Raw genomic sequence first — 144,179 nt, 5'->3', positions numbered from 1 at the left:
CGAGTGGTCATGTCCTCCCTAGATTCTCCCATGCTATGTTCCATCCATACATGGCGAGTATACATGTCTCGCATGCCACTATTCATAGTGCGTAGGTATAGGACTTCTCATAGTAGCCTCATTAAAGAAAGGTGGAGGGGATGGGGGAAGTGGAGCCACGTTATTGTGTTCAGCTGCCATGCGTGCTGTGGGTTCCCATAGGGACAATATGCACTTCTTGAAAATAGCCATATTCTCATATTCTCATATGGAACTAGTGGGGTGGCAGACAGGAAACCCAAATTAATCATAACTTGCGTGACAAGAACGGCAAGAGGGGCTGACCTGAGTGTGGCATGCATAATGATGTCGAATAGAAAGGTCACTATGCATAAGTTACCCTTTCACTCCTGGAGGACCCAGAGTAGGTGGAGGAATGTCTTGTTAATGTCTGATGGCTTCGAGGTGCCAATGACATTCTGTCCCAGCCATTGAGTCATGGCCAGCTGGTTGTCACACCGAGTGTTGATATGCGCATTTCCTCACCATATTATAATAACCCTTGATTAGCATGTCGAGCATGAGGTTGTAAGTCCGTGGATATACAGACTACTGCTGAGTTAGCACATGGTCGACCACAGGTATGCCCGTGATATTTGAGATCAAAATGGGTGTGACTTGGCGGCGCACGCCGTCGATGGTGACCCAAAAATGGTCGCCATTAAAGCCACCATTGTCGTAGAACTTCAACACCAAATCCGTTGAATACAGCCCGCCATTAGCATACAAGAGATACTCCCATCCTCTAGAGTGTATTTTCGTGTCAAAAAATGGAGCAAACATCCCACTTTCAAATAGGGATCCAAAATTTCTTTCCACCGAAATTCGCCTGTTTCGGGCCATTTGTGATCGCAGGAGGAGGATGGTTATTGTTTTGAGATGAGGGGAAGAGTTTGAAGTTGGTGGCGGAAGGTAATTTGAAACCAAGCTATGGTGGTCGCGTGCGAGACTCAAATTTAACTAGACGCTATCTCGTGCAAGACTGGATTTCGAGTGGGCGAGATCCGGTTTTTGTGGGAGAAGAAAGAGGAAATGATGACGTGTGGGAGAGATGTCTCGGGTTATAAATGGGCCGAGAATCACGAGATTTGGTCGGGCCCAATTTTTTTTCCAAGCCCAAATCAAACCTAAAGCCCAATCCAAACCTAAAAAATGCAAACGCGCATACATGACTCATTCGGACTCCGAATTGGATAAATGAACTACCGAAATGATCGGCACGAAAAATGCCATCCAATTATATGTGTCATGCTCAAAGGTCAAAAGAGTTTTTGAAAAAAAGGAGGGATGCTTTATTTATAAACAATGGGTTTTTCTTTTATGGCTTTATTTCTATACAAGGGAGATTAATGTGAACAACACTGGATGTCCAGAAGACTCACCATCTAAACTCTTAGGCTACTATCGTGCCGGCTCTGGGGCGAACCCAAATCCAACTAGACTGTGGCTTCACCTTTATGTATTATGAGACTAGGGGCAGGACGGTACCATCCTGGACCATGCGTGCTACGGTCTAATAATATTACCCTTATTACATACAGCTAGCCTCAAACCGCCCCAAAGGGAACTCAAAGTAACCAATTCTAGGGGTTGGCCTAGTGGAATCCATTGCCCATAGGTGTTCCAAGTAGGCAACATCCGAGGTTGAACACGAATCTCTATTTGCACAGCTTAATGCAAGAGGAATTTTAAAAGACAACGATATATACATATATACAAGGTGAGTCTTTTAACGTCAGATCCTCAAGACGAATCCTAACCCATGGGAGAAACGGTGCGGCGACGAAGTTTATCCTGCTCAGCTGGTGTCAGACAAAAGTATACCTTGTACCGGCTAGTATTGGATAGGAAGTCAAGACCTGGACCGAAAGGTGTTTGACAATGCATACACCCCATCCTTCTTGCACGTCATTTTTGAGCAAAAGTACTATGACCATTACCTATTCATGATGAGTGAGACTTACACCAAATGATTAGCTGAAGTTCGCAAGGCAGAGAGTAGAAAAGGGAAGAGAAGGAAGGAGGGGAAATTTTTGGTATCCATCATTTACAAGCAGGAATGTTTGCTCGCATTTCAGAAGACATTTATACTCAATTCTGAAGTAGAATTTTTGTAGACTACGGCTCTGGCGCTTACAAACACACACTTCAAAGTACTTTTGAGATCATAAAATAGAAGATGGTCTGGCCACCAAAATGATGTACCCTTAACAGAAAAACAAGATTGAGTACATCAAACGAAACATTTAGTTTATGTAGATCGGATCCTGAAGAAGAGTTTGTTCAACAGTTGGAGAGCGTAACTCGTGGTAATGTTTGAGGTGTTGACCATTTACTTGAAATTCACTATTATCTTGTGGATTAAGCAAAGAGATTGCCCCATAATGGGTCACAACTGACACAATGAAAGGACCAGACCATCGTGTTTTCAATTTGCCAGGAAAAATGTGTAATCTGGAGTTGTAAAGTAAAACTTTTTGGCCAATTTTGAAATCTTTACGCAAAATGTGTTTGTCATGCACTCTTTTCATATTAGTTTTGTAGGATTTCGAGAGATCATAAGCATCACTCCGAATCTCCTCAAGCTCATTTAATTGCAGTTTTCGCTTCTCACCTGCCGCGTTGATACTGTAATTGAGGCTTTTGATGGCCCATAGGGCACGACACTCAAGTTCAACCGACAGATGACAAGGTTTTCCAAAAATGATGTAGTAAGGAGCCATCCCTATAGGTGTCTTAAAGGCCGTTCGGTATGCCCATAAGGCATCCGATAAGCGGAGAGACCAGTCTTTCCTTGAGGGATTGACAATTTTCTTCAGAACGGACTTTATCTCTCTGTTGGAGACTTCCACATGGCCATTCTTCTGTGGGTGATACGGAGTAGCAACTTTGTGAGTAATTCTATATTTCTTCATTAAAAACCCAAAAATTTTATTACAAAAATGTGTACCCCTATCACTGATGATAGCTTTGGGGACACCAAAATGAGAAAAAATGTTTTCTTTTACAAATTTCACGATAGTCTTATGGTCATTGGAGCGACATGCGAGTGCCTCAATCCATTTGGGCACATAGTCCACAGCGACTAGAATGTAGAGAAAACCTTGAGAAATAGGGAAGGGTCCCATAAAATCAATGCCCCAAACATAAAAAATTTCCACAATTAAAATGGGATTTAGGGATATCATATTGCGTTGGGTAATGCGACCTAGGTGCTGACAATGAATGCAAGCTTTGCAATGTTCGTGTGCATCGCGAAAAAGGGTAAGCCAGTAAAAACCACATTGCAAAACCTTGGTCGCAGTTTTCTTCCCACTGAAATGACCATCGCAAGATTGTTCATGGTAAAAAGATAACACATCGGTGTGTTCCCAGTCGGGAATGCAGCGACGAATAAATTGGTCTAAACAATACTTAAAGAGGTAGGAGTCATCCAAGAAATAATATTTTACAGTGGATAAGAACTTTTTACGATCAGGGCGTGACCAAGAGGAAGGAACTTCCTCAGTAACTAGGTAGTTAACGATATCCGCGTACCATGGAGAGGAGAAAATGGAGTACAAATACTCGTCTGGGAAAGAATCACAGATGGCGTCAGAATCACTATCAATGTCACCAACTAGCCTTGATAAATGGTCGGCCACGACATTTTCGGTTCCTTTCTTGTCTTTGATTTCCAGGGTGAATTCTTGCAAGAGAAGGATCCAGCGGAACAATCTCTATTTTGCATCCTTTTTCGCGAGTAGGTACCGAAGTGTGGCATGATCAATATATACGATGGTCGAAGATCCGACCAGGTAAGGGTGAAACTTATCCAAAGCATAGACAACGGCTAGGAACTCTTTCACAGTTGTTGTGTAATTATGTTGAGCGTCATTAAGAGTTTTACTAAAGTAGTAAATGACAATGGGTTTGTCATCACGTCGTTGGCCTAGTACGGTGCCAATAGCAAAGTCACTAGCGTCACACATCAGTTTGAATGGTTGAGACCAATTAGGGGGTTGAATGATAAGAGCGGTAGTCAGAGCGGTTTTTAGAGTTTTGAAAGCTTGTTTGCAATTGAAATTGAAGTAAAAGACCGCATCCTTAAGCAGGAGATTGGTTAAGGGTCGAGCCACTTTAGAAAAATCCTGAATGAATCGTCTGTAAAACCCAACTAGGCCTAAAAAAGCACGAATATCGCAAACTGTTTGGGGGATAGGTAGAAAAGCAATTTTAACAATTTTAGCTTTATCAGCCTCTATCCCGTCTTCCGAAACAACATTACCTAGAACAATTCCTTTGGTAACCATGAAATGACACTTCTCCCAATTAAGTACCAGATTTTTCTCTTCACAACACGTTAACACTTTAGAAAGGTTGGATAGGCAGTAGTCAAAGGAGTTTCCATAAATGGAAAAGTCGTCCATAAAGACTTCCATATAAATTTCTGCCATATCACTGAAAATGTGAAGCATGGGGCGTTGGAAGGTACCAAGGGCATTCGTTTGTATGCAAAGGTTCCAAAAGGACATGTGAAAGTTGTTTTCTCCTGCTCGATGACAATTTGGAAATAGCCGGAATAGCCGTCAAGAAAATAGTAGTAAGCATGACTAGCTAAACGTTCCAGCATTTGGTCAACGAATGGAAAAGGGAAGTGATCTTTACGTGTTTTGGCATTAAGTTTGCGATAGTCAATGCAAATTCTCCATTTCACTAGAATGCGAGTGGAGATGCATTCATCATTTTCATTTCGCACAACTGTAATGTCGGACTTCTTTGGAACAACATGGACAAGACTAACCCAATCACTATCAGAGATATGGTATATGATACCTACATCAAGTAAATGTAAAACTTCCTCCCTTACTACTTCTTTCATGGCAAGGTTAAGGCGACATTGTGGTTCCCGCAATATCTTTGTGCCGTCATCTAGATGTATGCGATGCGTGCATACACTATGGTCTATTCCTTTGATATCATCTAAGGACCAACCAATAACGGAACGGTGTTCATGAATGACATGAATCAAACGCGCTTCTTCATTGGTAGTCATATTGGAAGAAATTATTATAGGTTGACTACCATCGGGATTGAGATGGATGTACTTCAAATCAGAGGGTAGAGGTTTTAAATCCGGAGTTGGAGGATTGGGGATCAAGGATTCGTGAGGGGCAACCTCTTCAATGGAAAAGAGCAAGTCAAGTTCTTCTGATTTGGTTGGTAATGCAGCAATAGGGTCAAATAGTGGTACTAATTCTAATAATGCATGTACATCCTTAACATATGAGTCATCGTCAAACTCAGGATTATCAAAAGAAAGAAATTGGTGTACTTTGTTTGGGAGAAAAGAGTTTGTAAAGTATTCCTGTGCCAGATTATCAACCATGCTAATCTTACCCTCAATGTCAGGATTAGGAAGTTGTTTCATTAAGTTGAACACATTAACTTCTACAGAAAGGTTCCAGAAAGACATTGTCATTGAACAATCCTGACAATTGATGAGAGTGTTAGTAGTTGCAAGAAATGGACGTCCTAAAATGATAGGAATGGAGTCACAGGCAACTTTGGTATCTAGAATGACAAAATCAACTGAGTAGTAAAAATCTTGGACCTTGACGAGGACGTTTTCTACTATGCCCTTTGGGTACTTGATGGAGCGATCTGTAAGTTGCAAGGTCATGCTGGTAGGTTTTAACTCATGAATACCTAATTTCTTGAATAAGTAGTAGGGAAGTAAGTTAACACTGGCGCCTAAGTCTAAAAGTGCGGTAGCGGTATACTTGTCGCCCAATGTGCATGGTAAAGTTGGTCGACCTGGGTATTTGTATTTGACCACACCATTGGTAGCAGTAATGGAGGGAAACTGCTCAGTGAGGAACGCTTGTTAAGGAACATTCGTTCGTCGTTTATTGGTGCACATGTCCTTCAAAAACTTGGCATGCTTGGGCAAATGCTTAAGTGTATCGAGAAAAGGTAGGTTTATGCTCAAATTTTTGAAGGTTTCTTGGATCTCATCGAAATGCTCGTCAGGTTTGTTCTTTGCCAACCGGGCAGGGAACAGAGCTTTTAGGTGGAATCACGCATATGGATAAGTGGCGTCTTTCCCCAGGGGCGTGGTTGTACATTTGGAAGGAACAACTTCGTCCGCTATAGGTTGCGAGGTAGGAGTTGGAAGGACGTTGGCCGCGGCTTTCGTAGGTTGAATATTTGACATACGTATGTGATTGTCGACGGTTCAGCCAGAACGAAGAGTGGTAATGGAATTCACCTCACCCTGGCTAGGATTACTAGATCCTGGTGCATTGGTGAGTTCAGAAGCCGTGTTTGTGGGCTTAGGGTTGGGAACTGCTTGGCCAGGAAACACGCCCTTTTGACTTTTATCCTATGCTAACAGCTGAAGAGACTGTTGGATAGATGCTAAGATTTGAAACTGTTGATTCATGTAATTCAATAAAGTTTCAGCTATTTTATCGGCAGTGGATTGTACCAGTGGAGCAGCATGAACAAGTTTTCGATTATTGTTTACGGGTTGATTTTGGTAACCATAACCTAGATTAGCGGGAACAAGGCTGCGGTTGTTTTGGTACCCTACATTGGCGGTGTTGGAAAACTGACTTTGCTCTTATGGGAATTGCGGAGGATTCCCTTGACGATAGGAATTGTAGTTCGTGGATGGCCGTACAAGAGGGTTATTGAAACCCAGAGGAACTGGCTGTAGGGTAGGGGTACTGTCACACCCCAAATTACAGAACAATATTTAAAACATTTATATTCAATTATCTGGAAACCCGGGGGTGAAACAAAACCCAAAACCCTGTTATCAAACACGATGTAGAAAAACTAAAATCAAATGAAAACAAAAGGAGCAGCTCTTCATTCACAAATAAATGTTACAATCATTTCAACTTGGAAGACAAGTTAGTTCCGTTTTCTCAAAACGGCATGTAGTTTCTTCCCAAGTAAGTTTTCAATCCCAATATACATTTCCAAGAAACTCATATAATAGTACTCATCATTCCCATTTTTCCAAATTAACTCACAATATAAATACCACGTACATTCCACTTATTAAATACACATATAATAATATAATTAAATATGAGTTTGATACACCTTACCTTTAATCCAACACGTCGTTTTAGGGTAAGATATTTATGTCCCCTACATACAAGATTAATAAATCCTACCCTCCTGCAAAACAAAGTTATACATCACAATAACAGGATTTATCTCAGCCAGTCAAATTTTCGTTCAAAATCAAACCTTATTTAAGACATTGAAGTATAATTGATAAAACATAGTTTTGTCCCTCATATTTGGAAATACCACTTATCATTACACTAACAGATTATTCATGGCACATTCAATGAATACCTTGGGTCATTCCCGCCACATCCAAGGAATACCCATCATAACACCAACAGGTCATTCATGGCACATTCAATGAATACCTTGTTAAACAACCACTATCGCGTACCCAATTTAATACTAGAATTGTACACATATAGTTATCACTAAAACTAATATATAACATATAATATGGTGGCTGCACCTTTACATAAGGCTGGCTACGTATCCAATCTCTCAAGATTAGAATCAAGCCTTACGTAGCTCTTAACCAATCTCTCAATATATTTGTATGTGCCTTTAAAGAAAACAACAACTTATACTATATAGAATCACATATGATAAGTTTCAAATACTCCTACAATCATATACATAAAGTTTCATCCCCAGAGATATATTAGGGCCCTTTAAGTCCAAAAAGCTCAAAAATAGATATTTCTCGATTTTCGATTATCCAAAAACGATCTTATGAACTATGTCGGTTCCAAATAAAACCACAGTCTAAAAATATTCTACAAATACTATATAAAAGCACCTAAAAATTTGAGAGACTCTTAGTTCATTACTAAACATATTTCCCAAAACAGGTTCATGCACATAAAGGATAACACGGTAGGTTTTCTAGCCAATTTGTCAATGCTATAATTTTCCTACATTTATCCAAATGACATGTAACTTAATTATTTAGAAACTAGGGTATGTAGAATTACTTTTTCATGTATAACTCGAAGTCTCAACCTCAGTCCATCCAGAAGAAAAGTTAGGTTGAAAACGGTAAAAGTCCTAATTTTCAACAAACTAGAATTCTGACGCGTTATTTTCCGGAGACCACAACTCTTTCCACAAGTGTCCAAACACTACAAGGCTTTTTGTGTTGAAAAGAAGACTCTTAGAACTTACTCTTTCATATTTTATAAAAATACTAACTCTCACTCTAACTATATGAAAACTGGACTCGAACACAGTGCGTAAAAACTGAATTCTGCCGCACTGTTTTCTGTCAACCAAACTTCCAGACAACATAGCTATCTCCACAGGACTCGAAATGGGACGAGGTCAATAAAGTTAGAAAGAAGACTCATAAAACTCACATTTTCATGTTTTACAAAAACTCTAACTCTCCTCCTAGCTTTATACAATTTGTGATCAAACCCTACGCAGAAAACTATTTTCTGACGAATAGAATTTCTAAACAAAAATACTAACTTTCACTCTAGAATTTCTAGCGCTGACCAGCCACTTAAAACTATTGGCTAGCATCAACCAGCCACCTAGTTACTAACAACGCTATTAACAATTTAATTTGTCGAATATCAATGATTTCAAACTATAAAAGAAAATACCAAATTTTCTTCACCAATACAAAATATCAGGCCATACTAGAGTGCTAAGGAATCTGATTCGAAAATTTACAATATAGAAGTGATTCCAATTAAAATACAAATCAATTATGACCACAACAAAAGAAATTAGAGTTCATGTCACTGAGAGAAACGACGACTAAGTATCTGACGTACTGAATTCGGTGGTTGGGTTCGCATCCTTTTTGTTTTCGATCTCGATTAACAAGAGTACTATATATGATTAAAATTCTCTAAGAATTGGATGATCATCGGACCACCAGATGACATAAAAGATTCTCATGGATGCATGATGTGTTTAGACCGCAAATACAAAACTCTACATATATACAGACTACAAGTCTAGAACTTAATTAATAAAGAAACATTGTTGACAAGAATACAACTCAGGAGTATTTAACAATGAGTCATTTGCATTGAGAAGAATTCACGTTGAAGTGACTATATTAACTGCTATATTAATTAGTTTCTCAAACAAAGTGTGGTATCAACAGTTATTTGTCAGGACTTGTAACCATATACATCCTATTTCAGTTTTTCAGACTAAAACTTCTTTTTTTCCTTGCAGTTTCAATGATCTATCTCGGATTCTCGGGTGGCCATAAGGCCATTTGTTAACAAATGTTTCTACAGTAACTCAGTAAACGATACTAATTAAAGCCTTGTACACAAATGCCATTCAAACTGAAACGCACCTTCGATTTTTTTGTTTATCCATACCTCAATGAGCATTCCAGCACCAACTCCTGCAGTAAAAACCCTTCCCTTTTTCTTTTTCTTTTTTTAAACTCAGAACTATTTCTTTTCTTTTTTTTCTCTCTCGTATATCCTCCCTACAAGGAAAGAGGTTCGGTGGTTATAACCCCCTATCCCTATCTCTATCCGTGTTTTTCTCTTTCACTATTTATCCCCCTTTTTTTTTTTTTTCTAACTAAAGCCCACTTAAGCTCATGTCCAAATAATACTAATAAAACAAAATAAAATACATGCTATAAATATTTATTTATTTAATTAAAAAATAGGGTTGTTATAATATACACATATTTTAAAGGAATCTCGTCCCGAGATTAAGGAAAAAAATGTAAATTAACCTAACAAACAATACGCCGAACAATAAATCTTTATAGAGTATATAGTTAACAGATTATATCCCAACAACTAACATTTAAGTAATAATGTCAGCAGGGAGATTAAATTAAACACATCATTTACAGCTTGCACCCAATGATCATAGTAAACCAATATCAGAAATGAGACATACGTGTATACGTAAGTATACACATCTTAAAAGGAATACACATATACAATATCATATAGATGGGCATACTAATATGCAAATCACATACTTTGAAAGTGTGTCCATATACATATAGAACCCAAGAAATACGTGTATACGCTAGCATACACAACTCAAAAGAATAAATGTAATTAGTTTCTTCAATTGCCAGCACTTAAGTAAACTCCTTATTTCTCAATTTAGCAAAACTTATATTCTTCGAAGTTAAATCATACTAAGAAGGCAAGATAGTTCCTCTCACACCGAGGCAGTTAGTTCCACTCTTAGTATTTCCCAACTAATCCAAGGTGTTTAACAATAAACATACATATAATAATTTCCTTTTCAACGATTTTCCCTGTCAAAACTATTTGTTTAAAAACTCATATGTTTCATCCACAATCTCGGTGTTTACAAATATATCAACATTTCTCTCAGTGTTTCACGAACACCACATGTTCAAAAATAAATATATAAAACGTATAGGTTGATTCATATCAGCAACGACCTACACTATGTCCACCATCATATAGGATCAAACACCTACAATGTGAGGGATGCACACTGGCTCACACACCAATGATATGCAAGTATACACTGAATCACACACCAACGATGCATACAAGCTCTCTACCATCACATAGGATCAAACACCAACGATGTGTGGTATGCACACTGGATCACACTCCAACGGTGTACATGTATACACTGGATCAAACTCCAACGATGCATATAGAGAGATGTTATGTATATTGGATCACACACGAACGATATACATAACTTGGACAATATCATCAATTCCAAATCCAACCTTTACCAAAAGGGTTTCTTTATTCCTTGGATAATTCCAATTTACTTAAATATGAAATTTAAAAAAAAAAACAATTTCTTCTTTAGCCAATACTTACTTAAAATAGAAAACTATGTTAGGAAAACAACACTATAACATGCTGAATAATTTCGATTATAAATTTCATAAGAAACTAACCGTTAAAACAACAAGCATTTTATTTTCATAATCATACGATCAATTCTTACATGCTAAGTACCAATAGAGGAACTAGTAAATAACAAATTCAAACATACCTAACATTAACCAGTGCAGTTCTTAACAAAGTCTCCCAACTTTCCACATCTACCAAAATTCAACTATTTTATTTTCCTAATCATATCCCAACATTCCACTATAAAGGTACACACAAAACAGCAAGCCAAACAAAATATCACAAAGAAACACTCCTACTACCCATTTACCAAAATCTGAGGATCACCTAGACCTTCACTATCTAGGCTAACCTAGACTCCGATACCAAAATGTCACACCCCAAATTTCCAGACAATATTTAAAACAATTATATTCAATTATCTGGAAACCCGGGGGTGAAACAAAACCCAAAACCCTGTTATCAAACACGATGTAGAAAAACTAAAATCAAATGAAAACAAAAGGAGCAGCTCTTCATTCACAAATAAATATTACAATAATTTCAACTTGGAAGACAAATTAGTTGCGTTTTCTCAAAATGGCATGTAGTTTCTTCCCAAGTAAGTCTTCAATCCCAATATACATTTCCAAGAAACTCATATAACAGTACTCATCATTCCCATTTTTCCAAATTAACTCACAATATAAATACCACGTACATTCCACTTATTAAATACACATATAATAATATAATTAAATATGAGTTTGATAGACCTTACCTTTAAGCCAGCACGTCGTTTTAGGGTAGGATATTTACGTCCCCGACATACAAGATTAACAAATCCTACCCTCCTGCAAAACAAAGTTATACATCACAATAACAGGATTTATCTCAGCCAGTCAAATTTTTGTTCATAATCAAACCTTATTTAAGACATTGAAATCTAATTGATAAAACATAGTTTTGTCCCTCATATTTGGAAATACCACTTATCATTACACTAACAGATTATTCATGGCACATTCAATGAATACCTTGGGTCATTCCCGCCACATTCAAGGAATACCCATCATAACACCAACAGGTCATTCATGGCACATTCAATGAATACCTTGTTAAACAACCACTGTCGCATACCCAATTTAATACTAGAATTGTACACATATAGTTATCACTAAAACTAATATATAATTTATAATATGGTGGCTGCACCTTTACATAAGGCTGCCTACGTATCCAATCTCTCAAGATTAGAATTAAGCCTTACGTAGCTCTTTACCAATCTCTCAATATCTTTGTATGTGCCTTTAAAGAAAACAACAACTTATACTATATATAATCACATACGATAAGTTTCAAATACTCCTACAATCATATACATAAAGTTTCATCCCCAGAGATATATTAGGACCCTTTAAGTCCAAAAAGCTCAAAAATAGATATTTCTCGATTTTTTATTATCCAAAAACGATCTTATGAACCATGTCGGTTCCAAATAAAACCATAGTCTAAAAGTATTCTACAAATACTATATAAAATCACCCAAAAATTTGAGAGACTCTTAGTTCATTACTAGACATATTTTCCAAAACAGGTTCATGCACATAAAGGATAACAAGGTAGGTTTTCTAGCCAACTTGTCAATGCTCTAGTTTTTCCTACATTCATCCAAATGACATGTAACTTAATTATTTAGAAACTAGGGTATGTAGACTTACTTTTTCATGTATAACTCGAATTCTCAACCTCAGTCCATTCAGAAGAAAAGTTAGGTCAAAAACGGTAAAAGTCCTAATCAACAAACTAGAATTCTGACGTGTTATTTTCTGGAGACCACAACTCTTTCCACAAGGGTCCAAACGCTACAAGGCTTTTTGCGTTGAAAAGAAGACTCTTATAACTTACTCTTTCATATTTTACAAAAATACTAACTATCACTCTAACTATATGAAAACTGGACTCGAACACAGTGCGCAAAAAACTGAATTCTGCCGCACTATTTTCTGTCAACCAAACTTCCAGACAATATATCTGTCTCCACAGGACTCGGAATGGGACGAGGTCAATTGAGTTAGAAATAAGACTCATAAAACTCACATTTTCATGTTTTACAAAAACTCTAACTCTCTTCCTAACTTTATACAATTTGTGATCAAACCCTATGCAGAAAACTGTTTTTTGACGAATAGAATTTCTAAACAAAAATACTAACTCTCACTCTAGAATTTCTAGCGCCGACTAGCCACTTAAAACTATTGGCTAGCATCAACCAGCCACCTAGTTACTAACAACGCTATTAACAATTTAATTTGTCGAATATCAATGATTTCAAACTATAAAAGAAAATACCAAATTTTCTTCACCAATACAAAATATCAGGCCATACTAGAGTGCTAAGGAATCTGATTCGAAAATTTACAATATAGAAGTGATTCCAATTAAAATACAAATCAATTATGACCACAACAAAAGAAATTAGAGTTCATGTCACCAAGAGAAACGACGACTAAGTATCTGACGTACTGAATTCGGTGGTTGGGTTCGCATCCTTTTTGTTTTCGATCTCGATTAACAAGAGTACTATATATGATTAAAATTCTCTAAGAATCGGATGATTAGAGGACCACCAGATGACATAAAAGATTCTCATGGATGCATGATGTGTTCAGACCGCAGATACAAAACTCTACATATATACAGACTACAAGTCTAGAACTTAATTAATAAAGAAGCATTATTGACAAGAATCCAACTCAGGAGTATTGAACAATGAGTCATTTGCACTGAGAAGAATTCAAGCTGAAGTGACTATATTAACTGCTATATTAATTAGTTTCTCATACAAAGTGTGGTATCAACAGTCATCTGTCAGGACTTGTAACCATATACATCCTATTTCAGTTTTTCAGACTAAAACTTTTTTTTCCGTGCAGTTTCAATGATCTATCTCGGATTCTCGGGTGGCCATAAGGCCATTTGTTAACTAAGGTTTCTACAGTAACTCAGTAAACAATACTAATTAAAGCCTTGTACACAAATGGCATTCAAACTGAAATGCACATTTAATTTTTTTGTTTATCTATACCTCAATGAGCATTCCAGCACCCTTCCCTTTTTCTTTTTTTCTTTTTTAAATGCATAACTCTTTTTTTTTTCTCTCCCGTATATCCTCCCTACAAGGAAAGAGGTTCGGTGGTTATAACCCCCTATCCCTATCTCTATCCACGTTTTTCTCTTTCACTATTTATCCCCCTCTTTTTTTTAACTAAAGCCCACTTAAGCCCATGTCCAAATAATACTAATAAAACAAAATAAAATACATGCTGTGAATATTTATTTATTTAATTAAAAAATACGGTTGTTATAGGTACGCCAAGCCAAATTTGGATGTTGTCGCCAAGGTGCATTAGGGATGTTGAAAGCACAAGCCTCTTCAGATGGTTGGGGTGGGCACTCGTATGCCAAAGGACAATAAAAATTGGAGTGCTCAGGACTTAAGCAAAGAAGACATGGCGCAGCGTTGGCGGCCATGACTTCTTTGGGTTTTTGATCATTCACTTGAATAGAAAGAGCGTCGACCTTCTTGGTTAGGGACTCGACCAGAGTTTTTAATTCCATATCGGGTTTGACCTCGAACATAGACGTAACTTTGGTAAAAGTGTCTTTAGAAGATTTGGAAGAATCAATGTTACCCCAATGGGTGTTTCGTGAAGCCTGTTTCTCGAGAAACGTGTATGCTTCAGTAGTGCCTTGGTCCAAGAAACAACCGCCGTTCATGATATCTAATGTTTCCTTTTGATGGTTAAAGAAACCATTAAAGAATGACCGGACTATGACAGTGGTGTCGAGTTGATGATGGGGACATTCGAGGAGCAGATCAGTAAATCTGCTCCATGCTTCTTTAAAGGATTCCTGGGGATGCTAGTGAAAGAATTGAATCTTTTGAAGACTTTCTATAGTTCTCTTCTGAGTATAGAGCTTTATCATGAATGATTATACGAGCTTGGCCCATGTGTCAAGGGATTGCGGTGTTTCGCCAGTGAGCCAGACTGAAGCTTTATCAGCTAAGGTGAAGGGAAACAACCTAAGCAAGACTTGTTTGTTGGTAACGGTTAGATGGTGGAACGTGTTAGCCACTTGCTGAATTCGACGAAGGTGATTGTATGGTGTTTCATGGTCTAGATCATGGTAAACAGGCAACAAACCGAAATTTTTTGGCAGAATGTGAAAATCACTTGCAATCTCATCTAGTTTAATGCAAGAAGCAGGTCTTTCTTGTAAGGCAGTATAGAAGTCCGAATGGGGTTTCTCTACTGTGGGATTTTCCTGGGCCATAACTATGGGAGGTAAAGGCAACTGAGATACTTGGCGAGGTTGATTAACGGAGGAAGAACTCTGTCTAGGGGATAACTTATGCAATTGTTTATTGTATTTTTGACAACGATATATAAGTTCTAATTCCTTATTAGTACCAGACCGTAGTCTCATACAAACACAAATTTTAATTCAAGGCTCATAAGGAACGAATTATGACAGTAGGATTAAGAATTATGGAAGGAGGGAGGTGAAACACGTCATCCTGAGTTGTTACTAACTTGAGCAGGTAAGCTAGAATAACGTGTGAATATTCCAGTAGCCAGGTCACCTGAGATAATTGAGGGAGGTTTTCTATGCTAGCACGTTCCTTAATTAGGTAACCTCATTCTCTCAAGTTTGCTAGACACTGATGGAATAGGAAGATGATTGATGATGGTAGATTATGTGATTATTATTAATATGATTATGATGAAATTTTTAGGATATATTTTTTTTTTATGTTTACGTAATTAATGTATTATGGAGAAGGTGGGGAAAACACAGGTAATATATTTGCACAACCTTATATGTATCCTATACATGGAATTACGAAACATACAAATAAAGACAAGAAATGCTGAAATAGATTACTAATCATGTAATAAGCACATTCTAATTATACACAGGAAGTCTACAATGCAACCTCATATTACTCATACGTGAATAGAAACACGTCTTATGCATGCAATAATATATAGCTACGTATACAAAAAATAAAACCTACACGTGCAACTATATGCGAGCTAGGGGAATATCGAGAACGAACTCATGAAAGTAATTCCGCGTACGTGAATTGATGTAATATACACATACAAAAATAATCTAAGCAAATGGTCTGAAATCACGTAGACATCCAAATATATTCGAATCATATAACCGTGTTAACGTCAATATATAATGACGAACCACACATACCCAAAAAAATTTCTATATATGCAACGAGTTTTCATGCCAACATACAAATAAGAGATAAAAAAAACAGGTTATAGCAATCAACCAAATAATGTCCTCGACAAAGTTGGAGGAGTTTAAGAATTCAAAACCTGGCGTCCCGCTTTTCTTCGTATAACGATCGAATTAACTCCTAAGCTCGTGAACTTACTGGAAGTGGGATAAACAAGTCTAGAGAGTCCACAATAGTACTGAGAAGGAAAGTGGCTTGGGCCTGAAAACTGGAGTGTTGATACTCCAAGTTAGTCTCCCGCGATACTATGGAAAGTCTCGTTCGAGATTGTTAGATCAATGCAGTAATTCAACTTCCTACGACATTCTTAGACTGAGCTAGTGATGATAATCCTATCTGGTTCACAAATACCTCTTAGTAGAAAAAGAAAAGTTGGTACAAGCAAGTATGAAACACGTTGGTATCACAAAACAAATGAAAATCGAAAAGATGAGGGGGTAGGAGAGCGGGGATTGTCCAATGATGAATTCCAGTTGTTATGTTAAATGTCCAGAGTCCTTAGGCGTGCAGTGATGCCATTTGATAAACGATAATTTATGTTTTGTCCTTTAAGTCCTTAGTCCGAAGTCCAAAGTCCAAAGTTCGTAAACGTCCGATTAGTCAAGTTACCTTACTCACGTGGGTTGGTAAGATAGGTCGAGTAAGGGATCGTCCATACCTTAGGGCTCGACAAGCTTCACAACTAGATTTATAGCTTTTAGTGAGTATGATTTTAGGTTATTTCTTTGGTTTAGGTAAATTAACGGTAATACAAGTAATGTAAAACAATTTATTTCTACGTAAAATAAACAGGGATAGAGATATAGGAAAAGGGTTAACCATACTCATGCAAAATCAGTTTCCAAAGTTAGAGTATCATATCACTACAACTCTAATCGGTCTGGAGTTCATAGACAAACCCGAGACGGCGTCGAGTATCGATCCCTAGTGAGATGCACTCATCTCTGAGCTTATCTCACTAGCATAAGGAGTTGAACTAACATTCCATCTCTGGAATATCATTTCAGCTCCTGGTTTGATTCTACATCAGTTGGACAAACCAGAGAGCTAATTGCCACCATAGGGTCTCGCACGAGACTGGACCTAGTGTAAACTGGGTCTTGCGTGAGACTGTTCTGGAGTATCAGCACTCCAAACTTGGCTAGTCTCAATCATTTTGGGACCGGATGCATAATCTAAACCTAATTTCTAAAAATTGATTTTGGAACATTAAAGTGTCAACCTGATCCTCACATGAGCATCATTAACCCTCCCCCTTGGGAGGATTTTAGCTCATGGTCATTGATGGATTGATTGATCTTTCTGTATACAGTTAATAAGTAAATGAAGAACAGGAATTTAACTTGTAGAAAAATGAATTTTATTAAAGGTTATACTTACAGTACTTGATACCAAGCTTGAATGAAAAGCTACTGAAGGAAATAAAACAACGGAAGGAAATGAAAGCATGTAAAGTCCTAAAGTCCTCCTTTTCTCTAGCCTCCCAGCAAATATATAACCCCATCACGTGAAGCCTTTTTAATGTTTTGTCTTTTTCCAATTACATATAATCCAAACTTTGTATTAACAAAGTTTGTCCTTTCTTGTTTTAATTTGTTTTGTTTTTTTCTTCATTTGCAAACATCAAATCATGAATTAATCATGTTTTGTCTTTTCTTTATTTGCAAGGTGGCGCACAAGTGTCTTGCCACTTGTCGATGCATGATGACTCATCATGTCTTGTGGGCCCACAGAGTGGGTCCACGTGCTGTGTCCAGTGGCGGCTCGGATTTTGGCATTTTTATAACTTTTTGTCTTTGCATAGAGTTTGTCGCCCTAATTTTTCTGGCAGTTCACTTGTCGAAATCGGCATCCAGGTTTGGAAGATGTGAGCTTCGGAAGTTTGATGCTTATTTACACGTGGACCCATTCTGCACTGGTTTTGTCCCTTTGGAAACTTCGCTCTAGTCAGGCTTTGTTGGGCTTCACTGGGGCTGAGTGGGAAGACTTCGAGTATGCACAATATTCTCATACTTTGATGCATGTTTTATCATCATATTCACGTTAACTGCGTAAACCTGCAAAAGTACAAAAATATAATTATTTCATGATTATTGAACACATAATTAACCAAAATGCTATGTCTCTCAGAGTTTAGTATTACAATTTTGGGTGCTTATCATTTCTTCATCCAAGTTTCAATCTGTTTATGTAATTTTTTCCATGTCCCTTGTTTTCTACGCATTTTAGCATTGGTCGTGCTTCTCTTGTGGTATGTATAAGCTGTACTCCGTAGGGTTCATATCTGGATTGTATGTAACTTGAAAGCTAAAGAAAGGAAGTACTCATTATACATTACAAATTTGCTTATAGATGTTATTATAGGTGATAGGCGCTACCATACGTCCATACCCTCCCGTCTGAATTTCCTCTTCAAATCTCCCATTTCAATCATTCCATATTTAATAACAATGGGTTGAGTATGGAGATATACCTAATCCAGTGTGAAACTCAAACATTGCATTCATCTGATGCTAGTTATGGGGTTTATTTTATTCATATACTAGGGGTTGCCCATGCCTACGGCCCAGCGATGAGTAGTCAAGGCACAGACCTTTAAGCTTTTTACCCAAAGGCCCAAACCCAATAGCCTTTGTTGACTTTTTGTTGACTTCTAAGTCTGATCTAGTGTTACCCAACAGCCTTTAGCTAACCATCACACTACTTGAGCTCACTTGAAAGTGTCATGTCATAACTTGTGAAATACAATGTTAGCCATCAGATGGGGCCCTGCGAGACCCACACCAAGCCTTTTTATTAGATAGATTCATATGTTAGGTTGCATTGAAGCCAATTTTGTATATAAACTAGGTTTTGTTGGGTTTCTTGTGTTTATTAAGAGATATTGCTTTCAGTTTGAGCCTGAGCCTCCTGTTAAGAAAGATGTACGATGTTCGAATGCATTGAACGAGCATGTTTACATCATCTGATATCTATATCTTTCTTTTCCAATGCACTGGTAAAGTGCAGTGCTTTTAGGTTTCATTAGGAACTGATCAAGAAATTAATTGTTAAAGAAATCAAAAGACCTATATGTCATTACTAACTTGAAGAATCACAAATCTTCCATAATGAGTTATAGAACTGGAAGAAAGGCAGAACTCTCAATGCAAATAGTACCAACCACATGCAACTTTTACATTTTTCATCTGCCATAATCGGTTTCTAAAACATGTTTTATCAAAAACATGTTTTATTGACCAATAAATATTTTTTGGGTGAAAAACTATTTTCTACAAAAATAGAGGCCAAACATGTTTATTTTTTCAAAAAACGTTTTTTCACTAATAAATATTTATTGACAATAAATAAATAGGATCCAAACACCCCCAAACGTTAAACTACCCTCTATATATATACCCCAAGGGCTGTCAAATGTTATACATATATGATCTATCTAATTCTAGACTACAATAAAAAAATATTCCCAAGTATCAGTCAGGTTAGTCTACTCCAAACATCTATGTTCATACTACCAATTCTTAAAACAAACGACAATTAATTAAGCTTTCAATATTTTGAATATATGGTGGGCTGGTGGTTGTACCTCTAAGGCTTGATGACTGGGTGTTGAAGACCTAAGAGCATCTTTAGGAGAGATACCAAAAAAACACAAAATATTTGAAAAAAAAACCAACACCAAGCAACTTCAGGGGAAACATCAAATATTCGACACCAAACCACGCGCGACTTTGCGTGGCTTTCACAAAACCGTGCAAGAGACCAAACCCAAGCCCATGCGGTTTTTGGTAAACCGCGACACATCAAAATTTGGTGTTCGAAACACTACGAGACAGAGGCCCAAACTAACACCAAAGCCCATGCGGTGTTCGCAAAACTGTGCGGTTTATCCAAAGCCACAAGAGAGATTTGATACAACACCAAAGCAAACACCAAATTTTCGCTGATTTGGTGTTTGCTTTGGTGTGTTTTTGGTGTTTTCATCAATATGTGTCTCTCCTGAAGATGAAAATTTGGTGTTTGATGCTAGGATAGTGTCTCTTCTAAAGATGCTCTAAGTACTTGGGTTGACTAGTTATAACTTCGCGGGCCTACTACAACAATTCAAGCGGATCAAACCGCACCGAGTCATATCCATGGACCGCTACCGAATCCTATTATCGTCACACTGCTCAAATTCACCCTAATGTCTTCAATCCTCCTAATAAGTAATAAGTAGTGCTATACTCTCTTGAACTAGCTTTCGAACCCGTCCGACAAATGGGTGTCGTTATATTAAATTATTCTAAAAAATATTAGCAACTATGCATAGCTGTGAGATATGAAAATTATATTAATCACTCATTCAACTTTCTTGCACCACTCTTTATAAAAAGGAAGCGCCAAACATTGATAAAACCCATCAACTTCTTTTTGTTGTTAGGTTTAATAATAGAAGTTTGATTGAAGTTTTGTGAGAATGCCCAATGTGGCGAAGATAATATTGAAGCTACTTGCATAGCAAAACATTCCCAATCATAATAAAAGAATTATGATAAACACTACTTAAAATGCAAAATTATATTTGTCGAGACATTTATTCCCCTACATATAATACAAACATGTTTTAGGGTTATTAGTTCAATAATGCATTTGCATCAAGTTTCTGATTTTTCATTAATTATTCTTTGAGGTTAGTTCAATGTAGTACGTTGCATCCAATTTTCAATTTCTCATTAATTATTCTTTGAGGTTAGTTCAATGCAGTTGCATTAAGTTTCTGATTTCCCGTTAATTATTATTTGAGGTTAGTTCAGTGCAATTGCATCCACTTTATGATTTCCCATTAGTTATTCATTAAGGTTAATTCAGTATAGTTGCATCCAGTTTTCGATGTTTTGTTAATTAGTCTTTGAGATTAGTTCATTGCATTTGCATCCAGGTTCCAATCTCCCGTTAATTACTCTTTGAGGTTAGTTCAATACATCTGTATCCAGTTTCTAATTTATCGTTAAATATTTTTCTAGGTTAGTTCAATAGTTTACAATTTCTAGTTATTTATGCTTTGAGGTCAGTGTGATGCAGTTACATCCGACTTCCGATTTCCAGTTAACTATTCTTTGAGGTTATTTCAATGCATTTGCATCTAATTTCTAATTTCCCGTTAATTATTTTATGAGGTTAGTTCAATGCAGTTACATCAAATTTATAATTTCCTGTTAATTATTCATTTAGGTTAGTTCAGTGCAGTTTCATCCATTTTTCAATGTTTCGTTAATTAGTCTTTGAGATTAGTTCATTGCATTTGCATCCAGTTTCCAATTTCCCGTTAATAACTCATTAAGGTTAGTTCAATACATCTGCATCTGCATCTAGTTTCTGATTATTTATGCTTTGAGGTTCTTTCGATGCAATTACATCCGGTTTCTGATTTCCTGTTAACTATTCTTTGAGGTTATTTCAATGCATTTGCATTTAGTTTCCAATTTCCCACCAATTATTCTATGAGGTTAGTTCAATGCAGTTGCATTTGGTTTTTTATTTTTTGTTAATTATTTTTTGAGTTTAGTTCAATGCATTTGCATCCAGTTTCCGGTTTCCCATTAATTATTATTTGAGGTTTGTTTAATGTATTTGCATACCGTTTCCGATTTCCCATTAACTATTTTTCAAGGATTTGCATCCAATTTCTAATTTTCCGTTAGTTATTATCTTACGTTAGTTTAATGCAATTGCATCCAGTTTTTGATTTTCTAGTTAATTACTTTTTGAGTTTAGTTTATTGCATTTACATAAAATTTTTGATTTCCCGTTAATTACTCTTTAAGCTCAGTTATGTATTTGAATCCAGTTTACAATTTTCTTTTAATTATCCAATGCGGTGTGTAATACCAACTTCTATTGATCCATCTGTAGTGTCCTTGCAAACATGACATAAAAAATAAATTATGCTTTATTTAATATCTGGGATCATCGAAGATTATCCAGTTCGATTTCCCGTTAATTATTCTTTAAATTATGCATAACTCACTATGTAGAATCTTCAAAGATTATCTAAGAACGGGTGTTGTTATATTAATTATTCTGAAAAATATTTGCGAGTATGTAGAACTATTATATATTAATATTATATTGATCACTCATCCAAATTTCTTATAATGTTAAAACCCCACTCTCCATTAAAAAAAAAAAAAAAAAAAAAAAAAAATACCTTTGATAAAACCCTTCAACTTCATTTTGTTGTTTAATAATAGAAGTTTGATTGAAGTTTTGTGAAATTGCCTATTGCCTAATAAGGCAAAGTTCATATATATTGAAGCTACTTCATTAGCAAGGAATTCCCAATCATACGAAAAGAAATAAGATAAACACCATTTTAAATGCAAACCTATACTTATCGAGACATCCCACAACATATAACCCAACTATGTTTTGAGGTTAGTTCAATACATTTGCGTCCAGTTTCTGATTTTTCGTTATTTATATTTTGAGGTTAGTTAAATGTACGTTCCTTATAATTTTTTATTCCTGTTATTTATTGTTTGAGGTTAGTTCAATGCAATTGTATCTAGTTTCCGATTTCTCGTTAATTATTCTTTGCGGTTAGTTTAATACATTTGCATCCAATTTCCAATTTCCTCCTAATTTTTCTTTGAGGTCAGTTCAATGCATTTGCATCCAGTTTCTAATTTCCTGTTAATTATTTTGTAAGATTAGTTTAATGCATTTGCATCGGGTTTCTAATTTCTCATTTATTATTTGATAATGTTACATTTGCATCTAGTTTCTGATTTCCCGTTAATTATTTTTTTAGGTTAGTTCAATGAATTTGCATCCAGTTTCTGATTTCCCGTTAATTATTTCTTGAGGTTAGTTAAATGCATTTGCATCCAATTTATTTTTTTAGATTAGTTCAGTGTAGTAGCATCCGGTTTCTAATTTTCCGTTAATTATTCTTTAAGATTAGTTTCACGCATTTGCATCATATTTCCCATTTATAATTAATTTTTCTTTGAGGTTAGTTCAATGCAGTTGCATCCAGTTTACGATTTCTCGTTAATTTAATCTTTGAAGGTTAGTTCAATGCATTTCCGTATAGTTTCCGATTTCTCGACAATTATTTTTTAATGTTAGTTTGATGTATTTGCATCAAGTTTTGATTTCTCGTTAATTATTTTTTGAGGTTAGTTTAATGCAGTTGTATCCATATTCCGATTTTCTATTAATTACTTTTGAAGATTAGTTTAATACTTGCATTTGCATCAAGTTTTTTATTTCCCACTAATTATTATTTGAGGTTAGTTCGATGCATTTGCATCCAATTTTTTGTTCCCCATTAATTGTTCTTTGATGTTAGTTTTGATAGGGTTATATACTAAAAACATTACTTTTGTATTAACTCTAATTCTTTATATTTTGAATGAGAATCATATGGGCCAATGTTATGCATATTATATATGTTATTAATTATATGCATGCGTCTCATACTTCATGTTGAAGATGATATGGTGTGTGGTGACACACAGAAGATCATATCATCAGTACCTTATAAAGTATAAGTAAACGTTCACAACCTAGATGGATTTGAACAAACCATTGGTATGGTTGTAGTATAATGTGGTATTAGTCTATCTTGACTACAGGATTACACTAGTACACTTTGTGTGTATTGAACAGGACCAAATGAGGTTGTTTCTCTTTATATTGACTATATAAGATAACAAACACCTCTGTTATTATGGATGTTTGTCCTCTTAATCTGGATATAATAACGGGCACTTACGTGCATTGTACATTGCTTTAAATCATCAATGAGTGAGATTCATTTGTGAATCAACAAACTCGATGGATTGGGTAATGACATATATTGTATGTAAGGTGTTGTTGATTATAGAAGGAATCTGTGACCTGCAAGAAGTCGGGTTAATGATGTCCCCTTGAGGAGCTCATAAGGATTGTCATGTAAACCCTGCAGGTGGATTTAATCCGATATGACAATGAGGTTGAGTGGTACTACTCAAGGATATAAGAATTTGATTAATGTAGTTGTCAGTAACTTGACTTAATCAACATGCATTCGATATCTTAATACGGGGAAATCAACGAGCATATAATATGGAGCCCATAACCGTAATACACGTAGTTTGGGATTAGGGCGGTAGTGCAACAATGACCTTTAGTGGAATAAGTCATTTGTTGATGGACTTGGGCCGTGTGTTTTGGGCGAACATGGGAAGCCCAAGCCCGTCAGGAGACCTAACCCTAATTTCTCCCCATGGTCCCTGTTATAGCCTATATATAAAGAAACCTTTTTTTCTTGGCTGAATTATTCAGTGATTGCTCAAGAGAGGCAAAGAGAGAAAGAAAGAGCTGGTAGATCGTTGCCCACACAACGTCCATTCCAAGATAGGAATACAACAGAAGATCAAGAGGTTGCTGATTCTCAGAGTTATCACAGCTGATCAAAGGTATGATTCCTAAACAAATCGTGAATGCCTTATTCCGCTGCGCATGGGTTTCCACGTATTGTAAACAGTGACATGCAACCATAACGTTTCGTACAATTGGTATCAAAGCATGTAGATCTGTTGGTAGATGTAGAACTGCTCTAACTTGGTTTTGCAGGCATCTAGACCAACTGTTATGGTCAGAATGTATGAAAAATGGATCAACTTTGTTTTTTTTTGAAAGCACAAATGCCCTCTAAGTAAAACAGCATGTTTTCATTTTTTTTTTCAGTATTTGTTTATTGATGGATGTAATTTAAATCACGGTTTGTATCGTGTTGTTTTTATCCAATGATGTAATTTACTGTAAACTCCAAAACGGAGAAGATAGATTGGTCTAGTTGGTGTCTCTCCGATCTGTTGGTATGTAGATCCGATGACTGGTCTACCAATACTGAGTGATTGGTATAGGTCCGATTCTATTTTCATCTTGGTGATGAGGTGAAATCTGTTTGCTGTTCAGGGGTCTATGAAGTGATTTTGTGAGGTTTCCAATGAAGGAAACAAGCCACAATTTCTAAAAATAAAAATAAAAATCGGGGCACTGCCCCAAACCTCGCGACCTGACCGGGAACCCCGCCGGACCATACGAAGGAGACTAAAAGAGTTCGGTGAACAGGAAAGAGCAATAGATATGGCCATAATAGTTGAGAATTTATTTTCCATTTTATTGTTCATATTTGCTTATTCTATATGCATGTTTTTATTTGTGGATGTTTGCGCTAAAAACTAAGCCCATATGAATAATAGATAACATGAACATGGGCCTGACCAGTAAATAGAAAGATCCTCAGTTCTAAATAACTAAGTGGGAGCGGGAATTTTGTTTCGTATAAATCTCACGGTCTCCATTACTGGTTTGTTAGTAATGTAATTATACTTGCGCTTCGGTTTTAGTGTCTTCTTCCATATCGGATGAGTCGAATTACGGATCACTAGAACAAACTTCTAAAGGACAATGATAGGAAATTAAACCGGCCTAAATTAAATAGACTAATCTAACCCTAGTTAAACCGCAAGCGCACAGCTATCGTTGAAAATAGTTGCGGCGAACGATCCCACATGGATTACTACTTCGGACAAACGAGTATTAAAATTGTACTTAACTAATTCAGACAATATTCTTTTTATGGAAAATTGAATTAACTATTCACTAAACTATGAAAACTATAAACTAATAATTGGATTTTATAAAATGGAGAAAATTCTAGGACTGTTGAATCCACCTTAGACTTCTGTTTATATTTCTAGAATCAATTCCAAAGTTCCATATATTATACGAGTAGCATGAAGGAAAGGAAACCCTAGCTTTCTCGATAATCTGAACGTGATAAATCTTAGTTAACATGTATTTTCTATAAGTTCAACACTAATAATCAAACTCAAAATATTACTCATCTTCTTACGACACGAATAATATCCAACTTTGTCATTAACAATTAAAACAAGCTTTATCTAATAGCTACAACTATCAAACTATAATGGATGCATGACATACAATATGAAAGATAGAGTTTTACTATGAGATGTGAATTTAGAAGATTTGTTTGAATATAAGCATATTGGAAATTATTGAAACTAATATAAAAACACGAAACATTAGTCTAAGGTTTCATCTATGTCTTAACAAAACCGTAGGGCTGCTATGATATGATGTCTTCTTCCCCAGCTCTCCTATTCCGATATCCCAACAGTTGTGTTCTAGCTCCAAGACTCGGCCTCTTAGGATATCTCCGGGTTTAGTGCACGTTGCGGCCCTTCTCCAATTCTCTCCTCTCTCTCTCTCTATCGAGCTCTCTCTACTGTTTCTCTCTTTCTTCTTTTCTTTAAACTTTTCTACATTCTGGAGAGGTTGTTGTGTTGTGGAAAGGCCCCTTTTTCTGCTTGCAAAAGATCCTTATATATTGCTTTCCTTCCAGAGCCCCATCGTAGTGTTTGATTGGAATTAGAATTATCTAATTAGGTCGAGAGTTGCGTGAGATTGGGATTGGATCGGTCAGTCTCCTGTTCTATAGAATTCTTAAAGAAAGAGAACAAAGATGGAAACCATGAGAGGTGATCAGGTGGTAGTGGGAGTAGGTAGGCTTAAGGTATGCTAGTGTGTGGGTTGTTTTGTTCGGTTGGTTCAATTATTTCGCCGGAAGAGAGGAACTTTGCTCTTGTTCGTGAGAAGCGAAGGGTGGAGACTGATTAGGTGGCCCAAGTACTATAATGGGATGAGGTTTAAATGTTTAATGTTTGGTTCGATGGGATTTGGTGTATATGGGCTGGTCTATTTAAGTGCTAAGAATTGGCCACCACATGGTCTGGTCTTAAGCTATTGGACCCAGACTAAACTTTAGGCCCAAATTCCATTTTCTTTTATTTCCTTTTGTCTTTACTCACATGCTTAACAATGCCCAACCAAACTAGGGCAACTATGGGAACTCATGCCACTGACATCCCGAATCTCGACAATTTCCACACTTTTAATCATGTTAAGTCCAATTCCTGTAAAACCACCAAAAATACACTAACTAAATCAAATGAATAAATTAAACAAACTAACTAATATAAAATTGAGCGTAAATATATAACATTTATGCGATGATCAAATACCCCCAAACTTACATTTTGCTAGTCCTCGAGCAAAACTAAATCTAAACTAATAACAAAAACAAAAATCCTAACTCATTTTCGTAGGAATCACGATTACACTTAGCATGTGCAACAAGCCTTTTAAACCCCTAGGTTTATCCTAGTGGACGAGTTTAGTCTCGTGAGAGTTTTCAGAAACGGTACCCACAAACATTAACATAGCATGATAGATGGTGATATAATTTTTTCTAAGATAAAACTTTTTTTTTCCAACTGATAAACAAGTTCAAAAATCAGCAAATTACCACAGTTTACATCATCATCACTAACACGCATCGCTACTTCCAAAGATAGAAAACATTGAATACTACTCCAAATCCAAAGCGTGTGTGTGTGTTTAGCCAAATTGATACAATCTCTTATCCAAGTAACGGAATTCCTAACTTACTATCCAAAGAATATATCAACTTCAATCCTCACCATTAATACACTCACAAGAAAGTCTCTCTCTTAGATAAGTTTTCAAGTTTACCTCTGTATGCAGGGAAATAAGTAAAATAATAGAACATCCCACATACTTAGCCAGAAAGACGGACTTATGAAATTTCAAAAACAAATTAGTCTCATGGAAAGAACATCAATTACATGTGAAGTGTCGGGTCCTTCACTTTAACATCCTCTCACCTATTCTACACTTCATATCATACTTTTGTAATAAGTCTGGGTATTACGGGGCTTAGGATAGGTTAACAAGAAAACGGTAAAAGGATTCAAAAATTTCTGAGAATATACTAAAGACTTTTCTTGTACTTGACCTCCTTGGAAAATTTCTTCAATTTGTAGACCATGTTACTTGACTTTCTCACTACTTCTACTCAATGATTTCTCTTTCTTTAGTCTTTTCTTTTATATATATATATATATATATATATATATATATATATATATATATATATATATATATATATATATATATCTGGCCGGATAGGTTTAAAAATCTAATAGCAACCTTACAGCCGAAACTCACCGTTAGATCACCCAATCTAAATTAGAAATCAAAGGCCCAAATATTGCCTTAACTAAATAGAACAGGGGTATTTTGGTAAATTACTTTCTTTCTCTCCCAATTTTCATTTCTATTTTGTGATCAAAACCCTTACCTTCTCGCTCTCTTTCTCTCCAAAAACTAAAAATTTTCATTTTAACTATCAAAAATCAAAATCAAACCAAACCCAAAACAAACGCCTCTCCTCTAACAAACTATTCTATTTTACGTACCCAAATTTGAAATCAAAAGATCTCAAGCCCCCCTATTTTTGATTTTCAGCACCCAAATTTGAAGAACCCATTTTCGATTTGTGGACCTCATCTTCAAATCCTTGTGTGCACACCCATTTTCATGCAAGAACTGGAACCCTTTCATAACTTCTCTCAAAATCGTACAAACCTCAATTTCCGTTAACCCAGAGTTGAACTTTGATGCAAGATTCCTGAAAGACCCACGGTTCATTAGGGGCACAACTACCCAATAGTTATCTTCAGTGATTTTGATATGTAGATGAGGAAGAATGTTGGGGTGTGGTGGTAGGTGTTCAATCAAGTAGAAAGTTGAAGCAGTTTGGCTTAGGTAAAGAATCTTGATAACAAGGTCAGCAACATTTTGGTCTTTTAATTTGGCTTGGTGTACTTCTGATGTCACATTGCCACAGTTGAGTTTCTTTTCAATGATGTACGAAGTTCGTAACTTAGGATCAAAGTTGTTTGCCATGGCTAGCTTTCAAGTTTCAAGAAAGTGTGGTGAGGAAGAAAAATTAAGAAACAGGAGAGAGAAGAGGAAAGGATGAGAAAACCAAACTTCGAATTGTGTTTTCGATGTTGAAGCGGGCTCGGTTCGATTGTTGTTTTAGAGATGAACTTAAACGATACAAACACGTGCGCTTCTTCTAAGTTCAAGCAATGGTCACCTTTCTTGGTTTTGGACGCACAAAATCTTAAAGGCTTCTGGAAGTTGAATGCCCAACAAGAGTATGAACATTCAGTGTTCATAGTCCACTAGGACTATGAACACTGAATGTTCATAGTCCAACAAGAGTATGAACATTCAATGTTCATGTTCATAGTCCATTAGGAGTATGAACACTGAATGTTCATAGTCCAACAAGAGTATGAACATTCAGTGTTCATAGTTGATGCAGTACAGTTTGCCAATGAGTATGTCAATGAAGTTGGCATATGATGTGTATGTCAATGAAGTTGGCATACGTCAATGAACTGGAAAAGCGGGTAACAAAGTCGGAAAGACATGGACGCGGCCATATTTGATTGGAAACATCAAAATAAGAATAACCCACAGCTTTGCTGTGGGCACCACCCTCTCGGGCCCTAAATCCATTGTTTAGGCCTTCAAAATCACGTTTTTGCCGTTTTAGAAAAGTTTTGTTTTTGCTATATCTTTTGATAGGAAATTCTATTTTTGATTTGGTCAGTTGGGTTAGTTCTATTTTGATTAGTAGTTTCTTAATATGTGATTATCCCAAAACTTTCTATTTTTGGAAAATTTCGAGTTTTGGAAAATTTCAAGGATTCATTGAAAAAGGTCAAGAGCATCTTGTTTGTAAGCTTAAACGATCCATTTATGGACTTAAACAAGCTTCTAGATCTTGAAACATTCGTTTTGATGAGGTAATCCAATCTTATGGATTCAATCAAATCGCAGATGAATCTTGTGTGTACAAGAAATTTGATGGAAACGTAGTGGTATTTCTTGTGCTTTATGTAGATGACATCTTACTCATTGGAAATAACGTGAAAGTGTTGACAGACATAAGGGTATGGTTATTAAAGCAATTTGATATGAAAGACTTGGGAGAAGCGGGTCACGTCTTTGGGATCAAAATTTTAAGAGATCGCAAGAAAATGATGTTGTGCTTATCTCAGGCTACCTGTATTGATACTGTGTTGACTCGTTTTAACATGGAAAACTCCAAGAAAGGTTTCTTGCCTTTCAGGCATGGAGTTCCTCTATCAAAGGATATGTGTCCCAAGACACCAAAAGAGATAGAGGACATGAAAGCGGTTCCTTATGCTTCTGCTGTAAGAAGCTTAATGTACGCCATGCTATGCACGAGGCCAGACATCTGCTTTGTCATTGGCATGGTTAGCAGATATTAGAAGAACCCAGGGCAAGGGCACTGGATTGCGGTAAAACATATTCTGAAGTACCTGAAAAGGACTAAGGATTATATGTTAGTATACTATGCAGATAGTTTGGTTCCCTTAGGGTATACAGATTCTGATTTTCAGTCAGATAAGGACAAAAGTAAGTCTACCTCAGGTTGTGTGTTTATCTTGGGAGGTGGAGCCATAGTATGGAGGAGTGTCAAGCAGAAATGTGTGTATGACTCCACCATGAAAGCTGAATATGTGGCAGCCACTAAGGCAGCCAAAGAGGTAATTTGGCTCCGGAACTTCTTGTTGGACTTGACAGTGGTACCTGGTTTACCTATGAGTATCACACTTTATTGTGATAACACTGGTGCGGTATCTAACTCGAAAGAACCACGAGCCCATAAAGCAAGTAAACACATTGAGCGCAAGTACCACCTGATACGATCAATCGTAAAAAGAGGAGATGTTACTATTACCAAGATAGCATCAGAAGACAACCTGGTTGATCCCTTTACAAAGAGCTTACCGGCTAAGTCTTTTGACAGGCATGTTGAGGGGATGGGAATCAAATGCTTATCAGCATAGCTTTAAGTATAAGTGGGAGATTTGTTAGTAGTATACTAAAAAGCAATGCTTTGAGTATTAGTGGGAGATTGATAGGGTTATATACTAAAAGCATTACTTTTGTATTAACTATAATTCTTTATATTTTGAATGAGAATCATATGGGCAAATGTTATGCATATTATATATGTTATTAGTTATATGCATGTGTCTAATACTTTATGTTGTAGATGATATGGTGTGTGGTGACACCACGTAAGATCATATCATCAAGCATCTTTATAAAGTATAAGTAAACGTTCACAACCTAGATGGATTTGGACAACCCATTGGTATGGTTGTAGTATAATCTGGTATTAGTCTATCTTGACTACAGGATTACACTAGTACACTTTGTGTGTATTGAACAGAACCAAGTGAGGTTGTTTCTCTTTATACTGACTATATAAGAGAACAAACACTTCTGTTAGTATGGATGTTTGTCCTCTTAATCCGGATATAATAACGGGCACTTACGTGCATTGTACATTGCTTTAAATCATCAATGAGTAAGATTCATTTGTGAATCAACAAACTCGATGGATTGGGTAATGACATTGTATGTAAGGTGTGTTGTTGATTATAGAAGGAATCTATGACCCGCAAGAAGTCAGGTTGATGATGTCTCCATGAGGAGCTCATAAAGATTGTCATGTAAACCCTGCAGGTGGATTTAATTCGACATGACAATGAGGTTGAGTGGTACTACTCAAGGACATAAGAAGTTGATTAATGTAGTTGTCAGTAACTTGACTTAATCAACAGGCATTCGATATCTTAACACAGGGAGATCAACGAGCATATAATATGGAGCCCATAACTGTAATACACGTAATTTGAGATTAGGGCGGTAGTGCAACAATGACCTTTAGTGGATAAACCATTTGTTGACGGACTTGAGCCGTGTGTTCTGGGTGAACATGGGAAGCCCAAACCCGTCAGGAGACCTCACCCTAATTTCTCCTCATGGTCCCTGTTGTAGCCTATATATAAAGAAAACTTTTTTTATTGGCCGAATTATTCAGTGATTGCTCAAGAGAGGCAAAGAGAGAAAGAAAGGGCTGGTAAATCGTTGCCCACACAGCGTCCATTCCAATATAGGAATACAACAGAAGATCAAGAGGTTGATGATTCTCAGAGTTATCACAGCTGATCAAAGGTATGATTCCTAAACAAATCGTGAATACTCTTATTCTGCTGCGCATGGGTTTTCACGTATTGTAAACAGTGACATGCAACCATAACAGTTCGTACAAGTTTCATTCAGTATTATATATATTTTAAAATATTTGTCATTATTGCTTTGCCATTATTTTTTTTTTCATTTTCTATTATATATTTTGTGATGTTATTTTTTGTATAATTTAATTTTCCACATGTAATTTGTTTTGGTTTGGTATATAATTTATTTAAGCTCAACGTCTACTTTAACTAAATCTCGTTATTCCGCCGAATATATATAGTGTTGAAATTACATTATAGTGTTGAAAAATTATAAATTCATAAATTTAATTAGAATATGTCGTAATTAATTATTGTGGCCAGAATTGTGATTTTTGGAATCCTTAACTATGAATAAATGTCTAAATCCCACAGTGGATGGTGCATCAAATCAAAAGGGTTTTAGGAAAATCATTTTTGGTGAAAACTATTATTTTTAGCAATTTAGTTTTTTGTCCCCTATTTTTTTTTCATAATTAGCTATATTGTTTAGGAAAAGTTGGAGACTCTGTGAAACTCTAGATAGGATTATTTTTTCGTAATTAGCTATAGTGTTTAGGAAAAGTTAGAGACTGTGAAACTCTAGATGGGATTGTTGCCTTATTTATATCATACTTTTTTTTTTTATAATTAGTAATAGAGTTTAAAAAAAATTGGAGTCTCTGCGAATGCTCCAAAAAATAGATTGGTGAGGGTATAACTATAATATATATCTATGAAATTGGAATATGTCGTAATTATTGTGGTCGGAATTGTGATTTTTGGAATTATTAACTATGAATAAATGTCTAAATCCCATAGTGGATAGCGCATCAAATCGAAAAGGTTTTAGGAAAATCGTTTTTGGTGGAAACTATTATGTTTAGCAATTTAGTTTTTTGTCTCCTATTGTTTTTAGTAATTAGTTATATTGTTTAGAAAAAGTTGGAGACTCTGTGAAAATCTAAATGGGTGCTCAAAAAAAATATATATTGGTAAGGATATAGCTATAATATATATCTAAGGATAAAGATAAATATTTGTTTCCTATTTTATCTCATACTTTTTCTTAATTAGCCATCACACGTGGACACTCTAGAAACGCTTCTTCAATTGAAAAGGGTAGAACTATAATATATATATATATATAAAGACTAGTCTTTTTTTATTTCGGTTAATTTGTTGTCATTAATGGTCAAAAATAATTTAGACAACATTGCATCCACTTCAAGTAAAAAAAGGTTTGATGAGAGTGATGAACCTGAATCCTCCTCAGAAGAGGTTGGTATCTTACAACTTAATTGTGATATTTTTGTTATTAATAAATCATTAGTTTCACTGTATTTTTTTCTTAAATAGGAGGATTTTGAGAAAGAACGAGAAATAGAGAACAAACTTACTGATGTGTCACTTGAAGAGCTTCAGAAAGCACGTTATAATGGTTTTCATGTTGTGCATCAAAAGATTAAAGAATAGAAAATGGGCGGCCGGGTTAATAAGAACAGGTACTTGTTTTTTATCCCCTCATTGTGTAGATGAATTTTTTAAACTTATATGATTGTTTTTAATCATGGCGAAGGCCAATGGAGATCAGCAGCAAGAAGCCTGTTGGTCGGTTTAGAGAGGTAATTCAAGTGCCTAAATAGGTGAGCTGCAGTTTCTATTTTTTATTTTTTAATAATGGCCAGTGACTTGAAATTATGAAGAGTTTTTGTTGTTGATTGTAACTTTGTCGTGTCGAGACACAACAAGATTAATCAATGAGCTAGAACTACGACAAAATGACAGAGAAAAGTTTCTAACCATAGTGTTGACTGTAGCCCAACGGTGTATCAAGCAGCAAGTCTGTGATCAAATAAATTACTGACAGGATTGAGGAGCCGTAAAATGGTTTCAGCAGATACGTACCTGTGTTTGCTCCACCCTGCTCTGCTAAGGGCTTTAAGCTATCATTGTATATACTGAGTTTAAAAAATTAAAAGGAATGTTAATAGTGAACTAGTGTGGTGTGTAAGACTTGGAGTTTTATAATTATGTAGTAAAATATAATCTGAGTTTTAATAGCTATTGGACATATTGTGTGAAATGCTTCCAAATAACCACACTACCAGATTCTCTATATTCGGTGAAAAGTCTACTAAAGGAGCTTGATTTAAAGGAGAGGAAAATCCATGCTTGTGTGAATGATTGTGTTCTTTTCAGGGGTGATCTAGAGCTTGAAAGTACATGTCCAAAATGTGGTTCTTCTCGATGGAAAGTAGATGACAAGACTTATAAGGTTTATAAGAAAGTTTCTAAAAAGGTGTTGAGGTACTTTCCTATAATTCCAAGGTTTAAGAGGATGTTTGGGTCAGTTGAGAAGGTAGAACTTTTGAGGTGGCATTTTAATAATAAAAGCAAAGATGGCTACATGCGCCATCTGGTGGATTCCTTTGCATGGGACAAAATCAATAAAAAATGGCCTTCTTTCTCAAATGATCCCCGAAATCTTAGACTTGCTTTGGCTACTGATGGAATGAATCCTTACTGTGGTCTAAGTTCTAAGTATAGTATTTGGCCAGTAATGCTAGTGATATACAACTTACCACCATGGTTATGCATGAAAAAGGAATACATGATGTTGGCATTAATAATACCAGGGGATAAGCAACTGGGGGATGAAATAGACGTGTACTTACAACCACTTATAGATGACTTGCTTGAGTTGTGCAATAAAGGGGTTCAAGTTTATGATGCATTCACCAAAAGCTTTTTTTTAGTTTGAAGGCAGTTTTGATGTGGACTATAACTGATTTTCTAGCTTTTGGAAATTTAGCTGGATGTACAGTTAAGGGGAAAAAAGCATGTCATGTGTGTGCCAATGAAACCTATTCATGCTGGTTGCCTTTTAGTAAAATGTTTGCATACAAGGGCAGTAGGAAATTTCTTCCTAGTAACCATCCTTATCGGCATAAAAAGAGTTGGTTTAATGGGAAGAAATAACTTGGAGAAAAGCCAAGTATATTGGCTGGCACAAGAGTTTTTGATGAAATTAAGAACATTCAAAATGATTTTGGGAAAGTCAGGATAGGAATGAAAAGAAAGAAGAAGTGTGGGCACATGTGGAAGAAGAGATCAATTTTCTTCGACTTGCCGTATTGGGAGGTAATAACTATCTTCGATTTGTATATAGTCCATATGTTTTTTTTTCAAAGTTTGTAATAGATATTCATTTTGCAGTGTGATAAAATAGTTCTTCATTCTGTTTTTTAGCATCTAGTTCTGTTACACAACTTGGATGTGATGCATATAGAAAAAAAATGTGTGTGAAAGCATTATAGGGACATTATTGAATGTGAAAGAAAAATCTAAAGATGGACTTAATTCTTGCCAAGATTTACAAGAAATGGGAATTAGGTGTGAATGGCATCCAAAAGATGGAAAAAGAACCTTTCTTCCTGTTACACCTCATACTTTATCAAAGAAGGACAAAAATATCATGTTAAAGAGATTGACAGACTTAAAGTTGTCGGATGGTTATAGCTCAAACATTGGAAAAAGATGTGTTAAGATGGTGGAAGGCAAGATAGTTGCTCTCAAGTCTCACGATTGCCATATTCTAATGCAACAATTGTTGTCTGTATCTTTGAGAGGGCTTATTCCAAAAGTTCCAAGGGACGCAATATTTCGATTTTGTGCTTTTTTCAACAAGTTATGTCAAAAAGTCATACATAGAGAAGAGATGGAAGCCCTTGAGGATGAACTTACTGAAAGGTTATTTCCTCCGTCTTTCTTTGATATAATGGTGCACTTGACTATTCACTTAGCACGGGAAGCACGAGTGAGTGGGCCAGTTCATCTTCATTGGATGTTTGCATTTGAGAGGTAATTACATGCCTTTACTCAGATCAATTTTGTCAAAATAATAAAAAAAAATAGCATTATAAGTTACAACTTGCATATTTCTTTAGATACATGAAGATGCGTAAAGGTTACGTTAGGAATCCCGCACGTCCTGAAGGTTGCATAGCAGAAAACTATGTTGCAGATGAAACTATGAGGTTTTTACAGTAAGCATATGAAGAAAGTAGCTGAAATGGACGTAAGAGAATCTCGACATGAAGAGTATAATGAAATGATACTTGAAAGATACCCTACTTCTAAGGAGAGACCAGTTTCATTAACAGATGAGATGCTTGAGATTCAACATTGTTATGTGCTATTTAACATGGCTGTAATGGAACCATATGTAAAGTATGTATAACTAAATCTTTTCTATTATTTAATTGTTAACATCAAATATGTGCATGATTGTTTTTTAATTGACCATATTGCACTTAGATGAACTTAAGCGTTTAGAACCATGTCTCTCAAGGAATGAAAGCTTGTTGTGGGCAAGACATGTAGCAAGTTTTTCTAGTTGGTTGAGGCAAAAGATCGCAGATGAAGAGAAGAAAACCAAGATATCCAACTTACTGAAGTGGCTTGCTTATGGTCCTCGCAATCAAGCAATGCCATGCTCGTGTTATATCATCAAGGGACAACACTTCCATACCAAAGGAGAGAGATTTACTCAAGATAGCGTTTGCATCAATTCGAAAACATTGTGCCGATCTAGTTCAAAGGATACAAACCAAGTTTTTGACACGGTTCCTTATTACGGCTATATAAAAGACATTATTTTGCTTGATTATCATACTTTTCGAATTCCTGTGTTTAATTGTTATTAGGCAAATGTTACCAGTGGTGTTAAAGTTGACGATGGGTTCACCTTGGTTAACCTTCACCAAGGACAAAGCCAACAGAAAGAGCCTTTCATACTAGTATCACAAGCTAACAAAGTCTTTTACTCTAGGGAAAGTGATTTATCTACATGGTATGTCCTATTGAAGGTTCCATCGAAAGGTTTCATTGAGTTGGTGATGCATGAGAACATTGTTGACATTTTCCCACAAGCACAAGATGTTTCTAGCCTTAACTTGAATGTCAATGATGATGATGATGACGATGAGACTTATGTGAGAAGGGATTGTGAAGGCGTATGGGTATAATAGTATATGCATGTAATTGGTGATCGATTTAGTTTTGTTCATAAATGTAATAGAATATTATGTCTCGACATTTTGTTGGAATTTCTTATATGCTATTTTGTATTATTGACAAGTATGTTTGATGAATTTATATTTTGTTTGATGAACTTTGTGTCATTTGGTGTATGTATTATATATATTAAAGGTTGTTGATTGAACTTCATTTAATGGCTTTTCTACCCTGGTCACATATTAGACATCATGGGTAAATCTCGACTGTATTGCAATGGGGCTCATGGCAATAAGGATGAGGAAGAGAACAAGAAGAAAATGAAGAAAGGTAAGAGTATTGATGATAGAGACCGTAAACCATAGTTAAGCAGGGGGAAAAAACGTGAGAAGGTAAGTTTATGTGAGGGTACTTGTCAATGTGATATATAGTTTTGTTTATTAAGATTGAATTAATTAATTACATTATATTCTGTGTTTTTTTAAGGAGAGATCTGAATTTAAGAAAATTCTTGCTGATAAAGGGGAAGAGATGTACATGAAGATGAAACAACGAGGTAAGGGTGTTGATAATGGGGAAAATCATGAAACACTTGCAGACATGAAGAGAAAGCTTGAAAAGATAAGGTTATGTTGACATACTTGTTAAATCTAATTTACTCAAATTTCTTTTGAAGATGAGATTAATTCAATGTGTTGTTTGTGTTTTTTTTTTCTATTGCAGAAAGGAGTAACATGTCTTGGTTCTCATAGTATTTTGTCACAACCCAATGAGGCAGAGGCAAGCATTTTTAATGTAAACCTGAATTAGGAAGAACATATTTGGTGATCTAAGTTTGACTTATATTTTATAGAGTTCAAAGAGTGCAGCTAAAAGAGTTAAGAAAGAGATAGATGCAATTCTTGCTGTCACTGTTTGGACATTCAGATGGTGGTGTACACATTTCAAATCCTCGCAATGATGTCTAACTTTTTTTTTTTTTAGCAAGCGAGGTTGTTAGAGAGGTCCCCTACCCCTTTTCATAAATAAAAATGGAGTGAGTTACAATCAGATGTAAGTTTGTCCCATAGCATCATCATATACAATTTTCTTTATATCCTAAGAAAATGAGCTAGGGATAACTTCAATGAACCTAATAGATGGAATATTACATGCTAAAGCATCTGCTAACTTATTACATTCTCTATAAATATGCTTGATAGTAACTATTTCCAGTTGGTCTATAATTTCCAGCGCATCTATTAGAATTTTCCTTGATGGCCATGGTGTTTTACTTCTTTTGTCTATGAACGTGATGACATTGGTCAAGTCAGTCCTAGCTTCCAACCTTCTGATGTGGTGCTGTTGTGCTAACTTTAAGCCTTGGTCTAATTGCTCCAGTTATATAAGTGCAATAGAGTTAAATCTGGATCTCCCTTTTGATGCTGCCTTTCCATGCCCTTCATTATCTTGCAATGTTGCTGCCCATCCTCCTATGATGCCCTGTAGCCTGCCATTAGTGTTTAGAATAATAATGCCTTCATCAGCTCTTTCCCATTTGTAAAGGATAGGTTCCTTCGTTATAACTTACACATCCAAATTCCAGAGTTGTATGAATCTAGTTCTGTCGGGCTCTTCCTCCATCTTCAGCTCCATGCTATGAAACTTTATTTTTACATCTTTAATGGTCAGTTCCACCACCCGTTGAGCAATGCAAAACTTATTTTCAAAAATCCTTGCATTTCGTTCCTACCATACCCAATAGAAAAAAGCATTAGCACATAACTGAATTGCATCCTTCTTGATCCAGTTGAGTTCATCTTCCCATTCTGCATCCATGATTCTTCGATACCCAACTCTCATGAGCATATTGTTCCACACATATTGTGCAAAACCACATTCATAAAAGAGATGGAATTCTATATCTGCCATCTGTCCAAAAAACACACATAAATCCCAATCCACAACCTTCTGTTCCTTTAATTTAGTTAGTGTCTTAATTAGATCTTGAAACATAATCCACGAAATAAAAGAGTGCATCTGGATTTTATTTGCAAACCATACTGAAAAGAGCCTAAAACTATAGTTTTAACCCCTTAATAATATTACATTTAGTCCAATTATGTTTATAATAAATAAGAGTTAGTAATGTTTTTGTGTTTTTGTGTATTTCAGGTCTTGGAATCAATTATGCGAATAAATATGTCATTTTTGCAAGAGAAAGGAGTCAAATTGCTTGCTAGAGAAATTATATGATTAAAGCCCAAGTTTCAAGGAGAAAAAACATTTTTAAAGCCTAGTCAAAACTGAAAAGTCAAAATCAACGCGGGTAGAAAAAGAGCATAAAAGTCAATAGAACTTCTGCAGGCTATATTTTTGGACTCAGACCTCAGAATTGGACCTATTATATGTCAAAACGACCAGCTCGAAAAGATATTTCTAATGGTTTAGATCTCAACCCAATCAGAGCAGTTAAAATGGACGAAAAGGGTTTTCTAGTAAATTCCAACCATAAACCTTTTTGGACATAAGTATTTAGGTTTTGGGCTTGATTTAGTGGCCCAAAACACAGCTTTAAAGCCCATGCACGAAATTGTAAATCTAACCCTCTCCTATATAAAGAGGATTACGGCAAAACTCTATTCTCTCCTCCTTCCCATTAGTTAGAATAATTTAGCTCTCTCTTTCCCCTTTCTTTAGTTTAGTACAGTTTAAGTAATTAGGGTTTATAATTGTAGCCTCCATAAAACCTCCATTAAAATACCTTCAAGTTATTATTATTATTTAATTCAATTGCTTCTCTTTCTATTATGTCTTTTTTTCATTCTTTTGTTCATGATAGTCTCATTAATCAAAGCTAAACTCCCATTAGAGGGAGTTTGAATGAAGTTTTGAGAGGACTTGATTTGTCAGTATAGATTTGTTGTTTAGGGTTTCAAGTTTAGGTTTTTCTTGACTTAAAGATAAAAATAGTTTAACCTAAACTAGAGAATAGTGAGTTTGCCATGAGAATGGGAACAAGCTTTTTCTCATGCCAATTAGTTTATAACTAGAAATAGTAAAAAGTAATTAGGGATCATTAAAGGTCTAGTCATTATATTTTAACCTTGTGTGAGAATATCTAGACTAGGGTTTTCTATACAAATCTATGCTAGCATGTTAAGAAATTAAAAGTGGATTTCAATCTCTCTATAGCTTTCTCCATATTTGATTTATCTATATTTAATTATTTTAGTTAATATTAGTATAAGATCAATTGATAGTATTATCTCGTAATATAAATTCACATCCATAATTATTGCTTTCACCATTGTTTTCTTGTGTTTAATTAGTTGAATTCGTTTAAGTCTATAGAGTTAAGAGTGGAACGATTATGTACTCTATATATTGCATGAATATATATGTGAGAGTAAGAAATAAAATATTGATAACATAAGAGCTAGGTTAAAGAATCTAGTACTGGTTTTTACGGATATCAAATGGCGTTGCTGCCATCTTAAACTCACTCAAGACAAGAATTCAATTGCTTGAATCCAAGGGGAAATCCCCCATTCTCTACCCACCCACCCTTTGGTTCAAATCTAACCGTGTGTGTTGTTTCTTGAAAAAAATAGGATTTTTGCTCCTGGAAGTCTCCTTGAAATTTTTTGAAACAGTACTCGGAGCGCACCCGCGCCCTTCCTTCCAGTAATCTAATTTTGAGTTTTATTTCTAAATTGCAGGCCCAGCCTATTAAGAAACCGCGTGAAAGCCTGTTTCTAAAAAAATTGCAGAGCGCGCCCACGCTCTTGCTACTTATATTTGAGTGCGCCCGCACCCACTAAAGTAAGCCCAATTTCCAGGCTAGTTACAGGTCATATTTTAGTTCGAAATATTTGCTGGTTCGGTGTTCCAAACTTCTACATGACACTGAGATTAGTATTAAAGACGTTATTTATAAGCGTAGCAAGGAGGCATTCAGGTTCTCCTTCTTCCACTCCTCGTTTCTTCTGTCAGAGGAGTTTAATTATAGTATAATCAGGCTTGTTTTTTGTAAACGCAATACCACACGCCTATCTAGAAATTCACACACCACACCTGCCACAATGGCTAAAGAACTAGAGACTCATCTCTCTGATTTTTACAAAGCCATAAACGTTGGACCTAAGTCATGCATTGTTCTTGCAGACCCAGTGGGGGATTTTTGAATTCTCCCAAATATATTTAATTTGTTACTGGTTTTTCATGGGTTAGACCACGAGAAGATTTATCAGCATATGCGTATGAAAGAACAAGTTCTTACCACATTCCATCATCCTACCGTATGTTCAAAACAAATTAAACTTAGAGTGTTTTCTTTCACCCTAGCCGACAAGGCGGCGTCTTGGTTAACTGCCCAAACGCCTAACTCTGTGAACTCATGGGCTAAACTTGTTCAATTTTTCATGGAACAGTTTTACCCACCACTGAAGACGGATGAAATGATTCAAAAGATTATTTTTTTCATCTAGAACCCTCATGAATCCTTTTCAAAGGCCTGGAACTGGTACACTGATCTTCTTATAAAGTGTCCACATCATAACCTTGCGAAAGACACACTTGTTCGTGCCTTTTTCAAGAGACTTTCACATCACCATAAAGAAGTTCTTGATATAATGAATGGGGGTAGTTTTCTTAGTAAAGGAGCCTCAGAGGCTTATAAATTCTTAGAAGATCAATCTAAGAGGAACAACAATTGGGGAGGTAACGACTCTTCCCACTCCACTCCTTCTTCTTTTGAGGTTAAACCTGATCCCAAGCTTAAAACTTTTATCGATGCCCTCCCTAAAAAGGTAGATGTCCTCTCTGTTCAACAACAACCCACTCCAGTCATGAACATTAACTCTACTCGTTGTAATGTCTGTTTTAGTCTTGAGAATTCCAACTTCTATTATCCTCTTGTTTATGCACAACCATCAAACTTCAACCAGTTAACTCAACCTCAAGGACAAGGAAACTTAGGTGACCAGAATAGAGGTTTAGTGCCCATGACCCAGAACTATCAACATCAAGACATGAACACTCAACAAACCTTAATTCCAGTTCAACCATTTACAAACGAAGTAGTAGTGACCTTGTTGGAAAAACAAAATCAAATTATGCAACAAAACTCTAACTTGATGAAAGATCAGCATGATCAAAACTCTAAAATGATGCAACAAACGATGCAAATGATGCAGCCTTTGTGCCAAAAGGGTATTGACATGTCTCCTAACCAAAATAATAACCAAATAGGCGTGCTTCTAGGTCAAGCAGTGCCTAATCCTAACTCAACAAACACTGTCTTTGAAGTGAATAGTATTTAGTGTAATGGTAATATAAACCAAGGGGAATTACAGGCAGTCACTACCCTTCGTTCAGGTAGAGTAGTTGATAACAAAGTGACTATGCCTGAAGATCGCCCACAAATAGAAGCTGAGAATGAAACACCAAATACTGCCATAGAAACTGAAGACCCTACAACTGTAGAAGTTCCAGTCCAACCACAACCAAAAAGGAAACTCTTACAAGATCCCATAATAGAAGTTGAAGATCCTACACCTGTAGAGGTTCCAATATGGACACCTAGATGGAAAACGGCAAAAAGATAAAGCCAAGGTTAATATTACTATTGACCCTTATGCTAAATATAGAGATAAATCAGCGTTTCCCCAGAGACTAGCCATGTTGAAAAAGGATACTAATTTTGATTAGATTAGGGAAGTTTTTAAAAATCTAACTATCAACCTACCTTTTCTTGTTGCTATAAAAAGTCTACCTAGACACGCTAAGTTTCTAAAAGAGTTGTGCACCAAGAAGAGTAAAACCAACATACCCAACGAAGCCTTCTTAACTGAACAGTATCCTTCCTTATCTGACCATAACGGAATTATTAAGTACAAAGACCCTGGTCGTCTTACTGTACAATGCACCTTAGGTGATACCTTCATAACAAGGGCTTTATTAGACCTGGGGGCAAGTGTTAACTTACTCCCTTTTTATTTATATAAACAACTAGGTCTAACAAAACTTCACCAACCAAAATGACTTTGCAGTTAAGCGATCGTTCTATTAAGTATCCCAAGGGTGTAGTTGAGAATATTCTCGTTAAAGTTCAAGAATTTTACTATCCAGCCGGCTTCATTATTCTTGACACAGAAACTGCTCATGATTCTATTCCAATTATCTTAGGGTGTCCTTTCTTGGCAACCGCCAATGCCCAAATCAATTGTCAGGATGGATCAATGACTCTTTCCTTTGAAAATCTTTCTATGGAGGTTAATATGTTTAGACTCAAGCAAAGACAACTAGGTTTGCCTGTAGAAGGAGAAGTGAAGTCCATTGAGAGTTTTGTACCTCACATTAATGTTGTCGATGCTGTCCCCACACTAGCAGATACCTCTCTTATGGAAGAAGACAAAGATCACAATTTCGACTCCTTGGACGAGATTGATGACTTTCTCAAAGATGGAGATGAATACCATAATTATGTGGATGCAACCAAACTAGATGAGGAATTCTATGAGTTTCTAAGAGCCTGTGATGATCCACCCTCTCAAAAACTACCTAGAGCACCACCCAGCCACCATCCACCTGAGCTAATCCCTCATAAAATCTAATCATTCTTCCCACCCTTTCCTTCTAACACTTATCCACATTCCAAATATTTTCCACAACCATTCATTTTCTCACAATCATTCACTTGGACACCCTCTCATTCAACTAAGTTGTATCATAGAAAGTCTTGGTGTTTGATTCTGTTTGGTAGTACATTCTATGTTAATTATTTATAGAAAGACCCACAACTCTTTAGGTTGTTGATATATAATAAACTGCATGTTAATACATGTTTTAAATAAAGTCTCGAGTATTTTTTTTTTATCAGCAAGCAAGGTTGTTTTAGAGGTCCCCTACCCCTTTTCATAAATTTGAAATAGCTTCATTACATTATGATATAGTCTTTCCCGCTAGCATCCTCAAATATAATTTTTTTCATGTCTTCTGAGAATGAGCTAGGAATGACTTCTATAAATCCTACACTAGGCACATTACTAGCTAGTGCATCTGCTAGTCTATTACATTCTCTATATACATGCCTAATGTTAAAAAATTCAAAATGTGATATCATATTACATATATCTTTCATCATATTCCTTGCTTGCCACGGGTACTGATTTCTTTTTTTGACAAAAGAAACCACATTAGCCGAATCAGTCTGTGCTTCCAGTCGTGTTATGCTTCTCTACTGTGCTAACTTCATGCCTTGCCATAGCCCCTGTAGCTCAATAAGTGTAATACTGCTGTATTGGGCTTTTCCCTTTGCTGCCACTATTACTTGCCCATCCCTTGTTCGTATCACTGAAGCATAACCCCCTTTAGTGCCCTATAGTGTACCGTCTGAATTTAGGATGCTAATACCTGGTCCAGCCTTTTCCCAATTGTAGTGAATAGTCTTGGGTACAATTGGGTCCACAAACAAATTCCACAAGCCCATATATCGTTCTCTTTCCTGTCCGACCTCCATCTTCTTTGTAACAGAGTTCAATTTAGTCTTTACATCATTTATAATTTGATTCACCACCTGCTGAGCCAACTTGTGTTCATTCTCGAATATCCTCTTATTTCGTTCCTACCAAACTCCATAGAAAAAAGCATTAGTTACCATTTTAAGAGTGTCTTGTTTCAATCCTATTCCTCTGCAAGTTTCTAGTATCCAGTCTAGTTCCTCTTCCCAGCTGCCCAATCGTGCTTTAGTATACCCATCTCTTTTCAACACCTCTGTCCAAGTGTATTGAGCAAAGACACATTCAAAGAAAATGTGTCTTTCGGTCTCCTCCTCATGCCAGCACATTACGCACGTAGTCGAATCCACCACTCGCTATTTCTTTAACTTTATCAGTGTCTTTAATCCATTTTTCAGCAGCATCCAAGTGATGAATGAGTGTCGTGGTATTTTATGTTTAAACCAGACCAGATGGCTCCAAGTTGCCTTGAGTTATTTCTCCCTGATGCCATGATAAGTTTCTTTTAGTTTGAAACTTCCATCTACAGTGACCGACCAAATGGCTTGGTCTGCTCCTCCATGTATACTCATTGTGTCCTCCATTTCCTGAATGATATCGGGCATGTGCATTCTTAATGTCTGCGAAATCTGCCATTCTCCATTTGCCATCAGTTTTTCCAGCTTCGCATTCTTGTTCGCGAAGCGACTGAGTTATAAGCAAATGCTTGTGAGTAGTATGATTTCAGTACCCCTGCTGGATGCCATGGATCTGTCCACAAATTAATGCTTTTCTTTTCCCATCTCCGACTTGATATCTTGCTATATATTCTGCATCCTTTCTTCCCTTCATAATCTGTCTCCAGCTGTAAGAACAATCATTCGGTATTTTCATTTCCCAGAAGTTCTTATTCTTGATGATGTGTTTTCTCACCCACCTAACCCATAGTGTCTCCTTGTTGCTAATAATGTTCCATATGTGTTTCAGATTCGCAGCCTTGTTTATTGTTTCCATGTCTCTTATAGCCAGTCATCCTTCTTCATAAGGGTAACATAAAGACCTCCACCCAATCAGAGCATGTGATGTCATACAATCTGGACCTGTCCATAGGAAGTTTCTGAATATCCTTTGTACCTCTTCTATAATACTTTGTGGGAGCACGAATGATGAAATCCAATATATGCTCATATTGTTCAGTACAGCTTTGATAAGTTGTAGTGGTCCTGCATATGATAAGCTTTTGCCTTTCTAACTTTGAATTCTTTTCTCCACCTTGTCCACCAGAGGCAAACAGTTTGCATATGATAGCCTTGTAGTAATCAATGGAAGCCCCAAATATTTGACCGGTAGTTCCCCTCTTGAGAATTGAATAATATCCTTGACTCTTGTACATAACTCATCATCCATTCCAGCAAAAAATATTTGGCTTTTCTGTATATTCACTTCCAGCCCATAACACTTCTTGAAACTCCTCAGGTTATCCTTGAGACTTTGTCCTATCTTTACATCTCCATGCATAAACGCCATAAGGTCATCTACAAATGACAAGTGAGTAAAAATAGGTTCATTGCATTTATGGTGTAGTGTGTATGTACCATCCCTTACAGATTGCAGCATCAAATCTGAAAATAACTCCATCACCAGTACAAATAGATAAGGTGAAATGGGATCACCTTGTCTAATGCCTCTCTTGCTTCTGAAATATCCATATGGCGTACCATTCACCATTATAGCAAATGTTGGAGTCCTTATGCATTCTGGGATCCACCCCAGAAACCTCTCTGGCAGCCATATTCATCTCAATGAGTATTCAATGCCTCCCACCTAACTGAGTCATAGGCCTTCTTAAGATCCACCTTTGCAGCGCATCTCGGTAGTTTAGTATTTCTATGATAATTGTGTACCAGTTCATGAGACAAGAGGATGTTGTCTTGAATACTTCTTCCTGGAATGAATGTTGATTGGTTCTGAGCCACCACTTCCTTCATGAATCCTCGCATTCTCCTAGTCATGACCTTAGAAATGCATTTATACAGTACATTACAGCAGGCAATGGGCCTATAGTCTCCTAATGACAGTGGGGCTGGCGTCTTGGGCACCAGGGTGATACAGGTAGCATTCACCTCTCTTAGCATTCTAGATGATCTAAAGAAGTTTTGCACTGCCCTTACAAAGTTGTTACCAGTTATTCTCCATGTCGCTTTGAAGAACAGAGATGAAAAGCCATCATTACCTGGAGCCTTCTCTACATCTACATCTGCCAAAGCTTCTATGATTTCATCTCTTGACACTTGTGCTTCAAGTCTAATCTTTGTTTCATCACTAATAATTTGTCTCGGTCTAATGTTCTCAAACTGTGTGAAGTCCAGTACCTCGACATTCTCTGGCGCATATAATTGTTTGTAGAAGTTTACACATTCTTCCCTAATGAAATCCATAACCTCAACAATCTGCCCATGTTCATCAAGTATGCAGGTTATCTTATTTCTTGCTTTCCTTGCCTTTACATAATCGAAGAAGTATTTAGTGTTATCATCCCCCAGACATATGACCTAATCCCTTGATTTCTGCTTAAAGAAACCTTCCTCACTTTTGGCTGCTTTAACATACTCTCCTGCTATTTTCCTTTCAGCTGCCATCAGTTCCGTACTCATCGAATCTGCTTGCATTTTAACTTGTATTTCCTCCATCTCGACCTTAGTCTCTTGTGCCCTTGTTCTAACATTCCCTATCTTCTTTCTATTCCATTCTATCAGTTCGTGTTTCACCATTTTTAATTTCTTCATGAATGTGAACATTGGGTTTCCTACCACTTCTCTATCCCATGCCTCTTGTACTACGCCCATGAAACCCTCTTCCTTTACCCAAAAATTGAAGAATCAAAACGACTTCTTGCTTTGTGTCTTCTGGTTTATCATGTATATGATCATTGGTGAATGGTCAGAAGTAGTGCCTGGTGTAAGAAACTCTGCTTCAACCTCTACATATTCATTCATCCATGCTGCATTAACCATCACTCTATCTAGTTTTCTCCATCTCCTCATTTTCTGTTTATTGTTCCATTTGAGAAAACTACCCTTATACTTCATGTCCACTAATCCCGCCATTGTGACACAATCCTGTAAGTCTGCAAAGTGGTGCGGTCTTGTTGGAGTGCCTCCCACTCTTTCCTGTGAATTTAAGATAGAGTTAAAGTCACCCATGATAATCCAAGGGATCGTAACTATGAATGCCATATCCACCAGTTTGTCCCATAATTCCCTTCTTTGCCTCACATCAGTACTTGCATATACCATAGTCACTAGGACTTTATTGCCATTATTCAATGTTGCCTCAGCTGTTATCTGTTGCATTTCTCTTTCTCTGATGATCATATTACACTCACTTGGTTCCCAGCACAGCCATATCTTTCCCAAATCACTTGATGCATAATTGTGCTCTACGAGCCACCCTGGGCAGCATTTATTCATTACCCCATTCAAATTTTTCTCTTGGATTTTAGTTTCTACTATCCCCATTACTGCCAGTTTATACTTCTTTATTAGACTTCTAACTTCTCCTTGCTTAAACCCTCTATTTATTCCGCTCATATTCCAGCATCCAAGATTTATCATCATTAAAGATTAAAAGAGTTTCCTTCCCGCAGGTGACTAAATCTATTTTGTGTCACCCCCTTATAATTATTGTCGTGGCTTGAACTTCCACTAGTTGAGAATCTTCCTGGCTTTATTGACATACTCTTCTTCCCACCCATGGTTTCTCCTTTTGTATTTCTATAATTCTGTGTGTCTCCTTTCTTATTAGTTTTCTTATGAGTTTCTGTATCCATTTCCACTTGTGTTTCTGTATCCTTGATCCCAGAATCCACTTTTTCTTTTCCCTTCTATTTTGTTACCTCAAATGTATCTGTTTCTTTCTCATTTCCTTGATTATCTGTTTGCTCAATTGCTCGAGCTCGATGCTTTTTTCCCGGTAACTCCCATTCTGTTTCTTTGCCAATAACATGGACTTCTTGAATATCAGCCTCCTTCTCACTTGTTTCCGCTGATTTCATCTCCACTTTTGTATCCTTCTTTAACCATACTGCATTTCTAGGATCTTTCACAATCTTAGAGTTTTTTGGGCATCTAGAATCATTGTGTCCAAAGACATCACACTGTGAGCATCTAGCTGGCTTCCAGTTATACTCAAATTCTATGCCCAATCTTCTTCTGTCATCAATCACAATAGGCACTACCTCTGGGTACTTGCATTTTGTATCTATTTCCACGCACACCCTAGCATATGTAGTTCTTGCTTTTTGCTCAGTTAGCCTATCCACAAAAATAGGACTCCTAATTACGCTCACAACTTGGCTGAATCCCCTTTGTTCCACATCTCTATAGGTAACCTCTTAACAACTACCCAAATTGGGATTGTTTTTAGCTCATATGCTTCTGTCTCCACAAACAACTTCCACGGCCTAATCACAAATAATTGGCTCGCTATGTGAAAGCATCCCATATCCAGGACTGCTCGTCTATCCTCCTCCTTCTCAAATCTAAATGTAAACATATTATCACCATGAGTGTTCATTGTGAAGTTCTTGATGTTCCATGTTCTTGTAACAGTCTCTTTCACAAATGTGTACCCTAACCTCCTTCCCACAAAATGCCCAACCACCAAGTCTTCAAACTTTTTGTTCAAGCTTGCAAAATGCGAACTCTTAACATGAATTATCGATTTACCATCTACCATAGTTGGGGGGATAAAGGAAAGCGTATCCTTCCCTACTGACTTCCTTCCCAACATCTCCGCCCATGTTCCCTTGTGTTTTGATGTGCTGACATCTCTCTCTGATGCATTCTTTTCATTTCCACTCATCTTCAATCCATCATTTTCTTCATTCTGTACTTCCAACTGTGTTCCCGACTTTTTTGGGTCTATATCTTCTTCCTCCAAAGTTTTCGAGTTCGTTTGTTTCAGATCCAATTTTTTCGAGCTCACAGCTTTGGTTATCTTATCACTGTCTTCGCTAATCACTTGCCTGAATATAAATCCTCCATCATCTCCGACTTATACAATCCTTTTGACCCCATTTGTTCCTCCTTCCGGTTTTTGTGGATCTTGAAGTTCCGCTGGTTCTTCTTCATTTCCAGAGTGCTCTGTCTCTTGGATATCTCCAACAGCTTCCAACAGTGCTTGGGCCGCTATTATAAGTTCTACTTTTGTTTTACTAGTGGTAAAACTCTCGGGTAATTCCTGTTGCTTCCGTTCACCACCAAAATCCTCTAACAGCTTCCTTTTGTATCTCTCAATCGATCCCTCTCCAAACTTTGCCTTAAAATGGTTTTCAAAACTTTCAACCTCTTAATCTGACTCTCCTGATGATCCTATATCACTATTCCCAGTTGTTGTACTAGGTTTGGCTCTCGAAATCTCATTCAAATCTTGTGTTTTTTTATGTTTTTCCATAACTTTGTGTTAAGTTATGAAAATACCCCTCAAAAATATAATCTCCCTCAAGTTGCCACCATTAACACTAAACTAAGCTATACCTACAAGCGAGCTTATTAAGTCTTGAGTATCTGACTATAAAAGACTCATTTTATTCTTCAGTGTACTACATTCTAATCTTATGTTGTGGGAGTGCACCATTAAGGTAATCGGACCCTCCTTTTGGAATGAGTGGTTGTAAGTGTCGTATCCTTAGTCCATGTTTCGTGTGACTCACGCATTCATCTCTTGCACTTTTTCTCGTTGTTTGAGTAGTGTTTCTTTATGGAGTGAGTTTCATTTTTATTTCTTTCTCATAATTTTTTTTTTTTCTAAAAATCAAACATATAAAAATTTTAAAAATTAAAAACATAAATGTGTATTAGTAAATCTAGGGAATCTGACTTTAAAAGACCCAAGTTTTTGTACGATACCACACTTCTAGATTATAGGCCAAACAAAAATTTTCAAACTTAAAAAGAGTTTTTCAATTTTGTTTGAGGGTGGTGTATTTTGGTCTTTCATTTCAAAAAAATTTGCCACCCTTTGCCTGTCATGTTTACTCCAGTAAAGTTTGTGTTAGTTAGTACGTAACAATTTAATTGTGCTTCATGTTATCATATCATCTTTATAATATTTCTATTACAGGTACTGCCAATTTTTGCCATGTTTCTATGGTAAATTCTTTCCTTATCTCTTTACACTTTGAGGACAAAGCGTTCGATTGTTTGGGGGTGGGATAAAATCATTTACAAAAATTAGGCACTTTTGGGATGTAAATTATACACTTTTCTTTATAAAATATTAAAAATCATAAATATTGTTTATACTAGGCACTTAGTGATAATGATATTGTTCCCTTCCTCATGATGATATCAGTCTAGAAATCTCATGTAGCACTTGAATTAGGATTTAATTTTTGAAACTTAGATTAATATGTAGGTAATAGTCATTGCATCTTTTCATGAACATCTTGCATGAGCATTTATGATTGTACTTGGCAGTATTTTTCTGAAATCTAGGTTAGAGTACTTAATACATATCCTGTGAGCATCTAGCCAAAAAGCCCATATGAATTAATATCTGAGTGATGACACAAGGGAGAAGTCAAATTTGAGTAGAGAAATCACATATCCACTTGTTTGATCACCACACCATATCCAGAGCGAGAATTTAGGCCCTCTTTAGATCGATATAGCTAGAAATTCACACCAATATGAAATTTATTATTCACTAGTCGCCCCAATGAGTCTTTCATTAGCCTTTTCACAAACCACAAATCCTTTACCCAATAAAACAAAATAAAAAATTAATAAAATCAGTCTACCTATCTGGATAAGTCTGAAAAATAGGATGAGTGAAGAAAAGAGAAGAGAAAAACCTGTGTAAACAAAAATTAGTTAGTTGCTTCGAAAGAAAAAGAAAAGAAAATAAAGTTTCCAAAAGGAAAGAAAAATAAAAGTTAGAACTCCAAAAATAGAATCAAAATGAGTCAAAAGCCAAAATAGGGGCTAAGTATGGAGCAAAAATTGTAGACGCAAAAGAACAAGGTTTTCTCTAAGTTACATAATATGAAGACCCTATTTTCTCAGACTTGTCTTTTTGAATATCCATTTCCTTCCTTCTTTAACCAACACCTACGCCCCGTATCACATAATAAAGACATCTAGCTTAATTAGGAATAGGTTGGTGTGATAGTAAGTGATAGATGTGTTTGATCGACCTCAACTTCCTTGGATTGTCATTGAGATTGTGAGGAAATGTGTGCCCACTGCACACTGGAGTTAGCAAACTTGAGTGGAAAAATCAGAGTGTTATGTGTTTTGACACATTCCTTATGAAAACCTACTTAGGCACGCTACCCAAAAGTTTCAGAAACAGACTTGCCATTGCATTTCATATCATAGTTCATTGTATAGTTGTTTATCTTAAGATGATTTGATTATTATGCATGTATTAGTTTAAGTTTTAGAATGATCATCCTTGTTTAAATACTAGTGAGATGTATAGATTCTGAGATAAAATTAGAGAACAATTACTTTTATTTCTTAGTCGTTATAGTATAAATGAAGTTTGTGAGTAACTTCTTTAGAAAACTCTTACTAGGCTATAACTCGTCCACTCGGGAATTCCTAGTGGGTTAAGGCCTTATTGCATATAGTCAATGCAGTCGTACTCAGCGAAACGATACTATTTAAAAATACATTTTTGGCCACTTATTTAATTTCTCATATTTGCTTGAGGACAAGCAAAATGTTGTTTGGGGGTGGTTTGATAAGAGTCCAAAACTATAGTTTTAACTCCTTAATAATATTACATTTATGCCAATTATGTTTTTAATAAATAAGAGTTAGTAATGTTTACGTGTTTTTATGTATTTCAGGTCTTCGAATCAATTATGTGAATAAATACATCACTTTTGCAAGAGAAAGGAGTCAAATTGCTTGCTAGAGAAATTATATGATTAAAGCCCAAGTTTAAAGGAGAAAAAGCCTTTTTAAAACCTAGTCAAAGCTAAAAAGTCAAAGTCAACGCGGGTAGAAAAAGAGCAGAAAAGTCAATAGAACTTCTGCAGGCCGTATCTTTGGACTCATACCTCAGAATTGTACCTATTATATGTCAAAATGACCGGCTCGGAAAGAGTTTTTTAATGGTCTAGGCCTTAACACAATCATAGTAGAAAAAGTGGATGAAAAGGGTCTTGCAGTAAATTATAGCCAAAAAAACCCTTTTTGGACATAAGTATTTAGGTTTTGGGACTGATTTAGTGGCCTAAAACACAGTTCCAAAACCCATACACAAAATTGTAAACCTAACCCTCTCCTATATAAAGAGAATTAAGGCAAAACTTTATTCTCTCCTCCCTCCCATTAGTTAGAATAATATAGCTCTCGCTCTCCCCTTTCTTTAGTTTAAGTAATTAGGGCTTATAATTGTAGCCTCCATAAAATCTTCATTAAAATACCTTCAAGTTATTATTATTATTCAATTCAATTGCTTCTCTTTCTATTATGTCTTCTTTTCATTTTTTTGTTCATCCCATGAATCAAAGCTAAACTCCCATTAGAGGGAGTTTGAATGAAGCTTTGAGAGGACTTGATTTATTAGTATAGATTTGTTATTTAGGGTTTCAAGTTTAGGTTTCTCTTGACATAGAGATAAGAAGAGTTTAACCTAAACTAAATAATACTGAGTTTGCCATGAGAATGGGAACAAGCTTTCTCTTATGCTAATTAGTTTATAACTAGAGATAGTATAAAGTAATTAGGAATCATTAAAGGTCTAGTCATTATATTTTAACCTTGTGTGAGAATATCTAGACTAGGGTTTTCTATACAAATCTAAGCTAGCATGATAAGAAATTAAAAGTGGATTTCAATGTCTCTCTAGCTTTCTCCATATTTGATTCATCTATATTTAATTATTTTAGTTAATATTAGTATAAGATCAATTGATAGTATTATCTTGTAGTCTAAATTCACATCCATAATTATTGCTCTCACCATTGTTTTCTTGTGTTTGATTAGTTGAATTCGTTTAAGTCTAGAGAGTTAAGAGTTAAATGATTTCGTACTCTATATATTGCATGAATATATATGTGAGAATAGGAAATAAAATATTGATAACATAAGAGCTAGGTTAGAAAAATCTAGTACTGGTTTTTACGGATATCACATACCAGTCTCCACCATGTAACCGATTTTCTCATTCCCCTTAGAGTATGATACATTTCCTTGAGCAAAAACTCCCCATGCAATGATGCAGTCCAAATAACTTTATATGTTCCTCCAAACCACTGCCACCTCATCTTCAGCTTGTTGAATTATCTCGGGCATGTGTATTCTGAGTGTTCGAGGCACTTGCCACTTACCATTCTAAATCAGATTCGCTACCTTTGCATTCAGACTTGCATTTGAGTCGTAAGTTAGAGCTTGAGAAAAATAATCTTCCAAGTTTCTTGTGTGAGCAAGTCTGTTTTTAAAGAGATCAGTAACTCAATAATGTGTAGCAGGGTTCGAACCCTAGACCTCTATAATCATCACCTAAAGTTTTTACCAACTAAGCTAGAAGACACTTACAATGATGTGCTTATATCGATTTGTCATCATTGTTGATTTCATGTTAAGTTTTTTATATTGTTTTTATGCAAACCAGAATATTAGCACCAACTGAAAGAATTTCTAATCATCGATTAAATGATGAGACTCACCAAGATGACTCTTTCGGAAGCGGGCTGAAACCATCTACAAAAGGATTAAGAAAGGATTCAACCAAAAGGGGCCTTACTGTATGCAATGTCATACCAACTGAAAAAAAACAAACGGTCAAAAGTCACATACAACGAAAGGGGTCAACCTATACATGAAGAGTCTAAGAAGCTTGTGTCTTTCATGGGAGCTCAAGTACAGCTGATGGTTGATATAAATATTGACAATTGGAAGAAAGTTTCAGATGAAACGAAAGATTCGTTGTGGACAGTAACAAAGGTATTATTTAATTCAATATTGCTAAATTTTGTTTAATGTTATATGGTTATTATCAGTGCTTAAAATTTATTTTACTTTTTTATTTTGTTTTGTAACAAAATTTTGTCGTTCAGAAAGTGCAAGACATATTACCATGAGAGAGTTGGGATACTTGTGGAGATCATCAAAGTCCATATTCTCAAGAATAATAGCATCATGTGCGAATGAAGAGGAAAGAATGGAAAAAAGACCTGAGAATATTAAACTTGAATGGTGGAAAAGTTTTGTGAGGAAAAGGCTATCCAAAGAATTTCAAGTATGTATAGTCTATTGTTCTTAATAGTTTTGTTCATAAGATTTTAAAACTTAAAAGGGAATACTGTTTTTATTCCCAGGCGATAAGCATGAAGTTCAAGAAGATGAGAGCAAAACAAAATCTTCCACACACATGTAGTCGAAAGGGATATGCTAGATTGGAGGCTGAAATGGTAACATCATTCAATTATGATTATGTCATTTCTAAGAGAATAGTTAGCTTAATATGTCTAGTTCATTGCTTAACTGGTTTAAAATTATATGTAGAAAGAAGAGAGTTCCAACCCTTCCTCTGTATCGAGAGCTAATGTGTGGGAGAAAGTACATACTAAGAAAAATGGTGAATTAATCAATGAGGCAGTTGTTACAAAAGTGAAAAGGCATTTACTAACGGTTATATCCGTTACTTATATTTTTACTAACGGTTATATCCGTTAGCTCTAGGGCGTCACTCTCACTTAGGCCAAATTTAGTAACGGATATAACCGTTACTGATAATAATTTTAATAACGGTTATATCCGTTACTAAAATTCTTTGTAACAGATAGCCAACCATTGGTGGCCCGGTAAAAAATTTCATTGCTAACGGATATACCCGTTAGTAATGGATGTGCTATTTACTAACTATTGTTTGTAACAGAAATATCCGTTAGTAAACTGTAGCCACTAAAAAAAATTCTTGGGTCAAATAGTGTCCACCATGCACATCTAGTTCTAACAAATATGATATAAAAATCACATTCCACAAACTTAATCAACAAATGAATAACAAAAAGCAAAATCACAAATCAATTAAACATTATTATAAAAATATAGCCATCAATCTAAATCCCAATTTACAAATCAAACTTACATAGAATTGAATTCACCTAACCTAATCTTGGGATATCAGTCATAGAATATCACATTTATGACCCAACTCATTTATGTGCATACTCACGTCAAAGTTGGTTAGAACATTAATCCCTCTATTCAATTGCTACAATGTCGTAAACACAAGCAACAACCTTTTCTTGAGTACCTGAAACAAATAAGAAATCAATTAAGGCACATGCAATTAAAGGAATAGAGCTAAGCAATTAACAAGTGAATAACAAGTAAATTGCCAACTTCCATGCACTAATACAAACCTAACCCCCTAGGTAAATCAACAAGTAAAAGCCTACAAATATTGTTATATCTAGAACAACAGACCGGTGACAGTCGTACTTGCAACATTGGACCCGTGGCAGCCCAATCACAAGAGCTTCCACTTCCATACTCAGCACTAGCTAAGATGATGGTATCATGTCCTTCACTCGATATATATAACATTAAATACCAGCTAAAATGATGGTATCATTTAAACATCAATTAAGTTAACCAAATCAAACACCCCATCTTTAATTCTTTTTATACCATTCAAAACTTGGTTAAAGTGATGACTTTGAAAAATAAAATGAAAAAGGTGAGAAAGATTTAACCTTTGAAGTATAAAAGATCTTCGACGTTGCAAATACCATTGAATCAATGAAACAATAAAACTCTAGCGATAAACGATAATCACATTGAGGGTGCCTATAGAAATCATTCATATGGTAAATAGTATGTCTACGCTTTACCTTAAACATTTCGTGTTAAGTGTATTATGTTATTTGTTATAGGATGTGTGATATAACTTTTAAGCACACTTACATATAACAAGTTCCAATTTTTAGTGTAGCATTTAAGCATCTCTACTCACATACCAAAGAACGAAACTACAAGGGTTAAGGAATAAAATGGGTATTATATATACATTAAGTATTTTAGGGTTGGCAGGCATTATATCCTCTGAATCTCTGATATAAACACATCGGTCATGTTGAAATATCCAGGTACTATGGGTCAAAGCGATAATAGCGGGGAGGGTGGGGGTAGAGAAAACTTTGGAACCAATGAAGGCCTAGAAAGATTGTTATTGTGAGAAGTCCAACGACTTTCTATCACCAAGTAGTCGAAAGTGTTGAGTCATAGAACACTAATACTGGAATTGTCTTTCTACTCATTATTTACCCTAATACTGGAAACGTAATCTGACTTTATGCACAAGTTCACAACTAACATCTTGATGGGCATTCAACTAGTCATAGAACAATAGAGAGCATGCTGACCGTTCATCTGTTCTAGGATATGAAGTTTGTTTAGTGCTTACCTTCATGGATTTTCCACACTATCCATCTATTGGCCAATTGAATTGCCAAAGCAGCTTCTTCATGGGTATGATATCTGACAAATCCAAATCCTTTATTTCACTGAATGCACACTTCCTCGATGACCCCAGCCCCCAGGCTATGAAACTGACGATGGAGTTCAACTTGAGTAACCTAGGAAAAGACAAAATCATCAGGATACATAACGAGAAAAAAAAGGGATTAACTTAAGGAAATATGGAAAAAAGGTGGAGCGATGCGTTGCAAGTTCAAGGCTCTATAAAGAATGATGGAACACAATAGGCAATATAAATTAAGGTTGAAAGAAGCTATGAAATCCTTGTAGGATGAAACTGCTCTATCTAAATTCAAGGTGAGAACAAGTATGATAACTATATCTGACTATGTGATAAAAATGATACCTGCTGATTGCAAAACGAAACGAAGCCGAATCCTCTTGATCGCCCAGTTTTATGGTCCCACATGACCCTTGCATCCCTAGATAAGAATTTCATTGTTTACCAAGTAAGTCAACAATTACAAAGATTATATAAATTGTTTAAACAACAGCAGAAAGGAAAGACTTTTAAGTATCAACTCTTCGAATTTGGACTATGATAAAAGAAAGTAGTATACCATGTCATAACAAAGAGAAATATCAGCCACAGTTAACGGAAAAAGTAAATATTACAAATATACATCAAATATTTACGAACAGCTGGGATAGACAGAGAAACATGCATAAAGAGTTGCATCAGTAACCTTAGGACTTAAATCACCAACAAATATATTGAAGTGGGCTGAAAAAAAATTTAAAAAAAATAAAAAAAATATATATATATATATTCAGTAAAAAAAAAATATAAACAGAGATGCACGTAAATCTAGCAGATGAAAATCCATACAGGGAACAATTGGGCAGTGCAATTTCAACCAAAAAGATGGAAGACTCGAGATGTAAAAAATTAATAGATAAATGTACCTGTAGTGTCCTCCTTCTGGCTGCTTGCATAAGCCCAATTCACCTTAATGGCCTCCTGAACGTAGCTGCAAATACCAGAGTGAATAGGTAATCAATTGGCACCCATTTGAAAAAAAAAAAAAAAATAAAAAAAATGGAGAATCACTTTTTTGAGTTTTTTCTAGTTAAACTAAAAAAAATTCTATCACAACTGATACATAAACAGATGCACTTACAGCTGCCTTCCATGCAATGTCATTATAGGAAGAGCTGCTGACCTCCGATCATGGTAATCGACAAATCCAAAAGACAAATGCAAGAAAAAATTATTGAAAAACAAAAGGTTAGACTATGACACAATAAGCAAGTTGGAGATTTCACTAAAAGGATTATGACTATTTCTTAGATTTAATTTACTAAAGGAGTAACAAAAGTACCTAGAGGCAACTAGAACACAGAAGGAAAATAGGCATATATGGCCTCGCAACATAACTCAATCCATGTTGTCACAGCAAAGACTAATTCACCAAACATTCCATTATTCACAAGCACATATTGCAGATATGTTATTGGACTTATTGATACAGACAACCCCACCTTATGATCAAGTTTCTCTTTTCGTTTAATCATATAGGCAACACGACTACAATGTTAGCATGTTGACCAGTGTAATTGATAACTTTAACAACAAACCCTCCTCCCCACACACACACACACACACACATTTCTCCCAGGTAAATATGGCAATCGATCACCAGACCTTAGGACCCAACGCCAAAGGCTTGCCCAGCAGGCCATGGGCTGACCTTCACGAACTTGATAAACAAAACTGACTGACAGGCAGTGAAGTACAATCAAGACCAGACTCTATGACGTGGATTTACCTTGTCAGCTACTTAACGACAAGCCTGTTTCATATTGATACGTGCATGTTTCTGAAGTCCAACATGGGTGTGAAGAATCAGATAGCACAAGTGAAAATAAATCGAGCAGGGGCTTTCAGGGTACATAACTACATATTCATACAACGTTTAAGGGGGATAGATAGGAAATGTAATTGCTAATAAAGGAATAGATATTATTGTATTGAAAAGAGAAGTGATAGTTTCTAGTTATCTTGCCTCAACATGTTGTTACCCCTCTATGCAACTCTCCCTTTCTCCATCAATAAAATCTACTTATAAAGACAAAACAAAAAAAATATATAAATGTTATTGTAATGATCATATATATATATATATATATATATATATATATATATATATATAGAGAGAGAGAGAGAGAGAGATCTAAAGAAGTGGTAAAGTGGCTTACAGATCTAGAAGAACGTGTTCATGTTTTTCACCAGTAGTGATAGCTACTTCTTCGAGCTTGATAATAGGAGCGATCTGATCACCAGTGTCTTCTTCCTCATTCGTTGTTGTTGTTTCTTTCTCTTTCTCAATTAATAGATCTGTTGTTCCTAAACTTGCCATCTTTTATTATTTTGGAGTCTTTCCTCCTCTTCGAGAAATATATCAGGATGGTAAACATGGTTCGACCTCATTAAACCTAGGTTTCAGATTCGAGATTGGGAGAAGCTTTTGGCTTTTGTTTTATTTTCATTTTTTCTCGGTAAAACATATTAAAAGCTGGGTCAAAAAAATAAATTGGGATATATACTAACGAAAAACTTGATAAGTAACGGATATATTCGTAAGAATGTTGGTAACATATATATCCGTTAGAAATGAAAAAAGTGGTTTGTTAGGAATTGACCATTATGGTGTAGTGGTGGTACAATAATGTGGTGTAAATATGATTGAATTTTCTATTGTTTCATCTATTTATTTATTGGTGTTTACCCAAATATGGTCGTTCAGGAGGAGATACGAGAATTTAGAGAAACCTAAGCAGAGTCGTCTTCCTTATCTCTCCAGGATGATGTTATTTCTCAGCTGTTTGAACCTAAACGTCGTGGCCGAGTGAGAGGATATGGGTTTGGTGTATGTCCATCGATGTTAGGACTTATTGCTCAAAACAACGAAACAGTGGCCCAACTGCAAGAAGTAGTTTTTGTTTTAAATAAGAAGGTTGCTAGCATGAAAACTTTGAGACGGGACATGCAACACCATATAATTGAAAAGAGGGAAATGCAAGAACAAATGAAAAACATGCAGCAAGTAATGACTCAACTTATGCAAAGTCAAGCAAGTGTGTAAAGTAGTTTGGTTCCATTTATGTTTCTCGGTTTTAGATATTTGTCATATTAGTACTGATTTACAATTAAAACAGGGCTATTCCATCATTTGTACATGCTAATAAATCTCCAACCCAGGTATACAACCTTCACTGATGTAGTTAAGTTTGATTTATATTTGAAACTGGTTTGATTGTCTACTTATACGAACTTTCTGTGTGTAATTGTACTTTTTCTTGCTCTTGTTTTATGATAGCCATCTTTTGAAGGTAGTGAGTGCTAGTTGCTCAGGATGGATGAAGAGGATGTAGTTGGTGAAAGAACATGGCTAACAGATGATCCAAATGTAATCTGCGGCGATGTTAAACCTGGGCCACATGCTTGCAAGGTTTGGGTAACTAATGCACTTGAACCTAGTGCAAAAGTTTGGAAACCATCCAATGGATTATGAATGATGGAGCAGGCTGTGACAAGATCGATACCATGGTCTAGTGATCATATTATTAAAATGGGTATGCTTCTTTTCTTTCTTTCTTTTTGGATAAATTGCGTGCATTTGTAGTAATGTGGTTTGCTGGAAAGCTTCCTTCTAGTGCAGTATTTATTTATTTATTTATTGTGTGTAGTGGCTAAGTTATTATTTTCGTTTATTGCTTCAGGTGGAGCTTCGGGACGTTGATAGTGGAAATAAAGTAACTGAAAGATTTCATACAAACGAGCCTCTCAAAAGTTTGTTTGAGCTTGAATTTATATGGTTTAAGGATATGAAGCATATAACCAAATAACCAAGAGGACTTTCGATTAGTGCAATGGGTATTTGCTTAAGAGCTTTGTTTCTTGTTTGGAATGCAAGTTGACCAACTGTGGTGATATGTGATGGAACTGTAGGCTGACCTCTTGTGGAGCTTGTTGCTTGCTGACGTTTTAGGTTGACCCACTTTGGTGATTTGTGACTTGCTGGAACTGTAGGCTGGCCTCTATGGAACTTGTTGCTTGCTAAAATTTTAAGTTGACCACTGTGGAGGTTCGTGGAAAAGTGAAGTATTGTGTCAAGGAACATAGTTGCAGATATTGTTAAACACTGTTTTTCAAGCACCGAAAAACATTTGAAAGTCAGATTTTTGTTGTTATTGTTGTTGTTATGATTGGAGGATAGATAGATATGAGTGTATATTATGGTTTTAGTGATGAATACAATTAGAATTTGAGTTTAAGTTGTCTTTAATTTGCAAATATTTGAATTCCAATATTCAGGAGCCACTGCAGGACCAAAAAAAACAAATAACAAGTCAGTGATAGCGTGCAGTGGAGCCATCTTATTAATGGGTTGCACTTTAGGCTATAAATGGTTCAGCAGTCATAGCTTGTTAGGGACGCTATGTTTGCATTGACTTGGCAGCAAAGATAGCAGGAGCTTTAATAGCTTGCACCAGAACACTATTATAGACCTTTCATAGCTTTCTTTGGAAGCTATAGTTGCTATTTTTTGTCCTAAATACCTAGTTGTAATTTCGCGGTCTAAAGGTGAAAATATATCCTACAACAATTTAATCGGATCACAACGGACCGAGTCAGATCAATAATGGACCACTTGCCCACTGCCTTATCCAGTATAGCTTCCATCATTTTTCCCGCTTGTTCCAAGACCCTACTGAATCCTATTATCGTCACACCCGCCAACTTCACCCTAACGTCTTCAATCCTCCAAATCAGTAAGTGCTGCTCTACTCTCTTGAAACAGTCATTTTAAATTTTAAGGTGGAACTCTCGATTCTCAATTATTTTATAATTCGACCCCAAAGTTTTGTTTATTTGTTTAACAAGTATGTACCCCAAAATTAGGTTTGAATTCATTTTATAGGTGAAATTTTACCTAAGTACTTATTTTAAGTTAACTTAAGTAGCTACTTTTTAAAGAAGGACTGTATATATATATATATATATATATATATATATATATATATATATATATATATATATATATATATATATATATATAGGTGTGTCCAAGATCACCCTTCTTTTCTCCATTAAAATTTTCATTTGATCTTTTTTCTTACTAATTAGTTTATTTTGTCATGGTTTCTAGTAGTCACCAACAAAACGTATATATATATATAATTTTAATGGAGAAAAGAAGGGTGATCTTGGACACACCCATAAAAACACTCTCATACCCCAACTTTAAAATAATATAAATAAAATTATTTTAGATACATTTAGGTTCCTAAATTACCCTTTTTTTATTAGGTGTACCCAAGACAAAACAAGTCATTTATTTAATATACATCCATCGTGGGACCCATATTAAACTCTGGATATTCTATGTTCTTCACTTGTAACTGAAAAAGAACGTGTTCAAACGTGTTCTTTTTCTTCTTTCAAAAGAAAAAAGTGATATTGATTTCTTCTTCCAAAAGAACGGGTACCCAAAAGACATGTTATAATAATTTTTTTTTTTTCTTTTTTTTTTAATTTGTTTGCTCTTATTGGAAATACCCCAAATTAATTTGGAGGATATTATTGGATTAAGGCGGTTATTGGGGTATGACAAAAACTTAAGTTAGTTATGGGGTACGGGAGTGTTTTTATAGGTGTGCCCAAGATCACCCGAAGAGAATATCGAAGATGTTCTTCATCGTTTATGTATGGTAGTTGATATAGAACTGAGGGGCGGGAAATTAGGGAGTGGAGGGAAAATTTGGTTAAGACGGCTAAAGTTTAACCGTCTGGAATTAAATTGTGAAAATTGGCGTAAGAGCGTCCTCAACGCGCTGCTAAAAACCATTTCTAATGTGACAGATAGCAATTTTGTTGGCAATTTTGTTCACCAACGCGCTGCCAAACACCCGTTTCTATCTCAGCAATTATTAAATTCTCGGCCAAAATACTCATAAATTTAGCAGTCACTCGCACGAGACAAGTTTAGCCATCCAGATGTTGGACGGGTCAAGTTTTGCCGTCCAGAAGTTTTTCAGTTTTTTTTAATAAAAAATTAAAACGGATGGATTTGGTACCGTTAGGCCCAACGAATATATTTAGATCCGTTGGACTTGTAGCATATATATATGGTACAAAATCCATCCGCTTTAATTTTTTATTAAAAAAAAAACTGAATTTTCACCAATTCACTCATCTTTCTTCTTTCATTCTTCAACAAAATGTCTTCACAAAATATGGAGCGACATCCTCATCCGAGACGTAGTTTGCATTTCAACCCTGCTGAAGATGAATTATTGTGTCGAGCACATATGCTTGCAATTGCTGGAATGGAGCGTACTATTGTATTGTCAAATTATGGACCTAGACGAGTTCTTTGGGATAAAACTTGTGAAATATTCAGACACAATGATAATCATGGAGATAGAACGCGTAAAACCTTATTGGACCGATTTTTGAGGATTTGTAAGAATTGTAATAAATATCTTAAATTGGAGCGTGCACTTAAGATTGTTGGTGCTTTCAGTAGCAATGAAGAATGAAAAACTGCGGCGAATCGTATGTTTCCAGAAACTAAAAGAGTAGAATTTGTTCATGAACATTGTTTGGAAATTCTTGGAAATGTAGTTAAGTAATATTAGTAGATGTTTTAGTGTTGAAATTTATTTAAGTTTTATTTTGTAATATGTTTTTAACGTTTAAGTGTATGTTTTTGAATGATAGATGATGATATTTGAGGGACAATCATCAACATCACACTTTAGAAGTTTGTTCTCTAATGTTCCATCATCATATGTATAATAATATAATGATGTATAATAATTCGGATAGAAATATAATGACGTATATAAATATAATAACGTATAGAAATATAATAACGTATAATAATTTGACGCATAAAAATATAATGACGTATAATAACCTATAGAAATATAATGACGTTTAAAAATATAATAACATATAATAATATAATGACGTATAATGCATAAAAAAAAATTGGACATAGCCTCCTTTGTTTAATCGACATAATTCATATACCTAAACCTGTTAAAATCCTCAAAAACAACAACAACAACAACAACAACAACAACAACAACAACAACAACAACAACAATAAACCAATATAATTATTACAAAATATCTACGTTCCATTAACACTATAGAGCACTGCCTTGACTGCTATGTTTATTCCCTCTCCGTCCTCCCCTCTCCCTCTCTTGGGAGCATTGTCGTGCTGCATGATCTCGGTAGCTACTCTTTGAAATATCAACGCAATGTATGTAATTAAAATCTAAAATTTGAGTTATAAAATAAATATTAGAAAATGTAAAACATATAATTAATAAAATTACCAAGGCTTCCACTTGGTTTGTCAAATCTGCTATCGCCTGGTCACGTTCATGAAGTTGTTGCTCAGCATGTGCTCTTTCAGCTCGTTCATGGTCTAAATACCCATAGTACTGTTGAGTTTGGTCAATTAAACCAACTCGAAGCCCCTGGTTGATTAAGATTTCATTTGTTAAGCGACCATGCAATGTTTCCTGCATTGTGTCAATATTTTATCTAAGTTAAATCTATATTGTGCGTTGAAATTGATGTAATGAAATATAAATATACCTCATTAAGCTGTTGGAAGTCAGGTACAAGCCCAGGCAAGATGCTATCGTCCAGACGCTCAAAAGAGATGGTGTCCATTCCCTGGGAAGTAATAACGTAGTATGACCATGCGTCATATGGATCACTGGGTAAGGGTGCATGATAAGTATGATATACTCCAGATATTCTGCTGGAACTTGCAGGTTTTGGGAATTCGACATCTCGTCTAAAACTCTGACTTGTTGCCACACATCCATGTTTGCACCTCTATAAAGTGGACCCGTAGAGAGGCTTCCCCTAGAAACTTTCCGCTAATAAGTTTCATATTCGAGAGTGGAGTTCACATCAACATAATCAATAAAACTTGGTCATGCATTCACAATGCGATACCGTTCAATCAAAAAGGTGGGCACAGTCATATCACGCATGTTTGTGGGGTGGGGGAGCAGGAACATATCTAAATCAAACGATCTGCATGGTCACCTTATCTCTAAGGAACCAAGCACACATATCAGGGGCTTTTAGTATGAACCTTGTCAATGACAGGATCGAACTCTGCTGAAAGATATGTGTATGCTCATATTGAGAACCTTGCCACAGACTCCAAACAATAGATCTCACACTTTTAGTTTCTAATTAGCTCCTAGCAGCTTGGAGATCATTATGGACCTCTTCTTTGACTCTAGCATGACCCTCAACAGCCTATCCTTGTGGGCGAAGCCATAAGTCCTTATCCCAATCACTTCTCAGTATAGGGTTCAAACAAGTGAAATACTCGTATCACCAGTACTGAAATAATCAAATGAAAGTGTATTTTAACTTAAATTATATAATATTTAATTAACAAAATAAAATCTTATATCTTAAAACTTAAATCCTCTTACCTGTAGTATCCACGTAATCCCGTTGCATTGCTTTCCTATTTCATTTATCTAGACAAACAAATCAAGCCCAGTATACAGATGTGCCATGAAAGCACCACCCCAGTACGTCAAAATCATCCAAGTTATCAATATCTACTAAAGACGCTAACCAACCAGCTCGAACCCCAGTTTTTCCAGTCGTGAAACTCACTTGGCCCAAAAAATATAGCAGAAAAGCCCTGACAAACTCATCCTCCACCTCTGAGTTTGGCTCCAAGTATAGGGCGTCAATTTGATGTTCTAGACAATAATCCTCATCTAATCAATACATATATATTTCTCTGAAGACCGGGATCAAATGTATATACCACCAATATTCCCTGGTACAAACTCACCATCAAAATCAAATAACGAATGCAGTAGAGTCTTCAACCTTCTCATATCCTCTTCAATACTTAAATCAAACAAAACGGGTTTCTTCTCGCCCACACTTAAACCCATCAATATTGAAAAGTCAAGTGGCGTGATACCAAGCTCAGAACATGGAAGGTGAAAAGTGTGCGTGGTGTGCCACCATCGCTCCGCCAATGCAAATAGGATTAGACGATTAGCCCGAATGTTCGAACACGATATCATAGGACCAAAAGGCGTTTGCAATATCCGTTCTCTAACGTGCACCATATCGTCTTGTCTTTTCTCTAGGTGTCTCCAAAATTCTTTAACGCTTGGCATTGTGCATCTCTATTTGGTGCTATTCATTTTCTACACGTTGAGGCATTTAATCAAACAGTTAGTATACGATATATTCTAAACATAATTTTAAATAAAAATCAATCGAACAACGTTCATAAACTCATACTTATTACTTCATTACTATATAAACATGAGACATGGTTATTCAGATTGGTTGGCGGATGATCAACAATACTCATTCTCAGTGGAAATTGGAAATCATTTTCCAGTATAAGTTCACCCTCGTTTTCTCGAGGATTTGAACTCCCCGACCCAAGAAAAAGACTCCTCTTACGTCCAGCTCAACGATGGTGATCCATTGCAAAAAAACGGAATGAAATTTGGTAGAAAAACGATATTTGATTAGGTGATTGAAGTGAGGGGGCTTGAGTTTATCTTGTCTGTTCGTCTGTGAAATGGTTACTGGAAGATGAATGCACACATTTAAAAAAAAATTGTTTCGATTGGGACAGGACAAGTTTACTCATTTAAAAAAAAAATTGGGACAGGACAAGTTTTGTCGCCCGAAATAGAAACCAACAATTTCAAAAAAAATGTGTTCGTACATAACATGATTTTATAAAAATTTTGGCTGATGAAAAAAACTGATGTGTCACAATTCTTTTTAGCAGCGCATTGATGATGCTCTAACAAAACTGATTTTTAGCAATTTTTTTTACTTTTTTTTTTGCTGATGTGTCACAATGAAAATGGCAAATGCTTTGATGGTGGTGCACTAAGAGATTGGGGAAATGAAATGGAAAGAAAAAAAAATGGCAAATGCATTGATGATGCTCTAAGAGATTGGGTCGAGTATTTGTATTGTCAATCTGCGAGGTTATACTTGGGAGATGATTACATATGGTCTGCTACTGGGGTCCAGCAAGGCAACCCTTTGGGTCCTATTCTCTTTGCACTAGTGTTGCATCCTCTGATTCTACAGATCCAATCCAGATGTCAGTTATTGTTACAGGCTTGGTACTCAGACAATGGGACTCTGATTGGGGATACAGAACAAGTGGTGACAACTTTGCATATGATTCAGGAAGAAGGACCTTCTTATGGGTTGGTTCTTAATGTGACTAAAATTGAGATATTTTGGCCATCACTGGATCCACGTCGCTCCACTCCCAGTCTCTTTCCTTTAGATTTATCCCGTCCTGGATTCTTGGAGGGATAGTCAGCACCGATTCATCCTTTGTCATGGGCCTTGCTTACAAGCGTGTTGAAAAAACTATGAATTTGATGGACCATTTAGCTATTTTGGAGGATCCACAGTATGAGTTAGCACTCTTACGAGCTTGTGTTGGGATCTCTAAGCTGGTTTTTACGATTCATACTTGTCCACCATCCTTGTTTAGAGAGGCAGCGCAGCTAAGACTTTTGATCGGCATCTCCGAAGTGTTCTTCAGGGTATTATAGTTTCTGATGGTCCTAGTTTTGGTGATTTACAGTGGCGTTTAGCGACGCTTCCTTTACGTCATGGTGGGTTAGGTATCTATTGTGCCACTAATGTATCGGCATTTGCTTTTGTGGCCTCCCGTTTTCAGACTGTTGACCTTCAGAACCACATTTTTAGGAGTTGTGGTATAGTGCCTATGAGTGAGATTTGTGATGATGCTAGCACTGCTTTGCGTCACTGTCTACCCGATCTTGACCTTAATGTTCTGGCTGTGAATGATACCGTCCCCTCAAAACCACAAAAAGTTTTGGCGGAAGCTTTCTACAGTAAGATCGTTGCAAGTCTTGAGAGGGAGTTCGAGTTATCTGCTCCTCAAAAGGCAGTTATTGGATGTTTGCAGTCAAAACACGTAAATGATTTTCTACTTGCTATTACGATGGAGGGACTTGGACAACGTATGTCGCCGGTGGGGTATCGTTCTATTATCCGGTATCGTCTCATGATTCCTTTGTACTCTTATGGGAGTTTATGCCTTGTATGCAAAAAGAGTAAAACTAGATGCTTTCAGGGACCATGCAGAACATTGTAGACATTTTCTAGGTTTCAAATTCTGACATGCATGATCATGTCAGAGATATTTTATGTGATGCATTTTGGAGGGCTAGGGGTACAAGTGAAAAAGGAGGCTCCCGTTAATTTTCTCACTGATCCGAATGAGGGAAGATTGACACTTCATCCTACGGATGTATTGATCTATAGTTGGTCTAAGGGGAGGCATGCGTGTGTTGATGTAACTAGAGCCTCTCAATTGGTAGGGCTTGGGAATGGAGTCTTTGAGGTGGGATAAACAGCTAATAGAGCAGCGGCAGGGAAGATTGAGAAACATGAGGAAGTTTGTAAGGCTAAACAGCATTGTTTCATTCCGTTTAGTTTCGACACTTTTGGTTTCTTGGCACAACAGTATGTTAAGCTCCTTAAGAGATTGCAAAAAGTTATGGACTGCAACGTAATGACAGATGGTTTTAATGAGTTTGTTTTTAGGAAGATAGGATTTTCTATTCCGAAAGGACTTGCGGCGCAGCTTGTTGCATGCTTGCCGAATTATTTGTAAAACTCGTTATCATTATAAAAAATAAAAAATAAAAAATAAAAGACGGACCACAAGAGTAAGGTCGATTTTGACACGTGTATTTGTGTCTTAAGTCTGATTTTGGCACTATTTCCTAATATCGGTCTAAAAGGTGGTACCAAAGTCTAAAAAACCCATTTTATGCCTACTCATGTGAAAGCCATGTTAAGGGTATTATGGACATTATGAAAATCCAAACATATTGAAACAGTTTGACTTTGGTCAATCGGTCAACTAACAGAAGTGGTATTATATCCTAATCAAGTGAGCGGAGCGAACGTTATTGGCCGAGGGGGGTATGTGGCCCAAAATGTGTTTTGGTTGGTTTTTTGCGAGTCCTCCTCACTTTCTCTCGTGCCAGGAACTCGTTCCCTCTTTCTCTCTCTCTCGCGCCAGGAACTCATGCCCTCTTCTCTTTCTCCTCACTCGATAACTCCTCTCTCTTAACTTAGATACAGGTACATACCGTTTTTTCATTTCTCACTATCTGCCTTGATAAGTTTTCGATTTTCTCATCTCAACAACTTCTGCGACTTGATTATTGTTACAGGTTTCCCCTTTACACATTGGTTGTTTTATTGTCTCGTAGCCCACCATCTGCTCACAAAAGGTACTCAACTGACTTTTTCTTTTTTGTTTCATTCTTGGGGTCCCCCTTTACCCCCTAATTGTTTATTCGGCACAAATTGGTCCCTCTTTCACCCTAGTTGCTATCAAGAAAAGAATTGCGTCGTTACTCTTTTTAGTACTTGAATAGTTTTTTTTTTCCTTCGCTTTTGTCTTCGATTTGTTCCCTTCTCACCATTGGTGAGATGATTCTTTCATTTTTCGACACTCTAAGATTTCGTGGTCACTTGTTAATGTGTTGTGGAATCTGCTGAATTTGCGCTCGCCGGGTTTTTGCTAAGGCAATTAGGGGTCTTCTGAGTAACTTATATGTTGTTGGTGCATTGGTTGATGCATTTGCCAAGTTTGGGTTGCTCAAGATGGCAAATATTATTTTTAGAGAGGTGGGGGGAAATGAATGGATGAGTAGAAGCAACATAAATTTGTCGAGAGACAAGGGACTTAGTTAGGATATATTATGATTTTTATATATGTGGTTCTTTTAAATTATGATTCAGAAGAAGGGAGAGAGATTCAATAGTTAGAACTCGGTTAAATGATGTTAAGGTTTTTGAAGATAGAGTTTCTATACGATATAAGTCGGGTTTGTAGCTGCAGTAGAAAGACTTGCCAGAAAGAATCGATTGGGTTTGTCCCACCAAGGGAAGCCTGACCCCTGCTTATTTCTTGATTTGTTACTGGCAATCGGCGTAGGGGGAGTGCCCCACTACCCCATGCAACAATGTAAGACTTTATACGGACTGTCGCTATCGGGGGCTATCGGGATTCAGCAATTAGCAGTTGATGAAGAGTGGAGTAGCTGGACGGTTTTTCACCGAGAATGAATGAATGAAATAGTGGAGTTTTAATAAGAGTAAGGCTCGAACACCCAATTCCTATAACAAAAGATTATATGGGGTCGCTATCCGACGATTGTATGTAAACTCCGCTCCAACTAAGTTCAATTTTTAGTGTGGTATGCATTGTTAAGCTGGGTGTTATTTCATTAAGAAAAGAATTTCATTGAGTTTATTACTAATTACGGCCCTTTGTTGGAACTGGCGGTGAGTATGTGAATCATACTATCATATCATCCTTTGTTATCCTTTCTCTTCGCGGGTTTGGAGTTTTCTACTTTGTTTCTCTTAGATATATCGGGTTTGTCCTGGTTTGATGAAGAGTTTACTAGCCTCATGGAGCTTTAGGTGCATTCGAGCAGAGGATTACGTATGTATGGTGGTTTGGTGTATAATTCCTTTTGCTCTTGTATGTGGTGTGATGGAGAGAAAAGGAAAGCATTTTATAGGTGAGGTGGCGTCTTTGGAGGTGGTCATTATGTCCGTTAAAGCCCTTCTATTCTTTTGGTCTATGGTGCACAACAAGATGTAGACTACCTATTTTGGGTGTTTTGAGTGGAGTTGGGAGACTTTTTTGTATGGACCACTTGTCTTTTCGTCGTGTTATTATTGTGGTGCGCTTTTTGTCTTTATCTTTTAAGTTTTATTTTATTTACTTTTTGTTATCCTTCTAGTGTTTTGATAGTCCTTGTATTATTAGAATGTCACCTCATTTCTTTTTTGAGTGGATAGCAATATGATGTATTTATCTCAGTAAGTATTTTCTTTAACTTAAGGTGAAAATTACACTTTAAATCCTATGCTCACCCATCTTGTGTTTATGAGAGTAGATATCATAGGGTTTCATTCAGAGCGACTCCAAATTTGGTCTCACCTTGACACAACAACGCCATCATTTTGTGCCCAGGCTTACTCATCATTAGATGCAACTAGAAGAATACTTGCAATCATTAGAGCTTTTTTTGTTCACAATTTTATACTGATTAGATGTGCTCTCCTATTATGCATTCTATGCTAGCCTTTTAAGACATTTCACATGCTGTCAAATATAATTAAACCCTGCTAGTGGAGAAGTGTGATAGGTTGTGGAGGCGAGGGGTCAAATTTAGATCTGGTGAGACTAACGTAGGATGCTACGTTGGTCATAGTTCAGGTCCTTACGGGGGTTGGATGTTAGGGTATCCAGAGCGGTCTCGAGGAGAGATCAAGTATGGTCTAGGAGACCAAGTTGGAATCAAATTTTGGGACGATAAATCGATAGCAGAGAGACTATTGTTCTTGGACTTTCTAAGATCTATGCCATCTCAAAAATTGAAAAAGTGCCATATTTGTGAATTCATGCGGTTAAAATAATGGTAATCTTAGTTGGGACTTGGGCATTTAGGTTGCCATGACAAATAGTGACACTACGAGCTATGTCGTCCTCATATTGGGGTTGGAGCCAATTTCAACTGTACAGACCGGGAAGAGATTTTCAGATTTGGGCTATAGGCAAGAATAGGAGATTCCTGGCCAAATACTTTTATTTCTCCTTAACTTCTCTAACGGATCTTGTTGGTGGACGCTTCAACAATGACAAACACTATGATAAACAAAAAAAAAACCTAAATAAACACCTGATAGAGAATTAACCAGCCTAAATAAATAGACTAATTAAACTTGAATTCTTTCCCTTCCGCTTTAACTGTTATTGGCTCAAAATGTGTGACAGGTCTATCGAAGTCGATTAACACTTTCACAGCTTCCAAGCTCTCAAATAACTGAGTGGAGGGGTTGATTTTTATCACCGTTTCAAGCTTTTCCGCCATATATGAAATGGCTTGTACCCCAAAAGATAAATGGCATCCCCAAAACATACACCCATCTTTTTTTACACTCGTACCACTCTTCTGGAATGATGTTACATCCAATCGTCCATGGAAGAAACTGAACTGAGAAACCTTCAAAGACTAGCTGATCTCCAACAAAGTTGTCCATCACTTGGACCTCATTTACAAACAAGCTTGCTTGGTTCAGAGCGCAAGGGGACTCATTTTTGGTTCCACGAGGAACACAAAGATCAATCAAGACTTCATTCATCCATGGCGACTTGTGTTTCCGATGAAACCCTTATCACCACCCCTGTTACCCAAAGGGTTGCTGACATTGGAACCGACACCGTGACCCGCACTTCTTTCCTCCCCTCATGTTCCTTTAGTAGTTCAATCTCTATACATTACACCCATTTCCCTTTGTTTTCTCCAAGTCGTGCTCGCAAGTCTGATTTATAAGTTGGGATGTGGGTAAAAAATTCATGGATGAAAGTGTGGCCAGATCCGCAGTGAGTGGGAACATGCTTGTTAGGATTACTCTAATCCTACATCTTTAATATGCTAATCTATTATTGTTCAAAAAAGAAACTAAAAGAAAAATACCTTCAAAGCCACCGAAATTGGAGATTGACAGTAAATAGAAATTTTCCAAAGCTGAATCCAAATCACGTAGTCTTCAGCCTTCTAGTAGTATTCACCACACAACACACCACAAAACACTTTTGCTTTTCTCCTACTTTTAGTTGTACTTTTCCTGGAAAGACTAATGGTCCATTTCTCCAAAAAGTCATTCTCTTATATAAAGAAACTTTGAGAATACATAAGTATGTGTGTAGTGGGATCCACTTAGGATTCCAAGTCTCATCTTAAGAGGACAAGTCCTTGTCATACAAGTACTTGTACTTGATATATTAAAACACTTTTAATATATATCTCTTTAATATGGAAAGTGCCCATTAACAAATCCATATTTACAATAAGGCCCTTGGAACTTTCAAGAAAGTCCTTTCCTACCATTAATTATATCTAAGTCCCTCCACCTTACTTGTATTCACAATTAGACCATTGGGAATTTGTTCTTCACTGTCACACCCATATCTAATTGACCCAATTTGACATTTAACATCAATTGAGCATTAAGAAACTATTTCTTATACCGGCCGGGTTTGAGCTCAATTAGTTATGTCACAATTTCCTAATACATAACTCCGTAGAGTGGTGGATCCTTTATTAGAATTCGTGATTCAAGACGTCCTACATTCATTACCCAAAATGTCAAGTCTAATCTATGAATAGACATTACTTTTTAACATCTCAAAGTAATAAAGTTGAGACACAATGAATTTTCATAATTCCTCAAGTCTAGGGATTAATTGGTAGAGTGAGATTTGCACACTAACCTTAACAGCGAATTTATAGTGTGTTCTCACTTTGATCCCCTCAGCGTCCGTCATGTGACTACACCAATATACAAACTTTGAGTCATACTCAAATGGTTGAGATATCATCATCCTATTATATAGCAGTTATGTATATTACAGTCTTATAAGTGAAGCGTCCGACTTCACCCCTAACTGTGAGTATTCTAGGTAAATAGATACAATTAAATCTCCCACACATGACTCTTCATATGCTTGATTGTTCTAATTCTATTACCTATGGAACTTATGGTTTCATCATATGATATTAGTTCACCCATATGCATAATAATAAGATTCGTGTATTTAATTAAACATCATCATGTATAAACAATAAATGATCATTGGCTTTGTAAAGGTCAAATATCCCAACAATCTCCCACTGGCCTTCAAAGCCATATAGCAACCATTCTAAAACCCATAATATTAATGCACATACATATATACCAATATATAGTATTTGGTCCTCATAGACTATATCATTCATAATAAATAGTGTATCATATACATATGAGACCAATAACATAGCCATTGTATCTTCAACCTTCTTGTAAAGCACAAGGTCCTTCCTTACATTGATCAAAACCAAACGATTTGATTGTTTGATCAAAGTTTACATTCCAACTCCTTAAAGCTTGTAGGAACTGTAAAGCCTCTAGGTTCTAAAACGCGGTCTTTACATCCATTTGCCAAATCATATAGTCATAATGAGTAGTAATCACTAGAAGGATTCTAATGGACTTTTGATGGCTACTGGCGAAAAAGTTTTCTCATATTTGATACCCTCTTTTTGAGTAAACATTTTCTCTACCAGTCTCGCTTTAAAAATCTCTACCTTTCTATTAGCTCCCCTTTAACTTTTGAATAACTACTTATTCTTAATAGGCTTAATATTTGGCAATGGATTAACAAGTTCCCATACTTTGTTGGAATACATGGACTCCATTTCCGATCTCATTGCTTCAAGCCATTTTCTTGAATCAATATCAGAAATTGCTTCTTCGTAGTGTATAGGATCTTATCCTTGTCATATGATATAACATAGAAAGTGTCCCTTAATAATAGGGTTAACTTTTCTAGAGGACTATTTGGCCTCCTACTACGACGAAGTACTGGAGTAGGTTTAGGTGAACTCTGAACTTTACATGGAAGTTTTATCTAAATTATAAGTTAATCTAGATTGACTTGAACATAAATAGGAATATCTGCTGACATCTCTAAGGCTTATCTCTAAAAAGATATAGGGAGAGTTTGAATAAGTTACCATAGTCCAAACCATACCTCATAAGGTTATGTTCCTTCTTTCTGCAATCTCTTTTTGTTGTGGAGTTCTTGGTGCACTTAATTGAAACAAAATCATATTTTGCATGAAGTTACCTTTTGTTTTCACATTTTAATAGGCCCATGTACATCTGTGTGTACTAACTCCATTAACTATGTGGCTCTTGACCCTTTACTTTAAAAGATCTTTTAGGCATCTCTCCTTCTAAGTAAGATTACAGGTTGAGGAAGATTATAAAGGGAGTGAACTTAAAATCTCATCTTTCACCCAAGCTATCAATCTTATTCAGAATTATATGACCAAGTCTTAAGTGCCACAAGTTTGTTGGATTTTCAGAAGAAAATATCCTCTTTTGAGGTAAAAACTTAACATATGATGAATTACTAACAACAATATCATTTATTTTTAACATAGAAGAAAGTAAATAGAGACCATTTTCCAAAATACCAGAGACAATAATCTTTCTATTTAATCTGATTACAACTTTTGAATCAAATAAAATAGAATATTATATTCTGACTTATAAATGACAGAAACATAAACCAAATTTCTCCTTATCCCTGGAACATAATAATAGTCTTCTAAAACCAACAATTTCTTTTATAATGCTAAATAATAAACTCTTATTGATACTGCAGCAACCTTTGCCTCTGTCCCTAGTGCCTGGTACACCTTTTCTTCATTCATCCTTCTTTTCCTCTGAAACTCCAATCCTGTAACATTTTACAAAAGTAGTTAGTGGCCTCTTATTCCATATAACAGGTGTTAGAAGGAAAAACCAACTCTTTGGTTTCAAGAATAAAGGATTGCATACCTTCTTTTTGTTTTTGTTTCATAGCCAGATACTCTCTACAGTTCCGCTTCCAATGACTAGGCTTTTCACAATGGTAACAATTACCTTTTGCTTTAGCCCCTGAATTCTTCTCCACTCCCCCTTTTGCCCCAAGGGAAAACTTTTTACCCTTTTTCCACTTGCCTTTGCCTTTTGGCTTAGGCTTGGAAACACCAACATTTTCTGAGACTAGTACACTTGGCTTAACCTTAACTAAGTCTTCAGCCTGCTGCAAAGAGTTCATTAACTCTGGCAGTGTCAGATCCATATTGTTCATGTTGTAGTTCAACTTGAACTGATTAAATGAAACTGGCAAAGACTAAAGAATAGCATCAACCTGAGAATTGGTGTCTATTTCAACGCCTAGGATCTCCAACTCATTGACATAGCCAATCATCTTAAGGATATGCTCCCTAACCAGAGTCCCATCATCTATTTTTGTATTCATCAGGTTTGACATTGCAATCTGACGTTTAATGTGATTTTGTTCGCCAAACATCTCTTGCAAATTGGTCATGATCTCTGTAGCTGTACCAAAATTTTGGTGTTAGTGCTGGAGTACGTTTGACATGGATGCCAGGAGATAACACTTGGACATCTCATTGGCCTTTTGCCATTTTTTGTACTCATCTTTCAGCCTTGCACTAGCATTGTCTGCTGGTTCAAGGGGGCAAGGGGTAGTGAGAACGAATTTGTAACTTTCAGCAGTCAAGATAATGTTAATGTTACGCTTCCAGTCCACATAATTAGGACCAATTAACTTGTTCTCTTTCAAGATAGATGCTAAGGGACTGAAATTTGATTGAGACATATCTGGAACATTTACATTTATACAAAAATTATTATAATACATTTAATATTGGTTTTGGGAATTTAATAAACCAATTTTCCGCTTATATAATAAAAATACAACACCCTCCATATTGTATCAATAAGACAAATATAAGTAATGGAAACCTAATACTTATGAATAATTTCTTATTCATAGGGCATCAAAATTATTCAACTTAATCAGGCGAGTTCTACTAGACCCATCAATTTTACATACATGTAATATGATTTCCATTATTATTCATTTTGCTACTAAAACATAATTGCACAAATCGTAGGGCTGTCAATTATATTTCAGCCAAGTGTACCATCACCTTAATTCATTAATATAACCGCGAGATAATGAATCCGTAAAGGAAAACACTCTCACTAGCCATACATGAATTTTTCTTCTCAAGAATAGACAATAGACAAAAATATTTTAGCATGCAATTAATTTATCCATAGGGATCATATTAATTACATCTAAAAATATAATTCCTATTGAATTGATAATGGTGTAGCAAGGGATTCAATTCGTAAATTATATGTCTTGACCACTTGCTTTATATAGACCGAGGGTATTAATCAATAAATATTCAATGTTAAGATGATGACATCTTTCTAATTTTCTTATTAAGAGACTATGCATCTCTTGCCAAAATTAAAGATCTATCATTAATATATTAGTGTAATGCGGAAAAAAAATAGCTGGCATCATATGCAAATAGTTATCTCATAAATATCATGCACACAAATAAGAAAAAGATCTAATTTAACATGCAATGTGTGTATCTAATATATCATTTAATAAATTAGCATCAGGACATACATATCATGCAAATATTATAGTGTAACATGTGAAGCATACTTAAATTCAAAAAACAGTTCATGTACTCATGCACGTACGTCCTATGTGTGTTCATCATTATATATGCATCTTTAATTAGTATATAGTGCAGGACAACCCGGAGCGGACCTAGGAGAGGGCTGGACCAGGCTTCAGCCCGGGGTCTTTTTGCTGAAAAAAGAAAATACTATACTACCTAAATATAACCCGGGTGAGAAAATAAAACTTGGTTGTTTCTAGACCATTTCATAACTAGTTAGCTAGGGTCTGACAATACTGATAGATCATATTTACTATGTATTCTCTCATCGTTCTTTTAGCTGGCCGATTTCCACTCACATGGTTTCCACAAGATTACAAGAATACGTAACCAAGCTCCCCATAACTTCAATGCAACTCAGACCAGATACTGCAAAAAGTTGTCTTGGATGAACATATAAGTTAGTTCTACAACGGAAATGCCATCTTTGCTTTTGGCCATGGATTGAGCTACACCACATTCAATTACAATAGCATTTCAGTGACTCCTAAGTTTATTTCACTTGAATGACAGTTATCGATGAGATGCAGACAAGTCGGGTTCTTAAATCGCATTGCTTGATTTGGTGGAATGTAGGCTTTAGATATGTGAAAATTGTTGTTTGAAAATTGAAATGTTAATATAGTTCGTTGGTTATGAAATTTTATATGTTATGTGTTAATGTGCCGTCGTGTCGAGATGTACTATTTTTCTTCTTTGGATTTGAATTTTGGTGCTTGTTAAAATCGAAATTGTGGAAAGAAATGATTTTGACTCCCGTAAGACCCGTAAAATACCGTTTAAATAGTTTTACTTTTTAAATAGATTTGTAGTCGAACTTGATTAGATATTATGATGAATTAGTATATATTTGGCTACTTGTGAATTCTGGTGTTTCAATTGCTTCTTTGGAATGTGTCTATTATTTTTTTTGTTCAAGACTTTTGCTATCGATGTTTATCCCGGAGAGAGTTGAAATGTTGAATCCGCCCCTGATGACGACGCCATGTTCTATGTTTTTGTGCATCCCATGCATTCAATAAATAATGTACTTGTCCAGTAAAGTAAGCTGTAATAGCAAACTTCCAAATTTAGAACTGCACATGTTTCTTTCAGGTACCACTTATAACCATGTATATTGTCCAATAAAGTAAGCATATCATGTGTCAGTAGACAAAGTTCCAGCAGCTATATACTTCTAAAAAAAATGTCCTTTACTTAGCATGTGGTCCATACATATCATGCAAAGAAGAGCACATGTCAGGCAAAGAAAACTTAACTGAAGTACAAAGCCTTAAAGGTACGTCCTACTTAATTTTGTTAGTAGCAACTAACATGGCTAAAAAATTAGTCCAACGTCTATTTACCTTATGTAAAAAGATTATGTTTAATTAAACAGGATACATGATAGCCACTAATTAAACAAATTAATACGCAAGCAGTAAAACAAAAATTGTGCAGACGTTATAAAAAAAAACAACTTGTACAGACCTTTAATATATATGTGCCACACAAAAAACCCCATATTAATAAAACTAACATCTCATGTTAACAATGTTAATATATTTTTTCTTTATTCAATTTTAAATAGTATGTACCAATACTAAAAAAAATGCACATTTATTACTTAGAACATGAAGATCTGAAATTACCATATATCTCATATAAAATTTTCGGATCTGATTATTCTATTTAAAAGCAAATCAAAAATAGATAAAAGCATGACCCACTCCGATACCAATTCTTGGGATTACTCTAATCCTACATCTTTAACATGCTAATCTATTATTGTTCAAAAAAAAAAAAAAAAAAAAAAAAATACCTTCAAAGCCGCCGAAATTGGAGATTGATAGTAAATATAAACTTTCCAAAGCTGAATCCAAATCATGTAGTCTTCAGCCTTCTAGTAGTATTCATCACACAACACACCACAAAACACTTTTGCTTTTCTCCTACTTTTAGTTGTACTTTTCCTGGAAAAACTAATGGTCCCTTTCTCCTAAAAATCATTCTCTTATATAGAGAAATTTAGAGAATACGTAAGTATGTGTGTAGTGGGATCCACTTAGGATTCCAAGTCTTATCTTAAGAGGACAAGTCTTTGTTATACAAGTACTTATACTTAATATATTAAAACACTTTTAATATATATCTCTTTAATATGGAAAGTGCCTATTAACAAATCTATATTTACAATAAGTCCCTTGGAACTTTCAAGAAAGTTCTTTCCTACCATTAATTATATCTAAGTCCCTCCACCTTACTTGTATTCACAATTAGACCATTGGGAATTTGTTCTTCACTGTCACACCCATGTCTAATTGACCCAATTTGACATTTAATATCAATTGAGCATTAAGAAACTATTTCTTATACCGGCCAGGTTTGAGCTCAATTAGTTATGTCACAATTTCCTAATACAAAACTCCGTAGAGTGGTGGATCCTTTATTAGAATTCATGATTCAAGACGTCCTACATTCATTACCCAAAATGTCAAGTCTAGTCTATGAATAGACATTACTTTTTAACATCTCAAAGTAATAAATTTGAGACACAATGAATTTTCACAATTCCTCAAGTCTAGGGATTAATTGGTAGAGTGAGATTTGCACACTAACCTTAACAGCGAATTTATAGTGTATTCTCACTTTGATCCCCTCAGTGTCGACCATGTGACTACACCAATATACAAACTTGAGTCATACTCAAATGATTGAGATATCATCATCCTATTATATAGCAGTTATGTATATTACAGTCTTATAAGTGAAGCGTTCGACTTCACCCCTAACTGTGAGTATTCTAGGTAAATATAGATACAATCAAATCTCCCGCACATGACTCTTCATATGCTTGATTATTCTAATTCTATTACCTATGGAACTTATGATTTCATCATATGATATTAATTCACCCATATGTATAATAATAAGATTCGTGTATTTAATTAAATATCATCATGTATAAACAATAAATGATCATTGGCTTTGTAAAGGCCAAATATCCCAACAATGCTCACTGATGGTGGCGAAATGGGTCAGGGGTTTATATCTGATATGCCGAGCAAGAATGTTCAAGATACAGGCCTTGGTGGGCCTGAAAACATAATCGAATGGACCGATGAAGAGGACAGGGGTAGGGAGACCCAACTAGGCATTGAAAAACGTGCTGATCGGATTGCTAGACCAAGCCCATCAAAAGGTGAGGGCAGCTCAACTTAGTTTGGACCCGTTGAGCTATCTTTTTTCTTTTCTTTTTTTTCAGTAATCATAAATGGATGAATTGATTGAACTAGGTCTACTTGCCTCAGTCTCGAAAGATTTAATTTAATAGATATAGAAATATAAATAAATATATATATATATATATATATATATATGTGTATATATTTCATTTGATTGACTACAGGTTCCCTACTAGGTTCTGATAGTGGATCGAACCGAAACCACCTACTTTCTATTTTGACGAAGTCAACAACAAGTAAGCTGTTTGACCAACAAAGGTAACGTAACCAACTCTAGAATCAATCTTTGTCAACACGGCAAGGACTATAGACGTGAATCTATGGTCTGTCAAATAAGCATGCTTAACACAACTTGTCATTTCGTGCCGTGTCTAAACAAAATTAAGGGTAAGGGCCCGTACTCTCTCTTCTGTAGATACGCTATCCCTTTCGGCTATGGTATGGGAGAAGGGAAGTGAGATCTACCGATTGATTTGATATTAGATGACTGGCCGTACTATGATCATTCGGGAGACATGGCCCTAAGCGCTACACACAAGAATGAATTGTTAACATGTAAGTGTGAAAGATTTAATCTCCTGGACCCCTAATCTGGTCTTGACCATAATGGATGCTATGAGGGAGCATTGGTAAACTTTGGCAGTATGAGGAAAAGTGATGACTTAATCATGTCAAAGTGTGCATTACTTAGCATGTTAAGTTCATGTGCAAGGTTGTCCTGTATTAGACTAGGATCACAAGTGCATTTGGAAGTGCTCAGATTTGGTCATCATTCCAATGTTTCTGTCTCAAATTCCTAATTTTCTCTTAAAATGGAGTAAAGATCTGATTTCTAGCAATTCTACGATTGCGGTGTTGGCTAATTCAAAAACATCAGTTTTTTAAGCTATTGATTATTTTTCGACAATGTTGCGGGTTGGGTGGAGTGGAGTGTGAACTTCGTAGCAAGAACAACAGCCAGATTCCTGGGAACTTCTATAGTCTCAATGAAGGCATATAGGAGCTTTAAAAAAAAATCACTGCAATGTTGATATTTTAGAGATTTTCGATTACTACAATGAGAAACATTGACATTATATGTTATGTCTTTTTAAAGTATATATTCATTTTCTTTAATTGTTCATTTTATAAAGTACTTTTTATATTTATAATTGTGGTATTTAACATGCATTGACTGTTTGCATTGTTCCTTTCTAAATTATGTGGCACTCTCTCTGTACTTTTTTTTGTTAACTTTTTTATACATCATTCGTCTATATTCTACCATGTCATGTCTCAATTAAGAGTTCATTCTGGAGCTAAAGATTATGTCGATTACGTGTTTCCCTTAAAGAGTTCATTATGGAGCTAAAGATTATATTATCTTTTATGTCCTTGTAGGTGTAGTTTTTTAGTTCCAAGTCTTTATGTTTTATGGAAAATATTTAAGCCACAAGAGGTATGTCTTCATTCGAATTTGTTCTAATCCCAATCCTAGAACAAATATTTAATTGGGCTCTAACTAATGTGATTGTCGAATGTGATGTCTTATAGTAATTCATGCATTCATTGTCTGTTATTATTATATATCTTAAGCAAACCATTTTTTTTTAATTAATAAGTATTAATCATTTGCGAGTCCACTAGTCGTTTCCATTACAATATATTCCCAAAGCTAACCATTATTTGGTTTGTCCTTGCAGGATCAATTTTGTTGGTCTTTTTTCGGTTCTCAGTTTTTATGTTTCTTGGAAAAATTTGTGTCGAAAGAGGTGTGTCTTCATTCGAATTTGTTAATGATGTAAACCTTTTGATAGCTATGGGACTCAAAAGTATATATTTAATATGTGTTTTCAGTAATAGCTTTGTACGAGGCGCTTGGATGATCTGGCATTAGTCGAGACATTCAAGTTCTTTGGTGTACTAAGTTCTAGTGTTGCAGTGATCTCATTTTTTAAACCGGTTATTTAACTGCTCTGGCATTCGTCGAGACGGTTAAGTAGTTGGGTTAGTTAATGAGAAGTATATTGTTTTAAATTTTCAAGTTATGACAGGTTTTATATTTATGAAATGACGAAAATACAGAGGAGCCTCTGTCGAAATTTTTCAGAAAAGTCACGTACTTTAGGTATATAATTGTTTGAGTTTTGGGGCGTTGGACTCGAAAGTATATATTTAATATGTGTTTTGGGTAATGGCTTTGTACAAGGTGCTTGAATGATCTGGCATTAGTCGAGACATTCAAGTTCTTTGGTGTACTAAGTCCTAATGTTGTAGTGATCTCATTTTTTAAACCGGTTATTTAACTACTCTGGCATTCGTCGAGACGGTTAAGTAGCTGGGTTAATCGATGAGAAGTATATTGTTTTAAATTTGCAGGTTATGATAGATTTTATATTTATGAAATGTCGAAAATACAGAGGAAACTCTGTCAAAAAATTTCAAAAAAGTCACGTATTTTAGGTATAGGTATATAATTGTTCGAGGAGTTCTGTTGGTTTTTTTTTGTTCTAAGTCTTTATGTTTCTTGGAAAAATTTGAGTCGAAATAGGTATTTCTTCATTCGAATTTGATTTGCTTATTGTTCAAATTTGTACGAATGATTGGAACTACTATTTACTTAGCCTCTAACTAACGTGAGTGTTAGATGTGGTGTCATATAACTCATGCGCTAAAAATTCTTAACTCCTTTTTATACATTAGTTAGTATTAATGCATTTATACGTCATGTAACAATAGTACAAAGTTCACTGTTTTTTTTTAGATATCACAAAGTAAGTTATCATATTTATATTTCATATGTTGCAAGTTTTTAACATTTATGACCACCATGGTTGAAATGATAAGTTTTGAGTGGTTGGACTTGATAGGTTATATACAATAGGAGTAGAGACAACATTTTCTTTGTTTAGTTGAGTTACATGAAAATCAATACTACTTGGCATTTCGCAGCTAGACCATATTGAGGTCATGTTAATATTATCCATTTACTCAACTTTTCCCTTTGTTAACTTTCCACGAGATAAAATGAATAAAAACTCTAAGCAAAACATACAAATTTTTAATGGTCAAATTTGCCAAATATGTAGGTATTACAATTGAATTGACGGAAGAAGGGTTGCCACTCGTCCCTCCTTTTCTCGTCTCGGTGTTTGAATACCTAATGGAAGTGGTGGAAGGAGGTTTACCTGTACAAGTACACCGAATTGATAGGTTTTTTGGTCGATTCTATAGTCGCCGGAATCGACGTACTCCACTACTAATTACTCGGTTGCGTCTTCATAATCATTGACCACGTAACTCTTTTGCCCAATTTTCAACAGACATCAGGGGATTAAACTGTCTAGCGATGAAATTTCATATCCAACTACTCGAAAACGTGCAATTCAATCTAGAAGTACTTCTTTTGTCTCCTTTATTATGCCAGATACTCCTTTTCTAAGGATGGTGGTGTTAGGAATATACAACTTAATTGTACTTACTCTTTACCAATTACCAAACTATACAAACCTTTTGTCTTGTAAGTGTCTTGTACTTCTTAATTAAATCCGAGCCTAGTGTAGATACACTATGTCCTTAAGACAGATTTTCCCCCTCACGGTGCTTGAAGGTTGATGGGAAACTATCTCCCAAGATAGAACGGATTTCCTTCTATAGAAAGCTAGCACTTCAATTCTATAGACTCGCGAACACAACATAGTATTTGACTAAGAACCAGAGGGAGAAGAGAAAGATCGAACTCGTGTGATGCGGTGTATTTTTCTCCAAATTCATCCACTATTTATAGGTGAGTGGTGCCTTTTCGAAACAACACGGTGACTCTTTGGAAAAAGTAAGTAACTCTTTGAAAAGTCACATGTTTGAAAAGGACACACCATTTGGCATATAACATTGTTTGAACCGGTGCCTATTTCGAAAGGTTGCACCTTTTCGCATGATGCAATGTTTCAAACCCGTGCACATTTCGAAAAGGTCGCACCTTTTCGCATAATGCAATGTTTCAAACAAATGCATCATTTTGAAAAGGTTTTTCTCACATTACGTACTGTTTCAAGAAAAAACCCATTTCATCTTAAGTGGGGTAACTTGGGAGACAAACTACTCATTCATATTTAAATGGATTTGAGCAAATCATTTTTCTAACAGGTGGTAGCTCAACCTGAGAATTATATGAATATTCAGAGGAAACATAATCAGCCGGAATCCTGTAGAGGTAATCAGAGAGTTAGAGCTCAACCTAGGAATTCTATGCATATTCAAATGATACATGATCGGCCAAAAATCCTCTAGAGGTAATCAGAGGGTTGGAGATGATGAAGAAATCTCTTCGCGTCTGTTCCTAGTGGACTTTGATTCACCTCCACCCCCATCTTCTTTAAGCTTGATTACTAGTGTAAATTTGCACCATATGTTTAGATCTAATTGCAGAGTGAAAGCTCTGTAATGAAACAATTTGCAAAGTCTTACGCGTATTTTGTTGTATGTATTATGTTTTTGAATTTATAGGATGTAAATTGTTATGTACTTTTGTTTTTGGATGGTGTTGTATATCTTAGTTTTTTGTAAAAATTGAAAGCAACTATGACGTGGAGATATGATTTAATGTTGAAATTATAAAGGAGGCTTGTCAAAATTTTGGATGGTATTGTACATCTTAATTTGTTGTATGTATTATGTTTTTGGATTGTGTTTTACAGGTATAACGTGCAGATTTAATGTTGAAATTACAGATAAGGCTCTGTCAAAATTTTGGATGGCGTTGTTGTGCATCTTAGTTTGTTGTGGTCAAAGTAATTGAACATGTATCCCTACGGGTGCAAACGGATAGGATTCGGATATCCGTTGAATCATGAACAATGGCGATGACGTCGTTGCTGAAGAGCCAAATTTCTGGGAGTATCCCCGCATCTGTCTCAATTGCAATAAAAGTATCAATAGCCGCCGCTGGGTATCGACGCCACAATAGCGTTGCCCACAGAGAGGCAAGATATGTGTTTACAATTTCATTTGCAACCAGGTCTTTTCCAACTCGGGGGATTTTGGTGTTCACAAAGACTCCCAACACTCCCAAGACAGAATGGCTCTTTTTCACCTGCATCAGCAGCGCGAAAGAGAGCTCAGGCAGCGCCATAGATGATATGGGTACGATTTCACACTTCTTGTTTGTGATTTAAATTCAGGATTTTTTTCAAATATTTATTATAAAGTTGTGAATAATTAAGGTTTCTTTAGATTTTTTTCGCTAATTCTTGAGTATTTCTATTTTTTGGTTCCTATTGTTTGCAGGGTTCTCTACCGGTGTTTGGGCTCCTTTTGCGTTCCCTGAGCAATCTAAGGTAGTATTTCTTATCACAGAGCACCTAAACAAACGTATCTGTTATGTCTTATTTTAAATTGCATTGTAGTTTAAGCGCCCTGCGTGTTCCTATTGTGTCTTTGTGTTTCATTAGAACGAGCCTGGACCCGGTAGATGGAAGGGGCAGGATGCTTCCATCCTCGCTCCTGATGATATCGCTGCCATCATACTAGGGGTCGTCTTGCCTTGCGACACCCGACTTCTTGAAGGGGACCCAGTTGCCACGAGTACTTTTGCGGAATCGTCTTCTAGTGCCATCTGTAAACCGGGTGAGAAGGCAGCTTGTTTGGTCGTCAATACGGACGGTTTTGTGTTATGGGGTGATAGTCTGGATCCACTTGATGCTGCAATGGTCGGAATGCTTGCTGACCCAGAGGTGTGCATTTCAGCAATAATTAGCTTCTTTCATATATTTGAGTGATCTTAGATTTCAAAGTGCTTGAATTGCTCAAGGCAAAAGTCTGACCACTGTTTTGTGTCTTGTTCATATCTGCTGCAGGCAGGAGCTGGTATACGAGAGGTCCAATTGCTTCCCTTCTTCCTTGTGTACGTTGCGACAACTCTTCCTGACTTCGATGCTGTTAGAGGCTGGCATCGGGCTAGCAAAGGTGCCCATGCGAAGGTAATTTTCCAGTTGTCAAATTAGAGAAATCCTCCTCATGGGATTGTTGTAGGTAGTTATCTTTTGTTTCTTCGAAATGTACGTGTCTTTTCTTATCATTGCTTTCTGTTTCTCCCATTAGGACATTTTAGTTCATTTTCGTATTAAGTAGTTTACTTTTCCCGTTGATGAAACCATGGTATTTGAATAAAAAAGAAGTATAGGGTGTTTAGACCGAGTAATGTTCATTGGAGTTATAGCGAGTTCCAATCATCACCAAAGATGTTGAAATAATGAGTTCCAGTCTCAGTTTGTAATAAACTATAGTATTTATTGTGTATGTTGTACGTTGAGCTAGAAGGTGGTTGTATCTATTCAGGGAATTTACCCCGATTTCACCGTGTGTCTACAAAGTAATCCTGACTCCGTCTGCAGTTCAAACACAAGTCGTGGTCTAGTTCATAAAGTACCGATTGTTGGTAATGAAAAAAGTCAGAATGAAACTTTTGATGTAAAAAACAATTGCATCCTTGTTCTTCTATCTCTCTTTTTTTTTTGTGTGTCAGATAATATTGTATGCAATGTCTACAACAATAAGTAAAAGGCAAAGGCTGATCAAACAACGTATATACATGGGTTCTAATTGCAATATGGGTGCCAAAAGCTATAAAAGCCAAAATAAATTGCCTATTTTACAGATTTGTGTTCAACATAAGGAGAAGAAGATTCAAAATCCAAACTTTCTGTCTCCCAATCTTTCGAAAAATCTGTGTTTCAGATGATTCTAACACTGATACATTTACTTTTGTTATATGTTCTCTGACCTCGTTCAGTTTTGATTCGTTGATGGAGTGTCCTGGCGACTTGAAAATATTAAGTCAGTTCTTTTTTTTTTGCTCGGTAATATTAAGTCAGTTCTTACTAGAGCATTTCATTTGATATGCAGCTAGCTAAGAAATATCAAAATGCTGTTACTGAAAGTGGATCTGCTGAAGTCTTGACTCGGGATTTACGTAAAAATTGGAAGATGTGAGTTTTTATTAGTTGTATTTTCCTTTTTAGTTCTGCCATGCTTTTTCAGTAACGAACCTGATTTTGTTACGTATTATTACAGCTTTCAGCATATGTTCTGAGCCTTGCTGCATTCTTCTTGATAGCTTGAATGGCTTTGGGCATCGTTTTCATGTGTTTATCCTTATTGACTTAATAGTTATCTAATTATTCAGCATTATGTTCCTTTACTTTTTTCTAGGTTTCTTACAGCAGGGCAAGGAATATGGAGTCAGAATTTCTGAATGGCACAGGAGTTTCAAAAAGATATATTAGATGCTTGCAGGTATCTACAATTTTCAGTGCGGTTATTTATCTCCGGATACGCGTGTGATTTTGTTTATTGTAATAATTTTTTGTCTGTTTACCCTGCTGGCAGATATCTAAAGTGGTGAATAGTATGAAAGACTTTACCGATTTTCACCAAGAACACGACATTGGGACTATTGGTAAATCTCTGATACTGTGATTCCATAATGCACTGTGACGTCGTTTCATGTGAATGTTCAATTTGCTTTTGTGCTGCATATCCAAACCAATGCTTTTGTACAACTAATCTGATTTGGTAGAAATATGGCGAGTAAAGATTTCTCGAAACTTTCATTTAGTAGACTTTTGTTTCTAATGATTAGGGAATAATAATTTGTAACCTTTGTAGCATGTTGCAATGAACTCATAATCTCATTTGCCCTGTTTGTACTGCTTGACTCATCTTTTTATTGCTCTTTAAAAGGGGATTGTTCACACCTGACTAGCTGAAGTAGCTTGGGCATGTAGCCATATTTCCACATGATTAAGTTATTACTATCGTAGAAGTTAGGGTTTAACACTATGGAATGGTAGTCTTAAAGTTAAATATGTTTCGGAGTAAGAACTGCAAATGCAATAAGTGGATACTGGATAGGGATGCTTTGCTTACTGTCTACTGTATGTTGTTCTCATTCTTTATGCATTATGCAAGTTGTTGTGACCTACCTCTTCTCCTCCTCTACTATTCTATTTATAATTCCCCTCCTCCCTCTTGGACCCTCCATCTGTCCACTCATCTTACGGTCTCTGGATTGCCATGTGTTAAGTTCCCGTACGACGTTAGGGTTTCACCCTTCCTCCTGCTAGGCACGTGCCCAGACGGTTCGATTCCATGTCAGCTAGCCTTTCGCGCCGCGGTTCTCCACTATCGGTCCTCGGTACTCGGCCTCCATACTTGGCTTCCATGCCCACGGTCTCCGAGAGCTTTGTCCGTCATCTCACACTCGTCCTCTTCCGGCTTCCTTATCCGGATGGACTCTCGCCCTCATAAACCGTGGTCGCTACAATGCCCCCTCTCGAGTTCGCGGACCTCACGAATGTTCGTGGACTCGAGAACCCAAACCATCTGCCTTTTTCCGTAAATTCTGCTGCACGTCTTTCTATTATTGACGCACGTGTCTCTCGCGTGCTTGGTTCATGTTGCCTCGGTTCTTGCCCCTCCACGTGTCACCTTCCCTCTGGTTCAACTGACGGCTTCTTGATTTTCGATCCTATTTCTTTCCCCTTTTACCCCCTCCACACTTCAACTTCTACTTATTCTTTCTTTCCTTCTCATTCCTTTCTCACCCTTCTACTTCTTCTTTACCATTCGCCATTTTGCACCTTTCTTTTTTTTCTCAGCCCATTGTTGCCTTTTTGATCCACCTCCATCCCTCTTCTAGCTTTCCTCCCACTCCTCCATTCTACACACCTTGCCCTCTCAAACGCGTTTGCTTCTGGCTGCTGGATTGGTGCACCGGGTTGGTAATCTTCTCTCTTTAATTTTCGTGATTTGCTTTGTAAACCGTTCATATTCCTTAGCTCCTCCCATGTCGGATTCCTAATCCGTCGGTCCGACTTCCTTTCCGTGGCGATGAGGATCTTCCTCTACCGATCCCACCGCTGCCCTCCACCACCGGGCGGCCTTTCAAACTTCCACCGCCTCCCCACGCCCCCGTCGACCTAATTTGGAAGCGATTAGGGTTGGCTATGGCATCCCGTGACGACATCCTCCTCGAAAGCACGCGTGCCCGCGTGACTCACTTCCCTCATCCGGTTCCCCTAAACCGGGATGACTTCGTGGTCTGATCGGCCAAATTGTATCCGGCTTTGCGATCGCTTAATCGCCGACTAGATGTCGACGATGCAACCATTTCAACATTCCCCTTGCGGGTGGTATCGGCAATTTTTGGCGTATCATGTATGCCGCGAACTATTATAACCTCCACCACGAGCCCCAAATAGTCCTCCGCGACATAATTTCTCATTATTACATACGTAAAAGTACCAAAGATGTGAGCGTTGGGTACCACTCTTTCTGTGTCCGCCTCGGTAAACAGTCCTTCATTCTCAAACTCACCACCTCGGACAAAACTTGGCATCACTACCCCCTGTATGTTTCTGGTAACTTCGTGTCCGCGGAGGTTCCACCTGAAGTGACTCTCAACCATCTCACCTTTCTGCCTCGGGGTGAGTTCACTTTACTGTCTCTCTTTCTTATGTTGACTTATACTGCGGTCTCACTCCTTGTCTCCATTTCTCTCCTGTGCAGGTTGGAAGTCCGACTCCAAATCCCGATTTTACGTCGGCCTGAAGTCTGCAATCTTTGAGCACATCCGCAGTTTGGGCTCTTCTCAAGCTGAAATCCTCGGCATAGATCCCTCTCATGGAACCCCCTTACTGACTGACCCTTCTTTGCACACCTTGGGTAAGTATTCAACTCCCTTTTATCGTCCTCCGCCCCCAAAAGAACGAAAGCCTCGTCATTCTCCATCCTTACTATCCGCCTCCCATCCGTCCCAACGTAAACACCACCGCCGCGGCTTCACTCGCAAAACCACCAAGTCTCAGGCCCGGGCTCGGGCTCTAGAGGAGATAGTCAAAAAGTCCACCGCACACCTTTCTTCCCGGCCCCGCCAATATATATCTCCTTCTTTCCGTTCCCTTACTGACTGGGACGATCAATATATTCCCCCCAATTCCCCTCCAGCCGACTCATCACCTCCCCCTATGGACATCTCCAAGATCAAGCTGTTTGACAGCGACTCGGACGATGACGTGACTGAAGTCCCTCCTTCCCACACTGTCCCGGCCTCTACTGCTCCCCACATGTCCGCGGATCCCTCATCTGAGGAGCCCCCCCACAAGCGCCGCAGGTCTTCTCCTTCTGCAAGCCTTTCTGCGGCTCCTCCGTCTTCTCCTCATCCACAGCGGCCGGGCAAAGAAACCGCTCGCTCTCTCCCTGGGTCTGCGGCTCCAGAAGCTTTCCGCCCCCACTTCAAGGTGCGCGGCCGCTCGGTCAATGTAGAGGATTCTGCTCTAGAAAACCTTGCCGTGGCCTCAGCAATGTTCTACGGTTCCCATCTTCCTCGTGACTTGGCCTATGCTGATTCTGGGACCTTCGAACAGCATCGCACCTCCTTGTATGCCGGCTGGGAGAAGGTCTGTCTCTCTTGCCCCCTTTGCACTTTCTGTTTTGACCCTTATTCTGACTGCTCTTCCCTTGCTAGGTGAGCCTGGACATGGCCTATATGATCCGCGGCCTCTTCTCTTCCCTGGATTCTGTGAAATCCTTGGAGAAGGAGGTCGGCGGCCCTGATGGACTACGGGCCACCTGTGAGCGCCTCCAAGCTGAGTTGTCGGCAGCGGACATGGCCAAACTCCGAGCTGAGGATGAACTGAGGACCGCTGAAGCTTCCCACCAGGCCTTCATGGACGGGGTGAACGACCGCCTAAGCAAGCAACGAGAAGCCCTTGCCCTCCAGCATAAGGAAGCTACGGCCGCTCTTCTTCTGCAACACACTCAGGACATGGAGCAGCTGCGGGTAAGTTTCAAGGCTCAAGCTGACAAGCGGGTGGCCAAGAAGCTTGCCGAGGAACATGTGCGTTTACTTAAAGAAGGCCGACTCCTTCCCGAACAGCCCCCCTCTCTCATGCCGGAAGATCCATCCACCGCGGTACCCATTGCCGTAGAGCCGCTGGTTTCCGAGTCGGTTGATGTCGCCCTCCTCAATCCGCTGCCCGAAGGCTCTGTTTGCGAGGCCGCCTCCCTGTGCCCCGACTCGAGTGCTCGTGACCAAGCTCCCCTTGCCGAAGATCTGGTGCAGAATTTAGACTAGCCCCACATTGGCTGTCTGCTATTGTATTAGCTATTTTGTAATTTACTCTCCCAACTAAGTGTGCCCCTAATCTTACTGGTTATTTCCCTTTCATTTGTTTGTTGGCGTGATTAGAGACTGTTTCACTCTTTCCGATTACATGTATAATCTCTTAGTTTTAATTGTTGCTTTGTTTGGCATGCTACTGTTCGTCATTTCTTGCCTCTATTTCCACACATTTCGTCCTTATCTACGCCGGGGCTTTCTCTCTTCTTGCCCCCATGTGTGATCCCCGCCTCTCACTCGGGAACTCTCTTTTCCCTTTGGAGTCACTCGTTGACTCTAGGTTCCATCGGGGCATTTCGACGTCGTGGGCCCGATTTGAACCATTCGACCGCGGAAGGCTCATCCCCACCGCAGCCGCTATTTGGAGTGGCTTCGCCTTCCGTTGGGCTTCTCTCTTTGCCCCCGGTGTAGCGTATGCCTTTCTTCCGCGGACGGCTCTCCCCGACCCGCGGCTCTATCTTGAGGTGGACCTCTCGTCCTCGGGCGTCTCTTGCCCCACCTGTGTTTAGCCTGACTGTTGTCAGTTTACGTGGAATGGTGAAATTTGTTCCCCAAAAGTGTCATTGTATTATATATTTACAAATAGCTCCAGTGTATCATTCTGGACTTTCATTACATTCAAACATGAAACTTTTTTAGCATTCTCACATTCCATGGCTTTTCTAGCACCTTTCCTCCCGTTGTTCTTAGCTTGTAAGTACCGGCTCCTCCCACGTCGACCACTGTATAGGGCCCCTCCCCAGTTCGGCCCGAGCTTTCCATCATTCTCTCTCTTGGTACTCTGCGTTACCCGTCGCAGCACGGCATCCCCTACCCTGAACTGCCTCGGCTTGACTCTCTTGTTATACCGCCTCTCGCGGGCTGCGCGGTGGTATTCCTCTAATCTGATTCGGCTTCGTCTCTTCTCTCTTCTGCTAAGATCATATCCGCTGCCAGTATGCCCTCGTTCAGCCCCGTCTCCACCGCCCTTGTCCTCGTCGTGGCTGCTACCATTTCCGTGGGAATCACGGCCTCTACCCCGTAAGCCAAAGCAAAGGGAGTTTCCCTTGTTGATGTTCGAGGCGTGGTCCTGTATGCCCACAGAACATGACTAAGTTCATCTGCCCACACTCCTTTCTTATCCTCTAGCTTCCTTTTGAGATTGTTCATAATGACCTTGTTGGAAGATTCTGCCTGCCCATTGCCTTCTGGATTGTATGGGGCCGAGAACCCCTGCTTCACCTTGTATGCTTGTAAGAACGCCTTCACCTTGGACCCGGTGAACTGGGTTCCATTGTCTGCTATGATAATATATGGCAACCCAAATCTACAGATGATATTCTCCCACACAAACTTGATCACGTGAGTCTCCTTTGACTGTTGCGCAGGCCACCGCCTCAATCCATTTGGTAAAATAACTGCGGGCCGCCAACATGAATCTCCTTTTGCTCAGAGCCATGGGCAGCGGACCCACTATATCCATTGCCCACATTCGCGTAAAAGGCCACGGACTTGACATTAACCGCGGTAATGGTTCCATTTGGTGCAAAGATCATCCGAGCGAACCGCACTTTCGTGATCGTTTAGCATAGTCCCGGCGTCCCTTTTCATGTGCGCGCCAAAAGTAGCCCCTGTGATATCGATCGTGTGTTGTTGTCCGCCTCACTGAAAGTGACTCTCCAGTCTCCCTCATGCAACTCCGCTAACACTTCAAGGGCTAATCTCGGCCCGAGACACTTTAACAAAGGCCCACTGAAATTCCTTCGATATAGCTCCCCCTCTATGAGCACGTATCTCCGAGACGTCTGCTCCAGTCTCCTTTTCTCCCCTTTATCTTCCACCACGTCCCCCGACAAAAAACTCTTGATGGGTACGATCCATCCCCCTTCGTCCTCCTCTACCTGACATACCTTCGCCCCTCCTTCCTCTCCATCCTCCGTGCTAGGCTTCTCCAATCGCTTTACTTCTATCACCCTTTCTTCCGATTCAGGGATTGCGGCCGCCACGTAGGCTAGGGCGTCGGCATGTCTGTTTTCACCGCGACCCAAGTGTATGAATCTAACCTTCGTAAACCTGGCAGCCCTCTTTTGCAGCACTTCCAGATATTTTGCCATGCGTGGGCACCGCGCCACAAACCCTCCGTTTGCCTAACACACCACCAGATTTGAGTCGGAATAAACTGTCAACTCTTTCACCCCTACCTCTTCTGCCATTCTCATGCCCGCTATTACTGCCTCGTATTCTGCTTCGTTATTTGATGCCGCGAACCCCAACTTCATAGTTAACTCTATTCTGTTGTTTTCCGGCGTGACCAACACTGCCCCTATCCCACTGCAATTGTCTGTGGCTGACCCATCGGCGAAGACTCTCCATCCATTCCTTCGATCCCAGGGGTCCAACCAATCCTGTTCCATGATCCTTTCCGGCCCCATGACCATCTCGTTTCCCCATGTGGGGTCCTCCGCTGGAAACTCTGCTAAGAATTCTGCCACGCACCGCTTTTTCTCATTGCGTTCGATCCGACATCAGATCTCGTAAGAACTCAACATCACTGCCCATTTCAGCATCCTTCCCGACTTCTCAGCTTTCAATGCTTGCTTTAGCGGCAAATTGGTCACCACCACTACAGAGTGCGCCTCAAAGTACGGTTTCAACTTCAGGGCCGAGAACACCAATGCCAAGGCATATTTCTCTATTCTGCTATATCTGGTCTCGGCTTCCAGTAGTGTTTTACTTTGGAAGTATACCGGCTTTTCCAATTTACCCACAATTCTGACTAGTACGAGCTAATGGCATATTCCGTGACCCCCAAATATAGGTACAACTTCTCTCCCTGTTCTGGTCGCGACAGCATAGGGGCCTTACCTAAGTAACCCTTCAACTCTTGGAACGCCCTCTCGCACTCCGGGGTCCATTCGAAATCCCGCGTATTCCTCAGCAGCCGATATAACGGCCTACACTTATCTGACGACTTCGAGATGAATCTATTCAAAGCCGCGACCCTTCCTGCAAGTCTCTGCACCTCCTTGACATCCTGAGGCGACGGCATCTCCACTAGGGCCCTTATCTTTGCGGGGTTGGCTTCTATTCCCCGGTGAGTAACTATGTATCCCAGGAACTTCCCCGTAGTGACGCCGAACGTACATTTCTCTGGATTAAGTTTTAAATTGTACAACCGCAGTATTCTAAATGTCTCTTTCAAACCCTCCAGATGCTCTTCCTCCGACATGCTCTTCTCTACCATGTCGTCTATGTAAATCTCAATTCCCTTTCGGATCTTGCTTTCGAACATTTTCTCCCCTAGCCGCTGAAAGGTGGCCCCGGCGTTCTTCAATCCAAACGGCATTCTTGTGTAACAGTACGTCCCACCTTCCACCACGAAGGCTGTCTTTTCCTGATCTGGCCCATACATGGCCACCTGGTTATATCCCATTGACGCGTCCATGAAAGAAAACACTTTAAACCCTCAAGTAGTTCTATCCACCAAATTTCGTCTACTCTAGGCATGGGGTAGCTATCTTTGGGGCACTCTGAATCACGTCCCGTGAAGTCGACGCACATCCGCACCTTGCCATTCTTCTTAGGTACCGCTACCACATTTGACAGCCAGTCGGTAAAGGACACCTCTCGTATTATCCCTGCCCCCTTCAACCTCGCGACCTCTTCGCGAATTCCTTCGGCGTACCTTGGTCTAATCCTCGTGATCTTCTTCGTCTTTTACCGGTTTGGCGTCCCCTCATATGTAACTTATGACATGCGAACTCCGGGTCCAATCCGGTGACTTCCTCGATCATCCAGGCAAATACATCTTGGTTAGCAGATAAGAACCGTACTAATTTGCTCTTCCATTCCTCCGACAAACTGGACCCCACTAATGTGAACTTCTCTTCACCGTTCTCCCCCAAGTTTACTACCTCTATCTCATCCAAGGTCTTCGGTCCTTCTACTAACTCCGCCGATCCCTCCCCGACGGGGCACTGTAATTGCTATGCCTGCCTCTTCCTGGACCGCGAGGTCTCTTCCTCTGACCCGCGGATCAATCTCTTCACCGTACTCGGTGGCTATTTTTGCCGACACCTGATCCCCCGCGGACCTCGTGATACCCCCGGTCGGGTAGGGAACCGAATCACTTGGTAGTAAGTGGAGGGAACCGCTTTCATCTCGTGAATCCATCTCCTCCCGGGATGGCGTTATAATCGCGAAGTCGGCATCCACCACCTTAAACCTGGAAAACACCGTAACAGGTCCCGCAGTCACTGGGAGCAATAGCTCCCCCAAGGGTTCCGTCATGCTCCCGTTGAACCCATACAAATTTGTTGGCGAGGGTCTCAGCTGCTTCCTTTCTATGTTCATTTCTTCCATTGCCCCTCTAAATAGTAAATCCACAAAGATCGCCAGAATCCACCAACACTCTCTTTACTATGTAATTTCCCATAGTCACCGTGACCACCAACGCGTCCTCATGCGGGGAGTCGATGGCTCGGAGGTCCGCGTCGGAGAACGTGATGCTCTTCCTTCCTCTTGCGACCCCATACTCTGTCCGCGACTGCCCTGCTGTCTCATGTACTTGATGTATGCTTGCCGCTCGCCTTATCCTGTCGCGGTGTGCATTATGGCTCAATATCTCTCCACTGAAGATCACATTGATCGTTCCTAGTATCCTCCCCGGGTAGGCGCTGCTCCCTTTGTCCCCTTCCGCTTACAAACTCCTTCAATAATCCCCTTGCTATCATCCTCTGAATTAGCCACCTTAACGCATAACAGCCGTCCGTCTCGTGATTGTGTATTTGATGATAAGCACAATAAGGTCTGCCTTGTACCTCCACTGGCTTGGTTCGTGGACCCTCATACCCCTGCAGATTCTGAATCAACGGTAGTATTTCGCTCAACGGCTTATTCAGTGGCACTTGCTCTTCCTCACGGTAAAGCTTTTTGTCTCGACCTTCCCTTCTAGCCTCTTCGCGGCCCCTGTCGGGCCGCGATGAATACTTTCGATACCCGCTACCCCTTTATCAGAGGGTTCATACTGCCGACGCCCCTCCGCTTTATCCAACGATAACACCGCCTTTCCCAGCCTTCTCACCTCCTTCTGCATGGTGTCCTCATACCTGATATACTTTTCCACCCTCGGATACAAATCCTGTAGAGTTGCTATCTCATTCTTTGCTACCGATTCATGTACTCTAGTTCGGGCGCGAACCCTCTCGAAAGCTATCACCGCCCGTCCTTTCATCTAGATTCTCCACTTTCAAAGTCTCCGCTTTGAATCTACACAAGAAATCTCTCATCGATTCCGCCCGACCTCTGCGCTTTACGTTGAACAAGGCCGCGATGTCCACCACACGCTTCTTTTGATGTATGAAGTGATCAATGAACGCGCTTCCAACTCCCCGAAAGTTATTAATACTCTTGAAGGTAACTGTAATACCAATCGGATGCTCCCCTTTTAAGCTTGCGGGAACATCATACATCTTAGTCCGTCATACCGCGACTCTTTGCCACAATGGCATCTGGCTGCGGAAATGGTGAATGTGGTCATTTGGGTCTCCCGTTCCATCATACCTCTCAAATCTTGGCTGATTGAACCTCTTCGACACTTCCGACTTCCATATCAAATCTGCCCGATTGGGTTGCGATTCAACCCCGCCACCACGACTTCGCCCGCCGCCTCGCTCCTTTGTCCGTCCTCTAAGCTAGCCTTCGGATCGGTTGGCTATCATTTCCCGACTTGTTCCTTAGTGAGCCCCACCCCCGCTTTTGTTCTTCCGTGATCCGTTCCCCCTTCCTCCTCTTTCTCTCGCTCTAGACACCTCCCTTTCCCCTCCTCTATTGTCTCTCTCTCCCTTCTCAACCCCTCATTTTCCTCCTTCAACCTCGATATTTCCTCATGCAACAACCTTGTTTCTCTCGCTCCGGACATTATTGTCTCTTCCCTATCCCGCTCCTCCCCTTCGGCTTCTTGTTGACTCCATCCGTCCCTCTCGGGCGGCCGTCGTCTTTTTGGTCGCCCCACTCTTCTTTTTGTTGCCATCTCACTATTTTCCTTACTCTCTTTCTTTTTTTCTCCCACAGACGGCGCCAAATGTTGTGACCTACCTCTTCTCCTCCTCTACTATTCTATTTATAATTCCCCTCCTCCCTCTTGGACCCTCCATCTGTCCACTCATCTTACGGTCTCTGGATTGCCATGTGTTAAGTTCCCGTACGACGTTAGGGTTTCACCCTTCCTCCTGCTAGGCACGTGCCCAGACGGTTCGATTCCATGTCAGCTAGCCTTTCGCGCCGCGGTTCTCCACTATCGGTCCTCGGTACTCGGCCTCCATACTTGGCTTCCATGCCCACGGTCTCCAGTAGCCTGTCCGTCATCTCACACCCTGTCCTCTTCCCGGCTTCCTTATCCGACAGACTCTCGGCCCTCATAAACTGTGTCGCTACACAAGTGTATTAAATTAAGGACCTCCTTTGTTGCAGAGGATGGGAATTTTCTCTCTGATCTCTTGAGTAAGCAAGACCAAAAGGAGTGGTGGATATATTTGGTGAAACGTGAACCTGAAGTTGATACTCAGAAAATGGAACAGGAGGCTAGCAAGCTGTCTGACTTGGGCCCTGAAGTGCGATCAACGGTTGTAAAGATGATGGTATATTCTCGTGGACTTTTCTATGAATGGCTTTCTGTTTCTCCCGTTAAGCCATTTTAATTCATTTTCATTTTCTCTTGCTTGTAATAGATTGTCTACTTTTCCCATCGATGAAACCGTGTTTTTTCGACAAAACAGACCTATTTGGTGTGTTTTTTTAACAAATGGTCGTAGGAGATAAAGCGAGTTCTATTCATCACAAAAATGTTGAAGTAAAGAGTTCTAGTCTCAATTTGTAGTAAATTTTAGTATGTATCTTTGATTTCTGTATGTCGAACTAGAAATGGTATGTCTAGAAGGTGGTCGCATCTTTTCAGGACGTTTACCCCGATCTCACCATGTTAGCTTTCAGTAAGTCAAACTCAAAGAATAAACGGCTTCTTCTTTTGTTTTCATACTGAATTTAGTATAAAAACGAAAAAATAAATAAATCTTGGAATCTGATTTTGATCTAAATGTAATCAGTATGAATCAATCTTAAACTCCCCTTGGTCGTTGATTGTTGTATACCTGTTTCTGCAATACAAGTTTTTTATTCTCTTGATGGTTTAGTGTATTTTTATTTATTTTTGGAAAAAAAGCAATGGAATTCTTCGTAAGTGGTTGATGTGGGGTTTTCGTAAGTTCAAATTTTGAGTTAGTGCTATTATTGAAACATTGTGTAGTAGATTTGAGTATTTGACTATATTCGGGGTCCTATGGTTTTCAAACATATTGGACGTCGGAGGCCAGTTTAGACGAGAGATAATCCTTGAATATCTTCATTGTCGAGTTTATAAAGGAGAGTGATGAGAAAGAAGTCTGAACGAGTGAATACAAATCTTACATCAGGTCCTGTTTTGTTCTAATTTTTTTTCATCAATTAAAAAACAAAACAAAAAATACATATAGCACCATGTGCACGTGCGTATATCCATAGTGTACGAAATTGTAAAATATATTCAGTAAATTGGGTACTCCAAATGGAGTATTGCCGTGTGTCGGACACGGATACTTTGCCTCTGGAGAAGTAACCGTGCTTCACAGCTGACTGATATAGTCAACTATAGTTGGATTGATGGAAGATGCTACTGTGATGCCACCTTAATCACTGTTTCGTCATACTTTATCCTTTATGCTTCCTTATCTCATCAGCCGTAAGCCCAACATTCAATCCCTCTTTAAGCGCGAGGCATACTGTGCAATTCCACATCGCGGTTTGTTTCTCTGCTAAGTTTGTGTGGCAATATACAAATGGGGAACAGACTAAAATGTAGCATCCCTCTGCTATAAAATTTGGGTTTGAACAATCAAATTTCCCCCTTTTTTTATTATTTTTCTCATGTCACAAGTACAAGTGGAAAGAATACTAGTGAACTCTCTAGTTCAACTAAATTTGTTAAATTCCTAATATATTAGTAACCATATTCTTTGTTTTTCCTGCAGCACTTAATCTGATGGTCATGACTATGATTAAACGGTTTAAACTGCTTTGACAAAGATTCTGTCCTAATTTATTCGTATTTGAATGTGGATTTGATTAAACAGTTGCTAGGGTTCTTCTCTTATACATTTGAACTATATACATTTAAGTGGTTGGTTAAGAGTATTGAAACAGCTTATGTCAAGAAACAAATTATCCTCACTAATGACTTATCCAGTGAAATGGGGAACCATTGGCAGTACCCCGCGGAGATACATACTTAAGTCGATACTCAACTTTTATGTCCTCAATAGTCAGTCATCATCTCTTTTGATATATGTGAAATGTACGAAGGAAGGTCTTTCTTCAGACGATGGAGCCAATCGACTCCACGACTTTGGTCCCAACAAACTCGAGAAGAAGGTTAGTTCCCTTGATCCAGATTAGTTCTCATTACAATAGAGTTCCATTGTTTTTTGTTGTACCCATACTGGAGATTTACTTAAAAAGTTAGTAACTGTATTCATTGTTGTCTTTTTAATTTCCTTTGGTACTACTATCTCCACTATCTGTTTGATACTACTCTTTAATTTAGGAGAAAGTCAGAAGTTAAAACAACTAGTGTTATTTGTCTCCATCGTGAGATGCTAGCAATCCTCTAATTCTTGTATGATAAGTAGAGATGTCATGTTTGCTTCATCTCTTACAGGCTTCATGCATTTGAGGGTGAATCAGTGGCGAAGCTCGATCTAGCAGCATTCTATGGATTAAGGAGAGATGAGTCAAAATGGGAAATCCTGAAGATATAGAGGGCATGTTCTATTATAGGTCTTTCAGTATCTCTTTTGTATTTTCGTAAGTTTAGGTGCAAACTGAGACTTGATTCCGCTCTCTGATGTAAGTGCAGTGCAGATAACATCAGCCTACAGTATTTTTATGCGCTCCTTTTGGCCATGTTAAAAAAATATGCTACTTTGTAAATGTGTATAAAGTTTGTTTGTGCAAATTTAGAACTGATTACACACTGAAAATTCAAGAGCAGGAACAGTGTAATAAGTGTATAAAGGTACAGTGGTCGTAAATACGGTAGTACAGTCTGCCAATGCTACTTTCTGATATACATGTAGGGCAGACAATTGTTGATGATTTCCGGTTCGTATGGGCTTTTGTTAAACGGTTACCTTGTTCTTAAAAAGTTAGATGGACTGGGAAAGAGATTTGATTGTTTGAAAGGGATTGAAATACAGGTTTTGGGAAAAATCTCCCTGATCCCAATTTTCGGTCCATAAAAGTTAAAACCTCTCTCTAGCGGACCCACTAAAACTGTCTGTTTTTTTAAATCCCCACAACATGAACGAAAATGCCCTTGAAACTATTTTAATGGCAGAAAATTTTCTTCTTCTTTTTTTTTTTTTTTTAACAGGTACAATCGAAAATTTAATTTTTCTTAACAAATTTGAAAATTAAAACAACAAATTAATTGAAAATTACACCACTACCCTCTTTCTTCCTTTCTCATTTTCTCTCATTTTTTTGTTCTTTTCAAATACGAAATTATTTTTTTCTTTCTCTCAATCAATTTTTTATGAAATTTGTTGTTCTCCAATAAAACAAATCAAATTTGAGAAGCAATATTAAGATTTGAAAATTTTGTTTCTTCCACTCAAAATAAGATCTGAGATTTGTCTACTTTTTCAATTCAAAGATGAAATCTCTTTAAATATGAAAGTTAAGTTTTTTTTCAATTCAAAGATGAAATCTCTTTGCGTTGTTGTTCATTTCAAATAATTTTGCATAAGTTATGATCAATCTATTTTATCTATGAAAATTTAATATATATATAAAAGCTCGCACCTGATGGAAAGATTTCTCTAGACTTTTCAACATAATTTTTTGGATTCTGTAGGTATGTTTACTATCGTTTTAAAACTGAATATTTTTGAGTATTTTGACTGGGTATGTTTATTCGATTGGATAATGCTCATAACCCAAATTTTTGGTTTTGATTTCATATTGTTACCAATAGTGCAATGAAAGTTTAGAATTCCTTTCAAAGATATTCAGGGACACAATGCATTTTCTGAAATGAATAAAATTTAATTTCTAACCATTGCTAAATCTAAGTATCGTTCTTCACCAATGCTTAGACTTGGCAGATTTTCGATTAGTATGAGTTTTGTAATCCAAAATAATAAATGTGCAGCTCTGTTTATCATAAATGCCCCGTTGCAGTACGCGAGTATTCATTAAATTAAGAAAATTATAAGATTTCCGTAGATAATTTTAGTTAATGGGTTGATCTTCACCAAATACTGCAATGCTACCCAATGTGTTCCCTCCCTTGTGAATTAGATGGAAAGGTATTAGAAGGAAGAGAATGAATTAGAAACACTGGAAAATGAGGGTATTGCACCAAGTCATTAAACATTTTCGATAGCACTTATGTTTGCCACATGAGAAATTGAGAACACCACTTATGCTTCATTGAATTGCTCTATGCATTTGATTTGTTTTTTTATTGTGGAATTTAATTTTCAGGGAGAAGCACCTTAATGACCAGAACTTAATGATATGCATTTTAGCTTCACAATGAGAAATGGCAACTGTTTTTACATGGTTATGCCATGTCAAAGTTTGTTGTTCCTTCATGTCATTCATTTTTCGTTTGTGTAATATATATGTTATCATATATGCAGGTAGTTGTGGTTGCGAAAAGTGTCGGAGCTGCTGTAATATAGATAATTCTAAACATGGGAAAGGTAATCCAAGATCTTTTTTTCCACCCGGCTCTTTACTACCTCATTATTTACAATACGGGCTTTTGTTTGGGATTACAAATTCTAATGTTCATATCCATACTACATCAAATAAGAATGAAATTTCTTACTGAATTCGTACAATACGTGCATGGAGACAAATACTTGGTCATAATGGGTATGATATGATAAATGAAAAGTTGGGCCATCACTTAATTTATCTTTATTAGTGGAGTCCATATTATATAAATATCCTTATTCAATAATTAATTAATTATATTAGCCAGAAAGATATATTGAAAATTCAAATAACAAACAAAAAATCAATCGAAATATTCATTCCTTTTATTTTCTATTCACTCTTCGTCGTCTAAGAAAAGTGGTTCTGAAAACCCCATGAGAAACTGTAGATCCACTCGACCTCATTTAGTATCAAAGATGCTAGCCTTCTCTAATTCTCTTCGAATTTAAAGTTTTCTCCTATATGATTTTCTGCTCAGGCACACACCCTTTCTTTCTCTATTTATATGGATTTCTTGATCATCTCCAAGAGGATTTGTTGATAGTTGTGTGTTCTTGGTTGTCTCTAGTGGATTTATTGTTAGTTGAGTGTGTTTTTTAGTTATTGAATATCTCATTCTTCAATTGTTTGGTCCAAAATAAATGCTTATTAAATTTATTTATTTATTTATTTATTTTTTCCTAAAAAGTTCATTGAAATTTGAATTATTAAAGGTGTGTGAGTTTTCTAAGTTTTTTTATGGAACTGTGGAATTCGGGTCTGTATCGTTTCGAGTGCTATATATGTTTATTCTCTTTGTTTATCTCCTAGGAAGTAACATATATAAATTTGTTGACCTATATTATATAATCTAATTTTTAGTTAGCTGTAAATTCATAGGTGAGTCCTTTGCGTGTAAGGGATTCCACATTGCTCATGATAGAAGGCTTCTTGCACTCGAGTGAACTGATAATGGATTAATAGCACATTGAAGAAAAGTAGTTATTTGTAGATTCTACATTATACAAAGAAATTTAATTACACTTACTTGATGGATTATGACTGATGAGGACAAGGAGATGCTCAAACTTTCAAGTATGGCTCTTTGGCTCTTTATTTAGTCGTTTCTTCATATCTACAATGCGTTGTCCGATAAATTGTTACTAATATGCTCTGTTTTTAAAGATCAAATATGGCTTTTATAGCAAGAGCGAGGTGAGGAGTGATCTGGAAGATGTGAAGCTATGCTGCTATCTTTCTCTCATTGAAAAGGTGAGTTGTATTCAATGTCAGTTGTACTAATGTGATTCTTTATTCTTTCTAATTGTAAAATCTATTGATTACTCTTACGTAATTTTTTATAGTGTGTGTGAACTATTTCTGTAATAAACATTTTGTTAACCTTCAGACTTATTGTGCTAATAAGCTATCCTTCATTTTTTGGTATGCATATACATGTTGGTTAGGAAAATATGATGGTACAAAATGTATATAATTTGACAACTTCAATAGGATTTAGAAATGAAGTCAGAACAAATAAAATAATTAGGGGTTTTGATATATGTGCTTCCATTCCTTCTATTGAAAGTCTAAGATTATTACATAATAATTTCACTTAAAATGGTGTTACTATAATGAATATGAAACAGTTATGAGTATATACAACTCATGTTTTGTGCATTCAGGGTGAGTATTGATGTTAAGATCACTTGCTACAAAGCAATAGGTGATTCAGATCTTTTGTCCAGAAGGTCCACGTCACCCACCTAATAAGCTTACTCCTATAGCATCATTGATTCAGAGGCCGGAAACCCAAATTATGAAGGATGAACAAAACAACATTGAAAATAGAAAACTATAGCAATCAAAGAATTTTAGTTAGTGCGGATAGAAGAGTGCACCAATGGTCGAACGAGATTACAATAACTTACAAATGTGATTTGCTCTTACAATAATGCGGACTGAATATTAATATTACTACAATATATACTCCTACAAATGTGGTAAACTTGACTTAGATTTCAGATTTTTGTATTTGATTTAAGTTGCCTTGACTTATATTGTCTTGGTTAAAGTGGCCTTGACTTATATCGTTGAGTCACTGTCATGACTTTTATGTGTAAACTAATGTCCATCATTCTCTTAAACAATGTATATACATGAATTTGAATGGTATTAACTAAATATGGAGGCAAACAAGTATTTAGAGGATGAACATGAAGTCACGCTTCATTGGAGATAGATAGGTTCCTTTTATTGTAGTACAATTGAATTTCTAAGAATGTCTATTGATGCTATTTCTATCTTTAAATTAAATATACTTTGCTTTTTAACATTGCTATTCAAGGTGTCAATTGTATTTTTCCTACATGTTGATTATTTTATAAATTTATAGAATCTTCGGAACTTACAAATGGATGGAAAAGTTAATAATCTTTGGGGATGCCGATATGCCAGCAGGACAAGAGATAAATTCCATTTGAAATCTCGATTTTAAAACCCACATCGGGTAAGTGAGTCGATTCTTTGAATTATTTTATTTTAATTTTAATTTTAATAAACAATATTGTGATTATTCTATTATTGGTTTCATTCCCAAAGGAGGTTAAGAATGGTCTTTATTCTTGGAATCCATGTAGAGAAGGAGATTAATGATGGGTTTTATTCTTGGAACCCATGTAGAGAAGGAGATTAACTTTGATCAAATTTGAACCAAGAGGCCATGGGCGTTTGTCAAGCGGACAAGCTGTTTGGCCAGATAATATTATTCCAGAAATCTCTGAAATTAGGTATGCCTACCACATAAACTATAACCAGCAGCATGGGTACAACCAAATTTATCGAGATTTTTAGGTATATGGTTTTTAATTTATTGAGTTTAACATAATAACTAAAAGCAATTTCAACAATAGATTAGGAAATTTTTTGTATCTCTCAGTTATGACTTATTAGATGCCAGTGCAATCCAACTTTTTTTTTGGATTCAGATTCTTGGAATGGTTTTCATTTTTCATTTTCCTCTAAAAAGACAGGAGTTAAATTTTATATTATAGTACTACACGTTGCAAACAATTATCACTCTCAGTTTCAAAGAATTTTGTGACTGGAGAACGAAAATGCTACTATGGTGGGAATTGATGAGTGATATCTTAGTGATAAGTGCTCAAAAAGTGCTATTTAACCCTCGATTATGCCTCTTGTTTAGCCATTTTAGTGGACTAATAGTGTTTATAAGTTATGTTTTAAGATTCTACAGGTAAAAAAGAGAGTTTTGTAGAATATTAGAGAAAATGGGGTAAAACGGAGCAATTCGGAGCATTAAGGATCACATGGGAAGCCCGTGGACAATCATGGAGAAGGCCAAGGAATTGGAGCTATTAAAGATGTGACTTGGACCTATTTTAAAGCCTATTTGGAAGCCCAAGGCCAAAGGATTCGTTGCTTGGACCAAAGCCCGCAAAAGAGGATAGAATGATGGAGCAAAAGAGGGAAAATAGACTTCTGAGTCTGAGACTCATGGATCGTGAGTCTGGACTCAATGCTCGCATCTGGGACGCATAGATCGTGAGTCCAGACGCATTTCTTGAGTCTGAGATGCATGGATAATGAGTCCAGACGCATGAATCGACACTGTTGCTAACTAATTGACTGTGCTCTTGCGAGTTAATTAAGACCAGATCGATAGTATCACATGTTGCATAAATTTTATGGTCATGTATCAAATTAACTAAAATCCATACAATATCTTAATAGGTACTTAAGTGAGAGCTTTTGTTGGTATATATACGATTTTCCTGCCCAATGGTAGTCTCGAAAAATTCCCTTTTGATCAATCTAAGCCTATATACTTAAGTTTGACACCCTTTTACTTGCATCAACAATAGCTACATACAAGTGATTATTCATAAATATGCAAAAGCTTGCAATATACTACTCCGAAAGTTAAGGGACTCCGGCCTTGCTAAATTATGTGATCATGGAGTTGATTCTCAAACTTCTCGCCATGCAGGTACTCTCGATTATATTGCACAAGAACTACACATACTGATGTGTATCCATTTGGAGCATTTCTCAATACCGTTCTAAATCAAGGCATGCGTCTTCTTTCTCTCTAAAATTTATGTTTTGTAATTAAACCAACATGTTTAATCAGGGTATTCACATTCTCCAGCTTCACTAAGGTGTTTTTTTCATTGGAATTGATTGGATTTTTATAGGATTGGACTTTTAGGATTTATTTGGGTTCTTAGAAATGAATAGAAAATGGAACATTTAGATATGATTTAGCTAATAAAGAATTGAGACTTCGGTGCTATGTTATAGCTCAAGTAATTCCCTCTATTCGTAACTACAAGCCTACAACCATCAGGTCGTTGGAAGTCTATTCAATGTTATCAAGTTTTGAAATACACTAATGTATCTAACGTACATTCATATTCTTTTATTTTTTTTCACGTACTTATCAATAAGGCGTTCATCAAATAGAAATCAATAAGGCATTCATCAAATAGGGCGTTCATCAATAGTTAAGTGATTTTATACCACATAAGTCTGGAAACAATGTCACGGATTAATCGGAACCAGGAAATGACTAATGAATATGCTTGGGTATCTCTTGGTCTTGCTTTCATTCAGGTGTAAGCTCAATAATAAAATGACCTTAGAGTTTGTTGTTTGCACATGTTACCGATATTAAGCTTCATGCACTCTCCCATCAATCCCAAAGGCGTATTAAAGTTTCCCTTTATGGTCTTTTCTTTCTTCAGATTTTTTTTATAAGTTTAATGTAATTCCTCCAAGTCGATGACAATTGTTGCTTTTATTCTCTTTGACTAAAGAGATCCTTTCCAATGTATGTCCTTCGAAGTTTTCTTATTAGTATAATATGTTTGTTTGCAACCATCACACCAAATCGTTTCTTTTTATCATAAGAAATCTTGGTGATGCGGCACCCATGACATTCAAGTAAAGTTGTGTTAAGGATGATAATAACAATAACGTGATGCCTAGCTCTATCTTCTTTTTCCTCATCTCTTTTCATTTTCAATATGTTAAAGAATTCAAGAAAATTTGCTTGGCGTGCTCATTATTTGGTTTACTAAAGATTTCATAAAATTATCATTTACTCCTTTTCAGCACATACTAAAGTTATTTTAAGTTCAATTTATCAAATTTTATTAGGTATGATCTTACTTGGTATTCACTACAGGACATGTTGCACATGTGATGATATTTGAGGCTCCCAATCTCATTCTATGAACACAATATATCTATTTTTTAGGAGTTTCGATATTGACATGAACACAATATGTCTTTTTTTAGGATTTTGTATACATTATATACCTAAAAGTTTTATCCTTCCTTTCTAGGCTTCTGAGAAACCAAGTTGCAATACCATTAAATGCGGCAGCTGAGAATGACGATTAGGGACAAAATACTTTCCAGCAAAGATACTTAGTGAGTCAACTTTTTCCTTTCCAATAGTCATTAAGTTTTTCTTTCCAGTTATCTTTTTGGAAAAAATTAATTTTGGAGAGATGGATATAGGGCCTGTCAGAGGGATTAAATGAAAAACCATAACATAGTCATTTGATTGCTGAAGTACAATAAGTGATTGCTAATTTAGCTTATTATGTGTGTCAGATGAAACACGTAGGTTCTTACTCAGCTCTACATGGACACAAGATTTAAACAACTTAAGGTTGCAACTAAACTTGGACTCTGGTAGGTGCATGTCTATGCTACTATTTTCTTTTCATTCACATGCATATATGATAAAATGATATATTCATTAATGTTAGTATAGCACTGATGCATGGTGTGTTTCATCATTCGCACCTTCTCTCTTGAAGTTGTTAAAAAATAGTTGCAAGTTTGTGGCAGTTTCCTTCTATTATACACCATTACCAAGTTATTTCCAATTTTCCATATTGATTTATGAGGTTTCATGCCTGTTTGTGTTTGAGTACTTATAAGTGTTTGCTACATCTAAGTTGGTGAAAGGCAAGATTCTCTTCTCATTCTTTTGGTAATTATAAGTAGCAAAATAATGTCAACCATTTAGAAGTAGCTGACAAAGTGAAAAAAAGGGTGGTCCACCAGTTACAAGCAAGTTAGAATAAGTGGCAAGCTAATCTCTTAAGAACCAAAACAAACGTGATTTTCTATTTATTTTATTTTTTTTTTCTCTTTGGTCGGGTAAAAGATAACTCAAATAGTTATGGACTGAAGAAGTTCCTGCTCATGCACTTTGGAACAAGGCGATATTTAGTGAAGATACATTCCTTGCCTTGACACTGGTGATTAATTTTTTCCTTTTTATTCTTTCGTTTTATATTTTTTGGTAGTGACTAATCATTGGTTTTTTTATGTGTAATGTTGTTTCAATATATGATGGCACTTTTGAGTAACATAGGAAAACACCAAATCATATTTAAGTTTTAATTTTTGTCTACTTATGAGTAGCACATTGTGTTTTCCAAACAAAATGATTGACTTTGTGTTATAATTGTACACATGTTAGTATTGATACAATGAAGATATATGACATCTTCTCTTTGCATTCATAAGAGCCCAAAAATGAGGATTTGATTCTCATTGGTATTTGCTTTTACCATATCTATTTCAAGGAAATCTGTTTTCTGCCTTATCCTCTGATCTTTTAGTATATTGTCTCTTTCTCAATGCTATCATGTTTGACATCTTTCTGCTTTTAACTGATGTGTAATGCGTAGGGGCATGGCCAGAATCGCCAAGCATTAACGAAATTGGACCAATTCCATCAAGGTGGAAAGGCACCTGCCATAATAACACCATACCAATACTGAAGCTCCTTGGAATAGGTCTATTTTCAAACCATCTTTAAATTGATTCTCTCCACCACAATAACACCCATACATTATCTTCTTTTTTCGAATAATGATCTTCTCCTAGGAGAATGTGAACTCACATTATCCATTGTTTGTTATTATGCATATCAACCACTTTAATCTTAATCTTACCAAAATACAGAATATAAACATCCTTTACATTTAATGGAGTGTTTCACGTATGTTTTTGTTAATTTAATATTTTTTTTACTTACTTGGGAACATGTGCCTATCAATTTTTATAAATATAAATTTGTTTCTTTAGTTGTGTCTTTGTGAAAAAGAAGATTTTGTCTTCTTCTTTTTTTCAATTTTGTGTTCCCATAGTGAGGAATGAATTCCTGTAAAAAAAACAACAAAAGGATGTTTAGGGTTCTATATACTATAGTCTGCTGGTGCAAATTCATCCATTAATTTAATCCTTAGCAAAAATAAAACAAGGTATCTGTAATATACACATGTTATCCAAACCCTCCAGTCAAGAATGGTAGCCTCACAATCGGGCCTTTTCTACATAATAAGGGAATCGTTTGGCCCTGGGGCTATGGAACAAAGGATTAAGGATTGTCCCGGCGTTTCCAAAAAAGAATGTGACTCATTATGAATACCATCTATTGTAGTTAATTTACTTCAAATAGTTAATGCTTCTTTTATTTGGTGATAGTATTGTTACTTTTTTTCGTTCCCCCCTCCCAATTGATACTTGAACTTTGGTAGAATCTTAAATATTGATGATGACTTTAATTGGCCGGGTGCATACCTTTCCTTTTTATGAATTGGTGTTGAGGACCGAGTAGCCAAATGAGGCTTTCCATTATTTCAATCAAGCAGAACACCCATTAAGCAATTTACGATAGAAGGTACACTCTTGGATTAGATTTGTTGGATTGAAGATATATAAACAACCTATATGGTAATGAATATAACTTATTTCAGATTATGTCTTTATTTTCTTTGTTCATTGTGCTTTGATATTGTTAAATGTCCTTCTTAAGTCTCACATGTATTTCCAATTAATGTTCAGGATGGCTCCTACGTACCGGAACGCTTCTCATAGACGAAACTAGGACCTAAACCAGGTTTGCTTCTTCATTTATCTAAGAAGATTTGTTAGTGGGAGGCCTAGCCTAGGCTCTTTTAAATATCTTGAGATCTTAAAGTTACTTAGACAGATGTGAACATAGTACATGTTTTTATATTTATTGGATGTCATAGATCGTTAAATACAAATACAAGGAACAATCCTTGTATTTATATTTATAGTTTTTATATTTATATTTATACATGTTTTATATTTATATTTATATTTATACATGTTTTTATATTTATAGTACAAATACAAGGAACAATCCTTGATCTTTAATCTAATAACTACACAGCTGGTCAACCATATAAAACGAGGGAGCTATTGACATTGATATCCCCTTTCTGACCCAAGCATAGACGCTATGAAAGAGTCTGATGCTCATAAGGAAATCATAGACGCTATGAAAGAGTCTGATGCTCATAAGGAAATCAACATTGCTGTGTTTCTTTCATGAGTAGACACACAAGTATCACACAAGAAACCTTAACTCAGCTACTACAATTGGAAAAGTAAGGAGAAGACGAAGTGAAAATGGAAGGACCTATAACTACCCTATCAGTTCTTGCCAAATTGTTCTAGCAATATCACAAGAGATGTAGAATCGTTAAATATATTTGTCCACACAATGCACAAAATGAGTGAATTGTTTCAATTTCTGTTGATAATTTTTGAAATCATACTTAGCTCAGATATGGCTTCGCAACTACGGGTGAGTATCGTACCTTTAATTGCAAGTTTTATTCCCCTTATTTTTGGAAACGTGTGATATGATTGATAATAACTGCTATATATATAGCTTTATATGTTTCACTGAGTTTGGTATAAGTTCACTCACATTATGAGACGGCGGCCTGAGAATGGAAGCACGTAATGTTTAAGGCTAAATGATAAACAAAGACAATATGATGTACATATGCGAGCATCATGGCGTTTTGATACAAACAATGCTTTAGACTAATCGATAGTGAAGAACATATGAGAAATCGTCTATATGGAGAGAATGGGTAGATTTGTTTAGAGTGTACGTAATTAGGTTGTAATAGCAATAGCATTGGCAAGTGCAGGATCACCTGGCTTTGTACCCTATAAGGAAAGGCCAGAACCCACACAAATATGATCCTTCTCCTCCCATTGCCTCTCGTCCCATCCATTTTTCTCGCCCTAAGTGCAACACCGTGCTTTTGTTCGTTGGCCGGTGGATGAATATGGTAGATACTGTGGACTTGAACCCGCTACCTGCTATGTAGATTACAATAGTTGCTATACACAAGAGTATTTTGTCTGCAAACTTGAAGCTGGGACTTGCTAGATAGTATCTAACGTCACATTCTTACTGTCTTCAAACTTTCAAAGGTAGTTTTCCCATTTCCTTTTTCGTGGTAATGCGCAGATGCCTTCTTTTAGCTTGGTAGCATTTCCCTTTTTTTCCCCTCATTATTGCTTCAAACAGAGCAACGACATTCGTTTGGAGTAAAAGCATTGAGGAGTGCACTCCTGTTATACCAGACTGAGTTTATAGTAACGATGAAGTCCATTTATAAGCAGTTTTTGATGAAAAAGTGTGTTCTGCCAGTCAGTCAATTATTGTTTTTGTAGTTAGTTCAATAGTCTTATCCTGAAGCTCTATTTGAGTTGTTTAGAAAATTGCACAACACAGCCAATAGTCAATACATGTCTTAGATATTTTCTTCGAAAGGTTTTTTGTTTTAACTTTGGTATATTGCAATATATATTTGAATAAGAAATGTGGGTTGTTTTCTCATGGGGCAACAATTATCCATATCTACGGTTTTAGAATGGAGGGGTTTAGTGACGATCAATCATGTCTTATTAGTGTGCGCTTTCTTATGGTTTTTAAAGTGATTGAGCAATTTGGAAACAGTAAATCCTTTCCTCTAGGATTTGGACGCATACGATATCATTACTTGGAAATGTCAACATCAGTGTGCCCCAAATATATAGAGTTGGATGAATGACAGTATTGTTCAACCATGAAATATAGTTACTTTATACATAACATTTTAGAAGAAGTACTTCCCTTGGCATAGCATAGTAATGTGTATGTGATTCAATTCTAATTCGATCAAAGTCATAGGCTACTTTGTGGAGAACAATGAAACAAGCGAAGTTCACACACTCTACTGACTGGAAAGTGAATTATTGTAAGCTTGTGATGAGATATGAGAAATGCACTTTCATAGGACTCTTATCTGTAATTATTTTCCTACTTATTTCTAGAATTGTATTTAGGATAAAGCAGTTGTTTATGTTGGATAAATGACTGAGATCTAGAGGACATGCTAGCATTGATCTTCACAACATTTCTCAATGGATTGAAGGACATGGCTATAAGAATTTCTTTGGAGAATAATGGGGTTTGTGATCTTAGATTTTAGAGACCATTGATGGTAATAATTGTAACTGGAATGGGAAGATGATTTTCATATTGTCAGACATAGGTCTTAAAAGGCTTGGAATTGGTTTGATCTCTTTTGCTTATAGATTGTTTTGTGTACTCAATGCATCTGACATTAGAAGGCTAACCGTCATGAATGTGGAAGTGTTGCTATTGTCATTAAGCAGCTCTTGATTATTTGATATAGTAAAAGCCATTATTATTTCAGACATGCATACTATTTGTTATTGGCTTAAGAAACACAAAATCTTAAAAAAAAAATCACGAGGATACACAATCCACTATCAGATGTTGTATCAAGTACCCACTAATTTTTTGAAGTTTACACTGATGTGTATACCATTTTCAAAATGATAATAATAATATTGCCATTATTGTGGTGCCCTACTCTATACTCTATTGAGAATAATTTTTTTTAAGGAAACCCTGTTATGATATTTCCTTTTTTAGGAATGTGCTTTGATGGTGGAGTTACAAATTGCGGATGCAATGTAAGTTATTTTAAGTGTGTTGAAACAAGTGCTCCTTTGACAACATATTGTGGAACTAAACTATGAAAGTAATAAGGGGGAAAGAGACTCATTCATTTATTTCATACATGACCAACAAGTTAAATTTCTCAATGGTACATCAGTTTTTCACTCTCTCATAGTCGATTGATGAGTAACAATGTCTACTAAAGGGAATGCATAATAAGAAGGATATACATCATCTTATGAACTATTCAGGCAGATGGTTCATTGAACCTACATAATTTTTCATTTGAAGAACTACACATTATATTGATCTGTAAAATGTGTTCCAAAACTGAAAGTTCATCCATACTAAATAGAGTTATGGGTGGATAGAACAAAAGAGGAATAAAATACACTAACCAAGTTATTCATGGCAGCTGTCTACCGGGCTGCACCTGCAGGTTAGAGGTTGTGATGGATGTCAGTGTACTATTATTTCTTAATTAGAAGGGTAACTCCATACCGAAAAAAGAAAACTACGTTCATTATTAATTAACTTTTTAATATGAACGTTATGGAGGGATGTCAGGGTAACTCGAAACCAAAAAAAATTGTAAACTGTGTATTACATATGTATCTTTAATCAAATTGACTATTTCCAAGATTTAAGGTCATGTTTTCATCAACTCAACCCAAGAAAAACTTTCTTGGTTGCAAGATTAAGAAATTGCATAGGTTGTAGATGATTTGAACTACTAAAAAGTTTTTTTTTTTTTTTTTTTTTTTTTTTTTTTTTTGAAAACATGTCTTATATATATCAAAGCATAAGAGGAACAATACTACTATCCAACAACAACACGGGAAGGGAGTTCAGCTCCTGACTACCAGAAGCCCATTTGGCCAAAACATGAGCTTCACCATTAACTTGCCTACTTATCCAGCTAAACCTACAAAAGGTAAAAGTCTGACATAACTCCGGAATATTACATCTAATGGAATCTAATTTCCAGTTTATCAACTGCTGCTCGTTCAATATCTGTGCAGCCAAAATCACTTGACGGCAGTCTCCCTCAAACATAACTGATGTACTTCCAGTGGTCCTAGCTAGTTTAACAACCACTTCAAGTGCTACCATCTCTGCCTCTTCTGCGCTCCCAACTTCAAATTGTCTTGTAGCTGCTCCAACCAAAGTGCCTTCTCCATCCCAAGCCAAAGTTCCTACTGCTGCCGCCCTTGTTTCCCTACAAAAAGCTGCATCAAACCGGATTAATACAGTATTTTCTTCCATAATAGGGAAAATAGAATTGTTTTTTTCATCAACCCAATTCTTTGGAAGGTAAGAGTTTGAAATAACTACTCCTTAAGGTTCTCTAAACGCTTCAAGGCTCCTGTTCCACTGAGCATAGACCCTTCTCAGTAGGCTATCTCTGTTAAGCAATTTTCCCTCAAACTTAACCTTATTTCTTACCCCCCAAATATCATGTAAGATATGAGCTGCTATCAGCCCTTTTTCTGCAAGGCCTGGGTCAACTGTGTGTGTCCACCCTAGGAAGACATCCAACCAGTCTCTTATTGTGTTCCCAACATGCTCTTCAACTCGAGCCCCCAACTCTGAGGCAAACCAAACCACTTTTGTCCATTCACATTGGAAAAAAAGGTGGATGGGTTCTTCAGGGGCCGACCAGCATAAAGGGCAAGTATGGTTCCCCTAAATATTTCTGCTTTCCATCACATCTCCTGTGGGAAGTATATGCATATACAGCTTCCAAAGGAACATCTGTGTGTTAGCTGACAGCTGCAATCCCCACAGAATTTTGATACTCTTGGCATTGAAAGAGGATGTACCTCCTTTCCAATTGGATCTATTGACAAACTTATAGGCAGATTTGACTGTTAACAGTCTATTATGGGTGTGCACCCATCTGATATCATCAGTAGCCCTGCTGTTAGGTCTGATCACCACTTGTTTGATCATAGTCACTATCTCAGGTGGAAATAGAGACTCCACCTTCTGATAGTCCCAGCTAGAGCCATCCCTTAGCATAAGGTCTTTTACCCTTTGTTCCTCCAGTTCAGGTCTGTTAGGCAGCATCTCTTCCAGTGTTATAGGGGCATTATTGTTTTGGAGGAGCCAAGGTTGTTTCATGACTTTCACCTTGTCTCCTTTTCCAATACTCCATATAAACCCTGGAAGAAAGCCTCGTGCAGTTCTATGCACCCCTTTCCAGAACCAGGAAGCCCAGGGAGGAGGTTCCTCTTTGCTATCAAATCAATGATTTTGATACACAGCTATAAAGGTCTTAGCCCAGATAGATGTGGTGTCCTTTATAGCTTTCCAAGCCAGCTTAACAAGAATAGCCTTGTTCATGTCCCCAGATTTTCTCAAGCCTAAGCCTTCCAAGGCTTTTGGTTTACATATGCCATCCACCCAATGGTGTGGAGGCTTTTGCTGTCTGTTGTACCATGCCACCAGAATTGTCTGTAGGCTTTATCCAACTTATTGCAAGTGGATTTAGGTACTCCCAGCATAGAGGGGGGGGGGTAGCTTGAGCTACTGCTTGTATAAGAGTATTCCTCCCAGCTTGGCTCAAAACTTTTGCTTTTCAGCCTTTTATTTTGCCATGGACTTTGTCTATAAGGTAGTTTAAGTCTTCTTTTTTATTATGAGATATGATAATAGGTACTCCCAAGTACTTGTCTCTCTTATCAAAAATTCTCATCTTCCAGAATCTCTTAAGAATCTTTTTGTGCATTCTATGCACATTTTTGCTACAATGAATGCTAGACTTATCATAGTTTATCTTCTGCCCAGATGCAGCACAATACTCTTCTAGGATGTGCTTAACCTTGCCACTCTCAGCCAAACTAGCTTTAGTGAACAAGATAAGGTCATCTGCATAGAGGAGATGTGTGATAGGAGGTGCATTCCTTCTGATTTTGATGCCATGAATCTCCCCATTATTTTCAGCCTTTGCAATCATTCTAGAAAGAGCTTCAGAGACAATGATAAACAGGTAAAGGGAGAGAGTATCTCCCTGTCTAAGCCTTCTGTCAGGGTTGAAACTCTCTAGAGGAGATCCATTCAACAACACTCTGTAAGAAACAGTGGAAAGGCATTGGGAGATGAGGTGTCTCCACTTAGCACTAAAACCCAACTTATTGAAGATATTGTCAATAAAGGACCACTCTACCTTATCATATGATTTTGTCATATCCATCTTTAAAGCAACAAAACCATGTTTTGTTTTCATATTCTTCATATTGTGAAAGATCTCACTAGCTAGCCCAATATTATCACCTATGCTCCTACCCTTTATGAAAGCTCCTTGAAAAGGAGAGACTATCTTGTTTATATAAGCCTTAAGCCTATTAGCTAGGATCTTAGCAATAATCTTATAGCAGAAGTTGCATAGACTTATATGTCTAAACTTAGACATATGATCAGGATTAGAAACTTTAGGAATTAAAGCATGAATGTTTCATTAAAACTAGGGTTCATGCAACCTTTTACAAAGAAATCTCTAACACAGTCTATAATAGCAAGGCCAATCACATCCCAGCAATAGTTTTCTGAAAATGTAAAAGGTTAGTTAGGATGAAAATACTTATATTAGTTAGGATGTTAGTTAGGATGAAACGACCTCAATAGTTTTATGAAAATGTTAGTTAGGATGAAATACTTAAATTAGAAACGAACATTCAGTGGTTTGAATATGTTCAATTTAAAAAATAAAACTATGTTCATTATTAATTAAGGACAAATTCATTGACTATTACAAATACGGCTTTGTAATAAGGGTAATCTTATCCACACAATTGAAACTGTTTAAAATTTGTTGTTTAACTTTTTTAATACATACTATGTAAATTCAAAATGTTTAGTAAAAAAATTGTTTCATATAAAATATTAACAAAAATCAAAACAATTATTGAAAACGGTTCAACCCGTTCGTTGAACGGGTACGAAAGCTAGTGTATTTCTAACGCGCAAATGATTTTATTGGTACGGTGGTAAAGTTTCCCTCATTTTCCCTCTAGGAATACCGACAACAAAAAACCCCCTCGATCCATTTCTCTCTCCAAAAACAAAAAAAAAAAAAAATGTGGGCCGAGCTTCTGTGCGGACTAGTAATCTACAAACTATTAAAACGCTTCTTCTACGACGATGACACCTTTGACCTCGAAACTTCCAAGTCTGACTCTATCTTCTCAGTCGCAGACAGGTCCCTGCCCCCTTCTAAACTCGTAATTTCCATTTATTAAAAATATTTATTCCTTTTGATTAATTATGCAGGATACAGAAAGTGTACGGTGGGAAAGTATTTCTAGGACTACGAATTCCAGATGCTGATACTAGCTCTCGTCAAAACATTGATATCGTTCTTGTTACTAAAAGGTACTAATTAATTAATCAATTAAATAATAATATTTAAGTCGCTACACTTTTCGGTTGTAACTTAATATTTTTTGATTGATTAGGGAGGCAGTTGTAATATCTGTTAAGGATTTTCCGGGGTCTGTAACCATTGATAAATATGGGAGCTGGATTGTTACGGAAAAGAACAAGACTGAAAAGTTTACTGATCCTGTGAGTTTGGTGTATTTTTATTTTTAGTAATGATTTATAACCCTTTTTTTTATTTCTTTAACTATAGGGTGAATTTTTCAGGTGGTGGAAGTGAAAAGACAAGTTGGGGTACTTGAAGGTTATTTGGAGCAAAGGGGTGTTGCTTTACCGGATGAGTATTTATCTGGTAAAGTTATACTTACGAATCCTAAGTCCAGGTTACATCTCAAATCTTGATTTTGGTTTATTGTTATTTATGCATTTGTCGTTCTTGATAAGAAAGATGATAATTATTAGTATGATTATATGGATTAGAAAGTTCAAAAGAGTAAACGAGTCCCTATCACTTTCTTCTTTGTCTTCTCAATTTAATTTGGTGTAGTATGAAGGAGGCGAGGACAGCCTGGTCTGTTTTAGACATTTAGAGACTATCATTAGCTATGCATGTAGGGGAATTTAGGTCTCTCTATATTATATATCTGTTGTTCCACACACAATAAGAACTAGAAAAAAGAGAAAAAAAAGCAATGAAGAACAAAAAAAAAGGGATGAGCCAGAAACTGGTTACCAACGTATCCAAGGCTTATGGAATCAAACCCAACATTTTTTAGTGATAGACTTCCCTTTGCTCGTATACATTACGAAGTTTGTTTTCTAGATTGCTAGGACGTCAAGAATTTTCCAAAAATGTTGTGATCTATGTAACATTTCTACATTTGGCTCAACGTCAAATGACGACACAGTCGGGCAAATATCAATTTTTATATGTAAAGTATTCAATCGATGACGTTTTGGGCAACATTGGTACTTCCTTTGAAACCCTTAACCAACATAGATAGTGACGGAGGAAACCTTTTCCCATTCGCCCCCACCACTTTTTTTTTTTCTTAGAGAACAGTCCTTCAGTGGCCAATTTTGTCTAGTTTAAACCTGGTAACATGTGAAGGTTGTGAATTTGTACTGTGAGACTCACTATTAGGGTAACAATGCTTATGCAAAGTTACATACACTGCATATGTATTTCTGGCAAGCTACTAAAGGAAAGTATATCAATAGTTTGATACTGAAGACACGATTCAGAGTGAGAGACTTCAAAATCTCAATATCAACTATGGATAAACTCCCAATGCTGTTGTTTATGCAATCCAGATGTGTTTCTGGTATTTTAGATTGTTGTGAAAAGCAAACACTGTTTCTTTTTTTTTTCTTTCTTTGGAGAAAGTTGATCTCCATTATTGCTTCATATTTACTACGATAAATATGTACCTTTGCGTCTTCTTCCAGTTCTATTCATTCCATCAATTTTCCATCAGAGGTCATCTCCTTTGACCAATGGGTAAAACTTAAACCAGAGCAAAAGAGTATGCTTTCTAGTTGGATTAAGGATGCATTTTGTGGGGGAAAGAAGGAGATGCAAGATGCAATACATCAACAACTTCATTTCATTCTTGGCTCAGCTCCTATGTGGGACAGGTTTGTGCTCACTGGAACCTCTATGGCTATATCTTTGATGTTGTTTTGTTATTTATTGGTTAATCCCAGAATCATAGTTATATACTACTCACTGGATTTACGAATTTATAATTGAGTTAAAATACTTAACTCTTGTTGGTTGTTATACATTTACATGTACCTTCTTGATATGCAAATTTGCAAACTTTTCAATCGAGAAATATAACTACAACAGGGTATGAGTCAAGGAATTGATAGGCGTTTCCACCTTGAAATTCTTTCCAAAAGGTTGCTTGATGATTTGAGGTGATTGTTGAGACATATCTTATTCTTACTGTCCTTCGTTAATCCCCTTTTAAAATTCCAAAACATCCTTAAATCCCATCGTACTCCGCAACAACTATTAGTTTCCCTTTTCTATATCAATGCTTTGATCGCTCTCTTCTCCATTTTTCTTTCTCGCTCCTCCTGAAGCTGACTGTTTGTTTTCTCTCTTTTTCTTTTCCCCTCCTTCATCTTCTTTGCTCTTGGAGAGTGGTCGTGCAGAGATCTCTTCGTGGTGGTTCGAGCTCTCTTCGTGCAACGAAGGCCGCTCCTGCTTTCACCTCCTCTGAAAATTCCTTGCTTTGGATTTTTCAGTGAGGTGATTGAACCTCCTTGCTTTGTATCTTATGATATTGTCTAGATGGCATTATGGATTTGGCAAAGCCTTTAGTTAGTGTACGCTGAAATATGCCCGCCAAAGTTGAAATAAAGGCGTGTAGATTTTATGATTTAATGTTTAATTGATATAACATCATCGCGGGGTACTTGATTTGACTGGTGAGTCCCTTCCTCACCCTTGAATGTTTTCATCCTTTTGTTTATATGAAAAAGAAGAAGAATAATGTCTCTTCTTTGATACAAAAATGCCTATTTTCTTAAGGGGTTATAGAGTGGTATTTGGTTTACGAGGTTATATTCGTCTATGCTTTTGTATTTTAGTTTATTAGCTCCCTTGTCGTAAAGGAATTAAAATGATTCAGTTCTTTTGATGTCCTTTAGTCACAGTGAAACTATGAACTACTGTCTCTTCTTCCTAGCTGATATATTTTAGTATGTGTTCTAGGGAGGAAACCTAAAGTTGTTTTCCAATTTCAATGTAGGTTGGAGCTGAAAGAAAATAAAAATCTTCTTGGAGAATTTCTGGAATTCAAGGGAAAGCCCGCAGATATTCAATCTTTGAGAAATATTAAAAGATCGAAAGTCAGCCGGTTTATCATCCAGAAGTCATCTATGTTTGGTTTGGGTAAGTCCTAAGCTATTTACATGTGTTATTCTGTTTTTGGCAATTAAGCAGTACAATTTTTGTTCACTGTAACTACGGCACAGTAACCAAACCATCATAAACAACCTCCTTCATTATCACATATAGGATGTGTTTGATTTGTAGAAATGAGTATTCAGGAAAATTTATACATTTTAATTCAATTGCCGGATTTAGCAAGAGAGGCAGATGAACTTAATATCTGGAATACATGTTTCTCTTATGATAGGTTATTGTTGTCAATGTGTCCTATTGTTGGGTATATACATGGAGAATATGTCAGGCTCAACAACACATTTTAATCGTAACTGACAAGATAGAGGAGAGATATGGAAGTAAGTGGTTGTTTTGAGGGGAAGTTTTAGGATGAAGAGATGGATCTCCAGTCAGAGGAAGAACTGAAGAAGCACGTTAACATGGGTTCGTTATATTTATGGCAAAACGCGACTAAAGATTTCTGGGAAAACTGGTTTTCGAAAAATCAAACCCCAACCTTACAATAAAAGTGAAGAGGGCCCCCTTCGCAAATAGATTGAGCATAACTGAATGAAATTATTCAGAGAGTGACTTAGAAAAATAATTCATAAACTGATAAACACAACCAAAAAACAAGATTATGAAACATTTGGTTCTCCATAACTGAGCTAAAACAATGCTCAGGGGCCTGCTGAAGGTACTCGTAAGTCGTAATCCCATGTTTTGCATAGCCGAAGTGGGGTGGGCGTGGCAAGGGGTGCAAAGTTATAAGTTATTAGTTGCGTAGCCACGACACGCTTGCTAATTTGATCGCGGTTGCATGGGGATCCTAGACAGCAAATCATAAACATGACCCAAACTCTATTGAAATACATTTTATCACTTTTATCTCCTTTTCATCCAAAGCCCGAACACCTCTCTAAATCATTTCTCTACCCATTTATGCCCTAGAACCATTCTTGGACACGATTTCAAGGGATTATTAATTTTTTAAGATTTCGAGGGCATACTACATCCTGCAAAAACCAAAATATGGCAATTGGTGTCTCAGAGAAGTTATAGAAACTCTAATGCTAATGGAAAAAAAAAAATTGCATCATCAGCAGAGGCCAAATGTGAGATTTGAGGTTTCTTACAGTACAACTGTACAAGGTATTAATGTGAGATCGGAGGTTTCTTACAGTACAAGGTATATACAGTTGAGGAGAAGAGGGGACCGGTAGTGGAGGGAACAGGGAGAGAGAGAGACGGCTAACTTAAGAGCCAATCTCCTCCTAATATTATTTATATAGTACTAAAAAGGTTGATAAGATTAAACTGCCCCTCGGCTCGGGCTACTTGATTAAATAATAACACCTAAAATTTTAAATGATACTTTTTTTTTTCGCTAGAAAGCTTTTCTCTTAATGTACTAATCAGAATTTCCATTATTTTCACAAAGAGATAAAGGAATAATAGGAGTCCTTGTCCGAGATCCCTACCTCCAAGCAGGGAACCCCTTTGGAGCTCTCTAAATCAGAAATTCAGAATAGAGTAACTGATAAAGATGGAGTATTGATGCATCTCTATCCGTTGCCAGACATTGCAAAGGATGTTAAATTTGCAAAGCCTAGGCAACACTGCATCCCAGCCCACCACATTGTATGCCTTTCTAATGTCGACGATCATAGAACACCTTAGGGTACAATTTCTTTTTCTATATCTAAGAAGTTCATGAGAGGGAAGCAAATTGTCTTGAAAGGATCAACCAGGAATAATAGCCAACTGATTTGAATAGGTACGAAGACTGACAACTCTTTTTGATCTGTTGGTTATGACTTAAGTCACACGTGACAGATTTGAAAATGATGTTGAAGAGCTATGATGCACGGATACTGCTGTTTACCTATTGCACCGGTGTCCACTGGGTACGATACTGGTACTGGTACTGGTACTGGGTACACTTTGGATACTGCTGAAACGTATTGTTCCATATCCTCACATAGCTATGAATAATATGAGGGGTGGGGGTGGGGGTGGGGGGAGTACACACAAACATAGATGGAACAGAATAAATAGATAAAGATGAAGAGGAATTCATACCTACTTCGTTGCTAATCAATAATCACATCACCACCTTATGTTCAAAATCATATTAAAGTGCTATTTTTTCTAAGAATTTTATATTCATAATCCTGTATCCCTATCTGTACTTGTATCCTAGATTTTCAAAAAATGCCGTATCGTACCCGAACCCATGTCGTCGTATCGGTATCGGTACCCGTATCCGTGCATCATAGTTGCAGAGTGCAACTGGTCCGTAGTCTTCAACTCTTGTGGGTCTTTCTGACTTTTCTTTTAAGCAGAAGTAGGTAGCATTTGTCCATCTAGGAAGTTTGCACAGTCTAAACATATTCTTGGTCGCTTTGACGAAATATGCTTCCACAATAGCACACTAACTCCTAGAGAAAGATGTACCCATCTGACCCAGTGGCTCTGTATGCTTCATTCCAAACATTGCAGCCTTTATCTCTTCATCATTGTGCCTTTCACGTGTAGTGGATGAAAGAAATTCGTATGAAAATTGGAACAGCTTCTGTCCCTCGCAAGTTTTGATAGGACTCAACTTACCCAAATTAAAAGGGATGTTTTTATAGTTAACAATTTCTTCCATGGCAATCTCATTTTGATTTCTACCACTGGTCCGCTGGGGATTGTTTATAGATCATGCGCCATTCTGCGGTTCTTCCCTCTTCTCTCTTTGATAGTGTTAAAGACTTAGGCATTCTAGTGTTCCACGCCAACTGTTTTTTGTATCAAGTCCATTTCTCTGCTCTGGCTAGGTCCCCATAGTTTTTTAATGCAATCTCATCTTTGCGTGCAGTTATGATCCCAACAGTTGTGTTGCAATTGTTCTCGTCTCATATGTAATTCCTTCCTTGCACTTTCAACTCTGCTATGTAAACGTGAGAAATTCTTCATAGCCAAGGGTCTGAGATTTTCTATAAGTTGTGAGTATATAGATGGGTTAGCATATACATTCTGGATCCACTACCTCCTTTATAGTATCTTGGACTTCCTGTTGACACACCAATAGTTACAGAACCTAATTGAAGAAGTTTCTTACTGTAGTCTGCCCACTTCAACAACCTGGATGAGTGATCAGAGAAGCGACGAGATAGAATTCCTGCTATAGTTGCAGGGAATTTTCCTAGTTAAGGATAATTAACCGAGCACCTGTCCATCTCCTGTGTTTTGGAACTGCCTTGGATTCAAATCAAGATTGCTCTGGGACTCTATGTCAAAGTTAAATAAAAAAAAAAAAAATCCAATGGAGCTGTAGCTCCAGTTGCTTCGGAAAGGGTAAGACCTTTGGCGCAATAAGGGGTTGATCCGTATCATCTTGACTTGGTTTTGCTTCCTTTTTTTTTTAACAATACAACAATTCGTGAACACCCTGTTATGAATAATATGATTCATGGTTGGGATGATAGCTCGTTGTTCATGAACAATATCTGTCTATAGTAATCTATCCCCAAGAGAAGCATTGATTTGACCAATGGTATTTTGGGGACACTGCATAAGCTGTAAATGAATAATACTTTCTTGTTAGTTTCTTAAGATGTCTCAAAACAACTCTAATTGAACTCTTAATCACTGCAGCACGTTCCACTATCCAACTGTTGTATTCTGCTCGTGATTATCGAAATGAAGGGGATTCAGTTTCTGACTGGAAGGAAATAACAGTGAGATCAAGTACCGAGGTTCTATTTCAGCCGCACAATTCTAGTAAAGTGAGCAAGTTCAAGTTGTCATCTATCACTTCTATGTCCTTGAGTGCCTGAAATAGCTCTGTTGCACAATATATACGTTAATAGCGAATTTTACAGTTAACAACTGCAATGTACTTATTGAAATCTTTTTTTGTTGCTCATCTGCTCATCTTTGATTCTGATATTTTCTTAATTGTACACAATAAAGTATGATAGGTGTGTTTTAAAACTATTTAGTTTCTCTTTATTTTATTTCTTGTTCAGTACAAGACACATATGGAAAAAAATGGTTTGTAACAGTGCTGGTTTGGGCTGTATTGTAAACAGACTATTTTCCTATATAAGGATTGTGAGAAAAGGCCGAAACTAATTAAGCCGAACTCTCTTTTCTCTCTCAACCTTCTCCTTAATTAGCAGTAATATAATTATACTATTACAAATTTGAATTATGGTAGCTTATTATTATTACTAAGGGAAAAACTTTAAATTACAGTTTACTTCTTGAACATGGAGAATATGAAGATAATTCAAATGCATGGTTCATGGCATTCTGCATCTCAGTAACACAATATTTGTCTTACTAAACAGAAAGCTGTGTTACTATAAAACTAGCGGGCATGCAAGATGTTCATTGTACTGGTAAATAGGAGAAGAAGAGACTTCTGCCATATCTATATATAGAGGTGATCTGTCTCTTCTTTGTAGTCTTCAGGGCATATAATTATGCAAATGTGTTTCAAACTTTCTTGTTGAAAATTGGTAAGGTGGATAGAAAGTCTTCGTAAGCTCTTTTGTGATTATGCTTTGTTAAAGTGGAATTGGAGAAATATATCATGTTTCCTTTTTACTTAATTATTTGGTAATCTATATATTTCAGTTACTGCACTCAACCATGCTGCCGCTCCATACAACATTGCTTATGAAACATTGTGCCACAAAAGTTGGGCCTCGTGAACGCTACATATAGTCAAGAAAACACGCATATATTACTACAATTTAAGGGTTATTGTTCGGCACCAGGACGGATATGAATACATGTGTTTCCTTAACTCTTCATGAACTGTTAACATTCCTCTCTGTGCGTATCTACTATCTATATACTAAAACAGAGACCTTTAAAAGAGGATTTTCTCTCTCCTATGTGGCACTCTAATATGAGAGTTAGCTTTTTCTCTATCCTATGTGGCACTTTAGTATGAAAGATAATATTTTCTAATAGCCTATAATCCCACGTACATTGAATCTCTTTAGACAGTTTGAGTGTATTTATAATTCTTGTATTTAGAAAGTTTGAGTGTATTTCCAATTCTTATATATTTGATCAAATAAAAAAAAAAAAATTGCTAAAAAAATAGGTGATGTGTAGAAAGTAATTTCCTATTACGAATCAAACACTTTTAGTGTTCCAATTATTATATATTTGATCAAATAAAAAAAATTGCAAAAAAATAGGTGATTTATAAAAACTAATTCCCTATTACAAATCATACAATTTTAGTGTCTATGATAAAACACCGACTTATTTCAACTATATCCTTAACATAGCTTCAAAACATAATTAAAAATAATTATACAAAAAATAACATCACAAAATATATAATAGAAAATGAAAAAAAAAACGGCAAAACAATAATGACAAATATTTTAAAATATATATAATATTGATTGAAACTAATGTAAAAAAAACAATTAATGGGGAACTGAAAACTGGATGCAAATGCATCGAACTAACCTCAACGTAACTAATATTTAACGGGAAATCGGAAACTGGATGCAAATACAAGCATTAAACTAATCTTAAAAAGTAAATAATAGAAAATCGGAATATGGATAGAACCGCATTAAACTAACCTCAAAGAATAATTAACGGAAAATTAAAACTTGGATGCAAATATATCAAACTAACATAAAAAAAAATAATTGTCGGAAAATCGAAATGGATGCAAATGCATTGAGCTAACCCTCAAAGATTAAATTAACAGAGAATCGAAACTAGATCTGAAAATTTGAACTAACTTCAAAAAAAAAAATTAATTATAAATTGGAAACATAATGCAAATGCATTGAACTAATCTTAAAAAATAATTAACGGAAAATCGAAAACCGGATGCAACTGCATTGAACTAATCTAAAAAAATAAACTGGATGCAAAACCTCAGGAAATAATTAACTTTGAATGTAAACTCATTGAACTAACCTCAAACAATAATTAATGAAATCGGAAACTAGATGAAAATGCAACTTTATTAAATAATAAATGAGAAATCGAAAAATGGATGCAAATGCATTAAACTAATCTTACAAAATAATTAACGGAAATCGAAACTAGATTCAAATGCATTGGTGACCTCAAATAATATAACAATTAACAACAAAAATTGGAAATTGGATGCAAATGTATTGAACTAACCGAAAAAGAATAATTAACGAGAAGAAAAAAACTAGATGCAACTGCATTGAACTGATCTCAAAAAATAAATAACGGGAATTGGAAATTGGATGTAACTGCATTGAACTAACTTCAAAATATAAATAACATAAAATCAGAAACTGAATGCAAATGCATTGAACTAACCTCAAAACATAGTTGGGTTATATGTTGTGGGAATGTCTCGATAAGTATAGTTTTGCATTTAAAATGGTATTTATCTTATCTCTTTTCGTATGATTGTGAACTTCTTGCTATTCAAGTAGCTTCAATATATATGAACTTCGCCTTATTAGGCAATCTCACAAAACTTCAATCAAACTTCTATTATTAAACAACAAAATGAAGTTGAAGGATTTTATCAAAGGTGAGTTTTTTTTTTTTTAATGGAGAGTGAGCTTTTCACGTTATAAGAAATTTGCTTGAGTAATTAATATAATATTAATATATAATAGTTATGCATATTTGCAAATATTTTTCAAAATAATTAATATAACAAACCCGTTAAGTAGATAATCTTTGAAGATTCCACGTAGTGAGTCATGCATAATTTAAATAATAATTTAGAAATTGGGAACTGCATAATCTTCGATGATCCCATGCACATAGTAAATTAAGCATAATTTACTTTTTATGTCATGTTTGCAAAGACACTACATATGAATCAGTAGAAGTTGGTATTATACACCACATTAGATAATTATAAGGAAATCGTAAAACTGGATTCAAATACATAACCGAGCTCAAAAGAGTAATTAATGAGAAATTAGAAACTTTATGCAAATTGCATTAAACTAACGACAGAGAGTAACTAACGGGAAATTAGAAATTGGATGCAAATCTTTGAAAAATATCTAATGGAAAATCGGAAATGATATGCAAATACATCAAAGAAACCTCAAATAATAATTAATGGGAAACCGAAAACTGGATGCAAATGCATTGAACTTAACTCAAAAAATAATTAACAGAAAATCAAAAAGGTCTTGCATTGAACTAACCTCATAGAGTAATTGGTGGGAAATCGAAACTAAATGCAAATGCATTGAAATAACCTCAAAGAATAGTTAACGGAAATCGAAAACCGGATATAATTGTATCGAACTAACCTAAAAGTATAAATAATCAAAAACTAGATGCAGATGTATTAAACTAACCTTAAAGAGTTATTAATGGAAAACCGGAAACTGGATCCAAATGCAATAAACTAATCTCATAGACTAATTAACGAAACATTAAAAAATAGATGAAACTGTACTGAACTAACCTAAATGAATAATTAACGGAAAATTATAAATTTGATGTAACTGCATTGAACTAACCTCAAAAAATAATTAACGGGAAATCGAAAACTTGATGCAAATGCATTGAACTAACCTCAAAGAACAATTAACATAAAATCGAAAATTGGATGCAACTGCATTGAACTAACATCAAAGAATAATTAACGGAAAACTAAAAATTGGATGCAACTGCATTAAACTAAAATAAGATATTAACTAATGGGAAATCCAAAATTGGATGCAAATGCATTGAAATAACCTCAAAAAATAGTTAACTAGAAATCGAAAGTCGGATGTAACTGCATCGCACTGACCTCAAAGCATAAATGTTCAATTTTTTAGCCTCCTCACATGAGTAATTATGAGTAATTAGGAACCCAAAACAAGAGTGAGTTTATAAAAACAGACTCTTATATATATGCAAAATGTATAGAAATTATAAACTATCGAACTAACCTAGAAAAACAATTAACGGGAAATCAGAAACTGGATGTAGATGTATTGAACTAACCTCAAAGAGTAATTAACAGGAGATTGGAACCTTGATGCAAATGCAATGAACTAATCTCAAACACTAATTAACGAAACATCGAAAACTAGATGCAACTATATTGAATTAACCTTTTAATAAATAACTAACGGGAAATCATAAAGTGGATGCAATTGCACTGAACTAACCTCAAATGATAATTAACAGAAAATCGGAAACTTGATGAAACTGCATTGAACTAACCTCAAAGAATAATTAATGAGAAATTGGAAACTGGATGCAACGTAATATATTAAACTAACCTCAAAGAATAATTAATGAAAAATCAGAAACTTGATGCAAATGCATTGAACTAATAACCCTAAAACATATTTGTATTATATATAGGGGGAATAAATGTTTCGACAAATATAGTTTTGCATTTCAAGTAGTGTTTATTATAATTCTTTTATTGTGATTGGGAATGCCTTGCTATTCAAGTAGCTTCAATATTATCTTTGCGACATTGGGAATTCTCACAAAACTTCAATCAAACTTCTATTATTAAATTTAACAATAAAAAGAAATCGATGAGTTTTATCAAGGTTTGATGCTTCATTTTTATAGAGAGTGGTGCAAGAAATTTAAATGAGTAATTAATATAATTTTCATATCTTATAGCTATGCATAGTTGCTAATATTTTTTAGAATAATTTAATATAACAACACCCATTCGTAGGACACGTTCATGTGATAAATCTTTTCAAGTGGGAGTAGTGTATTCTTTGAGGGTATGGAAACAATCAATATGTTTTAGTGATTTGTACACATTAGTATGTAAGCCGAACGGTGATGATTTACCGCTAAATCACCATAAATCTAATAAAACTATTATACAAGCTAGATTGAGTTTAAGATAATTTCATTTGAAAATTACGGATTAATATTTTAAACCACAAAGTGAAGAGACTATCTCAATTTGATCCCTTAGTTTCCAAGTACTTATGCACCATAATCGCTGCTCATTAACTTATTTTGGTTTATTTTCAATAAAAATATATTCTGATTCGAAAATTTGCTGCTAAATCACCATAAATCTAATAAAACTATTGTACAAGCTAGATCGAGTTGAAGATAATTTTATTTGAAAATTACGGTGGCAAATTTTTGAATCATAATATATTTTTATTGAAAATAAACCGAAATACGTTAATGACCAGCGATTATGGTGCATAAGTACTTGGAAACTAAAGGATCCAATTGAGATACCCTATTCACTTTTGTGTGAGACATTTTGTAAAGCCTTTTCAGCACACAAAATATTTAATAGATCTCGGGCGTATGCCCGGGTCCAAAATCTAGTATCTATCTAATGAAAAGGCTTGGTGTGGAGGCCTCTCCAGCAGCTACAAATGTTTCTCACGAGTTATGACATGACAAATCTAAAGTCTTATAGGATATGTACAGTTTAAAATCTTATAGGAGTCACAAAATTGGAATTCGTTGTTAATTCCGCAAGGATGAAGTTGTTAATTCGTACAAATCTGTTTAAAAAATCAGAAAAAATCGGGAAAGTCATAAATAATCTTCTTTAGATATATATTATAGCTATACCATCTTGGCTCTATTTTTTGGAGCTTTCATAGAGATTCTAACTTTTGTAAAACACTTTGCCTAATTACGAGGAAATAGGAGAGAAAATTTGAAGTTTATGTATATTAAAAAAAAAACCAAATATTATTACCGAAAAAAAAAAAAAAAAAAAAAATATATATATATATATATATATATATATATATCTTGGCTCTATTTTTTGGAGTCTCATAGAGACTCCAACTTTTATAAAAGAGGCCAGATCTTCTCCGCTCGGGTGGAAAACTCAAGTTTTTAAAAACTTTACAAAAATAAATCGACACATGTCCACTCATTTAACACCCAAACCGAAGAGTAGTAACGGCGTTAAACAATAAAAAAACAAATCACTAAAAATAAAGAAAGAATATGAAAATAAGAACAGTTTCCCAAAACTTCCGAATAAGTTTAAAGGTCTTGTCTAACTCATGAGCGTATCCACAATACCACATCTAATGCACTGTGAATCCTCCTGTAGTCCATCAAGAAATAATAGTTGATGAAGGCTACACTGTCGAAAGAAGCGAGGTAACGTAAAAAAGGCGATTGCAGCTAGACAGGACTCAGATAACTGTACCAACTTGTTCAATGAAATAGGATCCAAATATGACACAAACTTATCTATGCAAGTTTGAGTACTCGAGTATCCAAGTATGACACAAATTTATCTATGCAAGTTTGAGTACTCGAGTGGTCAAGCGCACACCACTTAAGACATTTTCGAAAGTTTTGTAGTTAATATTTTGGTTGAGGAATCCAAGATGCTTTCAGGCGTCAATGTCATTTTTTATTGAGTTCACTCTAGAAATTTCTCAACTTAGCTCTGTGAGTATTAGTAGATGTTTTGTTGTGATATTATCATTTGAAATGACCGCAGAAGAATATAAAACCTACTTTGAGTTTCCTTTCCTTGCTATTCATTTTTTTTTTTTTTTTTTTTGGAAATTTTATTATTTTACCGATAACGAAGTTTTACAAATAATTAGGACAAGCGTGCAACAAAAGCTGCGCCCCGCAAGTCCTTTCTGAATAGCAAAACCTATCCTCCTAAAAACAAACTCGTTAGAACCAAATCATCATTACATTGCAGTCCATAACTTTCTGCAATCTCTTAAGGAGCTCAACAGACCGTTTACGCCAAGAAACCAAAGGTGTCAAACCGAAAGGAATGAAACAATCTTTGGTTAGCTCTACAAGCCTCCCTCGTGTTTCTCAATTTTTCCCTACCGCTGCTCTATTAGCTGCTTCTCCCACCTCAAAGACTCCATTCCCAAGCCCTACTAATGGAGACGCCCGATTATCATCAACACACGCATGCCTCCCCTCAGACCAACTGTAGATCAATACATCCGCAGGCCGAAGTGTCGATCTCCTCTCGTTCGGATCAGTGAGAAAATTCACAGGAGCCTCCTTCTTCACCTGTACCCCAGCCCTCCAAAATGCATCACATAATATCTCTGACATGATCATGTCGGTATTTGAAGCCTGGAAAATATCTACAATGTGCTGCATGATCCCCAAAAGTATCTAGTCTGCTCTTTTTGCACACAGGGCATAGACCACCATCTGAGTACAAAGGAATCATGAGGCGGTACCGGAAAATAGAACGATACTCTACCGGCGACATCGCTTTTTTTATCTACCCATGTAAGGAATCTTCCTAGTTTGTAGGTGTTCTTTTTTTCCGTCTAACTCCGTTTGTTGTATTAATTTTGGAGTTAAATGAGTGGACATGTGTCAATATATTTTTGTGAGGTGTAAAACCTTAAGTATTCCACCGGGGCGGAGAAGATCTGGCCTCTTTGTAAAATACTTTGCATGATTACAGAAAAATAGGAGAGAAAATTGAAAGTTTACGTATGCTCCCAAAAAAAATCAAACATTATTACAATATATATATATATATTATAGCTATACCCTTTTGGCTCTATTTTTTAGAGCCTTTATAGAGACTTCAACTTTTGTAAAATATTTTGCCTGATTATGAAAAATATGAGAGAAAATTGGAAGTTTACGTATACTCCCAAAAAACAAACATTGTTACCGAAAAAAAAAGGAGATATGTATTATAGCTAGCTATACCCTCCTTACTCTATTTTTTTGAGCAGAGAAAATTGGAAATTTACGTATACTCCCAAACAAACCAACCATTATTACCGGAAAAAAAAAGATATATATTATAGTTATACCCTATCGGCTCTATTTTTTGGAGCGTTTATAGAGACTCCAAATTTTGTAAAACATTTTGCTTGATTACGGGAAAATATGAGAGAAAATTGGAAGTTTACGTATACTCCCAAAAAAACCAAACATTATTACCGAAAAAAAAAGAGTATATATTATTGATATACCCTCATGGCTCTATTTTTTGGAGCCTTCATAGAGACTCAAACTTTTGTAAAACACTTTGCTTAATTACGGAAAAATGAGGGAGAAAATTGAAAGTTTACGTATACTAAAAAAAAAACCAAACATTATTACCGAAAAAAATGAGATATATATTATAGCTATACCTTCTTGGCTCTATTTTTTAGAGCCTTCATAGAGACTCCAACTTTTGTAAAACACTTTGCCTAATTATGGGAAAATAGAAGAGAAAATTAGAAGTTTACGTATACTCCAAAAAAAAAGGAGATATATATTATAGTTATACCCTCTTGGCTCTATTTTTTAGAACTTTCATAGAGACTCTAACTTTTGTTGCCTAATTACGGGAAAATAGGTGAGAAAATTTTAAGTTTACATATGTTCCCCAAAAAACCAAACATTATTACTGAAAAAAATGAGACAAATATTGGAAAAACGCTATCACATGCTTTTTCTCACGTTTTTTCTTTTCCTTTATTCTAAACACTCAAATGTAATTAAGAAAATAAAATTATACTTGCATATTCTATAAAATATATTTGCTCAACAACTTGATTCTCCAATTGTTCATGATGTAATTTTTACCAACTGTTCAATGTTGCTACCACGATATGGTCAAGGCACATTAATGGAAACACAATATTTTTCCAAATCCCACGGTGCAACACTTTAGATCTCTCATCTCTCTAAAAGCCTAAGCCTAAATAGCATTTGAGATATGTCTAAAAGCCTAAATAATAATGTGTTTCCATTTTTAATGTGATTAAATATTGTAAACCATAAAAAAGCCTAACAGAAAACCTTTTAATTTGGATTTATGTTTTTATCGTAACATAGATACTTTTGTCTATAGTGAATCATGTTTCATTTAATTTAATTTAATTTATTTTTTATTTTTTTTAATGTCATGTTTGCAAGGACACTATATAAGAATCGATAGAAGTTCTATTGGTATTACACACAACCATAGATAATTAAGGGGAAATCGGAAACTTGATACAAATGTTGAACTAACCTTAAACAATTATTAACGCGTAATCGGAAACTGGCTTGGATGCAAATGTATTTACCAAACCACAAAGAATAATTAACGAGAAATCGAAAACTGGATGCAAGTGCATTAAACTAACCTCAACGAATAATTAACGAGAAATCGAAAACTTAATGCAAATACATCTAAACAAACTAACCTTAAAGAATAATTAATGTGAAATCAGCAATTGGATACAAATGCATTTAACTAACCTCAAAGAATAATTAATGGGAAACTGGAAACATGATGCAACTGCACTGAAGTAACCTCAAAAAATAATAAATTGTGAGAAATCGGCAACAGGATGCAAATGCATTGAATTGGCCTAAAAAAAATAATTAACAGGAAATCGGAAACTCAATGCAAATGCATTGAACTAACCTAAAAAAGAGTTAATGGGAAATTGGAAACTTGATGCAACTGCATTCAACTAAGTTTAGAATAATTAACGGAAAATTGAAAATTAAATGCAATTGCATTTAACTAACATCATAAATTAATTAAGTGAAAATCGAAAACTAAGAGCAAATGCATTGAACTAACCTCAAAGAATAATTAACGGAAAATCGGAAATTGAATGCAACTAAATTGAACTAATCTCAAATAATAATTAACTGGAAATCGGAATCTAGATGCAACTACATAAAACTAACATAAGAGATGGAATAATTTACATGAAATCGAAAACAGATGCAACTCCGTGGAACTAATTAATTTAAAAGGAAAATTAACGGGAAATAAAAAATTGGATGCAAATGCATTAAACTTACCTCAAAAAATAATTGACGGGAAATCACAAAACGAAACAATCGAATCTATAAGCAAATGTATTGAACCAACCTCAAAGAATAAGAACGGAAAATCGAAAAATGGATGCAATTGCATTGAACTATCCTCAAAGAATAATTAATGAAAAATCGAAAACTGAGTGCAAATACATAGAACTAGCCTCAAAGAATAATTAACCTGAAATCAACAACTGGATGCAACTGTCTCGAACTAACCTCATAGTATAATTAACGAGATATCGGAAACTGGACACAACGACATTGAACTAACCTCAAAGAATAATTAACGGGAAATTGGAAACTGGATGCAATTTCGTGAAAGTAATCTCAAAAAATAATTAATAGGAAATTGGAAACTGGATGCAAATGCATTGAACTAACCTAAAAAAAAAAAAAAAAAAAAAAAAAAAAAAAAAAAAAAAAAGAGGACTCGGAAACTGGATGCAACTACATGTAACTAACCTCAAAGAATAATTAATGGGAAATCATAAATTAGATGCAAATACATTGAACTAACCTTAGAGAATAATTAACGGAAAATCAAAAGTAGGATGCAAATGCATAGAACTAGCATAAAAAAATAATTAAAGTGAAATCATAAACTGGACGCAAATGCATTGATCGAACTAACCTTAAAGAATAATTAACGGAAAATCAGAAACAGAATGCAAATGCATGGAACTAACCTCATAGAATATTTAACGGGAAATAAACAATTGGATGCAACTGTGTTGAGCTGACCTCATAGAATAAACAAGAACTCGAAAACTATTGAACTAACCGTACCTCAAAGAATAAATAATGAGAAATCAAAAACTAAACTAGCCTCAAAGAATAATTAACGCGAAATTAATAATTGGATGCAACTACATCATATCGAACTAACCTCATAATATAATTAATGAGAAATCGGAAATTGGATACAACAACATTGAACTAACCTCAAAGAATTATTAACAGAAAATCAGAAATTGGATGCAACTGCAAGGAACTAACCCCAAATAATAATTAACATGAAATCGGAAACTAGATGCAACTACATGGAACTAACCTCAAAAAATAATTAACGGAAAAGTTGAAATAGATGCAAATGTATCGAAATAACCTCAAAGAATAATTAACGTTAAATTAAAAATTGGATATAACTGCATAGATTTAACCTCAAAGAATAATTAACGAGAAATCGGAAACTGAATGCAAATGCATTGAACTAACCTCAAATAATAAAGAACGGAAATCAAAAAGTATATACAAGTGTGTCGAGAACTAACCTCAATGAATAATTAACGGGAAGTCGGAAACTGGGTGCAACTGTGTGGAACTAACATCAAAGAAAAATTAACCAAAAATAGGGAAATGGTTGCAAATGCATCGAAATAACCTCAAAGAATATTTAATGGGAAATAAAAAATTGGATGAAACTACATTGAATTAACCTCAAAGAATAATTAATATAAAATTAGAAAGTGGATGTAAATGCATTGAATTAATCTCAAAACATAGTTATATAATATATGAGTGAGAATGTCTCGACAAGTACTGTTTTACAGTTAAAATGGTGTTTATCATATCATTTTTTATATGATCGGAAATGCCTTGCTATTCAAGTAGTTTCAATATAATCCTCGTCTCATTGGACATTCTCATAAAAGTTTTATCAAACTTTTACATTAATTGACAAAAAAAAAATCGAAGTAGGTTCGTTCTTTTTACGGAGTGTAGAATTTGCACGCTGTAAGAAATTTGGATGGGTGATCAATATAGTATTAATATCTCATAGCTTAGCATAGTTGTTAATATTTATGAGAATAATTTAATATATCGGCACCCGTTCGTAGGACGGGTTCGAAAGCTAGTTATATGTTTATCCTTAGATATATATTATAGTTATACCCTCTTGGCTCTATTTTTCAAAGCTTCACATAATCTCCAATTTGTTGTAAACTCTAATACTAATTACGATAAAAAAAAAATTCAAATCCTTAGATATATATTATAGTTATACTCTCACCAATCTATTTTTTGGAGCACTCACATAGACTCCAGTTTTTTTTTTTTCTAAACTCTATTACTAATTACGAATAAGTAGGATATAAATAAATAATCAATCCTAACTAGAGTTTCACAGAGTCTCCAATTTTTCCTAAACAATATAGCTAATTACGGGAAAAAAAAATATACAAAAAACTAAATTGCTAAAAACAATAGTTTTAGCCAAAAACGATTTTCTTAAAACTCTTAAGCCACAAAGAATAGTTTTTACACTAATCTCATGTGAAGTTTAACATAATAAAATTTCTTTCTAGAAAATGACAATAAAATTATGAAAGAACAAAGGAAAAAAATAAATGGAGTTGCTTGAACATTTACTTTATGCATTTGTTAACCACACATGTGAATGAGAAAAAAGGAAAAAAAAAATTAAACTAATCATAAAATAAGTAACAGTACGGGTGTACACCCAAAACATATAAAATTGTATTATATGCACTATATATATGGGCCTAACAAATAAAGTTGGATCAATTTGATGTATCATCCATGGTGGGATTTAGACATTTAGTCATAGTTAAGAATTTCAAAAACTACAATTCCAGCAACAATAATTACGACATATTCCAATTAAATTTCTGAATTTTATAATTTCCAATTTTAGCATAATAACGAGATTCAATTAAAGCGGACGTTGACTTAAATAAATTATATAACTATTGATTTAGTTAAAGTGGACCTTGGGCTTAAATAAATTATATACCAAACCAAACTAAAACAAATTACATGTGGAAAACTAAATTATACAAAAAATAACATCACAAAATATATAATAGAAAATGAAAAAAAAAATAACAGCAAACCAATAATGACAAATATTTTAAAATATATATAATACTGCATGAAACTAACGTCAAAAAACAATTAATGGGAAATATAAAACTAGATATAAATATATCGAACTAACCTCAAATAATATTTAACGGGAAATCAGAAATTGGATACACATGCAAGTATTAAACTAATCTTAAAAAGTAATTAATGGACAATCGGAATATGGATACAACTGCATTAAACTAACCTCAAAGAATAATTAACGGGAAATCAAAATTTGGATGTAAATACATCGAACTAACATCAAAAAATAATTGTCAGAAAATCGGAAACTTGATGCAAATGCATTGAACTAACCCTCAGAGATTAAATTAATGAGAAATCGGAAAATAGATGCAACTGTATTGAACTAACGTAAAAAAAATTAACTATAAATTGGAAACAGGATGTAAATGCATGAAACTAATCTTAAAAAATAATTAACGGGAAATCGGAAACCGGTTGCAACTACACTGAACTAATTTCAAAAAATAAATTGGATGCAAATGCATTGAACTAACTTCAAGAAATAATTAACGACAAATCAGAAACTGGATATGATGCAAATTCATTGAACTAACTTCAAACAATAATTAATGGGAAATCAGAAAGTAGATTTAAATACAACCTCATCGAATAATAAATGAGAAATCGGAAACTGAATGCAAATGTATTAAACTAATCTCAAAGAATGATTAACGGGAAATCAGAAACTGGATGCAAATGCATTAAACTGACCTCAAAGAACAATTAACAGAAAATTGGAAATTAGATGTAAATGCATTGAACTAACTGCAAAGAATAATTAACAAGAAATCAGAAACTGGGTGCAACTGCATTGAACTAGCTAACCTCAAAAAATAAATAACAGAAAATCAGAAACTGGATGCAAATACATTGAACTAACCTCAAAATATAGTTGTGTTATATGTTGTGGGAATGTCTCGATAAGTATATATAGTTTTGCATTTAAAACGGTGTTTATCTTATATTTCTTCTTATGATTGGGAACACTTTGCTATTCGAGTAGCTTCAATATGAACTTCGTCTTATTAGACAATCTCACAAACCTTCAATCAAACTTCTATTATTAAATAACAAAATAAAGTTGAAAAGTTTTATCAATGGCGAGTTATTTTTTTTTACTAGAGAGTACGTGGGGGTTTCATGTTATAAGAAATTTGGATGAGTAATCAATACAATATTTGTATATAATAGTTCTGCATATATAGTTGGATATATTTTTCAGAATAATTAATGTGATAGGACCCGTTCATAGATAATCTTTGAAGATTCCACATAGTGAGTCAGGTGTAATTTAAAAAATAATTAACGGAAAATCGAGAACTGGATAATCTTTGATAATCTCATATAGTAAATCAAGCATAATTTATTTTTATGTCATGTTTGCAAAGACACTACAGATGGATCAGTAGAAAGTTGATATTATACACCACATTGGATAGTTAAAAAGAAATTGAAAACTGGATTAAAATACATTGAACTGAGCTCAAAGAGTAATTAATGAAAAATCGGAAACTTTATTCAAATACAATAAACTCAACTTAAAAAGTAATTAATTAGAAACCGAAAACTGACTGCAACTACATTAAACTAACGTCAGATAATAACTAACGGGAAATTAGAAATTGGATGCAAATTCTTGAAAAATATTTAACGGAAAATCAGAAACAGTATGCAAAAATGCATCAAACAAACTTCAAATAATAATTAACAGGGAATCGAAAACTGGATGCAAATTCATTAAATTAACCTCAAAAAATAATTAACAGAAAATAAAAAACCGAATGCAACTGCATTGAACTAACCTCATAGAATAATTGGCGGGAAATAAAAAACTATATACAAATGCATTGAAATAACCTCAAAGAATAGTTAACGGGAAATTAGAAACCGGGATGAAATTACATCAAACTAACCTCAAAACATAAATAATAAGAAATTATAAACTAGATGCAGATGTATTGAACTAACCTCAAAGAGTTATTAATGAGAAATTGGAAACTAGATGCAAATATAATAAACTAATCTAAAGACTAATTAACGAAACATCGAAAAATGGATGCAACTACACTGAACTAACTTCAATGAATAATTAACGGGAAATCATAAATTTGATACAACTGCATTGAACAAACAAACCTAAAAAAACTAATTAACGGGAGATTGGAAATTTGCTACAAATGCATTGAACTAACCTCAAAGAACAATTAACGGGAAATCGAAAATTGGATGCAACTACATTGAACTAACCTCAAAAAATAATTAACGAAAAATCAGAAACTGGATGCAACTGCATTAAACTAAAATCATAGATTAACTAATACGCCGAGAAATCAGAAATTGGATACAATATCCTTAATGAATATTTAACGAAAAATCGGAAACTGGATGCAAATGTATTGAAATAACCTCAAAGAATAGTTAATTGGAAATCGGAAACCGGATGTAACTACATCGAACTATCATCAAAGCATAAATAACCAGAAATTGGAAGCTAGATGCGAACTAACCTCGAGAAATAATTAATGGGAAATCAGAAACTGGTTGCAGATGTATTAAACTAACCTCAAAGAGTAATTAATGGGAAATTGAAACATGGATGCAAATGCAATGAACTAATCTCAAAGAGTAATTAACGAAACATTGAAAACTAGATGCAACTGCACTGAATTAACCTTAATGAATAATTAACGGGAAATCAGAAACTTGATACAACTACATTGAATTAATATCAAAGAGTGATTAACGAACAATGAAAACTAGATGCAACTGCACTGAATTAACCTTAATTAATAATTAATGGGAAATCAAAAATTTGATACAATTACATTGAATTAACCTCAAAGAATAATTAATGGAAAATCGGAAACTAGATGCAACTACATTGAACTAGCATCAAAGAATAATTAACGTAAAATCGAAAACGTGATGCAAATGTATTGAACTAACCCTGAAACATAGTTGTATTATATGTAGGGAGAATATAATGTCTCGATAAGTATAGTTTTGTATTTTAAGTAGTGTTTATTACAATTCTTTTATTATGATTGAGAATATCTTGCTATTCAAGTAGCTTCAATATCATATTCGTCACATTGGGCATTCTCACAAAATTTTAATAAAACTTCTATTATTAAATAACCTAATAACAAAAATATATCGATGAGTTTGATCAAGGTTTGATACTTTCTTTTTATAGAGAGTGGCGCAAGAAAATTGAATGAGTGATTAATATAATTTCTATATCTCATAGCTGTGCATAGTTGCTAATATTATTTAGAATAATTTAATATAACGACAGCCATTCGTAGGACGGGTTCGAAAACTAGTATATATAATAGCAGTCCCACTCCAGTCCCCTTTGGAGTCCTGTGAGGGTGTCACGTAGATAAGGAGATTATAAAAAAATTGGAGAAAAAAAAAGGGGAAGTTTAACTCGACTCCACGAAACCCGTCTTTCTTCTTACGTAGAAAACCAATAAATCAGGGCAGAAAAAAACGGAAACAAAACCTACAAATGAATTCACATGCACTATCTAAAACCCATCACATCTTTTTCCAAAACCCAAACAAAAGTTATTCTTCATCTTCCCTCCCATCCCAATCTCATCCTATCAAGATTAATTTGCTGGATGTCGATCAGAAACAGTCCAAAGTAAAGTGGCCCTCCAAGTCTCCCACTCAAAATAGAAAGTTAAACCCAAAAAAACCCCCCGCGATTTAAAAAACCAAACCTTTCTTCTTTTCTCTTCCGCATACCCTAAAAAAAAATCGTAATCCTCAAAAACCCCAAAACCATTTTCATCTCCAAATTAGATCTGTTTTCGAATAATTATCTTTGAATTAAGGCTTTGTTGTTAGGAGTTCGTGAATTGAAGATGTTATTTTATGCTTTCTTATAACATACATACCAGACCTACCCACTGAAATGTGAATTGGGATTAGAAATGACTTGAGAATTATGTGTCCTTATCTAGACGATCGAGTGTGAAAAGTATTTTCTATTTCCTTTTGCTGTGCATTACTTGCTTAATATGTCATTTCTGTACTTGGTAATTTAATTAATTAATTGTGTGCTGATGCCTGATTCAAGGTTATTTTGAATTGATGTTATTTGGTTAGGTATTCATGAATTGAAGATGCTACGCTATATGCTTCCCCATAACTTACATATGTGAATAGAGATTAGAACTGACTTTGGAAGTAAAACACAATTAAGGTTTGTCCATCATCATTGAAATTGTATCTACGGTTAGTTGATTAAGTCGCATTGTAGATCTCAAATTGTCATGTTAGGCTTTATGTGGTGGTGCTCCTGAATCCCGATGGAGTGGTATATGCCTTTATTTGATTGTAATTGGTTTCTTCTGCTTCATTGATTTTATTCATTGTAATTGGGTGTACGCTAGAACAAAAATCAATTACCTCTATTTTGTGATGTACATTCTAGGAACCAAATCGTGTGGGCAAGTAAAGATCACACCTAGATGTGGCTCACTTTCTAGATGGGCTCTTGGCCCTCAATTATACAAATATGGTAATTTCCTTTGACCTTTTCGGAACAAGAGTTAACTTAATTGCAACCAAGTAACTGCAGACGATCTTAACGAGTCTATCTGAAGGAAGGCAGCAGTGGAGCTCTGGTCTGTTATTGTTTATGATTTGTCTACTTCCTTTCACTATGTAATATCTTTTTATTATATGTGATTTATGTACATCTTTGGTAAATTATTTTGTGTGCTGAATCCTGATTCAAGTTATTTTTGGATTGCGTTGTGTGGTTAGGAATCTGTGAACTAAACATGCTATGCTATATCCTTCCCCATAACTTAGATACCAGACTAGGACTAACCCAATGCATTGTGAATAGAGATTAGACTATTGACATGTATTTTCCCCTTAAACTATTGACATGTATTGACAGTTATTATATATAAGTAGAAGGGTCTGAAATCATTGAACATTCAAGCACTAAACTCGATCCTTTTTAATCTACATTTTGTTCATCTTTCCATGTGCTTAAACTTTATGGTTTTATCTGTTCTTTGAAGTCAAGAAACTTATGTTATAGTGATGCAGCCAAACACTCTTTGGAAGTAACATTATTGTTGTAACACTGGTTGATTTTTTCTATGTTTCATTGGTTTTTTATTGTTGATTGTTTTTTAAGAAGCAACCAAACACTGAAAATATTGAAGTCAAATTGAGGATGAGCTCATGTTCTTAGATTTATGAAGGAGGTTGAAGATCCTTGTGTTCATGTATGTGTGGTGGTCTGACCAAGAAGAGAAGGTAAGGAAAGGTGTGTATAATTCCATCGTAACATATGTTTACTGCTATAGTATAATATAAGGTTAATCAAACACATAAATGCTTAATAACGTTTTCACAGATTCCACTGTACCCAACAAAGTTTTCTTAGACTTTCTTATATATAGAGCACAAAACCAGTTGCAAGTTGGTTTGAATTAAATCTTAATTTTGACTTTCTGTGGGGCAGAAACAAAAGCTTCTGTTATCCCCTGTTGTCAAAGACCCTCCAGTGTACGGTCTGTCCTTCCCCAATTTATTATATATCTAGATTACTAAGAGTTGTATTATTAGATGTTTTCAAGGTTTCTTTGGGTTTATCCACGACGTATTGGTCCAATTGATGCATCATTGGAGATGTTCAAGCAAGCTGCATGATTTTGACATTATTTAATCAGAGTTATAATACTTTCGTCTGTTGTGCCAAATTGTGTCTACACCCCCTGCTGCATTGGAAAGTCTATCGTTGTGGTTTCTTAACTTGAGGTACATAAAATTGAACACATAGCTCTCCATAGATTGCATCCATGCAACATCATGCTTGTCTCCTAATGTGGAAACTCTTGCTGTAGAAGTAAATAAGGTAAAGCCCAAACACTTTAGTATTAGTATATTGTATGATTTTTGGACCTATAGTTTGCAGCTCAGTTTACTGACCAACATATCTTAGCCCGTGCTCATTTTACCTAGAAATGTACCTTTGCGTGGCGTCATATTTACTCACATTACGTAATCATCTAACACTGCAAGTTTTTATGCAATTTGACATTTAAAATTTATTAAGGCTGCGTTTAAAACAAGTTATGAATAGTTGCATCTCCTTGGTAGTTTTCTTTTGTTTATATTCACTTTGCTCTGTCCTAAGGTCTATCAAAATGTCTCTGTCCTAAGGTCCTATCAAAATGTCATCCAAACTCCATGTTCATGAAGGTTGAAACTCTCCTTCATTCCATTGAGAACTCTCAACTCATAAAAACATGTAGTCAAGGGGCAGACTCTAGTATGTAGAGGATGCAGACTGGGTGATATTAAATATGTAGTAAGATTCTCAAAGTAATATTAACTCTAAGTCATTGGTTGCAAATGTAGGTTAAGAGACTTGGAAGACATTAGAATTGCGAAGTTATAAATGTTTATTCTTCTTTCCCCTTTGTTTTTGGCTAATATTATCTAGAAAATGCCAATGCTCAATTCGGACAAGATAGAAGAGTACCAGGATACAGAGTTAGCGTTACAGACCATGCATCACCAGAAGGTAATTGAGGCTCAAGGTGTCCTTGAAAGCATAAATGGACTAAAACTACTCGAAATTTTGCTCAAGAATGTTGTGGTCTTGTTTTTACACGCCCACGGAAAATTTATCCGGTGGAGAGAGGAGACTGATGAAGCATAGTGACAAATTACTGTAACTTCCCCAAGCAGTCT

At 36.1% G+C, this 144,179-nt stretch overlaps 3 protein-coding genes and 2 long non-coding RNA genes across 11 annotated transcripts in view; 4 read left to right on the top strand and 1 right to left on the bottom strand.

Annotated features, from left to right (window-relative positions):
- Positions 1 to 85,563: 85,563 nt before the first annotated feature.
- Positions 85,564 to 100,949, top strand: LOC147524505 (uncharacterized). Of its 6 annotated transcripts, XM_086603532.1 has the most exons (10): positions 85,564 to 85,862; positions 86,007 to 86,056; positions 86,171 to 86,452; positions 86,576 to 86,698; positions 87,624 to 87,706; positions 87,930 to 88,013; positions 88,107 to 88,176; positions 98,352 to 98,516; positions 99,942 to 100,341; positions 100,628 to 100,949. In XM_086603532.1, the coding sequence occupies exons 1-6, from the start codon at positions 85,577 to 85,579 to the stop codon at positions 87,970 to 87,972; spliced, it is 867 nt and encodes a 288-aa protein (XP_086459658.1). In that variant the 5' UTR covers positions 85,564 to 85,576; the 3' UTR covers positions 87,973 to 88,013; positions 88,107 to 88,176; positions 98,352 to 98,516; positions 99,942 to 100,341; positions 100,628 to 100,949. The 6 variants fall into 6 exon arrangements, with proteins under 6 accessions (XP_086459658.1, XP_086459700.1, XP_086459694.1 ...); XM_086603574.1 differs by lacking the exon at positions 98,352 to 98,516 and having other exon boundaries at positions 100,277 to 100,341; XM_086603568.1 differs by lacking the exon at positions 98,352 to 98,516 and having other exon boundaries at positions 100,273 to 100,341.
- Positions 92,779 to 93,992, bottom strand: LOC147524506 (uncharacterized). The gene is made up of 2 exons (XM_086575197.1): positions 93,545 to 93,992; positions 92,779 to 93,176 (listed from the first exon to the last, which is right to left on the bottom strand). Exons 1-2 carry the CDS (start codon positions 93,990 to 93,992, stop codon positions 92,779 to 92,781), a joined length of 846 nt encoding a protein of 281 aa, XP_086431323.1.
- Positions 100,950 to 117,323: 16,374 nt separating the features above from the next.
- On the top strand, positions 117,324 to 124,953 carry LOC147524504 (plasma protein). Of its 2 annotated transcripts, XM_086603507.1 has the most exons (7): positions 117,324 to 117,725; positions 117,797 to 117,898; positions 117,982 to 118,090; positions 118,172 to 118,287; positions 119,354 to 119,542; positions 120,667 to 120,809; positions 124,446 to 124,953. In XM_086603507.1, the coding sequence occupies exons 1-7, from the start codon at positions 117,604 to 117,606 to the stop codon at positions 124,625 to 124,627; spliced, it is 963 nt and encodes a 320-aa protein (XP_086459633.1). In that variant the 5' UTR covers positions 117,324 to 117,603; the 3' UTR covers positions 124,628 to 124,953. The 2 variants fall into 2 exon arrangements, with proteins under 2 accessions (XP_086459633.1, XP_086459642.1); XM_086603516.1 differs by lacking the exon at positions 119,354 to 119,542 and having other exon boundaries at positions 117,501 to 117,725.
- A 153-nt stretch (positions 124,954 to 125,106) lies between these two features.
- Positions 125,107 to 125,604, top strand: LOC147524503 (uncharacterized). Its single transcript, XR_015219544.1, has 2 exons — positions 125,107 to 125,238; positions 125,433 to 125,604. It is a non-coding gene; the product is annotated as an uncharacterized LOC147524503 (long non-coding RNA).
- Positions 125,605 to 140,871: 15,267 nt separating this feature from the next.
- Positions 140,872 to 144,179, top strand: part of LOC147524502 (uncharacterized) — a 3,579-nt gene continuing 271 nt past the window's right edge. Inside the window, exons 1-3 of the long non-coding RNA XR_015219537.1 lie at positions 140,872 to 141,438; positions 141,567 to 142,993; positions 143,929 to 144,179. The exon at positions 143,929 to 144,179 is cut by the window's right edge and continues 271 nt beyond it. This is a non-coding gene — a long non-coding RNA (uncharacterized LOC147524502). The remainder of the gene's footprint in view (positions 141,439 to 141,566; positions 142,994 to 143,928) is intronic.

This window comes from Coptis chinensis, chromosome 1 (genome assembly GCF_015680905.1).
Source record: "Coptis chinensis isolate HL-2020 chromosome 1, ASM1568090v1, whole genome shotgun sequence".
Classification (NCBI taxonomy): domain Eukaryota; kingdom Viridiplantae; phylum Streptophyta; class Magnoliopsida; order Ranunculales; family Ranunculaceae; genus Coptis; species Coptis chinensis.
Note: the sequence above shows the minus strand (reverse complement) of the source record. Positions and strands in the feature narration are given on the sequence as shown.

What these genes read in the sequence shown, in the direction of transcription:
- LOC147524504 (XM_086603507.1), top strand. Translation starts at nt 117,604, where the DNA reads ATGTGGGCCGAGCTTCTGTGCGGACTAGTAATCTACAAACTATTAAAA. An exon ending in ATCTTCTCAGTCGCAGACAG is followed by an intron (nt 117,726 to 117,796) that starts GTCCCTGCCCCC and finishes TTAATTATGCAG; the next exon opens with GATACAGAAAGTGTACGGTG. An exon ending in GTCATCTATGTTTGGTTTGG is followed by an intron (nt 120,810 to 124,445) that starts GTAAGTCCTAAG and finishes TAATCACTGCAG; the next exon opens with CACGTTCCACTATCCAACTG.
- LOC147524505 (XM_086603574.1), top strand. Translation starts at nt 85,577, where the DNA reads ATGGCGATGACGTCGTTGCTGAAGAGCCAAATTTCTGGGAGTATCCCC. An exon ending in GAATGCTTGCTGACCCAGAG is followed by an intron (nt 86,453 to 86,575) that starts GTGTGCATTTCA and finishes TATCTGCTGCAG; the next exon opens with GCAGGAGCTGGTATACGAGA. An exon ending in GCAAAGGTGCCCATGCGAAG is followed by an intron (nt 86,699 to 87,623) that starts GTAATTTTCCAG and finishes TTTGATATGCAG; the next exon opens with CTAGCTAAGAAATATCAAAA.
- LOC147524506 (XM_086575197.1), bottom strand. Translation starts at nt 93,992, where the DNA reads ATGGCAAAATATCTGGAAGTGCTGCAAAAGAGGGCTGCCAGGTTTACG. An exon ending in AGACTGGAGAGTCACTTTCA is followed by an intron (nt 93,177 to 93,544) that starts GTGAGGCGGACA and finishes TTATCATAGCAG; the next exon opens with ACAATGGAACCCAGTTCACC.